The 144,179-nt window shown below is 34.1% G+C and overlaps 10 protein-coding genes and 2 pseudogenes across 11 annotated transcripts; 4 read left to right on the top strand and 8 right to left on the bottom strand.

Annotated features, from left to right (window-relative positions):
- Positions 1-9,676: 9,676 nt before the first annotated feature.
- On the bottom strand, positions 9,677-11,503 carry LOC120165296 (mitochondrial pyruvate carrier 3-like). Its single transcript, XM_039174849.1, has 5 exons — positions 11,432-11,503; positions 11,221-11,322; positions 10,438-10,490; positions 9,861-9,934; positions 9,677-9,776 (listed from the first exon to the last, which is right to left on the bottom strand). The coding sequence occupies exons 1-5, from the start codon at positions 11,484-11,486 to the stop codon at positions 9,722-9,724; spliced, it is 339 nt and encodes a 112-aa protein (XP_039030780.1). The 5' UTR covers positions 11,487-11,503; the 3' UTR covers positions 9,677-9,721.
- A 19,598-nt stretch (positions 11,504-31,101) lies between these two features.
- LOC120165128 (60S ribosomal protein L13-1-like) lies at positions 31,102-32,512 on the top strand. The gene is made up of 5 exons (XM_039174713.1): positions 31,102-31,190; positions 31,292-31,407; positions 31,517-31,650; positions 31,876-32,034; positions 32,119-32,512. The coding sequence occupies exons 2-5, from the start codon at positions 31,299-31,301 to the stop codon at positions 32,338-32,340; spliced, it is 624 nt and encodes a 207-aa protein (XP_039030644.1). The 5' UTR covers positions 31,102-31,190; positions 31,292-31,298; the 3' UTR covers positions 32,341-32,512.
- Positions 32,513-33,107: 595 nt separating this feature from the next.
- On the bottom strand, positions 33,108-36,255 carry LOC120165311 (RCC1 domain-containing protein RUG3, mitochondrial-like). Its single transcript, XM_039174860.1, has 6 exons — positions 35,700-36,255; positions 34,556-34,695; positions 34,135-34,329; positions 33,805-33,933; positions 33,547-33,702; positions 33,108-33,334 (listed from the first exon to the last, which is right to left on the bottom strand). Exons 1-6 carry the CDS (start codon positions 36,230-36,232, stop codon positions 33,141-33,143), a joined length of 1,347 nt encoding a protein of 448 aa, XP_039030791.1. The 5' UTR covers positions 36,233-36,255; the 3' UTR covers positions 33,108-33,140.
- Positions 36,256-51,112: 14,857 nt separating this feature from the next.
- LOC120165505 (ATPase WRNIP1-like) lies at positions 51,113-53,041 on the top strand. Its single transcript, XM_039175007.1, has one exon. It carries the CDS (start codon positions 51,129-51,131, stop codon positions 52,872-52,874), a length of 1,746 nt encoding a protein of 581 aa, XP_039030938.1. The 5' UTR covers positions 51,113-51,128; the 3' UTR covers positions 52,875-53,041.
- A 563-nt stretch (positions 53,042-53,604) lies between these two features.
- On the bottom strand, positions 53,605-56,897 carry LOC120165506 (annotated as a pseudogene).
- Positions 56,898-85,902: 29,005 nt separating this feature from the next.
- On the bottom strand, positions 85,903-87,135 carry LOC120165135 (60S ribosomal protein L13-1). The gene is made up of 5 exons (XM_039174719.1): positions 87,067-87,135; positions 86,855-86,971; positions 86,612-86,745; positions 86,203-86,361; positions 85,903-86,138 (listed from the first exon to the last, which is right to left on the bottom strand). Exons 2-5 carry the CDS (start codon positions 86,961-86,963, stop codon positions 86,085-86,087), a joined length of 456 nt encoding a protein of 151 aa, XP_039030650.1. The 5' UTR covers positions 86,964-86,971; positions 87,067-87,135; the 3' UTR covers positions 85,903-86,084.
- Positions 87,136-88,636: 1,501 nt separating this feature from the next.
- On the bottom strand, positions 88,637-89,065 carry LOC120165461 (VQ motif-containing protein 22-like). The gene has a single exon (XM_039174972.1). It carries the CDS (start codon positions 89,063-89,065, stop codon positions 88,637-88,639), a length of 429 nt encoding a protein of 142 aa, XP_039030903.1.
- A 4,124-nt stretch (positions 89,066-93,189) lies between these two features.
- Positions 93,190-106,685, bottom strand: LOC120165460. Its single transcript, XM_039174971.1, has 2 exons — positions 106,595-106,685; positions 93,190-93,851 (listed from the first exon to the last, which is right to left on the bottom strand). Exons 1-2 carry the CDS (start codon positions 106,683-106,685, stop codon positions 93,190-93,192), a joined length of 753 nt encoding a protein of 250 aa, XP_039030902.1.
- Positions 99,511-115,737, bottom strand: LOC120165238 (60S ribosomal protein L27-3-like). The gene is made up of 3 exons (XM_039174797.1): positions 115,278-115,737; positions 105,177-105,182; positions 99,511-99,531 (listed from the first exon to the last, which is right to left on the bottom strand). Exon 1 carries the CDS (start codon positions 115,683-115,685, stop codon positions 115,278-115,280), a length of 408 nt encoding a protein of 135 aa, XP_039030728.1. The 5' UTR covers positions 115,686-115,737; the 3' UTR covers positions 99,511-99,531; positions 105,177-105,182.
- LOC120165458 lies at positions 108,307-109,156 on the bottom strand (annotated as a pseudogene).
- On the top strand, positions 111,403-114,355 carry LOC120165237 (gamma aminobutyrate transaminase 3, chloroplastic). Its single transcript, XM_039174796.1, has 16 exons — positions 111,403-111,582; positions 111,705-111,777; positions 111,879-111,976; positions 112,053-112,219; positions 112,320-112,358; positions 112,438-112,526; positions 112,615-112,691; positions 112,771-112,845; positions 112,945-112,992; positions 113,094-113,177; positions 113,250-113,337; positions 113,432-113,510; positions 113,606-113,696; positions 113,774-113,852; positions 113,980-114,095; positions 114,238-114,355. Exons 1-16 carry the CDS (start codon positions 111,514-111,516, stop codon positions 114,313-114,315), a joined length of 1,350 nt encoding a protein of 449 aa, XP_039030727.1. The 5' UTR covers positions 111,403-111,513; the 3' UTR covers positions 114,316-114,355.
- An 890-nt stretch (positions 115,738-116,627) lies between the features above and the next one.
- Positions 116,628-120,012, top strand: LOC120165524 (differentially expressed in FDCP 6 homolog). 2 transcript variants are annotated; one of them, XM_039175036.1, is made up of 10 exons: positions 116,628-116,739; positions 116,825-116,932; positions 117,085-117,146; positions 117,230-117,313; positions 117,412-117,443; positions 117,553-117,634; positions 117,866-118,094; positions 118,581-118,808; positions 119,055-119,347; positions 119,478-120,012. In XM_039175036.1, the coding sequence occupies exons 1-10, from the start codon at positions 116,716-116,718 to the stop codon at positions 119,833-119,835; spliced, it is 1,500 nt and encodes a 499-aa protein (XP_039030967.1). In that variant the 5' UTR covers positions 116,628-116,715; the 3' UTR covers positions 119,836-120,012. The 2 variants fall into 2 exon arrangements, with proteins under 2 accessions (XP_039030967.1, XP_039030966.1); XM_039175035.1 differs by having other exon boundaries at positions 116,819-116,932.
- Positions 120,013-144,179: the final 24,167 nt, after the last annotated feature.

Genomic DNA, 144,179 nt, shown 5'->3' with positions numbered 1-144,179 from the left:
AAGCTTGAGAATATGATACTAATCTTGAACCGAGCATTCATCAGTCATAATTTCATGTCCCCGATACCCTGCCATTCAAAAACATTAACTCAGCCAGAAAACCACCCAACACTTTTTGTTTGCCTGTCTATGGTGAGGAAAACTTGGGTTCTTGAACATGTATGTTTATCATAAGGTCCTAACTTGAAACATTGCGCAATCTTTTATCCTCTTTGCAATCATCGCCACGTACAGTTTTTGTCAACCGACACCTTGTTTCGAAACGATCTTAATGGATGTTCAACATGTTCATTCACAGTCGTAACTTCCTCCTCATTATCATCAACAACATCTTCCTCGACAACGGGTGTTTCATCATCAAAATTCGGGTATTGACCAATATCAAAATCATTACGCAGGGTCTGTTCTTCTTCTGAAACATCATCAAAATTCGTGTATTGACCAATATCAAAGTCCGGTATTGACCAAGATCAAATTTCGAATACTGACTAGTACTCACAATTTTTTCTCTTGGCTCATCATCGTCTAATTGGTCAATACGAAAACCGGAATTTGGTGTTGAAAGTTGATTTGGATTTGGATTAGAGAAAGACTGTGGGTTTTGAGACCCACTTAGTTGATTACTACCGCTACTGACCCAACAATACTACTTCTAGGTTCAAACATACAATGTAACATCATCACTTGAAACATTAATGTAAGCAATGAATCGTTCAACATCTTCATTGTCGGTTAACAAATAAACTTTACCATTTCTCTGATAAGATAGTCTAAATCCACTTAGGGGCTCTAAATTCAATTTTTTTGAAACACGTAACATTAGGGTTTCATAAGTTAACTTCTTTAATGACAGTTTTAGTTGAAGATTCATGGGTAAAGGCATATATTGTAAAACACCATGAACATTCTCCCATGACCCTCCAAAATACAAATCTATCCAAACATGATCAACATTAGATGATTTCATGGTTGTAACTAAACAAACAAGATGCGAAACTAAGACATGTTGCCGGATGGGGAAGGATGTCGTTGGATATTGGAACGGATGTCGCCGGAGAGAGTGATAGATGGAGATGGAATGAGTTGTGATTTAGGGATTTAGGTTATGAGTTGTTGCTGCTGCGTATATATACATACACAAAAAATTTGGCTTGCGAAACTAAAACCTGTTGCGAAATTTGAAACTCGCATTGCGATTCTGTATTATCTCGTTGCGAAAGTCAGAATCGCGTTGCGAAAGGCAATCATTTGACCATCGCAATGCGAACTGCAAATCGCAACGATAGAATCGCAATGCGAAATGAAAAAGGCAACGAGGATTAACATGCATAAACTTTTAACAATTATTATTGAATTCTAGGTACTTAACCAAATATTTTCAAACCAAAAGGAGTATATATGTTAACAAAACTTGCATTATGTGTATTTTATGTGTGCACTTTTAACATTTTCAGTTAGGCATGTATTAGTAACTTGAGTTTGAACATTGCTATGATCTGTTCAGTTGTCATCACTTATTAGACATTCATTTGACTATCGCAATGCGAAAATGGTTATCGCAACGAGAAAATCGCAATGCGAAATGAAAATCGCATTGCGATTTTCTCGTTGCGATAGCCATTTCGCGTTGCGATAGTCTGTTTTTCCTTCAACATAAAGCAGATTGAAAATCAACAAATCAACTATTACATTTCAACACAAATTATGTACACATCAATTAAACAAATCAACATTTACAAATCATCTTTTACAAATCAATTAAACAATCAAAAATAATAATAATTCTTATTTCTTCATCAATTATTGAATCAAGAATCAACAACTTTGTGACCCCGTACATCCATTTCACGCAGCTCACTTAAGGATTAACCTGCAGAAACCAAACATTTGCTCAAACAAGACTTCCTACACATCTAAAACCTACAAACAGCAAATTATTGAATTCTAGGTACTTAACCAAACATTTTCAAACCAAAAGGAGTATATATGTTAACAAAACTTGCATTATGTGTATTTATGTGTGCACTTTTAACATTTTCAGTTAGGCATGTAATAGTAACTTGAGTTTGAACATTGCTATGATCTGTTCAGTTGTCATCACTTATTAGACATTCATTTGACTATCGCAATGCGAAAATGGTTATCGCAACGAGAAAATCGCAATGCGAAATGAAATCGCATTGCGATTTTCTCGTTGCGATAGCCATTTCGCATTGCGATAGTCTGTTTTGCCTTCAACATAAAGCAGATTGAAAATCAACAAATCAACTATTACATTTCAACACAAATTATGTACACATCAATTAAACAAATCAACATTTACAAATCATCTTTTACAAATCAATTAAACAATCAAAAAAATAATAATTCTTATTTCTTCATCAATTATTGAATCAAGAATCAACAACTTTGTGACCCCGTACATCCATTTCACGCAGCTCACTTAAGGATTAACCTGCAGAAACCAAACATTTGCTCAAACAGACTTCCACATCTAAAACCTACAAACAGCAAATATTGAATTCTAGGTACTTAACCAAACATTTTCAAACCAAAAGGAGTATATATGTTAACAAAACTGGCATTTGACTTACCAATTAACAATGGACACTTTCATAACGCGGATGCAGGTAGGCAGCGTCTCGAATATATTGCTCTAGCCATATAATGCCGAAACCACAAGCCTACTGCAACTCTATCTCTATCGGTGGGAGGTAAAAACTTTGTGCTTCCCGTCGTCAAACGCGCCAAGCAAAGGCATACGAGAGGACCACAGTCCCCTCTGGCTCCCGGCGATTGCTGTGGCGCGGTCTCGTCTCTGACAACTGTGACATTGAACTTCTTTGGCTTCTTGTGTCCAGAATGACTCCAATACTTAATCCCATCCAAGAATTTAGCCAAATGAGAGCTCCATCCCTTGAAAATATCTCTCAAATCAGACAGTGATATGTAATTGATCATGCTGTCATACACTATTATCTTCAGGGATGGGAGCTGAAGTTGGACGAGAAGCCAGTGACGACGTTCCAAAACAGGGATAAACACCTGCGATCATAAGTAATAATTCATTTATTTGCGCACTTATTATTTATTAACACCTTTAAAAATTTAAAAATAAACACTAACCGTATCGACCTCCCACCATGCAGGATAAAGTTTAGCTTGTCCATTGCCCAACAAAAATGATTCATCTCGTTGATTCTTCAAGTGAACTGCGTGAAAAGCCGTCGGCATTATTGTATATAGCGAATTTTTTTTATTTTTCCTAAGCTTCCTTATTATTAGTAGACGTAACCCATGCATCGATATGCTGTTTTACAAAAAATACATATATTAGTGAATTACATTAATTTTAAACAAATTAATCAAAATCATATATAAGACAAATATAGTCTTACCTCCCCATCCAAATAGCCACTGTCTTCAACCCCTAATAGCACACCCCACCAAGACCGATCAAGCAACAAAAACATTTCATCGTTGAGTTTGTTGATGTCAGTGTAACACCCTTGGCTCCGCTCATGTAGATAAAATCAACTGCGGTCTTAGCCCAAAGGGTATTATCCACAATTGTTTCCGGTAGTTGTCTCCTCACCCTTCAGATACCGGAAGGGTACTAGCCGGTAACTCATACGAGAGCCAACTCTCATCCATCATGTCCGGAACCGGTGGGGGTTTCTCAATACTTCGATATATTACCCCATGTGAATCGGGCTCTGGAATGGTGGAAGGGACCTCTTCAACGATGACAGTGGCATCTTGAACGGTGGGGGGGGAATCTTGAGGGAGAATAGGGGCCTCTTGAACGATTGGAGGGGACTCTTGAGGGATGACCGGTGAGTCGGGCTTCTTCTTGCGGAGTCTTCGCACCATTGGGTGAACGGAGACGTAATAGCACGTCCACGCCGTCTGATGCGTGAACTCCGTCGTGCAAGGAAAACCCGACGTAAAGCATCCACCTTATCGGGCCGCTAAAAAAAATTAATACATAAATCAGTAAATAAACAGACATGATATTAAACAAAGACAAATATGTTTCAAACTAGCATTGTATTCACCTAAATCATTATTCTATCATAGTTCACAAAATGCTCAGATAACATTCCAGAAGTAAGCACTATATAAACATTTAAAAGGACAACATATATAAACATTCCAGAAGAAGATAGTTTACTTTCGCAACACGAAACTTAAAATCGCAACGCGAAATGACTATCGCAACGCAGAAATGGCTATCGCAATGCGAAATGAAAATCGCAACGACAAAATCGCAACGCGAAATGAAATCGCAACGACAAAATCGCAACGCGAAATGAAATCGCAACGACAAAATCACAACGCGAAACACAAATCGCATTGCGATTTTCATTTCGCATTGCGATTTTGTCGTTGCGATTTCATTTCGCGTTGCGATTTTGTCGTTGCGATTTTCATTTCGCATTGCGATAGCCATTTCCGCGTTGCGATAGTCATTTTCGTGTTGCGAAAGTAAACTATTCTTCTTCTGCAAATTGAAACTTGAATGGATTGCATTACTTCAACTAAAAGACAAAAACAAAACCAAAAATAAATACTAACAAAAACAGATTGGCAGCAACCGAATGAATTACGAGTATGAAAAATCTTAAACTTACCTCGTTGCGTAGAGTATGAACCTCATTCTGTAACGATGCTACCATCTCACGTAGAGCGGCTACCTCACCGCGTAATGTAGACACCTCAACACGCCATGCACCATCGTCTTTGCGTAAAGTACCGACCTCCTCACGCAAGGCATTGACCTCATCACGTAACTCCCCTAACTCATCCCGTTGAGGTGGAGGGGAGAACAGGGAGATAAACGTCGTGACTCTTTGCCGGTCGCCTATCTTGCGGTGATGGTGGAGAAGAGGCTCGATGATGTGAAAGAATAGGTGATGGCTGTCGTTGTGGAGGTGTATAGCCGGGATCGATGATGGCTCTAGGTGAGGTGATAGCTCTGGGCGAGGTGATGGCTCCCGAAGTGGAGGCTGCTCATCAATCGTTCCATCAAAAAAACGCTTACTAGCTTGCCACCAATCAGTGGCAAGCTCAGCTTCCGTGGGTGTCAGCCTCTGTAGAGGAGTGTTGGCCTCCTAACAATATAAAAGCTTAAACAAAGTTAAATGTGTATAGTAATAACTTGTTTATAAACATATGGTAGTATTTATGTTAACTTACATTATTTATTGTCGTATACCGTAGTAAATCTTCCCATTGCAAGGTTCATTTCCTCTTCCAGGAAATAGCACTGGGATATTATTTGAAGTTTTTATTGCATATGTCTTCATGGCGGGAAAGGCCTCAAATATCCAAATCTACAAACAATATAATAACAACATTAGTAATGTTAAATAATTACTTATAATTTTGGAAACATTATATAAAAATTCTTACCTTAAAAGCCCAAATAAAGCCTGTCAAAGTGTATTTGGAACCATCGCCATGCAAACTTTTTCGATCATCCAAGGCAGACATAACTTATTCCATGTAGCTTTCCATAAATACGAGCCCCACGAAACAGGTTCCACGCATTTAGGTCTTCTACCAATTTGATTAGATCATTTGGAATAGGTTGTCTGGCCTCTCTGCCTAAAAAGCCGGCATGCAAAAGAATTAGAAGGCATACTCGGACAACGTCGACGTCATCCATCCGAGTAAAACCATCTTTATTATTCAAAAATCTTGTCAGGTCTTCTACGTGTAGACTCGGCCTCTCCAGCTCAGGAAAAACCCGGGATAGCCATGATGGGCGGTAATGTGTCTAGTGTACCGACCTACATCATCGTGTCCGAAGCGTAGACCGGTGATTAAGCAAAACTCCTCCCGCCCAAAACACGTATACGCCGGTGGAAAATCAAACCATATCTCTTCATCACGACGTTGTATAGTCTCTGGTAGATCTCTAGTCATGGTTTGAAGAAACAGGTGTGTCAACATCGCATCTCCACCGGGATGTTGTACTTTCAGCCATGGCCCGAAGCATGTATCCTCAAACATTTTTCTTTGTGCAGGTGAAAGCTTCGACGCAATTGTTTTGGCCAGGCTGACTTTATTTCTCAAGGTCAATTGAGCCGAATAAAAGTTCTACAAAAACAATAAACATACTAAATTAGATATACCAAAAACTACACTGTGAAGATATACCAAAAACAATAATAAACATAAATAGTAGTAGTTTATTCTTCAAACTTAAATATGCAACACTGTGAATTTCGTATTTGTCTTTGTTTTTTGGTTGAAGTAATGCAATTCATTCAAGTTTCAATTTGCAGAAGAAGAATAGTTTCTGAAAATGAAAATCGCAACACGAAAATGACTATCGCAACGAGAGAATCGCAACGCGAAACTAAAATCGCGTTGCGATTTGCATTTCGCGTTGCGATTCTTGGTTGATTTAATAAGCAATCTAAGTGAATGGTTAATCTATTATTGAAATTACCAGTAAACCTATCATCAATTTCAATATGAAAAACCTAATAATAATGCAAAAATTTCAAAAAGAAAATAATTAAAAAACTAACCCTCGTTGGTTGATTTGGTTGATTTTCCATTTCTGATTGTTAGGGTGGCTCTGAGAGATTTAGATAGACGGATTTCGCCGGAGATGGGGACGGATTTCGTCGGAGATGGGTGAGAGAGTGAGAGATGGAGATGGGACTGAGTTGTGATTTTAGGTTTTAGGTTATGAGTTGCGATTACGGGATATACTGTGGACAGTTCAGTGTTCCAATATATTTATATTCATGTTTGGAATTTAAAAATAAAATACTTGGCCAGGATACTAATGGCGCTTTGAAAATCGCATTGCGATTATGTATTATCGCGTTGCGAAAGTCAGTATCGCGTTGCGAAAGTAAGTATCTCGTTGCGATTTTTTATTATCGCATTGCGATAGTCAGTATCGCATTGCGATTTTCTCAATTCGCGTTGCGATTTACTTATTCGCATTGCGAATTTCCCAATTCGCGTTGCGATTTACTTATTCGCATTGCGAATTGGGAAAATCGCAACGATACTGTAGACCATCGCAACGCGATTTTCAACTATCGCATTGCGAAAATGCAACGCGTATTTGCGATAATGGAGATCGCGTTGCGAATTAGCGATCGCATTGCGATTTTGTTGGTCATTTTGGCAAATCCGGAAAAAGTTGGTTAAAATCGTATATTATATGGGATTTTTGGTCACTGAGGTTATTTTCTCTAAATTTAATTGTAAATATTTATAATATTATGATACTATTTGATTTAAATTTAAATGATTTTTATAACCATATACAATACATATATATTTCTTCATATTTTTTTCATATGTGATATACATATATCATACAGAATCGAGGGACTCAACTCAAACTTGAAAATAAATTCACTAATTACTAAAAAAATTTGAGTTATTCGAGTTTTATTTTATAACTCGATTTTAAATTAAATTTTTTTCGAGTTGAGTTAATGAAATTATAACTCAAAATCAATTTGAATCGTAAAAATCAATTTTTTGAGTCGAGTTGATTTTTTTCGCCCCTAAATTCATTAACAAACGAATATATTATAACAAAATTAAAATATAATGGAATACACAAATAACATGAAAACAAAACGAATGTTCAATCTATTTCATACATGTTAATTAATCTCTGAAAACAAATAATTTAAGAAAAAAATATTTGATAGGTAAATTATAAAAAAAATAGAATTTTATTTATTTTAATCTTATATCATGAAATTTAAGTTCTAATTGAATACTTAATATTTATTTTATTTGAATAGGAGTATAAAATAATATTTATTCATATTTTTTTTAATTATTGACAATATACAACATTATATAGATACAATCATTCGAATTCAAAATCTAAATGAATCCAACTTGATATTTATTTAAATGAACTATAAATAAAATATATCATAATATAAATTATTAACTCATAAAAAAATCTTAAAATTATTGATAAAAAATATATAATAATACTTGTTAAGATTTATATTTTCTCAATTTTTTTCATCTTCCTTCCTCTTTCCTCTTTTCTCTCTCTCTTTTATTCCACCTTCTCCCCTCCCACTTGCACAATTCAAACATTGACTTTGCGGAGTCAAAAAGTATGGGAAATTAATTTGAAATTTCTAAGCAATACTTACAACCTGCATGACCTTAAACTGTACGCTGTAATATTGTCCACTCCTTTTGTTCAAATGAAATGAAGAAAAAAAGAGGGTGTAACATGTACAGACCATTAATGTTTTGTAAAGATTGGAGCCTCTTTTCTTGACCGAGTATTTTTTCTTTTATTTCTTTTGTAAATATTTTAATTCTTTTATGGTGACTCGTCGTGTTTCTTTTTGAATTTAATATATCCTTTTAGATTAGACGTAATTTAAAATGTAGTATTTTTATAATATTTTTTATTACCAACAGAAAATATTATAAAGATGATATTTTAGATTTTATCAAAAATTATAAAAAAATGTTTAAATTTTATGTTTCGCTCAACTTAAAATATTATATTTATTTTATAATATTTTAGGTTGCGCTTATTTTCGTTATGGTTTAGTCACATCCTAATCCGCCATACAACATAATCCCCCAATATACTCAAGTTTACCCCCACATATTATATAAAAATAAACGGTTTAAATTTAATTATAGTTTATGGGTACTCTTTTCTTCGTTTCGCTTTTCGACATTGAACCGGGATCGTTCTTTTAAAAAAACCAAAATCAAAAACCCAGAAGTAATTTGTCGATGAGATGGGTCCAATAGGAGGTTGTCCATCAACATTAAATGCTAATGGGCCTTTTTATATTATTTTATAATTATAATAGTAATAGTGATAAATAATTTAATACATTAATTAAAATAAAAAAGAAAATGGGTCAAATAACTAACCAAAATAATTAAAGGGACCTAAATTCAATTAATCCAAAAATTCAAATTACATATCAAAACCCTAGTTTAAACATTTAAAATCCAAAACACATTAATTTTCAAAAGGTTCAAATGTTCTCGAAATGCACTAATAACAAAATAATAATAATTTAAATTAATGTTAACAATCAATATTCAATTATTTAAAACTGATAATGAAGTGGTCATAAATTGTATAAATTCACGTAAATTTGATTCGATAATAAACATGTTAAAACTTAATATTTTAGGATTACTTTACTTCTAGATTCTCTAGGAGTTAAAAAAACATATATATATTTTTTTATAACCACCAGTTTTCGATCTATTGATCGACTAATCTGGATCATTAAGAAAATAAAACATCTATTTTTAATCATTAAAAAAATCAACTTTAAGTTATAATCATTAAAAATCAACTTTAAGTCATATTATCTACTATTATAAAAACAAAAACAATACATATATATAATTAAACATTATTTAATATACTAATTATATTAATAATAGGTAAAAGATAAGTTTTTATAAAGTTTAGATAAGGTAATGAAAATAACTTTTGTACATTCATACATATATTTTAACATATCATTAGAAGTCTAAATTATTAAAAAAGAAAATATATTGTAATAATAATAATAATTTAGTAAAATTTGCTTTCATAAAATTTTTAATCTTAAATTCCCACTGAATAAGCCAGATAAATTTGCATAAATTTTTCAGCAATATATCATAATATTTGATTCTGAGAATAATGTTATCAGATTATTCTTACATTCTGTGACCCAAACGGACTCTATATTGTCTTCAATGTTTTTTTCGCATCGTTCGATTTCTTGATGAACTCATATCTGAAACATATTTTACAGTAAAAATCTTTATCACAACTCAGTTTGCTTCTTCTTTTTCTCAAAATAATGGAAGTGGAAACTTACTGCAATTTACGTGAAATCTGGTAAGAAGCAGTTGCACACATAGCAACACTAACACCGAATAAGTTCCAATTCTTCTGCAACATTATCAGAATCAATGATGATTTGAAAAGTAGGAAAATTTGATCTTAAAAAGACCCCAAAAAGGATAAATTTTTGTATCTATCCATTTATATGCAGAGCATCATTTTGGTATATGAAATGCAATTTTTTCTTCAAAATTTTGAAGGCATAATGTCAAAATTAATCCCCAACGTTTGTCAAAATGATCCTCTAATGTTTCATTTTAGGGTAAAAAGATCCGTAACATTTGACATAATAATCATTTTGTCTCTTAATTTTTTTATGGGATATTTTAGCCCTCAATGTTTCATTTTAGGTTAAAAAGACTCCTATTTTGGAGTGTTAATCGTGTGTTATCCAATAATTTTTATCTATAGATGGAGCTTTTTGCCTCAAAGTGAAACTATAGGAGTTAAAATGCTCCAAAAAGAAGAATATGGACTAAAATGATCATTTTGATAAACGTTGGGGGCTATTTTTGGCATTATGTCAACTTTGAAATCCAACATATACATACAGGGGTAATTACAGTGCTGTACTTTGCCCAGATAAGTCCACTGCATGCTAGAGCTGAAAAAAAAAATCCCCATACAAATAGAGAGTCAAACAAACAAACAATATGAGCCTTCATGTAGAAAACCTGTAAGATATTCAAATATACTCTGTAATATGGATGTGTGTAGGATTTTATGTTAAAAATATAAGATATGCGAAATTAGATTATCAATAAAAAGTAAAGCATAATACTAAAATTAGTCCTAATGTTTACCGAAATGCTCATTTTGACTCATTCTTTTTTCGAAGCACTTTGACCACAACATTTTATTTTAGGGCAAAAAGAGTTCTAACGTTTAATCGAATAATCACTTTGACCTTTACTGTTTTTTATAAAACATTTTGACTAGTGATATTTCATTTTACGATAAAAAACACCTATTTTTGGAGCCTTAGCTGTAATAGTTTTCATCTATAAAGGGGTCTTTTTGCCCCAACCACAATATAAAATGTTGAGACCGAAATGCTCAAAAGAGAAATAACATGATCCAAATTGACTATTTAAGTAAACGTTAAGAGCATATTTTGATATTATGCTTAAAAATATAAAAAAAATATATGAGAATTTAAAATTTTCAGAGGGAAAATACCCTCTCGATCCATCCCTGCTCGTAGCAGATATATATATATATGTGTTTGACATTCATATTCGAGTTTAGGTATCTCGATCGACGAGGCGAGGATGAATAGAAAAGTAGATAAAGATAAGAAAAAAAAAGGGGGAGTAATCGGAATAAGATGAGACCTGCTTGTGTAGGGTAAGAGACAGTTTCGGCCGGCTTCGTGGACATGTCAACAACGTTGGCGATGTTTATAGCCCATTTGAAGGTTGGTGCCCAGAAGAAAACTGTAAATTTGTAATTATATTGGAACAGAAGGCAGATTAAAAAATAATTAGAAAACTGTGAAATCAAACACAATTAACCTAAAAGGGTTGAAAGGAAGAAGGAACAAACTAGTTTTTGGCCCTGCTGGATGGTTATAGAACGCCTGAAACTTGGAAGAAGCCATGGAACCTTATCTTGATACAAAACCCAAATTGGTATCTTATATCTATATATATTTATATATAAGACTTAATGGCATGTGAGGCCCTCAAATTTTTCCAAAAAATCAATGTAACCCTCGATTTTTAACTGAATGTAGCCTTCAAACTCAAAAAAAAAAATCAGTGATTGACTAGTTTAAAGGATCGACATCAAATTTCGTCATAACAATAAACAAACTCGTTAACTATGAGATTGAAGAAATCAAAAAGTTATTTAAACATATATATTAGGTTAGTGTTCATTGACTTGACTAAAGAGGGAAGGAAGAGCCAACTTCCTCCAACATGATCTTATCTAAAACTCAACTAAGAGGGAGAATATATTAACTAAAGAAGAAGAGAAACTTATTATATTATCTTAACGAAGAAGCAACTTTATTGATATTTTTTATTCAATGAATATGAAGATGGTAAGATTTTAAAAATAAATAAATATAGGCAGATTAAATAAAATAAGTTGAACGATATGTAACCAATGGAATCTTGTGACGTTGGTAATGCTGAATAATTGAGACTGAGAACAAAAAATATAACAATATAATGAATCAAAACTCATCAAGTGATCTCAGTGATTAAAGGAAAGATCACTTTAGAGGTTTTGGATTCTAACAGCCGCTTCTACAAGGTGTGTGTGTTATCACTAGGTCAAGAAAATTATAAACATATACTACCTTATAATCGTCCAGATTATTAAAAAATATATATATAATGAACTAAAGTTGCATAACTGAAATCAGGCAAAATTATTAATTAATATAGGTATGTTAATAAAATCTAACTATCAACTCTTATAATTTTATTAAATTAATCTTTATATTTGTGTGAAAGTTAACTTCAATCATCGATAATTTATAGAGTAAGTGGATAAAAGTTCTCAGTTGATATTTTTCCTCTTTTTTAGGTCGTGGGTTCATAACTCTTTTTCATAGAGCTAGTGGTTAAAAATTACATCTTTATAACATAAAGTATGTCGAACAAGAATATTAGACACGAGAATTTCAAACTATATAAACCAATAATGATATAATTATTTCGGCAAAAATAAAAGCAGATAATTTTATTAAGAAAGAAAAAATATTTAAAATTACAATAAGAGTTTATAATTAGATTCGTAAACAAAATATGTAATTAAGGTATTCTTCTATAACCATTAACACCAAAAATTAACCACTTAAGATTATTTAAGGATCATACAATAAAAAGGTAAAAAAAGTCATCCAAAAAACTCGAACAATGAATAAATATAAACAGATCTAACCGCTACTACAAACAAACTACAACAAGAGATTTAACTACAAAAAGACCACCAATAAAATAACTAAAAGAATCATGCTCTAACTATTTTGAAGACTATCACATGAATCATCTAAATAAAATATTATTACTTTAAATTTTCAACCAAAAGTAAACATTTTATTACAAATGCATGCATGACTATAACCACATGAACTAATATCTAAATTAATATGCCGAGAGAAAAAATTAACCCATTTATAAACTAACTAATAATTGAATAATTTGAAATGTATTTTACCCCATAATCTATTAAAATATTGGGGTTTAAACCATAACTTTGAGTTCCAAATCAGAATTGCATTCAGTGCCAAGAAAAGTGTGATAACGAGGATGATGATGATGGGTAGATAAAGCTGCAATATTCCGTCTTTGAGTGTAATTTCCTAGAGAACCCATGGGAAAGCAATAGGGTTCACAAATTTGGTTTGAAACAAATGAACCCTTTCTACTAGTCTTTGGAAGTACCTTGTTTTTCAGCAATCCCCAGCTCCTCCAATATTCCTTATCCTATGCACAAAACTACTTTCACACACATTTATTCATTCATACATACATACATAGATATATGCCTATATGATTATTACATGATCCCATTTACTTAGTCTGAATAGATATCTAAGAAAACCCTGGAACGGATTCGGTGGTAAAAAGAATTTTATTCTCTATAGAAATTTATAGATGCATCTGTAGGGATGTGTGCATTGTTAATAAACTAAGAAAATATCTTAACAAATACATGCAAGATGTGTTGATTCGAAAAAGAGAGAAAAGACACAACATTCATCTTTACCTGCTATACATACATGCATACATACATGTATGCCTATATGATTATTACATGATCTCGTTTACTTGGTCTAAATAGATATCTTAAGAAACACTGGAACGGATTTAGTGGTAAAGAGAGTTTTGCTATTCATAGAAATTCTCAGGTTTGAGTAGTTGTATTTGTAGGGTATTTATGGATTGTTAATAAATTAAGATGTGTGTTGATTCGAAAGAGAAAAGAAAAGACACAACCTTCATCTTTAATTGCTATACATACAGTATCTCTAGGTGTTCCTATATAACTGCAACAGGGAAAAAGATTAAAAAGGAAAGAAAGATTAGATGATATCTGAAGTCGAATTCTTATGAGCTAGGCTTCTGGTTTTGAAGTGTCATCGCTTGTTGTGTAATGGGTTTGAGCCTGTTGGGACTCTTCGTTTCTCCTCCAATTGCTTGACTGGGGCTGACCATGGTGGATTTAGAATCCGGTGACAACCAGGGCTGACTGGTCTGCTGCCTTTGGTCGTAGGGTTTCTCCGATTTGGTGCTGCTTCAATACTGGGATTGGAGAGGAGGAGGATAATAACAACAAGGGAGCAAAGTTGAAAGCGATTCATGTTTTGTTTAAGATTTGATAGTAAAATAGAGAGAGATGATCACCCCAAGCAAGCTTTTGTTGTTACATAGACAATATGGGTGCGGGGGAAGGCTTACTTTTGGTCCATTTTGTTCATATATGGTAACATGGGTTGGTAATCATTAAAATTTGAGTCTCATAAATAATCTCATATACGATGGGGTGATACGTAACTATCACTTTTAGCCTTTACGAGTCTAGTGGTTAATCCTATACTAGTATAGCCTCCCCATATTTAATAGGCATAATGATAAGAAAATGTTTCAAATAACAAGTTATTTTATCATGATATGTATTGGTTCGTGCTAGTTAACAAACGGTCAATATTTCCAGATAAAGACCTTTTATCCTAAGATAAAGCGTTGAATGCCAAAATACTCCAAAATAAAAAGAAAAAATAAAAAATAAATTAAAAGCTAAAGTAACTAGTTAGTCAAATAATATGGACAATTTTCTCTAAAATAAATATTAAGATCAAAATACTAAAAAAAAAAAGAAGAAGAATAAAAGTCAAAATGACAACTTAATCAAATGTTTGAGGTATATATCATTGAATATAGTTAATTACCAATATGTACGGTAGTGGAAAATTTCATCAAGTTCCTAAATGATATTAAATCAAATATTAACTAATATGTGCCATTATTTTTCCTCCACCCACTTTCAATTTTGATATCATTTATTCTAAAAACCCACACCTTGCTCTTCAATTTGATATCATTTATTCTTTGTTTCAAGCAAGACGTGAAAGTCTCTAAACCCTAAAATAAGTTAGGGATTCATGTTTGTTTGTTTTAGCTTTAACTATGATTTTGGTGAATTAATTTTTGTTATATTGTGTGTATTTACTTTTAAGAGCAAGAATTTGGTAGAATCATAGAGAAAATGGGGAAATCGGATCTACTCGAACATCTAAGGAATATTGTAAACTCGGATTAGGTGAGTGTAATCTATATCAAGATTTTTTTTTTTGCTCAGCAAAGAACAATTTATTTCATTATAACAGTATAACGAAATTCAACTTATGAGCCTCATTAAAAACCTCCCAAAAAGTTGGAGGAAAAGAGTTCTACATAAGAGAACAAAAACAAGCACTGCAAACCAAAATAATAACCAGAACACACAGCTCAAAACATTACACCATTACAATCATCAAAGTAGTAAAAACTAAAACCAATCAAAGCACTGTCTGTCTCGTCACCAGCCCCTCATGTATCGTCAACAAAAATATAGCCGCTACCACCATATCGAATAACCATACAAGGTGCTTGAAGAAGATTTGATTCTGCAACAAAACAATGGAGAAACCAACAGTAAACTTAAAGCAGAACCAATCCAATTGACCTCCACAACAAAGGACCAGAACTTTAAATCCTACATTGAAGATGACAATTTCATACTAGATATTTCTGTTAGCATGAATAAAGAAACCAATGTAACACACAATCATCCATCCCAAAACTCGATCCTCGCTTTGCATTGCATTGAATAGAAAAACACTATTTTGTGAACCTAAACCATGATTGACTCCCCTTAAGCAGCCCAAAATGATCAAACATTGGCCCCCATCGAGTCTCCTGTAATACTACAATTCTCCCTATATTCAAACAAGTAAATCTTGAAATCCAAATATTCAGTGAATCTAGTCCATCCATACTCCGTCTATCTCAAGAACATTGCAAAGATCAAACAATCAAAGAATTCCACCTTAGTCACCTCGACATCCAAAATTACGCACTTATCATCATTCCACCAACTCCTAACTACGAACTCAACATTAGCAGATTCTTTAATCAAGACACACAACAAGACAGACTAAAATAATCAATCAACTAATATCCTTTCACTAAGAACCTTTTACTTATCACCTCCATTCCTCTAAAAGCCACATCTAACCACAAAAACCAAAAACTTTAGACGCTCTGCAACCCCTAACACTCACACACCAACCTCAACATAGTTCTAATGACACTAAATCCTTAATAACCTCATTTTCAGAACCAACAAATTTAATACCGAGAACCTTACCTAGAGCCAGTGTCTTCTTCGCTTCAATATTTGTATCAGCTCGTCTTTTCTTTAGATCAGAATCAGAAAGTCTTTTCTTTAGATCAGAATCAGAAAGCGATCTCCTTAATAATTCAGAGAAGATAAGATCAAACTTCTTCACTTTTAATCTCTTTAGCGCCCGATCTCTTCTTTTTCTCTCCGCTTTCGATAATACTTTGTTCTTAATATCCATAAGAGAACTGTACTTCTTCAAGTTCTTCTTTTTTCCACAGGGTAATTCTGGTTCGACCGATTCCTCTACAAAAACTCCCCCAAAATGCTCACTATTTATTATCTTCTTTAAATCTGACTTACCTGAAGCACTTGGATTAGAAAAGCCCAATTTGTTACCAACATTCTCCACCCTTATTGCCAACAAACTTTCACAATTTAAATCCAAAGAACCTTCAACCAAAAAGCCCAACCCAGCTAAATCCACAATAACCTTATTACCATAACTTGGAAACCCAATTTCTGTAACATCTGCATTAATCCCTTCAACCTTGTCTTTATCATCCAACACTGAATTACCATCAAAATTAGTATTAAACTCAATAGATCCTATAGCCTTGGACTCTACCCCAACCTCAACAACTCCCTGAACACCCTCCTGTAAAGAGAGAGTTTGAATTTGAAAACCTTCTCTCTCTCTTCCTTCTTCGACACTACAACCATCCTCTATTGGCTTCCCACCACAATCATAAGTACAATCTCTTAGGCTTTCTCCAGAACACGAAACATTCAATACGCCGCCACTTATATTCGTATACCATTTTTTTCCTCTGAGCTTTTCACTGAAAATGCCTCCGACGAATCATCGGACTGATTTTCCAGTGCAACTCCATCTTTATCAACCTCGATCCCTGCTCTAACCTTCTCTACCACATTCTCTTTATTCTTGATATTTTCATATTTAAATAATTTAGCTACCGAATTATCAACCATCCCCACTTCAAGAACTCAGACACTGAACTTCTAATTTTCCACCACCACTTCTACAACTTCATCAATCCGAGCTTCCATCGAAGTGGATATCAATATATTAACTTTTTTCACAATCTAAATGATGATTCACATTTTCTCCATAAGCTTCAAAATTACCCCACAAACCAGCCAATCTTTTCAAAGTAATTTCATTCCAGCAATGCAATGGTAAACCATCTATCTCTATCCATACCATTATGTCCTTTTGACATATAGCCTCTATCCACAACATAACATCCACAAAAATATCATTCGGATACGACTATTAGAGATCTTCCAACATGATAAACAAGTCTTCATCCTCTATGGTAAGCAGAAAAGATTTCCCACGTAATCTTTGAACTCTAATTTTCCATAATCCCCAATTTTCTTAATTCATCCTCATCAACGTGACCCATTACTTCCTTTCTGGATGCACCCTCCTGACCAGCCATCATCTTTTGAGTTTCTTCATATAAAGGTGGACTCATAATTTTTGATTTCTAGACCACCTTACTTTGCAAACAAATTTTATTTTGATCCTTCAATGTACTTAGCAAAGTTCACTGATAACCGACTTCCATACACCATAATACCATTTAAATGATCCCTAACTCTCTCTGCTTCAACCAAATTACTAACTTTTACGAAACCAAATCTTTTTCATGCTCGACTCCTCTTCTTTGGAATATACACACTAAGAACCTCACCATAACGACCAACTATCTGCCATAAACCTTTCCAGTGAATAGTGATTGGTAAATAATCCACAAACAATGCAACAATTTCCATCACCATAACGATCCCTACTTTAGGACAATCTATGGATTTCGTTCCATAACAATGCATATATTTTTTGGATATATCAAGATTGTTGATGTATTTACACATTTTATGTGTTGTGTATGAAAATTATACTAATTGTTGTTAAATTCTGAATTCGATTAAAAATTGAACAAATGCTTAGCATATCAATAAAAGGGGTATGCTTTTGATTATTTTGATAAATTGTGATGTGTTGAGATATGTAAACATACTATGCATTTTTGTAAAGCTTTATGATGTGCATTTATATGATAGTGTAATGAAAGTATATTATGTTCATGTGAGAATATGTTGAAAACATTTTGATATTTCGATATAACAAATTAAGTGTTATTGGTTTTTAAGATTTTATAATCATTTTTGAAAATATATTCGATTAAACTATTCGAATATTAACATATTACTCCAAGTTTTTCAAATGTCAATTTCAAGCCTTACTTAAGTGTAAAATTATGTTTTAATCTTTTTGAAACAATTTTACAAAGTATTTCGAGCCTTAAACGAGCCAAAAATATTTTTTGAATAGGAAAGGCTTCGAGAAAACAGATTGCCCAGAGGGTATCGATACCCCTCATAGGGTACCGATACCCCTATGCAAGATTTGGCTCCGAGAAAAACATAATGCCCTATGGGTACCGATACCCCTAGTCATTTAACGGTCGAAATATTTGAATTTTACATTGTAGGTATCGATACCCATAGAAGGGGTACCGATATCCCCACGCTCTCAACAGTTTTATTTAATTGTGTTCACACAATAACAGCTCTATTGACTTCACCAATGATCCCCAACATTCACAAATGATCCAAGGTGTATTTAAACAAGCTTAGGAGCCATTGATCAACAACAATTAAGAAGAATTGAGAGAGAATCAAAGAGAAAGCATCAAACCCCAAGTTTGAGCATTTTCAAGTTTATTTTTCATTCAATATTCATTTTTTCTTTCAAGAACACTTATTGTGCTCAATTGTATTATTCTTGAGTGTTCTTTATTTGTTCTAGAATTGTGCAAACATCTTGCCTTGTGAGGTTTTTTTGTAAGTTTGCGAATTTTGTATTGTTCTCTTTGGGAGAGAGTGTTCTCAAGAATTTGGGGTATAATTCTTGAGGGATTTGTAAGGTTACTCTTTGTCCTCAAAAGAAAGAAAAATTAGTGAATTTATGGAAAATCCTTAGTGTGGATAGCTAAGGTAGTGGACGTAGACTTTGGTTGAGAAAGTCAAATCACTCTAAATCGATATGCAATTATTTTTTATTTTCTGCAAAAGCTTCCACCAAAATTTTTATTACTAATTCACCCTCTCTTGGCTTCTTCGTCAATCGATTAACTCAACAATTGGTATCAGAGCCTCACTTATTTGAAGGTTTAATCGCCTCTTGAGTTGATTCGGGAAGAGTTATATCGATAATCAAGTCATCAATGGCCTCCACTTCAAACTTTGACTTTGGTCTTGATTCAATGCCCGCCAAGAAGCCTCCTTTCTTTAATTGAGCTAACTATGCCTATTGGAATAATAGAACTAGGTACTTCATTCAAGCAAGTGACATGGGAACATGGAATATCATAGAAGACGGATACATCATTCATTTCACTCCTTCAAGAACGTAGAGTGAAGTAGAGACAAGATTGTTCGAGCTTAACTCAAAGGCTATCCATGTTATTTTTTGTGCTCTTGGACCGGATGAATACGGGAGAGTTTCATCTTATACAACTGCCAAGGAGATATGGGATAAACTACAAGTCACTCATGAAGGCACAGACGAGGTAAAAGAATCTAAAATTAGTCTCCTAACTCATAGCTATGAAAATTTCAGGATGAAACCGGATGAAGATATCAAAGCTATGACATATAGATTTTCAACGATTGTCAATGGTCTCAAATCATATGGAGAGATCATTCCAAATGACAAGCTTGTAAGGAAGTTAGTTTACTCTCTTCCGAAAGCTTGGCAATCAAAGAAGACGGCAATCATCGAGGCTAAGAATTTAAAGTCTTTAACTCTTGAAGAGTTAATTGGTTCACTCCTCACTCATGAAATGATGCTTCAAGATGAGGTAGACCTCGAGAAAATTAACGAGCCAAAGAAGGAGACGGAGAAAAAGAAGAACGTGGGAGTTGCTCTCTAATTCACAAGAGATGAGAATGATCTGGATGAAGATGACGACGATGAGGAAATGACATTATTTACCAAACAGTTCAGAAAATTGATGAAGCCCAACCGAGGAAGAAAATTCAAACGAAACGAAGGCTTCAAAAATGAACCAAATGAGAAAGACCTATTATTTGCTACGAATGTAAAAAATCGGTGCATGTCAAATACGATTGCCCACAATTAAAGAAAAATGGTCCATCCAAGAAGAAGCACAAGGCTCATGTGGCTACATGGAGCGATGATGAAGGTTCCGATGAAGAGGAATAAGAAGTAGCAAACTTGTGCTAGATGACCATCGGGGAAAACTCTCAGGTAACCTCTAACTCATCTAATTTTGAGGATTATTCTTTTGATGAGTTAGTAGAGGAATATACTAAGTTGACTTCGAATTATGAGAAATTATTTTTAAAATACAAAAATGATATTTCAAAATTGAAAAATGAAAATAATCTCATATCCAATACCAAAATGATCTTGAAAGTAAGATCAAAGAATTACAAATAAAATTAGATGAATTTGAAAAGAAAAATATTGATTTGCATAACTTACTTTCAAGAGTAAACAGCAACAACAACAACAACAATAAAACCCTATTCTCATATGTAATGGGGTAAGGGGGAGGTAGGGTAGTAGGCTGCCCCCAATGCCAGGTTAAGAGCAGCTTCCGTGGAAAACCTCCGGTAGTCAGAAAATTAAAAATAAAGATAAAATGCAATGCATGTATAAAACTAAAAAATAAATACATAGTTAAACAGACTACATATGCAGTCTACATATGCACATCTGTAATGAGAATTAATCCCTGCAATTAAATCCATGCGTAAAAAGCTCTGCATATAGACAGAAACGTAAGATCCGACTAAAATTAAAAAGAGGAAACATGAAGAGAAGAATACACAGAAGTCAACGATAGCAAGAAACGGGAAGAAATAAGGTCAAATGGGTTAAAACCTAAACTAAGGCAACATTTCTCCAATACCCTAGTTCTTAGCCTTCATAAATTACAATGACAGAGACGTATAAAAAGTAGAAGTCGTGGAAATTTCTATAAAGACATTAAAAAAAGACAGAGATGATACACCCAAAGGATGTGACCCGTACTACTCAGCTACCATGATCTTAAGTCTCCATACTTTCCTATCTGAGGTCATGTCCTCGGTAAGGGCTAAATCCAGCTCAGTTGGTAGAGCACAAGGTTCTTAACCTTGAGGTCGTGAGATCGAGTCCCATGGAGAGCATTTCATAATTTGGAGGTCTCCTACGGAAGTTGCACTCAACCTAGTGTTGGGGGCAGCCTACTATCTTACCTCCCCCTTACCCCATTACATATAGGAACAAGGGACAACCATTCAAGAGTAAACGATGATCATAAAAAGAAAATTGATGATCCTAAAACTTCTTTTGATAAATTTGGAACAAAACATTTTGAAAATAGAGAAAGTTCAAAATCCAACTTTGTTAGAAAAAATTTTAAAAACTACAATCATAGAGGTCCCCGAAGAACCTCTAATGGAAAAATCGTTAGAAGTATATGGGTTCCTAAAGAACTCATTACTACTAAAGATAAGGATATCCTACAAAAATGGATACCTAAGGGGACTAGAATTTTAGAGACTAATGAATATAGACTCAAAAGAAATTGGGTACCAAAAATAAAAAATTAATCTATGTTTGTAGGAAAAGGAGCATTGCTACAAGGAACGGGAAACAAATTCAAACTCATGGTACCTTGATAGTAGATGCTCAAGACATATGACCGGAGACAAAAGCCGGTTTATAGAGCTTAAAGCCAAAAATGGAGGACTAGTAACCTTTGGTGAAAACTCAGAATGATACATTGAAGGTATAGGTACAATAGGTAATACCTCTTCCATACAAATTAAAAATGTGTTATATATGAATGGGTTAAAGCATAATGAATTGAGTATTAGTCAATTTTGCGATAAAGGATTCATTGTTATGTTTGAAACCAATGGTTGTAAAGTAATCGGCATTTCATTTAATCGGATTATGCTTATTGGTCATAGAATAGGAAACATATACATAGTGCATTTAGATTCTATAGATATGACTAATTTATGCTTATTTTCTAAGGATGAGCATGATAGTTGATTATGCCATAGGAGACTAGGACATACTAGCATGAGTGTTTTACAAAGACTAATTCAAGGAGATTTAGTAAGAGGGCTGCCAAAGATAAAATTTGATAAAGATAAAATCAATGATGCTTGTGCTAAAGGAAAGCATCAAAGAACTTCCTTTAAGTACATTAATGATGTATCAACTAGTAGAGTATTACAATTGATCCATATAGATCTTTTTGGGCCAATTAGAACTATTAGCTTGGGTGGAAAACAATATTGTTTTATATTGGTAGATGACTATTCTAGATATACTTGGGTTCTATTTTTAAGTACTAAAGATGAAGCATTAGAAAAATTCATCACATTTTCAAAAGTAATCCAAAATGAAAAAGGTTACTCTATAACTAGTGTTAGGAGTGATCATGGTGTTGAATTTGAAAATCTTGGATTTACTGATTTATGCAATTCTAATGGTATTGGTCATAATTTTTCAGCACCTAGAACCCCTCAACAAAATGGAGTTGTTGAGAGAAAAAATCGAACTTTGGAAAAAATGGTTAGAACAATGCTTTGTGAAAACAATTTGCCAAAATATTTTTTGACGGAAGCCACAAATACCGCTTGTTATGTTATTAATCGAGTAATGATTAGGCCAATTTTGAAGAAAACTCCATATGAACTTTTCAAAGATGAAAAACCTAACATTAGCTATTTTAATCCTTTTGGATATAAATGTTTTGTTTTAAACAACGGTAAAGAAAATCTTGGGAAAATTTGATGCTAAAAGTGATGAAGGAATTTTTCTAGGTTATTCCTTAAATTCTAAAGCTTATCGAGTATTTAATAAAAGAACTTTTGTGGTAGAAGAGTCTATACATGTTTTCGATGATAATCCTCTTCCGAGGAAGGATTCTTGTGTGAATGATTATGTAGGTATTGTAAACACAAATGACATTAGACATGACGTTGGAGAACCATCATCAAAAGAAGAAACGAAAGATGAGGAAAGTCATTATGTTCTCGATAATCCAACCATTGAAGAAAGGGAAATCTCTTACCTAAGAGAATACAACTATGTCAAAGATGGTGAGATAATAGATGATCCATCCAAAAGGGTAACAACTCGATCTTCTCTTAGAAATATATGTAATTATGTTGCATTTATCTCGTGCATAGAGCCTAAGAATATTAAAGAAGCATTAAATGACGAACATTGGATTATGGCTATCCAAGAAGAGTTAAATCAATTTGAGAGAAGTAAAGTATGTACATTAGTTGAAAGGCCTAGTAATAAATCTACTGTAGGTACTAGATGGGTATTTAGGAATAAGCTTGATGAAAGTGGTAACATAGTGAGAAACAAGGCTAGACTTGTTGCTCAAGGCCATACTCAAGAAGAATGCATAGACTATGATGAAACATACGCTCTCATAGCTAGGATGGAAGCAATTAGAATGTTATTAGCATTTGCATGTTTTAATTAATTTAAATTATATCAAATGGATGTTCAAAGTGCATTTTAAATGGTTTTATAAAAGAATAAGTGTATATGGAACAACCTCCTGGTTTTAAAGATTCAAAATTTCCAGATCATGTTTTTAAATTGACAAAAGCACTTTATGGATTAAAACAAGCTCCTAGAGCTTGGTATGAATGATTGTCAAATTTTTTGATTGAAAAAGGTTTTTCAAAAGGGAAGGTTGACACTACATTGTTTTTAAAGCATAAAGGTAAAGATTTATTAGTAGTTCAAATTTATGTTGATGATATAATATTTGGTTCTACTAATGATGTTCTTTGCCAATAATTTTCTAAGTTAATGCAGAGTGAATTAGAGATGAGCATGATGGGGGAGCTCTCATATTTCTTGGGACTCCAAATCAAGCAAAGAAAAGATGGCATCTTCATCAATCAAGCTAAGTACGTCAAGGATATGCTCAAGAAGTTTGGACTAGAAATAGGAAATCTCATACCACTCCAATGAGTTCTTCTACAAAGCTTGACAAAGATGAAGGAGGTAAATGTGTAAATGTTAAATTATATAGGTCAATGATTGGCTCCTTGCTTTATCTAACCACAAGTAGACCAGACATTATGTTTAGTGTATGCTTATGTGCTAGATTTCAATCATACCCTAAGGAATCACATTTACTAGCTGTTAAGAGAATCTTTAGATACCTTAAGGACACTCCTAGTTTAGGACTTTGGTATCCTAGAGACTCTAGCTTTAGCTTACATGCCTTCTCTGATGCGGATTATGGAGGATGCAAAATAGATAGGAAAAGCACCTCCGGTACTTGCTAATTCCTAGGAAATATGCTGATTTCATGGTTTTCAAAGAAACAAAATTGTGTTGCATTATCTACCACTGAAGTGGAATACATTTCAGCCGGTAATTGTTGTGCACAAGTTTTATGGATGAAACAACAACTTTTAGATTATGGAATTGAAATATGTACCATACCTATCAAGTATGACAATACTAGTTCTATTTATCTCACTAAAAATCCCATCCAACACTCTAGAACTAAGCACATTGAAATTATACATCATTTTATTAGAGATCATATCGCTAAAGAAGATGTAGTTCTAGAATTTGTTGATACTTTGCATCAATTAGCGGATATTTTTACAAAACCTTTAGATAAATAAATATTTTGGACACTTATGAGAGAATTAGGTTTAACTGACCTATCTTCACTCAGTGTTTAAAATAGGTTTAGCACTTTTAAATAAAAAATGCTTATAATTTTTTTATTGCATTCTTTGCTATTAGTTAGGGGGAGTTTATGATTCTTAGTGAAAATTAATTATATGTTCAAATTATGTTTAATGATAGATTTGATTGATTGAACATAGTTAATTTTCTTAATATGAGTTGTCAATACCACTAGAGCAAATTAATTTAACATTTTGAGTGTTTAAATACAGATTTTTAACTTTTCTGTACGCTAGGTATCGATACCCCCTTTGAATGGATACCAATACCTCTTTGAATAGGTATTGATACCCCCATGAGGGTATCGATACCCCCTTCAGGTTCTGGTTTTACAATCACCAAAACCTTATTTGTACCAGAACTCTTCTCTCTATAAACACTCACTGTGTGCCTCTCTCTCTCAAACCCAACTTTCATCTTTGCTCAAAATCAACGGTTTCAAGTCGAATTTCACTCAGTTTTCAACTCATAAACCTACTAGCATCATTAATTTCATGCAAACATCATCGAAATCCACTCAATCTTCATCTTTCATGGCAACTTTTCTAAAAACTCTATTTTATTGATTTTTGAACTTAGGACTAGTTTTGATTAGTTTTAGGTTGAAATAGTGATCAGTCTTTACTTAGATTTTGATTTAAAACAAGAATCTATAACTAATTTCATCAAAAACACAAGATTTGATCATTTTTTTTAAAATTTTTTAAATAAAAAAAATTGTTTTTGATTTTAAATTTGTTGTTTTTGATTTAATTGTATTGTTTTGAAAACTACACATTGATTTTTCAGATATTGTTTTCAAGCATAGTTTTCAAAATTTGACCATTAGGATTATTTTAGAGAACCTTGAAATATTGAGGACTCATTTGAGTTTTGGGAATTGATTATATTGCATACATAAGTTTTAAAAATTGCAGGTAACAATTCTATTCCAATTTCTTGAATCATGTCTCAAAAACGTCCTAGGACATCCTCTAGTTGTTCAAACTGACCACCAAACCCACCTCCAAATCCACCTCCTATTCAACAAATTCCTAATCCTGATGATCCCAAAATGACTATTTGAAACTCATGCTTTAACGAACCTGGACGTAGGGCTAATCTTTACCATAGGTTTGTCTATCTCTTTGAGTCTTACAAAATTCGAGAAGAACGTATTCCTTCTATTCGAGCTATGGAAGCAATAAACTTTAGATATCTTCTTACTCTTCAAAATTGGAAATTTGATAAACTTTTTCATCTCGAACCAGTACTTTACCAATAACTTGTTCAAATTTTCTATTCAAATGTCGTTTGTATTCAAAACCGAACTAGAATCGAAACAATAAGAATTTGATCCTATCTTCTAGTTTGATTCATCTATATTGATTCCCATTACATTGCTAACGCATTTGGATTAGATAATGATGGCCTAGATAATGAAAAAGAAACAATAGGTTCTCCTTACAAGGTCAAGTCTAGTGCGAGTGTGTTAGATCACCAAGATTGTTTTCTTCATCTGATGATCTCTTGGTGGTTTAGACCATCCGGAGGCAAATACTCTACTTTTAAATCCTTAGACCTTTGGTGGATACATTGTATCCAGAATAATAGGAAAATAAACCTACCTCAAATTATCTTTTCCGAACTCGTTGAAACCGTCAACCTTGTTCCTAATAAGAAATTTTGTGAAACTCTAGTTTACAGTTGTCTACTGAGTAATTTGTTTATCAAATCCGAACTTAGAGTACGGCTTGATGTAGCCATCCCTCTCAAAAACGAAATCAACTTGACTTCTTTAAAGAAATCGGGATAGATATTGGATAAGGAAACTAATCAATGGGTTCGAAAAACTGAGAAAACTCTGGGAGCTAGCTCTTCACGAGCTCCACCTCCTCCGGCACCAGTAGCAAACGATGATCTAGAGCTTCAACAACTAATGCAAGATATTGACGATATTAATGATGAAGCACCCGAGGACTTGCTGGCACAGCAAGAGGATCAAGTGCCTCCATACTTTAGATCATTTTTGGAGACATTTGATCTTAGGTTTTCATCCATAGAGTCTTATTTAACTGCTATGGGGGCTCAACAATGGGAGATGAATGAACGTTTAAATGCTCTTACACTCGATATACGAGCACATTATCCTCCTCCTCCCGATCCTCCTATGGATTAGACTCTAACTTGCTTTAGTTTTCTTGGTTTGATTTAGAACTTATTGTTAAACATTTTAATGTTTTTGGATTTTTCTGTTATGGATGTTTGGATGTTTGAACTTAATATATATATTTTTGGTTAGTTTGAATTTTTAAATTTGATCTTAAGTTTTGCATCATTTACATCATATTAGAATATGACCAATTCCCATTATACATTGTTTATGAATATTGATTTATGAAACTAATGGCTAACTTTTTTCTCTTAATTGTGTTCTTTGCAGCTTAAACTTTAAATTTCTAGATATCAATTGGCTAAGTTTTCAAAAATCTTGTTTAAAAACGTTTAAAAGTCTTTTTTATTTAACAAAAAGGGGGGAGAAGTGTGGTTATAGTAAGGGGGAGTAATTTTAATTTTCGACTTCAAAAATGATTTTCAACAAGAAAATCTTAAACTTACTAAAATGTTTTGTTATATCAAAAAATGGGAGATTGTTGAAAACATTTTGATATTTCGATATAACAATTTAAGTGTTATTGGTTTTTAAGATTTTATAATCATTTTTGAAAATATATTCGATTAAACTATTCGAATATTAACATATTACTCTAAGTTTTTCAAATGTCAATTTCAAGTCTTACTTAAGTGTAAAATTATGTTTTAATCTTTTTGAAACAATTTTACAAAGTATTTCGAGCTTTAAACGAGCCAAAAATTTTCGACTTCAAAAATAATTTTCAACAAGAAAATCTTAAACTTACTAAAATGTTTTGTTATATCAAAAAGGGGGAGATCGTTGAAAACATTTTGATATTTAGATATAACAAATTAAGTGTTATTGGTTTTTAAGATCTTATAATCATTTTTGAAAATATATTCGATTAAACTATTTGAATATTAACATATTACTCCAAGTTTTTCAAATGTCAATTTCAAGCCTTACTTAAGTGTAAAATTATGTTGTAATCTTTTTGAAACAATTTTACAAAGTATTTCGAGCCTTAAACGAGTCAAACATTTTCGACTTCAAAAATGATTTTCAACAAGAAAATCTTAAACTTACTAAAATGTTTTGTTATATCAAAAAGGGGGAGATTGTTGAAAACATTTTGATATTTCGATATAACAAATTAAGTGTTATTGGTTTTTAAGATCTTATAATCATTTTTGAAAATATATTCGATTAAACTATTCGAATATTATCATATTACTCCAAGTTTTTCAAATGTCAACTTCAAGCCTTACTTAAGTGTAAAATTATGTTTTAATCTTTTTGAAACAATTTTACAGAGTATTTCGAGCCTTAAACGAGCCCAAAAATAATTTTTGAATAGGAAGGGCTTCGAGAAAACATATTGCCCAGAGGGTAACGATACCCCTATGCAAGATTTGGCTCTGAGAAAAACAGAATGCCCTATGGGTACCGATACCCACCTTGAGGTATCGATACCCCTAGTCATTTAACGGTCGAAATATTTGAATTTTACATTGTAGGTACCGATACCCATAGAAGGGGTACCGATACCCCCATGTTCTTAACTATTTTATTTAATTATTTTCACACAATAACGGCTCTATTGACTTCACCAATGATCCCCAACGTTCAGAAATGATCCAAGGTGTATTTAAACAAGCTTAGGAGCCATTGATCAACAAAAATTAAGAATAATTGAGAGAGAATCAAAGAGAAAGCATCAAACCCAAAGTTTGAGCATTTTCAAGCCTATTTTTCATTCAATATTCTCAATTGTATTATTCTTGAGTGTTCTTTCTTTATTCTAGAATTGTGCAAACATATTGCCTTGTGAGGTTTTACTGTAAGTTTGCGAAATTTGTATTGTTCTCTTTGGGAGAGAGTGTTCTCAAGAATTTGGGGTATAATTCTTGAGTGATTTGTAAAGTTACTCTTTATCCTCAAAAGAAAGATAAATTTGTGAATTTGTGAAAAATCCTTAGTGTGGATAGCTAAGGTAATGGACGTAAACTTTGGTTGAGAAAGTCGAACCACTCTAAATCGTTGTGCAATTATTTTCTACAAAAACTTCCACCAAAATTTTTATTGCCAATTCACCCCCTCTTGGCTTCTTCGCCGATCGATTAACTCAGTAGAATCTTTTTGATATATTAATGAGTTAAATTCTTTGTTATTGTAATATGAAACATGATATGTTAAGTGAATTGAACCCCGAAACGTATGGTATATTCAAATCGATCCTATAAATTCTCAACCATTTGACAATAAAATTTCAAATTTTTGTAATCTCTGGTGCTCGAATCTGGAATCTCTAGGGATAATAATCATTCTTTTAACCACTAAGATAACTTGGTTCGTGTATTTGATGATGATTTTTTAAATATAGATAATATTGATTCATATGATAATTCACTTGATTTTTAGATATAATTAGAGGGACAAAAAGATATTATTTTATTAATTTGAGGTAAGTAAAATGTATTATCTATTCAAATATAACTCTCGATCATTTGATATTGAACACTCACACTCCTAACATTCATGGTTTTCAAACTCGAGACTTCAAGAAATGAAAATAATTCTTTTACCACTGAGATCACTTAGTTCATAGGACAAAAAGACATTTAAACCTATTAATTCACAATATTCAAACGGTGTTTTATATATATATAGAAAAGTTAGGGGATTTTTCATGTCCTAAATGATGCAGTGTTTTTACTTTCTTTTTTGAATAGCTAAATGATGCAATGTTGAATATTGTAGAAGGAAAAGAACTATTCTGAAAATGTAGAGGAAAAAAAAGGTTTTGAGTGGCTCACTTTTGGTGCACGAGCTGTTAATGTTTCAACTTTTTCTTTGATGTATATTTGATGAGAACGATGTATGAGTATGCTAATAATACCATTATCAATATATTATTTTTTATATAATTATTGATTTTAAATTATTAATTAATTAATTTGAATCGAATATTATAAATAGTTACTATAAAATTATCTTTCTAACTTAATTTTCTCTATTTATAACATCAAAATTTGAATCATTAACCTTACTTAAAAAATCAATGCTTCATCTTGTTCGATCACTTGATAATCGATATCGATAGATGTTTGACGATTTAACGAGATACTAATAAAACGACTTTTTCCATAATTATATTTGAGATAATATACTTCTTAATTTTGGCTTAATTTGGGACTCTAAGATCATATATTTAAATGAAATTTATTTACGAATTTGGAGAGTTGCTTATCTAGCTCAGTTGGTAGAGCATAAGGTTCTTAACCTTGAGGTCGTAGGATCAAGTCCCACGGTGGGCAATTCATAATTTGGAGGTCTCCCACGGAAACTGCTCTCAACCTGGCATTGGGGGCAGCCTACTATCCTACCTCCCCCTTACCCCATTACATATGGGAATAAGGATCAGCTAATTTATTTACGAATTCGGATTGGTGTATTAGGTAAGACTTAATTTTTTTATTTGATTTATTGATTAATTAATTTAGATCGTATTTTGTAGAGGTATATTATGGGGATGACTCTCCCAAACACGTTTGCTCTATTCTCAAACGTCAGGATTCAAACCTCTGACATTGCTTAAAATATCTTGTATCTCATCCCACTAGATCAATTGATTGTTGAGCGAGTTTAGGAACTAGGATTGGGTGTACGAGGTAAGTCTTAATCACTTGTATTTGTTCTATTGATTGACTAATTTAAATCGGGTTTTGTAGAGGTCCATTATGAGGATAACCCTCCAATCCAACTTGTTTTATTCTCAAACGTCTGGTTTCAAACTTCTAATATTGTTTAAGAAATCTTATGTCTCGTCATTTAAACCAACTAATGGTTGATTGAGTTTATTTTTATTAGTAGTAGTAAAATATTACTTTTTTAGCAGTTAATCTTGTTTGGGCTTCCGTTTCAGTTAAGCCGACTTAATACAGATTGCAAACCCACCACTGTCTAGAAAACCCCTAATAAGAGGCTAAGGGCTTAAAATTATTCTTTGCGCCGCTGTCTTCCATTAGTCTCTCCGGTTAGCCTCACAGCCAAAGGTTGTCATTCATTTCATCTGATACCTTTTTTTCCCCCAATTTTCTTTTCTCGTTGATATTATCATTTAACAACTTGGTTCTTTTTTTACACTAAATCACAGGTAAGCCATGGTTAAGCATAACAATGTTATACCGAATGGCCATTTCAAGAAGCATTGGCAGAACTATGTGAAAACATGGTTCAATCAGCCTGCAAGAAAGGCTAGAAGAAGAATCGGTGAGCTAATCTACTCTGGGTTTTTATCTTTATCTGTTTTTGTTAACTCATTTTAATGTTTTTTGAACTGCTGGAATTTAATTTGTAACTTGGCTTTTGCGATTTGCAGCAAGGCAAAAGAAGGCTGTAAGAATCTTCCCAAGGCCAACTTCTGGACCCCTACGTCCCAATGTCCATGGACAGACTTTGAAGTACAACATGAAGTTGAGAGCTGGCAAGGGTTTCACTCTTGAAGAGCTTAAAGTATGCTCTTTTATTTTCTCTTGTTTTAGGGTTTTTTCTATTTGATCTAATTTAGATATCATTAACATCCTTGTTGACTACCTAGAACAGTGAATGTTATTGGTGGTCTTTATTAGCTTGTAAATGGGTGTGTATAGCTGTTTTGTTTAGATAAGATGGATTTCTTGTTTTGATATTTTCTGTATATCTTTATTGAATGTGCCGTTTGTAACCCTTTTCTATCAGGCTGATGGTATTTCAAAGAAGCTCGCCCCTACCATTGGTATTGCAGTCGATCACCGTCGTAAGAACCGATCTCTCGAAGGTCTTCAGGCCAATGTTCAGAGGCTTAAGACTTACAAGGCCAAGCTTGTTGTCTTCCCAAGACGCGCTCACAAGTTTAAGGTAAAACTTTGTTGGTTCTTTCTTTATTGTGGGATCTACCCTTCAACATGTTTGGTTTTCTTAAATGTTGTTTGTTCCGAGTAGGCTGGTGATTCCACTGCCGAGGAGCTTGCAACTGCAACCCAAGTCCATGGATCATACATGCCTATTTCTCGTGAGAAGCCTTCTGTTGAGCTGGTGAAGGTCACGGATGATATGAACTCATTCAAGGCCTACAACAAGCTTCGTGTCGAACGAATGAATGATCGCCATATCGGTGCCAGATTGAAGAAGGCAGCTGAGGCTGAGAAAGAAGACAAGAAGTGAAGTTGTTTTTCGAGGGTTATGTTCAGCTATTTGATTTGGTAAAGGCATTAATTATTTTCCCAATACAGTCAGATGAGTTTTAAAACAGCTTTTGAGAACTTATAGTACTAAATCTGTAAGCCAAGATTTTGAGCATTTAATTAATGACCTGAGTGTGAGAACTGCTGTTTATCCCTACTCTTTTGGTTTATGTTTTCTCTCCAATGCATGTATGCATGCCGTGATTGGTTTATTTGATTTAAATCGTGTGATACTAATAAGATTAGACGGAGAACAGGGTCAATTATAGTACCTGCTGCACATCCAAGATCATAAATTTGGTCCTCTTTTTGTTGCGCGACTGATCATGCAAGTATTATTTTCGTGTTTGATAATTATTGAACCATGATCAGATTCATCTTCCTCCTGCACTGAAGTCCAAATATGCATGTAGAAAACTTGCATTTTGTGCCATAATAATGGAAAACAATGCATTTTTGCTAAAATTATGACTATGGAATTAGGCACTGGGAGATTGAACTTAAAAGCAAACTAAAATACTTATGAGATGTTATGTTGTCGAAAAGTGGATATTACTGTCAACAGAGACGATGAACAGACCTCATAACCCCCAAGAACTGGATACCATTGCAACAGCACTTTATAATGCTCAGTAGGCAGCAAATATATATGAAGGATTTAAACAACGTAACAATGGAGATCTATATCAACTTAGAACTCAACCTTGGAACTCTTTTGTCCTTCAAAACAAAATTGCAGACACCATTGCAAGAGATTCCTTTCCCTGTATCACATCGTGGTTAACAAGGTGATCTCAAAACTAAACACATTGCATGACATGCCCCGACTGCAACGGACAGCACATTGAGTGGTCCCAATCCATCGTCCTCCATTAGAAAATTGACTTCTACAGGATTTGCTTGAACCTCGGGTAGCCCAGGAACTCCCAGTTGTGAATCTTTTGCATTCCCCCACATGTATAACTTTCCTTCATCTGTTTAGAACAAAAAAAGAAACCATTAAAAGCGCATAAACGTGATTGTGATCACCATTGCTGCAAGAATCAGAGAAGTGGAAAGAACTGTATCCGACTATGAGCCTCCGTGGTTGGTTGTGAGGGACGTGTACAGTACCTAGATTTGAGTCCAGCTACTTTCTTCATGTGGGTGTATGTATCTAATACACAGATATGTATACGTGACATACCGGTTATAGCCGCGGAAGATGAACCTCCACAGGCAATATAGATAGCACGCTTATCGGCCAAAGCATCAATTATTGCGGGAACTTTCTGATTTTCTATAGAAGAATGACCCAACTGACCATGTCCGCCATGACCCCATGAAAGTACTTTACCGTCATCTAACATAAAACGGCAACAAGAATCAATATTTATAGTATAACAATAAAAGGAGAGACTAAAGAATCAAAAAGGAAAAAAGGACTCAGTGACACCTGTTTTACCTGTTAATGCAAGAGAATGATATCCGCTACTAGCTATCTGAATAATACGAGTACTTTCAAGGCTAGGAATCGGTTTAGGTTTCCAACCACCTACTTTATCACCTCTTCCAAGCTCATAGTTGGAGTTTGCTGAGCAGACATGAAGAAAATTTTGTAAATATCAAGGGAACTGTTTTAGGAAGCTAATTTGTCGAGTAATAGATAAAAATGGAAATAAGCCGAAGTAATAACTAATGAAAACAAGTCACAGGAAATCGATATAAAGATAATTAAATATCCATAAAAATGACAGAAGGAAATGTAAAATATATAGACAGGTGGAGACATTACCACCCCAGTTCCAAAGTTGTCCATCCTCTGTCAATGCCATTGTGAAAAAACCACCACAAGAAACTGCAGCAATAGGAGAAGGTAATGCCTTCACTTTGGATGGAATACTTAGCCCACCTCCCTCATTTGGGCCACGACCGGGACCAAGGCCTAATCTGCCGTCCCCTTCGTCTCGGCCCCAGGTGTATAAGTCTCCTAATTCAATGAATAACAGCTGAATTCAGATGGAGGAAAGCAACAAAAAATATATGAAGTTGAACACCTACAATGTGAGAAATGAGCACACATAATAATATTGCCTACAAAGAAACAAAAAGGTAATTGAGCAAGTTAATCGATGACATGAGTTTCGTTTTCTATAGCAAGATCACAGGTATAGAAAGCCAAGATCTATTTTATGAGGACAGACAACAATGGAAACCTGTTTCAGTGACAGCAGCAGTATGCGTCCCACTAGTTGCAATATGACGTATACTTCCACTCCAATTGCTTTCTACCAATCTTGGTATGAGTTCTCTATGATAAACGCGGTGTCCGAGTGCACCAAAACCCCCATAACCCCTGCAAACTTCATTTTAATAAAGAGGAATAGTTTGTATTAATGGTTTTGACCAAAAACAAATTCAACGAAGCAAGATCACCGCAGACTTTTCAATTACTGGACTACTAACTAAGCAAAAATTTCACCACTTCCATCCCATGAAAGTGCTTTAAGAAATAATCTTACAATGTAAAGAACATGCAATGATATTTAGTTGATAGTTAAACAAATATAATAGTAATAATTAATACCTGCTAAGTATTAGCTCAAACTGTCTTCTTTCTCTACCTCTAATACACTTGTCACATGAATGGTAGAAATCGACTCAACCAGAAAATCAGTAATTATGATCAACTTAACATCTCCTTCCTTATCTTAACTCTTCCACTCCATAACTCTTCTCTTTTTAAATGTACAAAAAACACATACAGCTCTAGGCTGTAGAATTAATGTTTATAAAAGAACCAATTGATTTGATTAAAAGCTTCAATCCAGAAAAGATGAATTTTATCTCCAAATTTCTAGTTCGTGAATCCTGATATAAATCATTCGAATAATGTTGGCTTATTGCACATATCTGGTAGCAATAGAAGAAATCTTGAGTTGAATCTTAAAAATGATTTTTGGCCTCATTGATACATACAACTCTTTGAAACTTAAAAGAAAGCTTCTTACATGATCATTTAGCAAACATTGAAGTAATTTTCACACTTCTAATCATAGGCTAGAGATATAGAACACCAGTTCCAGTATCATTTCTCTTCTGTCACCTCAATAGCATCTTGTATATTAACTTGAAGTCTCATATAATGCTATGATCTTAGTTTCTGAAATCTAGTCAAATGTATGTTTCAGTTAGCTAATTATAAAAAATGTTGGTGGCTAAGCATTCAAAGGAGAGAATAACACAAAGCAAAGTTATTTTCATCCAGGATTATAGCTTGAACTAGATCAAGATCAATGAAGAGAGCCAAAAAAAAGGTTAGTTTTGAGCAAGTGAAATGTAGGAAGATCGAGAACTGACCAAGTAAAGACCTCCCCCTTTGAAGTTAGAGCCACAGAGTGAATACCACCAAGGGCAACAGAGGAAACAGATTCCAAGTGAGGATTCAAAGTAGGCAAAAAAGCAGGATTCTCATTGCCAAAACCAAGACGACCACCATCACCTTTGCCCCACATCCACAACTTGCCATCAACAACCAAACCCGAATGGAACAACCCACATGATATCCCAACCGAATGCAAAGTTTGCTCCTTTTGGCCACTTTGATCAAAGATTTTGCCTGGGGTTGGGGAGAGAGAAAAATAAGCATCGGGAAAGAGGAGATTGACAACCGGAGATGGGTAAATCTTGATTTCTTCAATGCCACCGCCTAGTTGGCCTGATGCTCCCCTGCCCCATGAAAGGACTTGGAATGTCACGGCTTTGGCTCCCGTGTCTTCATTGATTTCTGGGCTTTTGTAAAGAAGAGGAACTTTGCCTTTGGTGGTGGTGGTGGTGGTGCTAAAACAAGATGAGAGGCGGCGGTAGAGAGGACTTGAAAGGCGATGTGCCATTACTCTTTAGGCCCACCCTCTCAATCTGCGTAGACATATACATATAAATAAATCTAAAGAATCCTCTTTTGTTGGGCCAATAGGAGGAATTTGAAGGGCTAAATTGGCTCATTAGGGCAACCGGCTAAATTATTTAGTCTATTAGGGCACCCAAACATTTAATTTGAGATCTACGGTAAATTGAACAGTACCCATAGAACTTGTCACGTCTGCATGACGAGTTTCATGAGATATAATTTTTTAATGGATCGTGTTAAGTGGGTCCCACAGTCGGAATTAAAAATATATATATTTTTTAAAAGAAAATTAAAAAAATATATTTTATTCCAACGGTTATAATTTTCAAATATTTAACCGTTGTATTGACCATTGGTAAACGGTCGAATTTTTTTTAAAAAAATTCACTGACTCTAAATAGTATATGTATTATAACTCAAAGTATCGGTACCATTTTAGTATTTCATTTTGATAGTATCGGTACTCTTTCATTATTATGGGTTTCTGTATCAATATCATATATGAAATCGGTATCATTTTAGCATTCTCTTTTGACAGTATCGGTACTGCCTCAGCAGTATCGGTACTACTTCATTATTTTGAGTTTTAGTATCGATAGCATATATGTTATCGATATGATTTTAGCATTATGTTTTGACAGTATCGGTACTACTTCATTATTCTGGGTTTCAGTATCGATATATGTATTGATACTACTTTAACAGTATCGATAATGTTATAGCAGTATCGATACAACTATATTTAAAAATCATTTTTTACTCGATTAAAGTTCGAAACTCTTAGTAAAAATTATTTCAAAAACAATTCCAGTATAGTCAACATAAATAATATCCAAAATATAGTGGGCATGGTCATAAACATAATAAGAGGTAACATGGTAATATAAATATGCGAAATATGATAAATATAAATTCGATCATCCAAAACATAATGGTATAACCAAATCCAAAATATCAAATGCGAAGAAATTCAAGGAAATTGAAAGTTCAAAGTATGACATTTGAAACACCAACAAAGAACAACTATCAAAACAATAGCATGATCAACCATCCGATGGAGGATCAGGATCCGAACAAGGTGCACGGAAAGAGGCAACGTCTTGTGAAAGAGCATCAAGCCTATCCGTCATGGCATCGAATCGAGATAGGGTGTCACGTTGCAGCTTGGTCAGTTGAGTCCCCAAGGCAATAAAATGGGACTTTATATATGCAAACCTCATATCTAAAGTCTTCATCAGAGAATGAAAATAGGGAGGTATATGATTACTCGCGCTCGGAGGCTCGTCAAGGATGCGGTTTACAGGATCATCAACATGTTGTAAAACATCATCGGGCTGAGAAGGAGCTGGAGCTGGGGCCGCTCGAGAAAAACTAACACATGGTATCTTTTTAGGTGTCTATTCCCAATTTGTTCCAACTTGAGTCCATCCTGACTTGCGGAGAGAGGTAAATCTATTGGGGTACTCAAGGGGATGGCAGTATCTAGGTCGACTTTAAGACCGGCTTTGATAAAGAAATTACTAAGAAGACAACCATAAACTAAAGACTCGACTCTCTTAAAGGGAATATGGTTTATGGTGTCCACTAGTTCACCGAAGATTATTTGAGCAAGATTAATTCTTTTATTGTTTTGAAAATAATGGATCCATCAAATGTCGATACTTCGGAAAGATGAGTACTTTCCTCCGGATGGTCGAAACCACCAAGAGATAATAAAGTGAAGAAATCGCTCGTGGAAGTCAATGATACTAGCGTTATTTCCTACTTCTAAGGAAGAATGGATGGTATCTTGCTCATTATCAATCTCAGTGTTTTCGAGACCAAAAGCACGGGCAATAGAGTCAGAATCAATGGTAATGTATTCGACCAAGAGATGGGAACAAATACTTTCAGTTTGTGTATGATCTTCATTTTGGATGCAAACTGCATTAGAATAGAAAATGCGGAAGTTGGTGAAAGACAACGGGTTTAACTTTGAAAATGTTGTCAAATTTCCAAGCTTGTAGAAGGGGTAGGTATTTAAAGTTCATTTCTTGCATTGTCGAAAGAGAGGGGAGACTCTCACCCCTAATAGCATAAGACTCAAAATATTTAAGATATCGTGAATATAGATTTCGATGATTCGATTCATTAAAACACGAATTTACTATGATCATTTCAGTTGGATTGGGATGAGGATTTGAAGGAGGGTTAGGAGGTGGATTAATACGAGAGGATGAGGATCTAGGACGTTTCTGAGACATGTTAAAGAGAATTTGAATAAATATTATACCTACAAAGAAAGACAATACATATGTATGCACTCAATTAATCCCAAAACTGAATATGAGTCCACAATACAATGTATTCTATAACTAAATATTTTTTTAATATAATATAATGGGCAAAAAATGATGTGTTATATAAAAAAACAAGTTATGAAAAATAAAAGTATATGTATACCTATATTTTTTTTATTTAATGAAATTTCGAATTTTGAAGATTTTATTAAAAAAATTGTATATTCTAGTGTAAAAATGCAAAATAAGTAAAGCTCATTCACTAATTTAAGCAAAAACTAACTAAAACTAACCCTAAATTCAAAAAAAAAAATTAGAGTTTAAAAAATACCTTGAAAATTAGGATTGAGATGGAATTTTATGATGAATGCACGATTTTGATGATGCTAGCCGGCTGGAAAGTTGAAAAACAAAGCAAATATGACTCCAAAAAGATGCAATGAGGCGATTTTGAGAGGGGGTTATGAGTGGTGGAGTTGAGTGTTTTAGAGTTAAGAAAAAAAAAGTGATATTTTTGGGTTTTATAAGCTGAACCCGATAGGTAGTATCAGTACTCCAGTTAGAGTATTGATACTTCAAGGCAAAAACTAGATGGTATCGATACTGAGTATCGATACTGAGTATCGATACCTTAACGAGACTGCAATAACAATATCGATACTTGATGAATAGTATCGATACTGATCAAGAACAATATCGGTACTGGATGAACAATACCGGTACTAAGTGTACATAATGATTCAAAAATTGCAACAAAAACACATAGGATGAAAAATTCAAAGCATAAATAGTGGTATAGCAACTCTAATTGGGAAAATCAAATATGTTCAAGGATGAAAATTTTGCAAAAGTACACTTTATTTAATTATAATTTAAAAAATAAACAAATTTATTACTTAAAAATTAATTTTTGATACAATTAAATATTGACTACAAAAACTTAAATAAACAAATTTATTACTTATATTTGTGCAATTCTTGCCGATGTCGAGGCGTGGTAGAATGGTAATGACGTGGTGCTCGTCGATTTCGTCATGGTCGTCTACCTTATTCATTTTTCTCTTCTTTCGGTTCCAGTGTTCCCAACACTACTCCACCACTTTGATATACATCTTCAGGTGAAAACGATGGAGTACTCAAGGTATTTGACGCCATCATTGACGTCATTGCCTCAAATTGAGATTGTCCGTGATGAAGAAGTTGATCTCATTGACCTCTTTCTTCCGGTTCTAAGAAAAATTGTTGTGAAGGTGGCACTTGATCCCACCTACTTTCTTCCCATGCCGCTCGACTCTCCCTCGATGGTTGGTTGATATGCACCATATCCACCATAAATAAGATGAAGATGTTTGATGATGATGATGATTTTTTCCCATATTTATACTTCATTATTTCCCACTCAGACCGCTCCTTCGCTGTTGTCAAGTATGGTTTCTCATTTGCTTTATAATTTTAGAGGTAGGGAGAAACATTAAAATCAAAATCTTCGGGTTATACCTCGGAATGATTAGGCAATTGTAAATGTCTATTTTGCCAATCATATATGAATGTAGCATGCATCATCGGCCAATCTTCGCTATGTTTCCCACGCGCATCTACTTTATGCAAATCATCAATGTTATGTATTGACATTTCTATCGGTTGGTGTGTAGACCCACTCCCGAATACAAGTTTTAAATAAGGCCCAGCTGAGCAACCTAGTGGCCCACAGTGAACCCAAACTGCCCCAGTAACCCGCACCACTGAAGCCCTTGACAGATTCAACCCTCGCACGACTCTTGGAGAGCCCCGATTCCGGTGGCAACGTCCTTCGTTTTGTTCGATGTTTGAAGACCATGTGAAGACCGAAAACAAAGCAAGGAATTTTAGTCTCATTAGAACTTTAAAACCACAAAGAACATGCTTTTATTTTTACTATAAATTAATGTAAACATACATTCGAAGGGGGGATGATTTTATCAACAATTAGCAAATAAAAAAGAGAGAACCGAAATTTGTTCAAGCAAAGAGTTGAAAGAGAACCAAGAATTGTTCAAGCAAAGAGGTATTCTCTCATTTTTTTTTTAATTCTCGGTTTAGACGTTAAATCCTTAGAATGCAAATAAGAAATATAAATTAGTTTATGCTTTTGGTTCTTCGTTGTTCGTTGAATGCTAATGTATCTTACCATATCAATAAATTGTAAGGCCTTTAAGGTCACTGGAATTGAAGTTTAAATTCAATTGACTTGGTTATGTTAAAGGTAAAGTTAGGAACAATGAAGAAGAGTGAAGTACAGATCGAATGGGTTGTTAGACCCTATATGATCATGACCAACTATAAAAATTAATAATAAGAAAGAGGGGTTAGAAACTTACCTTGCTGTCGTAGGGTTCATCAGGAAAGTAGAGTCGTCGGTCGAGATGAGAGAAACCACCCATATCCGGTGGCCATGTGTCGTGCCGTGAGCTTCGACTATTTGTAGAAGTTGGTTGTGTGTGTGTTGAGATGAAGTAAGAGAGGTTAGGGATTTAGGAGCATCGGGCATATTAAAATTAGGGGAAGGGAAGCATTTTTATTTTGATTTTGGGTTAATCTCACCTAGGGCCCCTCAATTTCTTGTCATGTTTTACATTGATCGCTTAAAGTGTTGGGTTATTCATGGTTAAGCCCTCCTATGTTTATCGTATTTTCACGAAATGGTCACCAAATCTCTGCGTACAATGGCGTTAAACACCTTCAAACTTAGCCTTATTTTTACACTTTGGTCACTGGATCATTCTGCTTTAAATTTTGTTTAGATTTTATTATTCATTTTTATTTTATTTTAATTTAGCTACTATTTTTCTTTTTGATTTAACTACTGCTATTTTAATTTTTGTATTTTGATCCATTTTTACTTATTTATTTTTGTTTTGGTTTTTTTGTTAGTATTTCTTTTTAACATTTTTTCATTTTTTCAAGATTTAACCCTTTTATTATTATTTATTTCATTTTTTTTATCTTTATTATTTTTTTTCTTTTTACTAAATTTTATTTATCTTTATTTATTTTATTATTATTATATTAATATTTTTTCTTTTTTTCATATTTATTTTTATTTTATCATTTAACATATTTTGACTTTTTTCGATAGTACTTCCAACCAATCAAAGGTAAACAATTTGAATCGGGTATTTTTAATTTTAATTTAATTTTTAATTTTCACAATTAAGAAAACCGAAAATTTGATTGGTACCGAAATGGCGGTTCAAGGGTGCTAATCCTTCCTTGACCATAACCAACTCCCAAACCCGACACATTTTTGGTACAACACAGATCAGGTAAGATGGTGTCCGATTAACCTAAATATTTTTTTAAATGATCGGTGGCAACTCTAACCCAATTCATTCAAGTCGGAAGCTCAATTCCGGGCCAACCGAAAGACGGTTCCGACAGCTTGGCGACTCTGCTGGGGACAAGAAAGTGAGTCAGACCGAAATTAATTTTCGGTTGTCTTTTTTAGCGAAAATTAAAAGTTTAAATTTTAATTTATTTATTCGATTCCAGTTATTTATCTTTGATTATTTTTCAAATAAATAGTTGTACTGACGTTTTTTTCAATGGTTTCAGATTTTCAAAGTTTTTCCATCTCAAGCACTATACCTGAGCTCCGAACCCTATTTAAGTGGGGGTAAAAGTAACGCCTTCGTGTGAATTTATTCACCGTGCGGGCCTAGCAAGTAGCATTCGGGATTCATATATCTTATGTCTTCGTGTAAATTTATTCACCGTGCGGGCATAAGGGAATGTGTCCTCTCGAGTTTAACTTAGTCCACATAAGCTTGTAATGGGCTTAGGACTAAGGGTCTGACAAGCCCAAGGGGGCACCAATAAGGAGAACTCGGGTACCCTTTTAGAACTTAAACCGGGAGAGTACAAAGAATTAGAGCCACCCCAAAACTTCATTCCAAACCCTAGGTTACTTTGTTTCTTGCTTTACTTTATGTTCAAAGCATGCGAACTAGACAAATATGCGGTTAGAATTTGCTTGAAATTAGCATGCGGGATAGAGATCATGTTCGGGTAAGAATAATAAGCATGTGGGTAGATATCATGTGGGGTAGGATTTTAAATTCATGATTGTTTTTTTCATCTCAGTAACTTTTTTTTTTATTTTTTTCCTATTTTATTTTGTTTTTATCATTTGCATCATTTAAAAGAGGTGTTGGTCCACCAAAAATGTGTTTGTTAAACATGAATAATCTGCATTAATGGACAAAGGGGTTATAATACAAGAGATGAAAAGCTCAGAAGTTCAGTTATGGTCAGAAAGGATTTAGAACAGACTGGGATTAGACCGAGCACGCAAAAAGTCAACTTTTTGAGTTAGCAAGAGTGGCAGTGGCAAATGTTACTGACCTGGAAAATCCCTTCAAAAATAACAAAAACAAGATGGTGAAACTCTAGCCAAGCTGAAGACCATTATTGATGAATTCAAGAAACAAGCTTTGTACAGTTCCCATCGATGGAGCGCTCTGGTGACACTTTCGTTAGGAATAGGCTCATCAGAGAGTGAAAGCCGGAGATGCAGTCATTCGAGACTTTTTTTTAGGGCAAGCAGCTCGTCACTTGCACAACTTTGCCAGAGGAGCCGAAACAGCTCGACAGGGTATTCAACCGATAACAGAAAATACGAAAGATGAATTAACTTGTCAGAAGCTGTTCGGGATATATACCATCAAAAAGTTTTTTTATCTCTTCAGATGTAACACTTTTGTCCATATAAGGATTATTTTTAATAGCAGACACATTTTTTGGATCAATGCCTCGAACATTTCATGCATCATGCATTTAGACATATTTTGCATTTTGTTATTTTTCTTTACATTCGCATTAACTAATAGATGCATGTCTCATCGAAAGGAACACATACTAGATACACCACCTCAAGCATTGGACACACCCCATCCGCATAACACCCGTCTGAAAAAGAAGAAGATGGAAGCAAAAATCGAGAAAATCGAGGAGAACATGTCAAAATTACAGAAAGAACTTGAAGAAAAGATAAACCAGAGTAGTATGAGTACTCTGAATATAATCATGAAGAACCAAGAGTCTTTGGTTGATCAGATCGCTGCCAAGTTAGTTGGCCTACAACAGACCAGTGCGCCTCGGGCAGGTTCACCGGAAGGGGTAACTATACCACCTACCCCACAAGTGGTTGTCTCACCTGAAATCTTACCGGAACTTTGAGGGGACTCATCTGCTACAAAAGCGAAGCCCTCGTCCTCTGTATTTAACCCTGAGAATAATCCGGGTTACTATCATATATCGGATTCAGACGAAGAGGACAAATCAAAGAAGATGGAGGAGAAAATCAAGCAATTGGAGGACCAAATGAAGGTAGTTAAAGGAGACCATGACTACCCTGGAGTCGATGCCGCGGAGCTGAGTCTAGTCACAGACTTGGTTCTTCCTCTGAAATTCAAGTCCCCAGAATTCAAAAAGTTTGACGGAAACAGCTGCCCAACCGCTCACATCACCATGTTCTGCCGAAAGATGACAGGATATGGAGGAAATGACTAACTCATGATCCATTGCTTCTAGGAGAGTCTGTCAGGTTCAACCATCTGTTGGTATAACCAGCTAAGCCGATAAAATATCAAGACCTGGAGGGACCTGGCCAAGTCATTTCTGGAATAATACAAACATGTCAATGACATAAGGCCAGATCGAGTTATGCTACAAAGCATGGAAAAGAAACATAACGAGAGTTTTAGGTAATACGAACAAAAATGGAGGGATTTGGTTGTACAAGTTCATCCGCCCTTGGATGAGAAAGAAACTCGGAAGTTTTTTGTACAGGCCCTGAAGGCTCCATACTTTGAACACTTGGTTGCGATCACATCAGGAAGCTTTTCAGACTTGGTTATGGCCGGAGAAATGGTCGAGTCGACCATAAAGCAAGGCAAGATAAAGGATGAGGAAGCCAGTAAGAAACCTCTTATAAGGGAGATAGACAGAGAAATTAACAACATCAAACACCTCAGTAAAGGTGTTACAATCTCCAGCCCAAAATCAACTACAACTGTACTGTGAGGTACTTCTAAACAAGATTCCAGAGAACCTAGGAGGGAAAGAGAACATTTTGACCCTATTCCCATAACCTACAAAGAGCTTTACCTTTAACTTCTTGACACCCATGTAGTGTCACCATACCCGATGGAACCCATGAAGCCCCCATACCCCAAGTGGTATGATGAGAATGCACATTGTGAATATCACGGCGGTGTCCCAAGGAACACAATTGAGAACTGTTACGCATTCAAGAGAATCGTATAGAAGATGCGTAACCAGAACTGGATCGACTTCAATAACTTGGGGGTATCCAAGTGAGGAATATCATTTCAGCATTTGAGACATTCTGTTTGAGTTTTTTTTTCATATTTTTCTCAAGTTTTTGTAAGAACATTTGAATAAATTTATGTTACTTTAATTATGATGAGCAATGAATCACATTTGCAAACTTGCAATTCTTTGAATACCAACTGAATTAAAAAACTCTGTAAATGATTCAAAGTTACAGATCTTTGACGAAGCAACATGATTTAAAACAAGGACTTTGACCTTATCCAGAATATACCCTCAAACATTGTACCATGCTCTTGCAATTAACCAATATAACCTTTTCTTTTCATAAGGTACATACAACATGGGGCATCCTTTTGCATATGACATTTTATGCTTTTTATTTAAGACATTCAGTGATGATCATGATCTTCACAGATTGAATAGTCGAGTAGGTGAATCTAATTTAAGCCAGTTGCTAGGAAATTTTTTACTTTCAAAAACACCTAGACTATAACAAGTTCTTCTTGACAATCTTAAGAAATCAAATGCATAAAGTTGAGCTATTCCACTAAGGCAATTGGTTATAGAGGAAACTTGAAAGCCCTGACCTTATGAATATATTACATTCAAACCATGACATTGCTCGAACACTTGGTAATTCGGTGTTTGCTCCACTGCTATTGTCCGGTCGAAGACTTTGTGATGAGATGAACCCTTCAGTTAACTTGATAAAAGTGATTATAATATTAAGTTGTCCCTCTAAAGCAATTGGTTAAACGCCCCGGCTTTATGGATTCAACTAGCCAGATAACGCCAAGTTAAATCAAATTTATATAAGCAAAAAAAATTTCGGTAAATATGGACTAAGGGAGTTAAGGAACACCTGTTATAGTCAATTTCACACGAGCACTCAAGAATTTCATTTTTAGACCGATATTTCTGCACTGCCTTTGTTAGAGGAGCTTACAAAACTTGAACAAATGAAAGATTTCAAAAGACCGAAATAAAAGGTCTAATAATTTATCATGCTAGTTGCGTCATTTTGTCCTCATCCAGTTAAAATGCCAAACCAAAAAAACATGTTGCGATATTTTAAAAAATGACATTTTGGATTACCAAAACCTTAGAAAGGAAGCCAACCTAAAGCCAACTCATCCATTTGAACATTTGTCAAAACGTTGTAACTCTAAAATCATTAAAAGAGCTATTGATTCCTTTGATATACTTTGAACTCATGTTTATAATTTGATTTAATTATGAATAATATTTTATAACATTTTTATCATTTTCCCTCCTAAAACAAGAAAAAAGAGAAAAACATTTTCAAACAGAACAATCTCAGATATGAAAGGTCTGTAAAGCCAAAGCTTGAAAAGAGAATGGGGCACGATCGATTCCAAGGACCAGATTGGCAGACAAAACACGAGACTTCATCCAAGAGATAACACATAATTCATTCATGTTGCATGCATCTCAAACATACTTAGGTGCATCACATTCATCATTTTAGCATACATGATTTTCGCAGCTTTTAGAGTCAAGTTTCGACTTGAAGATGAAGGATACTCGATTCGCAAACGCCTTTAAAGAACGATGGTGGTTTCTTAACTCAGCAGTGAGAAGATACACCTCAACCGACTTGACATATTTACAAAATCAATTTCAGATAGGTTCGAGAACCAATTCAGAACAAATCCAATTCATCTCAACTCAACAATGAGCAGCATGTTTCCAGTTAATGTCTTCAAGCCAGATTTCAATTCCACGACGGAAGATATTCGGCGGACATAATTTATCAGTGGACTTTCCCGTGAAGAGGAGTCATCCAAAAATCATATTACTTGGTTCAGACTCGCTCAGAGGAACCACCTGAAGAACTATGATCGGCTTAGACCTGTGAAGGGAAGGCATTTTTTTAAAAAAAACATTTGCAGCATAACTCAAGGCTAGAAGGGTTATCTGCCAAAAAATACCTTCGAGTTCAACTACACTCAGCTCCAAGGCACATTATTTACAACATAGCTCAAGGTAAGAAGGGCTATTTGCCAATAAAAGACCTTCGAGTTCGACTACGCTCAGTTTCGAGGGCATATCATTTGCAGCATAACTTAAGTCGAGAAGGGTTATCTGCCAACCAAAGACCTTCGAGTTCGACTACGCTCAGCTCCAAGGCACATCATTTGCATAATAGCTTAAGTCGAGAAGGGCTATCTGCCAAAGAACCTCGAGTTCGATTACACTTAGCTTCGAGGGCACATTATTTACAGCATAACCCAAGGCTAGAAGGGTTATTTGTCACCAAAGACCTTCGAGTTCGATTACGCTCAGCTTTGAGAGTACATCATTTACAGCATAACTCAAGGCTAGAAGGGTTATCTGTCACTAAAAGACCTTCGAGTTCGACTACGCTCAACTCCAAGGCACATCATTTGCAGAATAGCTTAAGTCGAGAAGAGTTATCTGCCAACCGAAAACCTTCGAGTTCGATAACACTCAGCTCATAGGCAAACCAAATTTACAGAATAGCTCAAGACAATAAGGGCTATCTGTCAATAAGTTGTCGAGTTTGATTCCATTCAGCTCGATGACACCTGAAACACACTATTGTTCGGCTGTAATCGAGGTTTTCAAGTCGAGAAGGATACCTGAGTTAACCATGCCTTAGTGACAATACACCATTTTTCCGGTAGCATAGCTTAAGTCGAGAAAAGCTATATGTCAACAAAGACTTTTCGAGTTCGATTTCATTAAGCTCGAGAGCCTGTCAACAACATGGTGGAATCAAAGAACTATTTTACAGTCGAATTTTCCAACCAATGTCTTTAAACCGAGAAGAATAATGAAGGGTAACGAGAAGTCGCATCCCAAACTACAGCTTCAATTATATATCATTTCGAGATAGGCTCGACTTCGCGACGGAGGAGTCATCTACAACCCAATTCGACAGGGAGTTATTCTTTCAGAATCAATTTTTTTTACTCCACCGAACGAAAAGTGTGTCTTTTGATCTTTGCCCTATCCTCGTTACACGACTATGGGAAAAAAGGGGAAACTGTAGACCCACTTTTTAGTCCACTAGAATACAAGTTTTAAATAAGGCCCAATAGAGAAACCTAGTGGCCCACAATGAACCCAAACTGCCCCAGTAACCTGCACCACTGAAGCCCTTGACATATTCAACCCCGCACGACTCTTGGAGAGCCCCGATTCCGGTGGCAACGTACTTCGTTTTGTTCAGCGTTTGAAGACCACGTGAAGACCGAAAACAAAGCAAGGAATTTTAGTCTCATTAGAACTTTAAAACCACACAGAACATGCTTTTATTTTTACTATAAATTAATGTAAACATACATTCGAAGTGGGGAGGATTTTATCAACAATTAGCAAATAAAAAAGAGAGAAACGAAAATTGTTCAAGCAAAGAGTTGAAAGAGAACCAAGAATTGTTCAAGCAAAGAGGTATTCTCTCGTTTTTTTTAATTCTCGGTTTAGACGTTAAATCCTTAGAATGCAAATAAGAAATATAAATTAGTTTATGATTTTGGTTCTTCGCTGTTCGTTGCATGCTAATGTATCTGACCATATCAATAAATTGTAAGGCCTTTAAGATCACTGGAATTGCAGTTTAAATTCAATTGACTTGGTTATGTGTGTGTTGGTTATGTGTGTGTTGAGATGAAGTAAGAGAGGTTAGGGATTTAGGAGCGTCGAGCATATTAAAATTAGGGGAAGTGTTTTTATTTTGATTTTGGGTTAATCTCACCTAGGGTCCCTCCATTTCTTGTCATGTTTTACATTGATCGCTTAAAGTGTTGGGTTATTCACGGTTAAGCCCTCCTATGTTTATTGCATTTTCACGAAATGGTCACCAAATCTCTACGTACAATGGCGTTAAACACCTTCAAACTTAGCCTTATTTTTACACTTTGGTCACTGGATCATTTTGCTTTAAATTTGTTTAGATTTTATTATTCAGTTTTATTTTATTTTATTTTAGCTATTATTTTTCTTTTTGATTTAACTACTGTTATTTTAATTTTTGTATTTTGATCCTTTTTTACTTATTTATTTTTGTTTTGGTTTTTTTGTTAGTATTTCTTTTTAACATTTTTTTCATTTTTTCAAGATTTAACCCTTTTATTATTATTTATTTCATTTTTTTATCTTTATTATTTTTTATTTTTACTAAATTTTATTTATCTTTATTTATTTATTTTATTATTATTATATTAATGTTTTTCTTTTTTTCATATTTATTTTATCATTTAACATATTTTGACTTTTTTCGGTAGTATCGAAAGGGCAGTTCAAGGGTGTTAATCATTCCTTGACCATAACCGACTCTCAAACCCGACACATTTCTGGTACAACGCAGATCAGGTAAGATGGTGTCCGATCAACCTAAATATTCTTTTAAATGATCGACGGCGACTCTAACCCAATTCATTCAAGTCGGAAACCCAATTCCGGGGCCTAACCAAAAGACGGTTCCGATATGGTGAAACCCAAATTGTCGCAAAACTCTATTGGCGACATGGATCTCAACAATTGCGAAATGGAGCAATGGTGTTATGGCACACTATGTGTCCGCTCCTTCACAGAACATTGGCGGTAGACACCGTTGGATATCCGACTCATAATAAGGCATCCAATTAAGCTGTCAAAATTATTATGTTAGTATAATTGAACAATTAATATTACAATTTAAAAGTTAATGCAAAAAATATGAAAATTTATTGCATATCCACCGGAGATTTCAATTCTCATTCGAATATCTACTTTGGTTGCACCCGACAACTTCGTATCGATTATTCGGTGGTGCCATCTAAAAAATTACGTTATTTATTGTCATTTTCAAAATATTTAAATAAATATTATAAAATATGAAAACTTTGAATATATGAATTTACCTTACGGTAAGAGGAAACTTCATAGGAGCGGATGTAATAGGCGTCATAAACGGAAGACGATATCACACCCATGATTGGAGCAAAACTAAACAACCCACTACATCCTTTTTTTCCTCTAACTACTATGGTCGCCTTATATAGTTCACGATACAAAAACGCCAAAATTGCAGAACCCCAACTATATTAGCGACATACAACGAAATCCTCCATTACCGGAAGATATTAGGTGTGCACCAAATTGCCAAATTTACCATGATTGGAGCAAAACTAAACAACCCACTACATCCTTTTTTTTCCTCTAACTACTATGGTCGCTTATATAGTTCACGATACAAAAACGCCAAAATTGCAGAACCCCAACTATATTAGCGACATACAACGAAATCCTCCATTACCGGAAGATATTAGGTGTGCACCAAATTGCCAAATTTATCTGGTAGCAAGATCTCTCCAATCAACGTCAAAAGATATGTTCGCTGCATATTTCACCTCTTACTCCGTTGATTGTCATCTACTCTAAATTCTCTTTCCAACCACGTCATTTGCACCCAAAACCCATCAATGGCATCGGTTAGAGCCTCATTTCCCAATAAATTAGAAATAACATTATTTACCTTATAAGTGTTGCAAAACACCAATGTCATACAATTAATCGGAACACCAAGTTGATACGCGACATCTTCCAAAGTTATCGTCACTTCACCACAAGGTAAATGAAACGTATACGTTTCGGGCCTCTATCTCCCAATCAACGCCAATATCAGTGCCGCTATCACCTTAAATCTGCAAAGAAACATCGCTCCATATAATCCGGATTGTGAAATATATATCACAATTCGCTGATGTGGCTCTTCATTCGTCATTCCTCGATGATGAATGGTTCGTTATTCTCGCTACAATTTGAAAATAAATTATTTAATACAATTACATAAAATAATTATTATTAATACTATAATTTTGTCAAAACTAAAATGAAATAAAACAAAATAAACTTACCGTTGTCAACTCGTTCGAAGAAATATGAACTTCATCAAGACGTAACATTTCATCTCTTGATGCCATTTCAACACAAATTCTTCAACACAAAAGTTTTTGCTCTCAGTAGAATGTTTGATTACAAGTGAATATCCAACCCAAACCTTTATTTATATTACCCTACCCAACGACTAATATTTTTAAACTGAAAATAGTCGTTGGAACTCGTCACATTGGTGTGATAATGGACTAAATAATTTAGCCGTTGCCCTAATGGGCCAATTTGGCCAATTTGAAGATTCTAAAGTTAGGCATTGAAAAGACCTTGGGGCCTCCCACTTAAGTGCCCATTATATTGTATTTATCCAAGAAGAAAGAGAGCTCCTTTGTGTGCCAGATTCCTATGGAGATGGAAATGGAGCAGCTCTTAAGTATGGGTTTCTCAAGTGAATTAGCAGCACAAGCTCTTGCCGCAACCGGTGGCAAATCCACCCTCAAAGCCACCGAATGGATTCTCTCCCAAAAACCCTCGAATCCGAATCCGAACTCGAACTCGAACCCATCTCCTCCTCCATTCCAACCCAAACTCGACCGCTTCTTCCATCTTCACACCAAGCTTTCCCCTTCCCCTTCATCCCCTGAACCCTCAGCCACCGCCACCGCCCCAAGCATCCGCACCGTATACCAAAACGACCCAGATGATGATACCTCCACCCCATCTCCGCTCCACAACAAACGTCAAAAGTTACAACATCCCAAACCCATTTTTCAACTAGGCAAAACTGATCAAACCCATGAGCCTTTGTCGGAACGGATGCGTCCTCGTACCATATTCGAAGTAGTCGGTCAAGATCATATTCTGGGTAACAATTCTCTTCTCCGTTCTGCTATTGATCGCAATAGAATCCCTTCTATTATCTTTTGGGGTCCTCCTGGTTCTGGTAAGACTTCCATTGCTAAATCCATTGTTAATTCGGCTCAAGAACGGTCTTTGTATCGATTTGTATCGTTATCTGCTGTTACCAGTGGTGTTAAGGATGTTAGAGATGCTGTTGAGGAAGCCAGGAAAATAAGGGTTAAGAATAATAAGAGGACTGTGCTCTTTGTTGATGAAGTTCATAGATTTAATAAATCACAACAGGATTCTTTCTTGCCTGTGATTGAAGATGGAAGCATTGTGTTTATGGGGGCTACCACAGAGAACCCTTCGTTCCACTTGATTACTCCATTGTTGTCTAGGTGTAGGGTTCTTACATTGAATCCTTTAAAACCCCATCATGTTGAAACACTTTTGAAGAGAGCTGTTAGTGATCGAGAGAAGGGATTGTCGCAGAGCGTAGGGATGACGGTCGATGTTAAGGATGATGCTCTTGAATTTCTGTCTATGAATTGTGATGGTGATGCTCGTGTGGCGTTGATTGCTTTAGAAATCTCCGCCACCACTGCGGCTGCTCGAGTGGCTGATAATCAACTGAAACAAAAAGGGGTAGGATTAGAGCTGGATAGGGATTTTGAGTCGGTGGCGAGTGAGGAAAATAAGATCAGTTCATATGCAGCAGTTGTTGCAGTGGATGATGTTAAAGAGGCACTCCAATGCAAGCATCTTGCATATGACAGAGCAGGGGACGAACATTACAATCTGATCAGTGCTCTCCACAAGTCAATGCGAGGAAGTGATGCAGATGCAGCAATTTACTGGTTGGCTAGAATGCTGGAAGGAGGAGAGGAGCCCCTTTACATTGCGCGCAGACTAATAAGGTTCGCTAGTGAGGATGTTGGATTGGCTGATCCATTAGCCTTAAACCAGGCTGTCTCCTGTTACCATGCTTGCCATTTCATAGGCATGCCCGAGTGTAATGTGATTCTTGCACAATGTGTTGCTTACTTAGCTTTGGCTCCAAAATCTATTGCTGTGTATCGAGCCATTGGAGCTGCACAAAAGGTTGTTCTGGAATCCATAGGACAGAACGAGGGAGTGCCGCTTCATTTAAGGAATGCACCAACCAAGCTTATGAAGGAACTTGGATACGGAAAGGATTATATATATCCCCCAGATAACCCATCTTCATCGATTCAGTCATATCTACCACCTTCACTTCTAGGGTACAAGTTCCTCGATTGGCCAAGTCGAAATTCAACACAACAATAAGAGTTATGACATCATTTTTGAGTTCTCAAGGTGTTTTTTGTGGATATGCCTTTCTATAGGTAAAGGAATTCAGAAATATGGCATATTATCTTGGAACATGTTTTCTTTTGACAAAGTGGAATGTAGTTGACTTCACAAATGACTAGTCAACCAAACTTTTGTTGATATTAACTGCTATATCTCCATTGTCAATGCTGGTCAGTTTGATAAACACAATGTGAAATATTTTTGCCAAGTAATTTTGTTTCATTATCTAAAGAACGATAATTACAATGAAGGGAATAAAAAAAGCAGCAGGGAGTTGCAGTTGAAGGTGGGCAACTTTTTTCCTTACGTCACTTCAAAAGAATTCACATGCTACTCGGGATAAATCATTTGAATACGTTGTCAATGATTCCATTGAACCCGTCTTGTGTTCCATGTACCGTATCCGGGCGTCAATAACTACATCAGCGGGATCTGTAATCATAACAAAAAGTTTTTTATTCCATCAATCCGTTCGTAGAGGAGGAATCATTTCCATACCGTTGATTTTCCTTCCTATCAGTTTAGTAACACAAAGATGTTAACAGTTGCATTGCACAATTTTATTAGCAATTGTTGGGTCTCTTCGCTCTAAGCAATGCTTGCATGATTTACAATGAGTCTCCTATCACCTTGATACAACAAAACCATGGAACAAACTTCTCCTGCAGAAAAACACTAGCATCTAACAATTTCGAAAGGGTAGAAAGAAAGAAAATCAGAAGTATCAGATCCATTCCTTAGGATTGATGCAAGCATTTAACAATTTCCATTCTTCACTCCCCTCTTCTGGTTTCTGTATGTCAAAACAGGAAATAGACCTTTCATTATCAATTACAGCTTCTTAGTAACATATTACAGTGAATATTGGGAAATATCGAGTTAATCTTTTTTTTCACTTGGAAGGAAAGAAGGGGAAGCTTAAGCTTACGTGATCGTACTCCCATCGTGCCGATAACGGGAGAGAAACGAGAATACTTTCAATTCGGCCTCCGGTCTTCAGTCCAAATGTAGTACCTCGATCATAGACCTTTCATTGACAAATGAAGTATAATTTAAAGGTCTTTTTCTTAGTGAAATTTAAGATTTCCAATCTCTCTAGTTTACTTATAGGTCAATTAAGTACCAAGTTGAATTCTACATAGCGGCCCCTTCGCAACTGTTGCCATGCCTTTTGGCTCTCATTAAATGGGGTATCCTTCCTTTTCTCTATTATTGGTATGTATGCGGGAACCACAGAATTCGCACATTCAGCAAACCGGTAGTAAATTGGTGTATTAAAGAAACTGAAGTCCATTGGAATTGCTAGTTATACATAGGGAATACTTGAAGAGTAATGTTACCAGTGGCGAATGAAAGAAGCATCTCTTGATCAGTCATTTAGATCATCAAAAAAAATCCCCCCGAGCCCTCGTCTTTCACCCCGATGCTGCATATAGCATTAAAAGTGAACAATGAAGTTTAGTAATTTAGTTCATAATTTAAATGGAAAAAAGGTACAGTTTTGAGAATAGTCAACTAGAGAATAAGATTATATATAAAGAAAGCTTTTAGAACACATTTATGATCACCAAATAAGCTATACTGATGTTATTGAAAACCACCAAGCTTCTAACTCAAATTACACACTCTTCATCTTAATAGATGACTGTTCCTCCAATTCTATTTCAAAAAAATTAGGGGAAAGGGGTTGTGCATTAACTATAACACCCCCATTTTTGTTAATTCAAATGCTATACACATGGTTCTCTTCCAACTCTCTTCAGACTTTACTTCCATTCTAGACTTAGAGCGAAAAAGAAAAACGACAATTCAACTCATTGACTGGCAATAGTGCCCCTTTTTGTTAATTCAAATGTCGTACACAATTCTAAAACTCAGGAACTATATATGAATCAAGTATGACACTGAAAAAAATCTGGCAAGATCGTACCTTAATGTAAAAATAGTCATCACACCATTTTTTGAAACGAGGATAAAAGGATGGATCAAATTTGTCACAAGCCATTTTTTGTATCTGAAAAAGAAAGGCAATGTTAACAAAAGAAGATTCAGAAAAATACTTCATTGTTCAAATGATATTCTACATACTACAATTAATGATATCTGCATATGCATACTGCTATAGGTACACAAGTTTTGCAGTTATCTTTTAAAGATATCATCCATGTGCTTTCCATTAAATCTGTAAATAATATTTAGTAGGGTGTTGAAATAAAAAGGATATATTCAAATACTTGAATTTCTGCAAATTTCTTCAGATAACATCGATATTTTACTTTCTCAAATGGAAACTACCAATTAGTTCTAACTGCTTAAGCTCAGTGGTCTTTTAATCATGCTAAATGCAGATGTTTCAAGCTTTACTAGGGATAGAATAAAAAATAAAAAATTCAACTTACCGAGTGAAAATGCTTGACATCCTCCTCAAAGATGTAAGCTGGAGTCAAATCAGTTCCACCACCAAACCACCATTGCCTAGGTGCTCCAGGAGCATCTGCACATTTTCAAGACGAGTCACAAACTAAAACTATGTTACTGGAACTCAGATGCGAGTGTGACTCAAATAGGCGTGTGACACAAGAATGTTCAATTCTTCCAAAGATTTCAATATATTTGGAGGGTCTTTGGACCCATGTCCCAATAAGTGTCGGGCATGGTTGAACAAAGTTAAGAGTCAAATGCACAAAAAATACCAATGAAATAGATAATGACGAAGTACAGTGAAAGCAACTAAGGAAAGTAAGGCAACTTGAAAACTTTCATCAAGAAACTATCTTTTTCTTGTTTATGAAGAACAAGTATGAAAGGAAACTAAAAAACATAGTATTCATTGCCATCGAATTGCTAATGAAAAGAAATGCATCACATCCTTTTAAACAAACATTTTAGCACGCAGGGATCAACTTAACAACAATAATAAAGGATAAATTAAGCACCTTTAGGAGCATCAGTTTCGAAATATCTATAGTTAAAGTGCAATGTTGGAGCAAACGGGTTCTTGGGATGCAAAACCTGTAACAACAACAATAAAAGAAAAGAAAAAACAAAATGATAATACTGTTAGCCAGGAATTTAACTAGCAATCTACTATCGTAATAGCGGCTGCTATATTTCGGTGGAAGCAACATCCAAAATCACTATTGTCGAAAAAAAGCTGTACGAAGTAGCTTCACACCGATGGCAATTGGTAACAGCAATTTAACGGGTAACAACCAATAGCGACAATGGCGAGCCGCTATTACTGTTATTATTTCGTTACCGTAAAAAAAAATATTCTAGTCCATTGTGGTAATTAAAATTATTATGTTTTACAATAAGTTGTGCATATTTAAAAAAAATCACAACCTCTAATAGCATTCATTATGTCCATAACTTTGATAAACGCAATGCAAACAAAACCCAATTTAAACGTTCTCATATTTCAATGGAATTTAACAAAATTCAAGGGGTGAAATTTGAAAGTTGTGAATTACCGAGCTGACACCTGCGGCGAAAAAGGGAATGGGACCGGGCTTCTCATCGGCGGCAGAAGCCTTGGCAGCCCGATAAGCTTCATGGGGCATAACTCCATAAACAACGGAGATATTAACACCAGCCTTCTCGAAAACCGCTCCGTCTTGCAACACTCTACTAATTCCCCCACCGCCTCCAGGCCTCGTCCAAGCGTCTTCCTTGAACTTTCCAGCTCCGTCTAGAGCCTCAAGGGCGGCGCAGACGCTATCCTGCACCTCCATAATCATGCGCTGGAAGCGAGACCTGACGGAACCGTCATCTTGACCGTCGGTTTCGCGGAGAAAAGTGTGGGGTGAATTTGCGGATATGGGATTTGGGTTTGGAGAGGGAAGCGAAACTGGTGAGTCTGGTGAGTGTGGATGTGGGGAAAAAGCCTATTTGGGGTTTACTGGAAGAAGAAGAGAAAGAAGAGAGCGGGAAGAGAGATGGAGATGAAGAAACAGAGAGGGAAGCTGTTGGCGGTTCCATTGCAAAAGTGGTATCGATTAACTTGGCGAAAATGTGAACAAATTCAGATTTTTTATGGGTTTTTCTTCAGCTTTTTGTGTAATAATGATTGGTTTTATTGCGGGAAGAAGATGAAGATTTGGGAGAGAGAACGATCATGCGATATGGTAAGGGTCGATCAAGGTTTTAGCTCAAACAATATATTCCTATTACCAAATTATTCGGATTTTCGAGGGTAAACTATATCATCAGTCACCAATCTATTACTATTGTTTTATTTTTCCCACTAAATTATTTATTTTAGTAAAATGATCACTACTATTTTTTTCTCTTAGTCACCGATTTGTCAACGACAATACTAACGTGAATTTGCTTTTAATTCTGGGTAAAGTATACGTTTAGTACCTAAATTATTATTTTTGTCCTGTTTTGGTACCTAAATTTCCCTTTGTTTCAAAATCATACTTAATGTATATTTTTGGCATAATATATAAATAAGTGCTCAAACTATACCATTTTTCTCGAATAAGTGCCTACAGTATTTTTTGGCCCATCCAGGTGTCTAACATTACAAACGTTACCACTTAGGTGCCCGGGCCGTCAACTGCATTAATTTCCTCTGTTAAGTGACACGTGTCATAATGTGATAATTTTAAAAATTCTATATAAAATTATACAAAATAAAATTATATTTTTAAAGGCTTAATACCCAAATAAGTGCCCAAACTATACATTTTTCCCCGAACAGGTGCAGATAGTATTTTTGGACCATCCAGGTAGGGCTGTAAATGAGACGAGACAAATCGCGAGCTACTCGAGATCGACTCGATCAAGGCTTGATAAATACTTCGATCGAATGGACTCGACTCGAGTTCTTAACGAGCCGAAACGAGCTACTCGATATTCGACTCGAAAAGCTCGTGAGCAGCTCGAAAAAAATGTTATATTATAATTTTAGATTTTTTGAAATTATATTATTAAAAATACACTATTGATAATTATAAAATTTTAAAAATATATTAAAAATTATTTATCTAATGACAAATATTTAATATATTTCTAATCATAATATTTTTAATAACTAATTTTTTAAATTGTTGTTATATTTTGAGGTTTCGGTTTCAAATATAATAAATATCAAGGGTTTGAGTATTTAATATCAAGATACTATATTGTACTTACCTCATAAATAGGTACCAAGAAGATTAATTAATGTCTTTGTAATGAATCTTAAACCCTAAACCAAAGCCCTAACCCATTAACCATAAACCCTAAACCCTAAACAGTAAACAATAAACCCTTGATCCGATTATGTGATAGAGGTTAAGTTATGTACATGAAGGTAACATACAAATTATGCAAAATGATGTTATGTGACTCCTAAATAAATCATTCGCATACTTATACATAAACATATCAACATGCAAAATAAATATACACAACTAATTAAAAAAACAATCCTAAACAGGGATTAAATTAAGAGAAACCTAAATGTGAGGATTAATTTAAGCTAAATATACTAACTTTAGAATGATGATTAAATTCACGTAAATGTAAAATTAAACTATAAGATACACCATAAACTATAAGAATATTTAATCTTTTATTGTCAAATAATAGAGAATCTTTAGAATAAATATTACCTTATAATTACATTAGATAATAAAAAACAATGATGCAATAAAGTAATGGAACATAGTTACATAATTGAACAAATTTATGATATTGCCTATTAGTTAGTTATTTAAACTAATTGAATTTGTTCTAAACCGACCGATTAATTTGAATAAATATAAATCATTTTCAAAATTTACCAAACAAATTGAATCGTTCCAAATATAATCGTTAATATTTTTTCCAGAACAAATGCATAGCAATGAAATTTACATAGAGGGAAACTAATGCCTGTTTATAAGGTTTGACCGAGTTTAACAAACAATGCCTTCCAAAATACTGAAACCCAGAAGCGGGAAACCATAAAAAATTTGTATTTCTGAACGAGAAAAGGTAATTAAAAAAATTCAAAGCATGTTTCTTATTGGTTGGCTCATGAATCACTCGGATCGCATAAAAGTAATTTTGAACTGTCGATAAATTCCCATCAAACGGTACTTATTCCTCCCTCGCCCCTACATGTTTTACAAATCCACAGCTATAAAATTGAAAACAATCACAGTATCCGACATCGGTAGGTTTAAGGCAGCTTTGCGCTGGGAGATATTATAAAAGGCGAGGATACGCAGGTTTTTAAGGCAGCTTTGCGCTGGGGGCAATGACATAGCTCATGAGGTTCTAATAGATCTTAGGCCTTGAGCTCAAAATCGAGCTTGAATCGAGCTCAAAATCGAGTTTGAATTGAGCTCAAAATCGAGCTTGAATCGAGCTCTTGAATTTTTTTTGAGTTCGAGCCTTTACGAGTTCATGTCGAGTTTTAATATTATTTTTCGAGTTCAAGTTGAGCTTGAAAATTTATGCTCACGAGTTTTCGAGTCGAGTTGAGCTTACATTTAAAGTTTTCGAGTTCGAGACTCAACTCGTTTACACCCCTATATCCATGTGTTTAACGTTACAAACGTGACCACTTTAGGGGCCTGTGATGTAATGACCGTTAGTTTTCGCCGTTAAGTGACATGTGTCACAATCTGGTATTTTTTAAATTTATTTTTAAAAAATATTAAAATATTATTATATTTAGGCTTAATACCCAAATAAGTGTCCAAACTATATCATTTTTCCTGAATAAGTGCCTAAAGTATTTTTTTGGCCAATTTAAGTGCCTAACGTTACAAACATTACCACTTAGGTGCCCGGGCCGTCAACGGCTTTAATTTTCTCTATTAAGTGACACATATCACAATTCGATAATATTAAAAATTTCATATAAAATTTTTAAAAAATAAAATTATATTTTTTAGAAAAAAACATAAATTTCAAAATAACCTCAAAACTTTAAAAGCCTTCATTTCAATCCCTACACCCATGCTGACCACCGTCCTTTGTCGTTGATGAAGCTCCACCCGACCTAACCTCCACCTGACAACCAAAACCCCTATGAAATCATGGTCACTCGACAACGAATCGACGTTTTGTACATTGTGGTCTCATGCGATTCCGACAGCCAATAGACAACAACTACAGTGTCGTATAACTAGGATGATGGCAGGGACTACGTCGACGGCGATGATCATAGTCAGAAAGGGCATCGGTGGCACGTTAGTGTTAGGATTTGGAGATTTTAGGGATTTTGAGGTTTTCTTGTAATTTAAAAGAAATTAGTTTTTTTTTATAAATATAATAAATTTTTATTTTAAAAAAATAAATTTCAAAATTATCAAATTGTGACACGTGTCACTTAACGGAGAAAACTAACGGTCGTTACATCCTGGGCACCTAAAGTTATTTTATATAAAATTCTAGGCATCTATTCGGGGAAAAATATATAGTTTGGGCACTTATTTCTGTATTAAGCCTTAAAAATATATTTTTTAAAAAATTAAATAAATTTTTTTTAATTATCACTATAACTTTCAAATTTATTTTTTATTTTAATTATATTTTAGTTACAAAAATTATTAATAAAATAAATTAGAGTGATTAAAACATGAACAATTTGAAAGTTGAGTAGTTAAATTGAAAAGTTTTAAACTTTAATGACCAAAATAGGAGTGAAGGATAGTTGAGGGATTAATGGTGTAATTTATCCATAAAATTGCCACGTACAATATTTCCATTACATTTTTTACGGCATGTACTAAAATGAAACAAATAAAACTTTAGGTGCCAAAATGGAATAAAAGTAATAGTTTAGGTACTAAATATGTAGTTTACTCTTTTATTTTTTATTTATTTTCCATGATATTTTCTCTCTCTTGAAGGAAATATTACTGCTAATATTTGAGGAAAATGTCAAATTCATAAATAAAAAAATTATATTCTACATAAATATTATAATTTTTAGAATAATTTAATATTAATTTTATATAAATAAAAAAAATAAATATTTAATATTTTTTATTCTCAAATGAAGTTGGGAAATAATCATAATTTTTTTTTGTTGAAAATAAGGTACTTTGTATTAGGATTGATACAAAGTGACCATCCAAAGGGCCTCGTTAAAAAACCTCCCTAAATCTATACGGAGGAAAAAGAGTGTCCCTTTAGATGGGATAAAACCAAGTAACAGAATATAATACAACCTCAAAAACAACCATTCATGGCAACAGACACCACAAAAAGCTATAAACCAGAAGGACCAAACAACAAAGATGTAATCAATGAGTAGATAACTAAAGCCATTGGAGGAAACCATCTAAAAGCAACGCGAGACTTTGAGAAACAAACCAGATGCGAGATAAAGACCAAACATAAAAGCAGAACAAAATCAGTAGAAAGCTTAGCAGCAGAAATCAGAGATAACCCCGCCTGGCACCTAAGATTGCTTCAGGATTACAAACGAAATCGTTAACTACTGGAATCAACAATGGCCAAAGGTAATTCGCCCACACACCAATCTGAATCTTACTCTGTGGAAAATCTGATCAGCCGACAGCAAAACCCCTTGAAATCTACGAAAATTTCTACACTTCCAAATAACCCACACCAACCCAAAAAAACCAAGAATCCAAATATTTCGAAACTTCCTCCTTATTTTCTGAGAGAACCACACCTCCAGAAGTTGCTTAACATTTTCCGGAAACACCATATAGACATTCCACACTCTACACCATCGTTGCCAAACAACCCAAATTTCAGCACAATGACAAAGGACGTGGTTAATGGCTTCCATCTCACGATTACAGAACAAACAATTTACCTGGTCAGAACAGTTCACTCCTCTTTTCTCCAGTTCTAACATAACCGACAGTCTAAAATGGACTGCTTTCCACACTAAAGCCGAAACCTTTTTAGGAACAAACTTAAACCAAACCATTTTCCACACTGGGTCAGCCGGAGTATCATCACAAGCCATTTTTAAACAATAAGATTTCGGAGTAAAGTTACCATCCTGCGCTCCAGACCAGCTAATTCTATCAACGCTCTGATTGTGAGAAACCGCTCTATTCAAAACATTAAGAAATTCGCACCAGATTGGCTTTTCCCAATCAAATAATACTCTTCTCAATTCAATCCTCCATTCCCATAAACCAAGAACCCAACACCCGAAATCCTTAATCTTTCCGCATTTTTTTACTGTTATACTAAAAATTCTCGGAAATGAATTCTTCAGAGAAGCTAAATCAGTCCAAAAATCTGTCCAAAATTCAATTTTTTTTCCATCACCCATGACATATCTCAAGTCAGCAGCAAAATCTGACTGGTTGATAATATTACGTCAAATCCAGGAATGATTTCTGATATTCACAGCTTTAGGAATCAACGAATCTATGTCATAATTATACTTTGCCACTACTATCTTCTTCCATAAACTATCTGATTCACTACTAAACCTCCAAATCCATTTGTTAAGCAAAGACCGATTTCGAATTTTTACATCAAAAATACCCAACCCCCCCTGAAATTTTGGTCTACAAATTTTATCCCATTTAACCCAATGAATACTCCTAGCAGACTTTGAATTCCAAACAAAATTTGCTATGCATCTATTAATCTGCTCAGCAATTGACTTGGGCATAGGGAAAATAGACATATAAAACACAGGCAAGTTAACAAGGACAAAATTTATAAGAGTAAGCCTACCACCCAAAGAAAGCATTTTACCTTTCCAACTATGAAGCCTACCATTTACTTTGTCCACTATAGGCTGCCATATAGCTTTTGAGTTTTTCGGAGACTTTGAATTCCAAACAAAATTGCTGCATCTATTAATCTGCTCAGCAATTGACTTGGGCATAGGGAAAATAGACTATAAAACACAGGCAAGTTAACAAGGACAAATTTATAAGAGTAGCCTACCACCCAAAGAAAGCATTTTACCTTTCCAACTATGAAGCCTACCATTTACTTTGTCCACTATAGGGCCATATAGCTTTTGAGTTTTTCGGATAAACCAACGGAAGACCCAAGTACGTCGTAGGGAGCTCGCCCAACCACAATGAATCAGATCAGCCCAATTCCTTACTTTATTTTCATCCACGTTGATGCCAAGTAACTTTGTTTTATCCAAATTCAGCTTCAACCTAGCAGCCAGTTCAAAAAATTTTAAAACCCGATTGAAATTTACAATCGATTCAGCTTTCGATTCGGAAAAGATGAGCAGATCATCAGCAAATTGAACATGAGATAAAACAGAACCACCAGACCAACTTCCACTCCGCAGCAAATACCCAATGCCGTTGCCCTTTAATCATACACTAAGCGCCTCCCCAACTATGTTGAAGAGCGGAGACAGCGGACAACCTGCCTAAGACCCTCTTGATTGAGAGCTATTTGATGGACATCCATTGACAAGGACAGCAATCGACGGGGGTAGAAATGCATAATTAATCCAATTTCTCCATCTTCTGCCGAAACCCATTTTCTTAAGAATAAGGTTCAAAAAACCAATCCACCGTATCATAAGCTTTGCTGAAATCGGCCTTGATTAACATGCTTCTTTTTACTTTTAAACAGCCATCAATGACTCATTGGCAATCAAACTATATCGGCAATCTGTTTTCCAGCAATATATGCAAACTGATTTTCTCCGATTACTTCAGCAAGACACCGCTCATCCTTAGCCAACAATCGGGAAACAATCTTATACATGCTTCGACCAAAGAAATGGTTGAAATCAGCTGGATGAATTGCATCAGATTTTTTTTGGGATAGGCAAAAGGATTTATTAAAAGACAAATCAACTACTCTACCCCGATAAAAAGCCTCCATAAAATTCATACTTCACCTTTAATGACCTTCCAGAATCTCTTAAAGAAATCCAGAGAAAACCGTCCGGACTGGCGCTCTTGAACCATCAGATACTTAATAACGAACCAGACCTCCTCTTCGAGAAAGGTCTCTCAATGAGGCTTCTCGAAGCAGAATTAATTCTCTTGAAAGAGATGTCGAATCTCTTTAGAGGAATTGTTTTACCTCATTATACCAGCAGAAAAATATTTAACAAAAGCTTGTTGAATTCCACCTGATTCTTAATGCACATATTCTGAAATTTCAGCTTGTTAATCTGATTTTTCGACCCTACAGCAGCTGTAAGATGGAAAAATTAGTATTTTTATCGCTATCTTAAACCACCTAAGCCTCGATTTTGTAACCAATCTCGTTTTCCTTCTCTCGACAGCCCAAAGCCTTGCCTTCAGCGAAACAATCTCCTGCTGTACTTGAAAATCACCCGGATCCGCCAACCAATTTCCTTCAAGAGAATCAATCTTTTTTCCAATCTCTTCTGCAGAATCAGGAAACCGCTCTCTTACTTCTCTATCTCTAAATTTTGTCGCATTCTTTGTCAGCAGCAGGATATTACCAATTCCTTCCCCTTTATTTACCTCACAAATAATTCTGATCTTTCAGCCAAATACAATCATCTGCCCAACAATTGAACCATTTGAAAGGTCTTCTAACCTTCCTAATCCTCTTCTCTCTCAACACAATTGGATTATGATCCGATAAGCCTCTCGGCAAGGAAAATTGAACCAATTGAGGACACAAGCTGAGAATTTCGGATGAAACCAGGAATCTATCAAGCCTACTTGCAACTAGATCGCCACCACCCTTAAACCATGTAAACAAAACTCCCTGATTAGGCACCTCAAACAACTGACAATCAGAAATAAAACCCTTAAAAATTCTCGATGCATCCGAATGAAAATGACACCCTAATCTTTCGGACACCCACCTTACAGAATTAAAATCCCCTCCCACTATCACGAGAACATTCATATTGGATATAAAAGAACGCAACTGCTCGAAAAAAAACACCTCTTTCTCCTTGTACATTCGGCCCATATACATTAATACAACCAAATTCCCTGTTATCCCCAACTACTCTACCCTTGAGAGCTATAAATCTTCTATGAATTGATATACTGCTTACATCCTACGACTCTTTGTCCCACAAGAATCAGCCCACCGACGCTCCCTCGCAGGAGCAAAGGCAATTCCCTATCAATTTTCCCTTTTAATCTTCTTCGGAGATGCAACTCAATTCAGATGCCTTAGTCTCCTGAAGCAACACGACCATTACCTTACTGGATTCTATAACTCTCTGAACATGACTAAGTTTTTCAGGTCTACCTAATCCACGAACATTCTAAGACAAAATAGATAGTCTATCATTCATAAGGATAAAACATCTTACCTCACACGTACAACCCTTACACAATAGAAACGCCACGCCACTAACCGGATTGCACTATTTCTTCCTATCTTTGCAACGCCAATCTTCTCTGCCCGACAAACTCCACCCCCAAAGCGTCTGCAGAGTCTCTCACACTTTGAGACTCACCCGACTCGCCCCCATCAAACATGATCTTGCACGCCTATCAGTACCCACAATCAGAGGGAGATTTGATCTCTTTCGAGAATTTCCAAAACTGGTTTCTTTCCTTGTAGCCGAAAGGATCTGATCAGAAGCTTGGATAGAAATCACCTCGTCGATAGGCACATCACAAAGCCTAGAGCAATTTGATATGGAATTAGACTCCAAAGCTAAATCCAAATCCCTATTGATTTCAATTAGCCCGGCACTAACATCCAACCCGGCCTGCTCAACTGGCCCAACAAAAGAATTGATGGGAACATTAAACCAACCTACACCAGAATCACTCCTACCCACCTCGATATCATCATCATGCACCCACCCACCTTCCAAAAGACCAGTAGCATTATCACACCTCTGACACCCCACCTCCACCATCTCCTTCTCAAAACTTACCCCCTTAAAAGCATCACCTGCAATACCCACAACCTCGAAATTTGGAGCACTTGTTCCATCTTCGGAATCCACACACCGTGAGCCACCCCCCACCATGGCACCATCAATGAACGACCGTGTCTCTTCCTGCACTTTAGTTTGCACTTTAATGGAGAACTTCCGACCATTAAAAATAATAGATAATTTCTCTGGTATTGAAGCTTCAGACTGGACTTCCAACAACATTCTAGCAACATCGAATCGATCACGGTTGGAAGTCTCTTTATCTATCTTAATAACCCACCCCACAAACTCCCAATATCGAAGAAAAACTTATCACTCCAAATCGCAATAGGAACATCTTTCAGAGAGACCCAAACTTTGAACTTAAACCTATTTTCATAGCCTTCCATCAATTCCAACTCATTAAACCAAACACGAATCCACTCATCTCTTCTTAACCAAACAAACTGTCGATCTTTAACATTCTTGAACTGGATAATCATCCATAAGTCGTGCCAAGTGCTTACCTTCACATCCAAGCCTTTTGCTCTGAAAGCTGCTTGAATAATATTGTCATTATACATATTCTTTATTTTACCGACCAAACTGCTTGAACTCCATCCTAACTCCTTCTTAGGGATATGTATAAACCTACTGCCCTCCGCAGGGTTAGCTGCTGATCTTACTATGCTATCGTCTACAACCGAAACATGAACCACATCATCAACACCGACATGGTTTCCCAAACCCTGGCCAACAGTCTTCGACACCAGCGACCCACCTCATTCCAAAGCATTTTTAACTACCTCTTTAAACGACCTTGAGTCTCTAAAAGCTGGCTTCCAATCCTTTTTAAAACTTCTTTCCTTAGCCACCTTTTTGCTTAGGCTATCAAACTTTTTATCATGGAACACTCTAATCTTGAAACCATCCATCACCCTTCCATCAGCATTCCTAACCGCCAAATTTGCTTCAGATCTATGTCTGAACCTTACAAACGCAAAAGTGGAACCCAACGATTTTCTCTTTAAACTCTTATACGCAATGTAAGCGTCCAAAACAACACCATAGTCCTGAAAAACTTCCTTAAGAGAAGAGACTTGAATCCTCTTGCTAACGAAATTGACAAACACCGTGAAACCTAACATATTGTTGTTGACCTCAACCCTAATCATGATGACAATCAGGAAATAATCATAATTGTTCCTCAATTTTAATCACAATTTAATTTAAATATTAATCTTAGTAGAATTTTAACGTATTCCTTGACTAGCATAACTGCACAGTAGCTAAGCATCAGATTCTCTTGTAAGGAATCTCGGATTTGATTCTTCTCTATAATAATTTTGAATATTTTTATTTTAAAAAATAATTCAATGATCAAAATTAAAAATATATACAAGTTTGTTGACTAATTGTATAGTTTATCCTTTCTAAAAATTAAGTTTAAATGATCATTTAACTATTGTCTCTTTTTCATTTTGACTATCAGTCTTTCAATAGGATTGATAATTATTGCCTTTTTTTCATTTTAACTATCGATATTTTAATTTAACATTTAACGAAGATGATTACATGCGTATTTTGGCTTGTTTCTAGATTGATCAATAATAAAATTAATATAAAATTTAAAACATATAATTAAGTATGTGAATGATGAAGAATAAAAGTTGAACCTAAAAAGTGATCTAAGTAATAAAAGATAAAGTTGTTGTTAATTATGGGTTCGAATAAATTTATTTGTAGAATGCATGTTATTAATATGTTAAGAAAATTCAATATAAATATTACCTTATAAACACCTCCTACTATTAAAAAAAAGTTAAAAATCAAAACTAACATGAATCTATATGTAAAGAATTCAAAATGTTCATTTTAAAATCTTGCATTTTTTGTTTTAACATTCTAAATTAGTATACAAATATTAAAAAAACACTCGCTCAAAATAAAACTAACCATACTATATGATATTACATCGCATTAATATAAATTATTCATTTATGATAGTAAATAACATACGATTATTTACCTATACAGTAAGACATATCCATCTAATCACCACCTGTACTAAATATATTAAAATATGACATTCTTACGTGCAACTCGACTAGCAAATGCTAAATTCATTCATGCTTCGTTTGATGAGCCGAGGCTCTGCTGGAACACGGTTACATATGCTATGCATGCAGGCAGTTGTATTTGACATTAAAGCCATGACTATCAACAAACCCCAGCAATCTCGGTGATGATTAAAGAATTTGTTGTTATTCCTAGTAATCTCGGTGATGATTAAAGAATTTATTGTTATTCCTTGAGATTTCAGGCCTCATATGTTAGGTTTATAAACGTTCTTTGTCAAAGGGATAAAAGTATTTTAACAAATATTACATTATATTCACTTCAGATTTAAAAAAAAAATGAATGCCATGAAGATGACATTGTTAGGAGGATCATAAACAAACCCTAAACATGATGTCTTGTGTCGTAACCAATTTTCGTCCGGACACGAATTTTTTACTTGGCGGGAAAAATGATGTGAATAAATGGTTTTTTTAAAAAATAATTTGGGAGTCGCCATCGACCTTTTGGATCAGGTAGGTCGAATACCTAAAAATCATATTTTAAAAGAGTTTTTCAGAAAACATCGATTAAAAGATAAATTGATCTGCGTTTTAACCAAAAATTCATTCTTTTTAATGATAAAAAGGGATTCGTGGTCGGTTACGTTTAGGGAAGGATTAGCACCCCTACAACATCCAAAATTGGTACTTTTTAATTATACATTGTCTTTATTATTAGAAATTTCAAAATTCAAAATATATTTAATTTATAATCCTATTATTTTAAAATTATAATTATGAAAATATATATTAATTTATATATTTATAAATAAAATATTTATTTATTTAGAAATATCAGAAAATGACTTCTAGGTGCCTTAAGACAAACTCTTTCTTTGATATTAAAAATAAATAATTAAAACAATTAATATATAATTTATAAAATAAGATATTTATTTATTTAAAAATATCAGAAAATGGGCATCCAGTTATTTTAAGACTGCTCTTTCTTAATATTGGAAAATAAATAAATATTAAAATATGATTAAAATGATTTAAAAGTAATATATTACATTATAAATAGGATTTTTGTAAAATAAAAATATATTATTATATATTTATACATGACTAAATAATAATAATAATAATTAAATATATGAACATATATTTTTTAAAATTTAAAATATAAATAAACCATAACTAAAATTAACATTAAATATATAAAAAGTAATAAGATTTTAAATAAAGGTATTAAATGGCTAAATTATAACATTTTAAAATTAGATACCTAATTTATAAATAATTATTTAATATTTCAGTGACTAAACATGCAATTTTTCTTATTTTTAATTTAGGGACTAAATTAAAAATATATAAAATTCGAACATCAAATTAAAACATATTGTTCATGATTAAAATATTAATTATTAAAATTAAAGGACTAAATCTGATATTTTATTTTAAATATATATAATTACGGTTAAGGGCTAAAATATAAATAAATAAAATTTAGAGACCAAATTAAAAGGATCATAAATTTGATTCAGTGACTAAAATGTAAAACATATAAAACAGAGGGACTACGGACAGGGTTTAACATTTAAAAATTACACACATACCCCTCCCCAAAATGACGTCGTTCGGGGAGGGCTATTTAAGCCCAAAACGGCTGGCCCGAAGGGCCAGCTCTCTTATTTATCACTTTCTTTCCTCTCTCTAAAAACAGAGAGAGAAAACTTCTCTCTGGCTTCTCTCTAGCTTCCCTCACCGGAGGGAAGCCGGTCATCGGCAGGCAGCCGTATACCGCCGCCATCCCCGCCGCTGGCCACCGTCTCTGGTGGCCGAAAAGTTTCGTTTTACATGAAAATAAAGGCCTTCTCTTCCTAAGGCCAAATTTGGCTTTAGTTTACCCTAAAAAACTCCTAATCGGAGTAAATCTAAGAAAATACCTTCGGTATTTTCTGTTCTCCGGCGATGTTTCGCTTTCGGCGATGATCGAGGCTCCAAGGGTAAGTTTCCTTTCTTATCTCTTTTTTAGTTTCTTTTGTTGCTTCCTCCCTGTCCCCACCTTTGTAGGTGGGTCGAGGCTTTTATAACCTCGACGAGATACGCCTCGGACTGGTCACAAGAGTGAAGGCCAGTGAGTCACCAAACCTATGGTGGCGACTCACAAAAAATAAGCAACGTGTGCGGCTGTAATGGATCTTCTGGAAACTTTGACGGGGCATCGTGGCAGCGGCGGAGCGAAGTGGAGCGGTTGGAAGTAGAAACGACGCCGCTGGTCCCTAGGGTTTGTGCTGGATGCGTTTGGGCCGTTGGATCTCTCAGATCCAACGGCTGTGATGCTGAGGCAGCTGGATGATTATATGGAAACCCTAAATTGGTTTTAGGGTTTCCTAATGGGTTTGGGCTTATTCTCTTATAATTGGGCTTGTCTGGGTTGGGCCGGACTTGGCCTGTTTGTAATAATAATAATAATATATAAAATAATAATAATAATAATAAATAATAATAGAAAATGGAGAAAAAATAGTATCTCTGCCCCTCTTGCTCATTCTTGTGTAACAAGAATAGAGCAAAGACGAAAAGATAATAATATTTTTTATCCATTTCAATTCACTTGATTAATATGGAGATGTTGAATAAATTCTTCTCTTTCTTCAGATGAGTTCTTCTCATTATGAACTTTCCGCTGGGGATGATAATATCTCCTTCTGTGATGTAATTTGGAAAAGGGTTGAACAAGTTCTTCTCATTATGAACTTCTTCTTCCTCTTCAGATAAGTTCTTCTCATTATGAACTTTCTGGAAAAGTTGATGCTGATATATCTCCTTCTATGATAGAGTCATGAAAAAGGTTGAACAAAATTTTCTCATTATGAACTTCTTCTTCCTCTTCAGATAAGTTCTTCTCATTATGAACTTTCTGGAAAAGTTGATCTATCGAATGATGAATTCAAACAAAAAGTTGAACAAATTCTTCTCATTATGAATTTCTTCTTCCTCTTCAGATAAGTTCTTTCATTATGAACTTTCTGGAAAAGTTGATCCATCGATGATGAATTCAAACAAAAAGTTGAACAAATTCTTCTCATTATGAATTTCTTCTTCCTCTTCAGATAAGTTCTTCTCATTATGAACTTTCTGGAAAAGTTGATCCATTGAATGATGAATTCAAAAAGTTGAACAAATTCTTCTCATTATGAATTTTTTCTTCTTCAGATGACGAGTTCTTCTCATTATGAACTCTACCTAGCAATGTTGATCCATCAAATGATGAATTCAAACAAAAGGTTGAACAAATTCTTCTCATTATGAACTTCTTCTTCCTTCTTCAGATGAGTTCTTCTCATTATGAAATTTAACTGGCACTGTTGATCCATTGAATGATGGATTTAAATCTTTGCTAAAATCTTTGAAATTCCTGTCAAAATTCAACATGGATAAAATGAATGAAAATGCATATTTTGCAAATGCCTAAATATGATGCATGAATGTTAAGTTTATTTTTATTTGATTTCAAATTGGTGAACTTAGTATTTCTTCAGTTGTGTAGAAATCCAATAAATCTTTCTTCTTCAAATCGGAGAATCTATCATCTTTGAAAAATGTAGATATAATGTCACAAAACCCCTTGAGAACAAAACTCAATGGCACAGGCTCTTGAAAAGTTTGCACTCATGTAACATGTTGATTCTGATAACTACTCATCTAATTATTAAGTGATATCTCAATATGATTTCACAGATATTGATAGTTCTTTTTATACCGAGAAAATTCTGAATTCTGATTCTGATGAGGAGAGTAAACTGTTATACTTGACGAAAATGGGATACTCAAATGCTATGTCTTCAATAGTTATAGAGATATAATCCTGATTCATCAATTGCATAGTTGACAGATTTTATATGTGCTGCTCAAATGGCTAAGGCTGCTGACACACTTCTTCCGGTAAAAGATAGGAAGCCATTATACAATGATCCCAATTACAAGAAAAGGCGAAACTTGGGCTATGATTTTCTTAAAAAAGAAGAAGCAGAGGAAGCTTGAAAAGAAGCTTCTTAATGAAGACGATCATGCAGTTCATCTTTCAATTCTAATGATTGGTTCTGTGGTTCTTACCGAACCAGATCAGATAACTCAAAGAACACTTCCAAAAGATGCTATTGGGTCTCCTTATTTCTACTATGAGCAAATTCATCTTTTAAATATAATAATTGGTTTTGGGGTTCATACCAAACCAGATCAGATAACTCAAAGAACACTTCCATAAGATGCTATTGGGCCTCCTTATTTCTACCATGATAACGTGGCACTTGCTCCAGTTAATGTTTGGACTGGAATATCACAGTACTTATTCGATGTAGAGCCATAATTTGTAGATTCGAAGCATTTTCATGCTGCTACACTGAAAAGGGGCTATATTCATGATCTGCCAATTGAGAACAGATTTCTTCTTGTTCCACTTCCAAATAAATCTATGATGGTGATAATTTGCTTACTTTGTATTTCATGCCTTTAAAAGTATTAACATAAAGTGATATTCATAAATCTTTAACTTATTTCAAAATTATGTTAATCCATTTACAAAATAAAAGAATAAGTTGAATTTTCGAAAATAAATTGAATCTCAAATAAATTGAATTTAGAGAAAATAAACTTAGAATTTATTAATAAATAGATAGAATGGTTTTCAAAGTTATGGCAAGCATAGGAATGATAAAAATTCAAATGACTCAACAAATTATTAGCATAAGTATTTCTAAATTAATCAAATTGATATAATTTAGAGTACTGATGTAAGCTTTTGTCTGAAAGATCTAAAACGTTGTCAGAATGCTTGTAGATGTGAAGTTCCTCCCAAACTATCAAAATCTTAAGAGGGTTCAATTGTCAGATGCCTAATATCAACATGCATTTGAGCCGCCCTTTCAGGTTTTCAACTCAAATCATTCCTTTGGTTACAAGATGCCCTTTGCGGGTTTTCATCTTGACCACCTCTTTTTTTTCCTTTTTTTTCTTCTTCTTCTTCTTTTTCTTTTTCTTTTCTTCTTTTCATTTTTCTTCAAGCATAATATTTCTTGACAGAATCCGAGTTTATTGGATTTCTCAGAATTTTTCCATCCATTTCTGCCAAGAACAACGCTCCTACGGAAAAGGCCTTTTTTACAACATATGGCCCTTCCCAATTAGGCATCCATTTCCCACGGAAATCTTTATGTATAGGCAAGATTTTTTTTAGTACTAGATCACCCTCTTCGATGTACTTTCTTATCATGAGACTTCATCATCCGTTTCTGATACATCTGTCCATGGCAAATAGCTTTCAATCTTTTCTCCTCAATAAGGTTCAATTGATCAAATCTAGCTTGGATCCATTCAGATTCATCCAATTTTGTTTCTCTCAAAATTCAAAGCGATGGAATCTCAACTTCAATTGGTAAGACTGCTTCCATCCCATAGACTAAAGAAAAAGGCGTTGCCCCAGTAGATGTTCGAACAGTAGTTTGGTATGCATATAAAGCAAAAGGTAACTTCTCGTGCCAATCTTTGTAAGTTTCAGTGGTTTTTGTAATGATTCTCTTGATGTTCTTATTTGCTGCTTCAACTGCCCCATTCATTTTTGGACGATATGCCACTGAGTTTGCATGTTTGATCTTAAATTGTGTACAAAGTTCGGTCATCATTTTGTTGTTCAGGTTCAGAGCATTATCTGTAATGATCCTTTCTGGTAGGCCATACCGGCAAATTATTTCTTTCTTTATGAATTTACAGACTGTGAACCTCTTAATATTGGCATATGAAGCAGCTTCAACCCATTTGGTAAAATAATCAATTACCACAAGGATGAAGCAATGTCCATTCGATGTTTTTGGTGTGATTGCCCCAATGACGTCTATTCCCCACATAGAAAATGGTCAGGGTGCTGTCATTACATGTAAAGGAGATGGGGGTACATGAATCTTGTCTGCATATATCTGGCATTTATGACATTTCCTTGCATAATCAATGCAATCTGTGTGCATGGTAGCCCAATAGTATCCATATCTCATTATTTTTCTAGCCATGGAAAGACCATTTGCATGTGTTCCACATATTCCACTGTGTACTTTTTCAATGATGCTTCTGGCTTCGATGGTATTTAAACATCTCAATAGCATTTGATCATTGCTTATTCTATACATAGTCTCGCCATCAAGAAAATATCCAGCAACCATTCTTCTCAAGGTTCTTTTATCAATTTCAGATGCATTTTGTGGATAACTTTGATTTTTGATATATTGCAGGATATCATAATACCATGGTTTACCATCTACCTCTTCTTCCACACTATAACAATGTGCAAGAATTTCATATACTTGCATTTTGATTGGCATCATATCAACTTTCTTAGTTGCCTGAAACATAGCAGCTAATGTAGCCAAAGCATCTTCCATTTGATTTTCTTCTCGAGGGAGATAATTGAAGGTGACTCTCTCAAATTCTTTCACTAATTCGAGGGTAAAATTTCGATATTCTAACAATTTGGGATCTTTTGTTTCCCATTCACCTCGTAATTGATACACCACTAACGATGAATCTCCATATATCTTGAGACATTTGATTTTTCTTTCTATAGCTGCTTTTAATCCCATGACACAAGCTTCATATTCTGCCATGTTATTGGTGTAAAAGAACTCCAGTCTACTTGTAAAGGGATAATAAATATTTTCTGGAGAAATTAATACTGCCCCGATTCCTCATCCCAAGGCGTTGGATTCTCCGTCAAAGTAAAGTTTCCGAGATGCATCATTTGTTCCGACTTCTTCATTCATGGATATGCACAACAAATCTTCATCTGGAAAATTAAAACTCAAAGGCTGATAATCATTCGATACACGACTGGCCAGAAAATCAGCTATGACACTTCCTTTTATCGCTTTTTGGTTGACATATACAATATCAAACTCGGATAATAACATCTTCCATCTAGCCATTCTGCCTGTCAAAGCTGGTGATTCCATTAAGAATTTCAAAAGATCAAGTTTGGATATCAACCAAGTAGTATGATATAACATGTATTGTCTGAGTCTTTGAGTAGCCCACACCAAGGCACAACATAACTTTTGTATTGGTGGATATCGAATTTCACAATCAGTAAATTTTTTGCTCAGATAATAAATGGATTTTTCTTTTCTTCCAGATTCATCATGCTATCCCAATACACATCCCATCGAATTTTCAAAGACTGTCAAGTAGAGAATTAATGGTCTATCAGGCATTGGTGATATTAAAATTGGGGCATTGGATAAATATTTCTTAATAATATCCAAAGTTTCTTGACATTCATCATTCCAGACTTCAGGATTGTTCTTTCGAAGTAATTTGAACACTGGATCACATTTGTCAGTTAATTGAGAAATGAACCGAGATATATAATTTAATCTTCCCAAAAAGCCTCGAACTTGTTTTTTTGTATTGGGTGGTGGAAGATCTTGAATTGCTTTTACTTTATCTGGATCAATCTCGATTCCTTTTTTTGCTGACCACAAATCCCAAAAGTTTCCCGGAAGTTACCCCAAAAGTACATTTAGTAGGGTTGAGCTTTAATTGATACTTCATCAATCTCTGGGTGGTGGAATATGTTCTTCTTCAGTTCGGGATTTGGCAATCATGTCATCTACATATACTTCAATCTCTTTGTGCATCATGTCATGAAACAAAGTTACCATGGCTCTTTGATACGTTGCCCCTGCATTTTTTAATCCAAATGACATTACTTTATAGCATAATGTGCCCCACATGGTTACAAATGTTATTTTTTTCCATGTCTTCAGGATTCATTTTTATCTGATTATATCATGAAAAGCCATCCATGAATGAAAACCATGCATGTCCTGCAGTATTGTCCACCAAGGTGTCTATGTGGGGTAATGGAAAGCTATCTTTCGGACTAGCTTTGTTGAGATCTCTGTAATCCACACACATTCGAACTTTCCCATTTTTCTTTGGTACTGGAATAATGTTGGCTACCCATTCTGGGTATTTGGCTGCCTGTAGGAAACCTGCATTAATCTGCTTCATCACTTCCTCTTTGATCTGCAACAACATTTCTGGCCTCATTCGCCTGAGCTTTTGTTGGACCGGTTTATATTCTGGATTGATTGGAAGCTTGTGCATCACTATATCTGTACTCAAACCAGGCATATCTTGATAAGACCAGGCGAAGATATCTTTGAACTCTTGAAGGAGATTTATCAATTCTTGTTTTATCTGGATTGTCAGAGTAGTACCAATTTTTACCTCCTTTATTTCTTTATCTGTTCCCAAATTTACAATCTCAATCTCTTCTTTGTGAGGTAAAATTTGTTTATCTTCTTTTTCTACCAGTCTTAATAATTCAGTAGGAACATCACATTCCAGTTCATCCTCACACTCATTGATTTCCTCCAGACATATGGGCTGCTCTAAATTTATCTCTCGATTAAATTTAGGAATTAACATGCTATTAACATTGTGACACCTGCAAATTTAAGTCGGACATATTTTCGAAAGAATATAGTAAATTTATGAAATAAGTAAATATAAAAATGTAAAGAATGATTGCCATCTAAAAATTTTAAAGAAAATTTCTTATATTTAATATTAGGTGAACTTAACATAATTTCCTTTACAAGATAACAAAAAGTTTTCATACTTTTGGGCTAAACATAAAGATTAGTTCTGAATATTACTTTGTGTTAATATTAAAAACTACAGGAAGGTCTTCAACGGTCCAATTGTTGAGTGTTTCTCCAGGAAAACAAGGGCGAATCCTATCCAAGTATTTGCCAGTCTTGTTTTCATTCATGATCATGTTGATAAATAATCCATTCATAGCTTCTTCAACTATGCTTTGATCTTTCGTCAACTTTTCTTCTTTAAAGGCCTCAACAAGCTGTTGTTCTACATTAATGGTTCCCCCTGATTTGAATATGGTCTTCAACTGTTGGAAAAACATGTGTTCCCAAAGGATTTCTTCTCATTTCAACCTTGCCTTTCTATCTTCACACCTTCTTTTCATCTCATTGTTCTTTTGCTGAAAATTGGGCTTAAATCCAAGCCCAAAACGATCTTTCTTCATTTTCATACTTACAGGAACTGAACTCCCTTGAAGATTCTTTCCTAAACCTTTCCCAGTTTTAGCTCCGATGCCTAAAGTCTGTCGTACCGTCATCTTGGTGCAATCAGACAATCTGGGATATGGAATTTTGCTTCCTTCTGCAATAAATGTTGCATTGACAAATTCAAGGGCTCGGAAAGAGCATTCAAGAGCATCATCATTGGTTTCAATATATGGAACATCACTTGTTATAGACGCAATGATTTCTTCTTCAGCTCCTACGCATATTAGTTGTCCATCAACAACGAATTTCAATTTCTGATGTAATGAAGAAGGAACGGCTCCTGCAGAATTAATCCATGGCCTCCCTAATAAACAATTATATGTAGGGTGGATGTCCATCACCACAAAGTCAATATTGTACACGACTGGTCCGATTAACAATGGTATTTCCATTTTCCCAAGCACTTCTTTTTGAGTGCCATCAAAAGCTCGCACTACATTCTGATAACTTTTCATGTGTGATTTATCCACAGGCATTCTTTGAAGTGTGACTAGAGGCATCAAGTTAAGAGCGGATCCATTGTCAATCAATACTCCTGGCAAAACATGACCATGACAATGTGTGGTAATATTCAAAGCTTTTACTGACCCCATTCCGCCTTCAGGTATTTCATCATCCGTGAACGTTATGTAATTGTCAGCGGCTATATGTCCCACAATTTTGTCAAGTTTATTGAGGGATATATCTTCAAAGATAAAGGCTTGATTAAGCATTCTCATCAAAGCATTTCTGTGTGCTTCTGAATTCATCAATAGATCAAGAATAGAAATTCTCGCTTGTTGTTTATGTAGTTGTTCAACCACACTATACTCACTATGTTTCAGGAATTTCAAAAAATTCTTGTGCTTGTTTTTCTGTTACAGGCTCATTGAATGCTGGAGGGGATTCATCATCAAATACCTTTTGGGGTATTGCTATGGATTTTCCTTTTGCTTTCACTTGTTCTGATGCATTGGATGTTTCGGGAGAGTAACATCTCCCACTTCTTGTAAAGAATCCGACTTCACTCACTGCTTCAGACGTCGAATCCAGACTCTGTGTTTTCTCTTCTGTTTTTTTCCAGAGAAACAGATCCTCCTACCATTGAAACATTGGTAGTATAATTCCAAGGTACCCTGCGGGTATCCTTGTATGGAAATGGTAAAGGAGTTGTGATAACTACTTTCGGCTTTGTTGGTGCAGGAATCACTGTAGATGATTTCACATTAATAATCACAGGATCACTTGTTCTCTGATTAGGTTTAGAATCATCTGATGAGCAAACATCATCTTCTCTTTTCCCTGGTTCTTCTTCAAAGAATTCTATCTCTCTGTTATTCATCAATTTTTACACCAATTCCCTAAATTCAGGACATAGTTGAATTTCATGCCCCTTCTCTTGATGATATTCACAATAATTCTTGCCTTCATTATGCTTTGGCCTGAATTCTTGTGGAATTATACCGGATAAGGAGAGTTGTTGAAATATCCAAACAAAAGGAGATTTAATTTCAGAAATGTCAGTTTTTGCTTTCTTTCTGTTCTCTTCCTGAATTGCATTCACATTTTTATCTCCATGATTTGGCAGCGGATGATTTGATGTAGATGGTGAATTGAATTCCAACTTTCCAGTGTTGATCAAATTTTGAACCACCCTTTTAAATGCCAAACAGTTTTCAATAGAATGACCCGTAATTCCTTCATGGTAAACACAGTGTACCTTTACATCATACCATGGAGGGCATGGTGGTTGCATGGGAACCAAAGGATAGGCCCGTATGACATCTGCTTTTAATAGCGAATCATAGATCTCAGCATAGGGTACTGGTAAAGGTGTAAAAGACAACCTTTCATTTTCTTTTCGAGATCCTCTGGACTCTGCTCGATTAGTGTTTGTTTCTTATTTCTTAACCCTTGGCTGGGTTATTGTAACACTTTTCGATGAATCCTTGTTGTAAGAGTTTGCATTGTTGACTTCATTCTCTTTTTTTCGGCACATAGGTCTTTTGGAACTAGACCCCTCATTTGATTCAATTTTACCACTTTTCAAGACATTTTTAATGAGTTCTCCAGAAATGACCAAATCTGCAAAATTTCTGGTTGCATTCCCCATTAGATGATTTAAATAAAGAGCTTTCAATGTATGGACAAATATTACTATGGCCTCTTTTTCTGACAGAGGTGGTTGAACTTGGGCTACTGTGTCACGCCATCTCTGAGCATACTGTCTGAACGTTTCGTTATTCTTTTTCTCCAAATTTTGGAGAGTCCATCTATCATGGACCATGTCTGTTACGTGGCGGTATTGCTCTAGGAATGCCTTAGCCAGATCTTTCCAGGATCTAATGTTGGCTTTGGTCAATTGAGTATACCATTTTAAGGCTGGTCCTGTCAAACTATCTTGAAAGTAGTGAATTAACAATTTCTCGTCTTTCACATATCCTGCCATTCTACGACAAAACATAGTAATGTGGGATGAAGGGCACGTGGTACCGTCATATCTATCAAATTCGGGAACTTTGAACTTGATGGGGATGATTAGGTCTGGAACCAAACTCAACTCCCTAGCGTCAAACCCATAGAATGATTCAGTTATTTCCACGGATTTCATCCGTTCTTCTAAGCTCCTGATCTGTCTGGTCAATTCTTCATTTACTTTTTCTTTCTCATTCAGCTCATTCAAATCTGGGATTAGATGCTCAGCATTAAAATCTCCTATTTTCACATCTGATATAAGTGGATTTTTGCTTGAAGATGCAGGATCCACTTGTCGATTTTCAAGTGGTTTGGCTTCTTGAAATGCTGATGTGCGGGCATTGATTTGTATAGGTGTAGTACCAGAGTGATAAATTGGTTCTGGTGGGAAACCTAGAGGATACATAGGTTCTTGGTCGAAAGATACAGGATTTTCATGCATTTTTCCAATGATAGCCTGTCTTTTAAACATGTCTTCTATTTTCTGCATCATGCTGTCTTGTGAATTTGCAATATTGGCTTCAATTTTCTCTAGCTTCATTCTCATCTCTGCTTGTTCTTTATTATGTTCTTCCTCAATACGTTGTATTTTATCCTCCATAATTTTCTTAGTAGCTTGTCTAGTACCGTAGTGATGTTGTATTTCTCTTTTGGCCAGAATAATTGCGATTGAAAATTCTTTTGATATTATTTTTTCAAATTTTAATTAATGAATGTTATCTTAATAATAAAAAATAATGTAATGAATAATGAATGTATGCAAAATGCATGTATGCAAAAGGTATTGATCCCAAAAAGTTAACTGTCATAGAACAACTTTCATCGGCATACAAAAGTTTCTTTATAATAGTTCATAACTACAGATAAGGCGTAGCTTTCCTATTAAGCTCTATAATTTCTTTTATTATCCATGACACCTTCTTTCCGAACTTAGAAACTGGATTAACGTGATGCTCAATTATTTTTGCTTCAACAGCTAGTTCCCCAACATATCTAGCAACTTCGCTCATTTGTACCATGACCTCGAATACCATATTACTTCTTTCTTCACTTCTTTCTACATAGAAATCAGTTGATTTTTGCCATTGTTCATTAGTTCCTTCGAGAGTTTGCTCTAACTCAGTGATTCTGACTTGACAATTGTGCAGAGTTTTTTCAAGATATCTAATGCGTCTTCGCAGTGAAGCACTTTCCTCATTACTTTCTTTGAGATCACTAGGTCCGAGACGAACCTTTTCTTGAAATAATGACTCTTCAAGTTGTAAAATGTAAGCATTAAACTCTGAGTTTTTGTTTCTAGACTGATCCAGATCTTCTTCAAGTTTTGTTCGTGCTTCTTGCGTTCTTTGATTAAGCTTCTGGATTTGAACATTCTTGTTTCTGCATCTTTGCATCCAATTGCTAGCCACTTCTTGCTCTACCTCAAGTTTGGTGTTGAAATTCTTTCTTTCCAGCTCCCATTTTTCTTTTTCAACATTGAACTCTTCAATCCTTTGGCCCCTGACTTCAAGTTCTGCAATCAAATGGTTCATTTCAGATTCAAATTCCTTGAACATGATATTTTTCTCACCTTCAAATTTATGAAAGATGTCATTCTTCATCTCTTCTAAATCTTTGGCTCGATCCCTTTCTCTTTGTATTTCATTCATGATCTCGCGGTGTTCAGCTTTGTGTTTTATAATTCGCTCTCTTCTGTCAACCTCAAAATCTTCCATTTTTTGCTTTCCTTTCTCAAGGCTTTTGAGTAGACGGCTATTCTTTCTTTTCAGATCTTCAACTCGATTTTTCTCGATGTTCAAATCTCTGGTCATCTGTACTGTTGATTGGCTCGGTCCTGATGCTTTTCGGGATTTATATAACTCCTGGTAATTTTTCTTTAATGTTCTGAATTCACCATCAACTTTTTCTTTGTTTTCTCTCAACATTGCACATTGTGATGAATGAAAGTCAATGTCAATACCCAACATAGCTTTATCTCGTCTCATTTGCTCTAATTCTCTCGACCAACCTTCTCTTTCTGCTTCAAACTCAGCTCTCAGGATTTCAATTTCTGATGGAACCACCTTAATGGGATCTTCCATAGAGATATCCTCATTTTGGTCTGGTAGAGGAATATTTTCATTTTTCCTGACAGATCTCCATTCCTCATAATCAGGAGTTAGCATTTCTTTTGCTGCTTTAGCTCGGATACAAAAAGTTGTTTTCCAAGCTGTAAAGGCTTCCATGATATTTCTTTTATAATTTTTGCTGTGGAATGCGAACTCAGATGAATGTAATCCAACAGTGATATGTATAAATTGACGACCTTCATACTGTCTTATGACCAGAAGTGGTGCATATCCAATTCCTCCCCACAATCCGAGCAGCATTATCCAGTTGTAATCACCACATTTGTAAAAGAATTCCCTTTGGATTTGCCACGGGGCTCGCCAAACAATGTCATCGCTTTGCAGATTTCGAAAGGCATTAATCCACATATCTTTCGTAATTTCTTTCGGCCATTCTTGCTCCAGAAATTCTTTTAATGGTGAATAATCCGTATTAAAGCGTCGGTATGAAACCTTTTATGTCCTCCAAAAATGGCTACGGATCCAGACATATAACAATTGGGTACACCCTGAGAATCTTCCACCTCCTAGCTTTCTACAAGCATTTAATGATCTGAAAGTCTCTACTAGAATTCCAGATGCAGGATTAATCTTTTTTGGTAGCTGCTCAAACAAATCTACTACTGCAGCTTCAATATATCCAAATACTTTTGGGAAGATGACCATACCATACATACCCAGAGCAAAGAGATCGAATCGTACTTTAGTGTCTAGATGACTCTGAATAAGTTCTTTAATGTTGGTCCAAGCAATGCCTTCGCTTTCGCCCTTTTGTTTTGTACGGGATACCACCCATTCCTCTCGTACTCCAACAATCTTTGCTAATTTAACTCGAAAAGGTTGAGTTTTAATTGACCTTGAATAAATTCGATTCTCCAAAGCCCCTTCTATATGTAGTAAAGTTGTGTACTCTTCAATAGTAGGAACCAAGTCCTTCTTATTGAGAGTGAAGCAATTGTACCCTGGATTCCAGAATTGAATTAGGGCTCGAAGTAAGTCATCATCAACTTCGACATAGAGCAAATATGGGATGTCTCCGTAAGTCTGATAAAACTGTAACTTTTTGTTTGAGTCCCAACTCTCCCAAATGCCTCGCAAATCTCGTATATCATTTCTTTTTAGCGAAACTGGAGCATAACTGGTTAAGTCAGATACATAGTCATCCTGCAGACTGTCTCCTCCTTGTCTTTGTAAGTCCTCAGCCCACTGTCTTACTTCTGAGTTTAGAACTATTTGATTTGAACACTTTTTATCCATGGATGAAGGTTTTCCAATGAGACAATTAACACGAGGATCAATGCCTTTTATCCTGTATGATGATATGCAAACAGAAGAAATAAAACACACAAAAAAATGAATTAGTTTACATAATAAAGGAAGAATAATTTGATAATTATGTCTACCTAAATATTTCTATTTAAACATGCTTTCTTCATACTTTAAATAATTTAAATTCACATGCAATTTATTCAGTAAGAAAATAAATAAATAAATTAAAAGGAAAAGTTAAAATTCATTTCTCCTGTGTTTACACCTATTTTGAACAAAATTTCGGCATGGCTTCAGATCGGAAGAGTTTCTAGGGTTTATTATATGTAGGGTTTCAGATCTAAGAATAAAGGTACCTGAATTGTCCTTGTTAGTGCCCCCTTGGGCTGTTAACCCTCAATCCTAGTCCATCACAAACTAAAGTGGATCGAGTTCAATTCAAGGGGATACACTTCTCTATTCCTGACACGGAGAATAAATTCTCACGAAGACATAGAGCATATAAACCCCGAAAGTTACTTGCTAGGTCTGACACGGAGAAAAAATTCTCACGAAGACGTCGTTTTCACTCCCACTTAAAAGGGACCAACTCAATTATAGAGCTTTATGTTATGCAATGCAAGTGTTGTGTGTGAGGAGAAATGTTCAAACCTCTGACAGAAAAATAAAATAATTAAATAAAATATTTGCAAGTAAAATGAAATATTAATATAAATACTATAAAAATAATAAGTATATAAAAAATTTGAAAAGAAAGAATTATAAATTAAATATATGATTTTTAAATTTATAATTAATAGAGACAATTTATAATTGTTTTTTAAAAGCCTGACCATCCCCAGCGGAGTCGCCAAACTGTCGTAACCGATTTTCGTCCGGGCACGAATTTTTTACTTAGCGGGAAAAGTGATGTGAATAAATGGTTTTTTTAAATAATTTGGGAGTCGCCATCGGCCTTTTGGATCAGGTAGGTCGAATACCTAAAAATCATCTTTTAAAAGAGTTTTTCAGAAAACATCGATTAAAAGATAAACTGATCTGCGTTTTAACAAAAAATTCATTCTTTTTAATGATAAAAAGGGATTCGTGGTCGGTTACGTTTAGGGAAGGATTAGCACCCCTACAACGTCCAAAATTGGTACTTTTTAATTATACATTATCTTTATTATTAGAAATTTAAAAATTCAAAATATATTTAATTTATAATCCTATTATTTTAAAATTATAATTATGAAAAATATATATTAATTTATATATTTATAAATAAAATATTTATTTATTTAGAAATATCAAAAAATGACTTCTAGGTGTCTTAAGACAGTTCTTTTCTTTGATATTAAAAAATAAATAATTAAAACAATTAATATATAATTTATAAAATAAGATATTTATTTATTTAAAAATATCAGAAAATGGACATCCAGTTATTTTAAGACTGTCCTTTCTTAATATTGGAAAATAAATAAATATTAAAATATGATTAAAATGATTTAAAAGTAATATATTACATTTATAAATAGGATTTTTGTAAAATAAATAAATATTATTTATTATATATATATATACATGAATAAATAATAATAATAATAATTAAATATATGAACATATATTTTTTAAAATTTAAAATATAAATAAACAATAACTAAAATTAACATTAAATATATAAAAAGTAATAAGACTTTAAATAAAGGTATTAAATGGCTAAATTATAACATTTTAAAATTAGATACCTAATTTATAAATAATTATTTAATATTTCAGTGACTAAACATGCAATTTTTCTTATTTTTAATTTAGGGACTAAATTAAAAATATATAAAATTCGAACATCAAATTAAAACATGTTGTTCATGATTAAAATATTAATTATTAAAATTAAAGGACTAAATCTGATATTTTATTTTAAATATATATAATTACGGTTAAGGGCTAAAATATAAATAAATAAAATTTAGAGACCAAATTAAAAGGATCATAAATTTGATTCAATGACTAAAATGTAAAACATATAAAATAGAGGGACTACGGACAAGGTTTAACGTTTAAAAATTACACACATACCCCTCCCCAAAACGACGTCATTCGAGGAGGGCTATTTAAGCCCAAAACGGCTGGCCCGAAGGGCCAGCTCTCTTATTTATCACTTTCTTTCCTCTCTTTAAAAGCGGAGAGAGAAAAATTCTCTCTGGCTTCTCTCTAGCTTCCCTCACTGGAGGGAAGCCGGTCATCGGCAGGCAGCCGTATACCGCCGCCGGCCACCGTCTCTGGTGGCCGGAAAGTTTCGTTTTACATGAAAATAAAGGCCTTCTCTTCCTAAGGCCAAATCTGGCTTTAGTTTATCGAGGCTCCAAGGGTAAGTTTCCTTTCTTCTCTCTTTTTTAGTTTCTTTTGTTGCTTCCTCCCTGTCCCCTCCTTTGTAGGTGGGTCGAGGCTTTTATAGCCTCCACGAGATGCGCCTCGGACCGGTCATAAGAGTGAAGCCCAGTGAGTCACCAAACCTATGGTGGTGACTCACAAAAAACAAGCGACGTGTGCGGCTGTAATGGATCTTCTGGAAACTTTGACGGGGCATCGTGGCAGTGGCGGAGCGAAGTGGAGCGGCTGGAAGTAGAAACGGCGCCGCGTGGTCCCTAGGGTATCATCACCTTAGGGTTTGTGCTGGATGCGTGTGGGCCGTTGGATCTCTCAGATCCAACGGCTGTGATGCTGAGGCGGCTGGATGATGATATGGAAACTCTAAATTGGTTTTAGGGTTTCCTGATGGGTTTGGGCTTGGTCTCTTGTAACTGGGCTTGTCTGGGTTGGGCTGGACTTGGCCTGTTTGTAATAATAATAATAATAAATAAAATAATAATAATAATAATATATAAAATAATAATAATAATAAATAATAATAATAGAAAATGGAGAAAAAAATAGTATCTTCAACTTGTAATGAAGATATGAAATATATCAGAAAAAGAAAAGAAAATGCATCTCACCATTAATCAAACACGTAAAAAATACGTGCATGATCAATTATCAAGTGACAGATTTCCATCAGATGTACCAATCACGGAATGCATGCGTGCTTAGGAGAGAAAACATCTCAGGTCATTAATTAAATGCTAAAAATCTGGCTTACAGTTGTAGTACCAAAGTTCTCTAAAGCTGTTTTAAAACTCATGAAGAAAAAAACTAATGCTTTTACCAAGTCAAATAGCTCAACCTTACTTTTTGTCTTCTTTCTCAGCCTCAGCTGCCTTCTTCAATCTGGCACCAATATGGCGCTCATTCATCCGTTCAACACGAAGCTTGTTGTAGGCCTTGAATGACTTCATCTCCTCGGTAACCTTCACCAGCTCAACAGAAGGCTTCTCACGAGAAATTGGCAGGTATCATCCTTTGACTTGGGTTGCAGTTGCAAGCTCCTCGGCAGTAGAATCACCAGCCTACTCGGAACAAACAACATTTAAGAACACACGAAACAAGTTTCAAGATTCCACAAAGTTTTACCTTAAACTTGTGAGTACGTCTTGGGAAGACAACAAGCTTGGCCTTGTACGTCTTAAGCCTCTGAAAATTGGCTTGAAGACCTTCGAGAGATCGGTTCTTGCGACGGTGATCGACTGCAATACCAATGGTAGGCGCAAGCTTCTTTGAAATACCATCAGCTTGATCAGAGAAAAGGGTTCCAAACGGCACATTCAATAAAGCCATACACAAACAATATCAAAACAAGAAATCCATCTTATCTAAACAAAACACCCATTTACAAGCTAATAAAGACCAACAATAAGATTCATTGTTCTAGGTAGTCAACAAGGATGTTCATGATATCTAAACTGGATCAAATAGAAAACCCTAAATCTATATAAGATTAAATAGAAAAAACCCTAAAACAGGAAGGAATAAAAGAGCATACTTTAAGCTCTTCAAGAGTGAAACCCTTGCCAGCTCTCAACTTCATGTTGTACTTCAAAGTCTGACCATGGAAAATGGGACGTAGGGGTCCAGAAGTTGGCCTTGGGAAGATCCTTACAGCCTTCTTTTGCCTTGCTGCAAATCGCAAAACCCAAATCACAAATCAAATTTCAGCAGTTCAGGAAACATTAAAACGAGTTCACAAAAACGGATAAAGATAAAAACCCAGAGTAGATTAGCTCACCGATTCTTCTTCTAGCCTTTCTTGCAGGCTGATTGAACCATGTTTTCACATAGTTCTGCCAATGCTTCTTGAAATGGCCATTCGGTATAACATTGTTATGCTTAACCATAGCTTTCCCTGTGATTTAGTATGAAAAAAAAAGAAAATGATAATATCAACGAGAAAACAAAATTGGGGGGGAAAAAGAATCACAGGAAACGAAAGGGAGAAGCTTTGGCTGTGATGCTGACCAGAGACAAATGGAAGAGAACGGCGCAAAGAAAAACTATAAGCCCTTAGCATCTTATTAGGGGTTTTCGCGATAGTGATGGGTTTGCCTCTGTATTAAGGGGGTTTTATTGAAATTGAAGATCAAACAATATTTTTTTTATAATTATCGATATATGATCTATTAGGCGACTGATCAGTTCAAATATTGAAAATCCTCCCAAACCAACAATATTTGAAAAGAACAAATTATAAAGGTCAAATTCTATACAAGTCCTCATAGTATGTCTTTTTTTACAGGTTTAGTCTCTTTAATTATAGTGTAGTTGATAATGGGAGAGTATGAGTTTTATGAGAGAAATATTTGGTCCTATATATTTTTCTAGTTGATGATTGATCTATGTTAGTCGATAGTTGTTTTAAAGCCTCAATTATATTCATCATTGTTGTATACAGAAACGATGATGGTATATGAAAAGATTATAGCACCATTTTTGTATTGGTCCATTATTTACTTAGTCATGGGAAGGTTGACGTGTAGTTTACTGGAGTCGATTGACCCCATTTGGGTTTAGAAAATCCTTGTAAAAAGAAAATTTGGGAGAAACAAATGATATGTACTTGAACCCACTTGATCCCACTTATATTTTCTTGAATCCACTTGATACGAAATCTAAATCTGTCATTGTATTTAGTAAAACCATTGCAGCTATCTTTTTCAAATATGCATGGATAATTATTGGTGTAAATTTTATTGTTGATGTGAAATACTTTTTTACTTAACATCATGTATGTTACATGCCTTCAATGCTACAATCATTATCCTTATACCAAAGACTCATATATTCACTATGGTAAAGGACTTTAAACATATATTATGTTATTCTATTGTATAGAAGACCATTACTAGAATGTTAATGGATAGACTGATTATCTTATTCCTTAACATGATCCCATTGAACCAAATGTATTTGTAAGGGAATGAATATTGCATATAATACTCCTGGTGCAATAGAGATAGTTAAAAGGATATGAAATGAAAGGGTTTCTCTCTCTCTCTTAAATGCGTGTTTAAATTAAACTTATAAAGTGATTTTAGTGGTTAATAGGAATGTTTTTTTTCTAGAGGTCTTGGATTCAAGTAGTTGTGTCTACAGGATGTGTGTTGTCAATTGGTTAAGAAAATTACAAACAAATACTATCTTATAATCACCTCGTACTATTAAAAAAAGATATATGCTTAAATTTGATCTACGTAAAGACTTTGACCCTCTTAATTAAAGTTTTATACTTTTGGAAGCTACAGGGTTGTCTAGTAAGTTTGGAAAATAGATCAAAGTTTAAGGATCAATATAAAATGAAGATTATAGTTTGAAAACACATCATTCAATTAATTCCAATAATAATAACATCAATTAAATTAATATTCAGTCTATCATATTAATTTTAATCATATATTCATTTAACACGTGAATTTGGATTTAGTATAAAAAAGTTACACGAATTTAGACGTATGGTAAAATATTATATTTTTATGTTGCATACATATATAATTATTGGTGCATATATATTTGCCTAGGGTTCCCCCATGTCTTTGAAGGAATAGCTCCCTGCCCCTGGATTATAGTTGTTCAATGAGAACATGTACGCCTGGTTTTGGTGCTGCAATTGAGATACCATTTGTTGTTGATATTGCAAATGAGACATATCAGCCGGAGGAACCATCAGTGAAATACCAGCATTAACATGGGGTTGCTGCCGTTCTCCGAAACCGAATCCGAGATTTGGTTCACCGAGGTGAGGTCCGGGCCCAGGAGGTGCCGCCGCCGAAGCATTAGGACCAGCAGTGAAATGTTGAACCATGGCTCGGAAATTTTCCACATCCGTGCTCACCAAGGTAGGAGGGGTTCGCCTCGAAGCCCTTGTACGACTTCGAACTGGCCTCCCGACGCGGCGGCCGTCGGGTATCAAATTACCACCAGCTGAACCGGGAGGAGTAGACATTGTAACACTAGAAGAGCAGAAGAGAGTGAAAGTTCAGTGGTATATATTTTATGGAGGCTTCAACGTGGTCAAAACCGAATATGTTAGAGAAAATGAATGAAGTGTTGAATGTTTCTTCCTGGAAGCAGCCATTGCCTATCAGGATAACGTCAGCCATGACCTCTTTCTTTATAATATAGTTGATTTTGAATTGATCGGTATTTTCGAAAATTTAAATCTTTATATAATTTAGATATTATATTTTTATTGATAATTTAATTTATATTTCTAAAATTTTATAATTTTACATCTCTAAATTTTTAATAAATAACTTTTTAAATTCGTATTTTTTAACATAAACTTTTACATTGCATATATGGTCTTACATTTAAAATCAATTATTTTTAGATATAATAATCAAATTATAAAAAACTTAAAATAAACAAAAACGAATTTGTTGATAAAAATAAACTAAATGAATATACTTTGTTCAAATTTAATTTAATTAAAAATGAGTCTCAAAAACCCATTTAGTGATCTTAGTGGTAAAAGAGAGTGTTATTCTCTCTTGAGATTTTAAGTTCAAGCAATTGTATCCGCAAGATGTGTGTTATTAATGGTTAAGAAAGATTATAAACAATTAAATAACAAGATTTTAGGTAATATGTAATTTATTACATGTCTCTTGAATAATTTTAATGATTATAAGATAATATTTTTTTATAATATTTCTTAATCATTCACAACAAACATGTCACAACTGTTCGAAATCAGAACTTCTAGAGAATTATTTTTGAATTATTAAATAATTAAAAACATGATAAAAGACATTTCGAGTCAATCGGTCGAACTAATTTTATTTTATTTTATATTTTTTTATTAAAATTTATAAAATTTTGATTCAGTTATTATTAAACCAACATGTCAATTGATTGAATCAAACCAATAATTTATCAAATTTAACGTAATTAATTAGGTCTCTAGCCCATTACAATACTTCTAATTTTTTAAAGTTTTGAGTTCGAACACAAAATTATATTGTATTTGCTTTGGACTAATAAAAGAAAACATTAACTAACTAACAACCCAATAACCACCTATCAGCAGCCCAACTGTTAAGGTCCACATCTAAAGTTAATTACGTCTTTAGAAACAGATTTGTCATTTTTAAAATAAATTATTCTATTAAAATATTATTATAGATAGATCACTATACTAATAAAATTAAAAATGACACTTAATGTGGTATAGTATAATAACATTTCTAGTCTCAAAACCTATACATTATATTAATTTTATTCTCGTTCAAAGCAATTTAATAAATTTAATTCTTCATATTTAAAAATTTCATCAGTTTAGTCATTTTTATGATACCGCCAAATTTAGGGAGCCCATCATATCAATACAATAGTTGGATAATTGTATTTTGTCATAATGCAACAATAAGTTATTATTAAACTGTTATTATACCAAGAAAATAACATAACATTTATGGTAGAAGAACGAAGATAAAATGATAGAATTTCTAAATATAAATGATTAAATTTATTGAATTATTATAGATTAGGACCAAAATGGTAAATTGTATATGTTTTAAGAACTAAGACTATTATTATATTAGGTCACGTCATTGTTTTGTCTAATATTTAACGATTGAGTGATCTATTTAAATAATATTTTAATAGAATGACATGTTTGTAACTTTTAAAAAAGAAAGTAACAGATTTATTATCCAACATATAATTAAGTGATATTGGGTGTAGTTTTACGTATTATATTATATTACATATAATTAAGTGCTTAGTTTAAAAAAGCACCGCTTAAGCACGATTAAAGCGCTAAGCGACTCGAGCGAGGCCCCTGGCGCTTCAGCATAGCAAAAGCACTACGAATTCATTAAGCGGTAGTAATCGACGCTTTTAAAAGCGCTAATCGACGCTTAATCGCGAGTTTAGAAGATACGATTCTAGGCTTTAGTAGATACGATTTTTGGGCTTATTTAGGGTTTAGCGGGCTATTAGATTATCAGTTTTGGTTTTTTTTTTCTTGTAGCTTCACACTAAGAAACGAAACAGATTGGCACAATCTAGATTGAATGACATGGTGTTTGTGAAATTCAATCATGCCTTGGAGCGCCGAGCTAAAAGTAAGGAGACCGATCCCATTCTTTTGCAAGATATTGATGAGAGCAATGAGTGGTTGATGGGAAGAATGGAAGATGATGAAGATGATGATGAGCCGGTGTTTGTTTGTGAGGATTTGACATAGAGTGATGTTGCTAACGCTTCCGGTGCATATGAGCCTAGTTATCTAACTAGAGCATCAAAAGTAGTGAATGATAGAGCCGGACCATCGAGAAATGATAAAGGAAAATCTCCTGCTCATAATCCTATCTCTAGTAGACCATCTTGTAGATGTTTAGTTGATGAAGATGAGATGGAAGAAGATATTGGAGTGTCTAGTGATGAAGGAGATGGTGTTGTCCGAGTTGATGACGATGATGATTTAGAGGATTTTTAGTTATAAGGAATTGAGGGTTTAGAAAAATACTTCTGTTCATCTCACTTTAGACTACTTTTGGTGTAGACCATCTTTTGAGATTAATATGCTCGTATAGTCATATGGTTAATCATATATAAGTATTTAAGTGTTTATAACTTATAAGTAAATTGAGAATTATATTTTGGTGTTTAAGTACTTGTAAGATTTGAATATATGTATTGACACTTTGATATTTAAGTATTTATAAGATAATTTATAAATATTTTATATTTTTTTTGTGAATTTTGACCTTTTTGGCGCTTCGTGTGCATAAAGCAAACGCTTTCGCTTAGCGTTTAGCGCTTTGGCGTCTAGGACCCTAGGCGCTTTACGCTTTTTAAAACCAAGATTAAGTGATATTGTTTAATATATTACATGTAATGCTATTTTTTAAAATTATCATTTAACTATAATTTTAATTTTATAAAAAAGGTTTACTTTATAAAATTAAGTTTAAAACATTTTATTTTTAATTATTAAAATAATTTTAATTCCAAAGTAATTCGACAATCATTTATAGATTAATATGGATATGTTAAAGGTGAGCAAGTAGATTAAAAGAGTAACATGTATGGATGGATCGGAAGGGATGGATGGGAGAAATCGTAAATTTTCCTATATTTTAATTTTTTGTATATTTTTTATTGATAATTTGTTTTCATCCCCTTAAAATTATATAAATTAACTTTAATATAAAATTTTATAAGTTCATCCTCAACATAAAATCATGTGTCCGTCCTTGATTACATACGTATACGCATACAACTCATATTAAAGAAGATAGTTATATATATATATATATATATATATATATATATATATATATATATATATATATATTATAAAACTTTACATTACGACGATAAGTACCACTATAATATTATAATTATTCAGGTAATATCATAATATACAATTACTCAAAGTCTATTTTTCAAATATTATAAGCATATAATTTTTTTTATATTATACAATTACTCAAAGTATAATTTGAAATTTAATTTTAAAATATTTTATATTCATATATTAAAGGATAAACTACTTGAATGACCACCTAACTCTGGGGTTAGTGTTGATATTACCACCATTTTCAAAATTTCGTCAATATGATTGTCGCGGCCGTATTTCGGTTAGGTCCAGAATTGGACTTCGACTTGAATAATTGGGTTAAAGTCGCCACCGATCATTTTAAAAACATTTAGGTGAATCGGACACCATCTTACTTGATCTGCGATTTACCATAAATATGTCGGGTTCGGGAGTCGGTTAAGGTCAAGGAATGATTAACACCCTTGAACCGCCCTTTCGGTACCAATTAATTTGTCGGTTGTCTTTAATTGCGAAAATTAAAAATTGAAATTGAAATTTAAAAACTCAATACAAACTAATTACCTTTGATCGATTGAAATTGTCCTAAAAATATCAAATTACTGTTAAATAATAGAATAACATAAAATAAGACGAGAAAAAAATATTAAATAAAAAATATTGAAGAGATTAATGATTAAATTAAAGTTAATTGAATGATGCAAAGAGAAAAAATCAAAGTTAGGGTATCAATTTAAAATAAACAAAGATGCTTTTTAATTAAATAGAACATTGCACGTTCAAACAATTAAATAGCATTGGTCTACTCCATTATTGAAATGCTTACAAGCTGAACTCAGTTTATCCACTGTTGCTACCAAAAGTTTCCTTGTGAAACTCAAAATAAGTTTGCTGTACACCAACTTTGGAGGAGCCGATAGAACTTCGGCCTCAATGGTGGAATCCTGCTCATCGCTGCATAAAAGCTCATCGGCTTCTTCAATGGATTGTGTAGTGACCGGAGGTTCTCCGAAGCTCATGTGGTTGTATTGCAATAATGAATCCTTGTCGAATTCATAACCTTGTTCTCTGGCTGCGTTAATCCATTTCTCAAACAGCCAAATAGGGTCCGAGCCTTGCAAACACGACGCATAAACGATTAATGAAGCAAGCTCCCGGGCGGCTTTAGGGCTGCAAAAGCGGTTACTTTTGTCGATTTTAGGAAGCACATCTCTGGATTTGTGAAATGATTGTTGGTCCTGGACCTGGAGTGCCATGGAAGAGAGTGAAGTTCGAGTTATGAGGCGTGCACGGAGTCGACGATTGGGCGGTGGAAAGCTCGGAAATGGAAGCTCCGGTGACTGGCGGCGTAATCGGAAATGGGTTTTGATGGTGTAATGACAGCTTAAAACACAGCCCAATTGGATTCCCTCTATCTTCCCCAAGACTTTTCCCCCTTTTTCTATCACAGAAGCACTGTTTAAATATTAAAAGGACAGCGCTTTTACCCTCCAAGAGAGCAGAACCCCCTTCACGTGCCCCCTTTAAAAAGCAAAAGGAAATGGAATTTGTTTTAGTTAGTGGGGTAGTGGCACGATGGAAGGGGAAATCAATTGTTTGTTGAGTAGTGTTTGAATATGTGAGGTAATGGTGGGGTAGTATATAAGGCATAAAAAAATAATAACAACAATAATAATAATAATAAATAAATAATATAATAAAAGGTTTTTGTAGATTCAGACAAAAATAGATGTCTATAGATGTCCCTCTTTGTACATTTTTGTGTTAACAAGAATAGGGCAAAGATGAAAAAAGACAATCAATTTTTGTTCGGTGCTTCTTGGAATTGGGCCTTTGTCTTCTTCTCGGTTTAAAGATTTCGGCTTGAAAATTCTTCCAAAAAGTAGTTCCTCGCTGTCATTGAGCTGAATGAAATCGAACTCGTAGGTCTTTGGCAGATAGCCCTTCTTGTCTTGAGCTATGCTGCAAATGATGGTGCCTTTGAGCTGAGTGTAAACGAACTCGAGGGTCTTTTTGTTTCAAGAGAAACATTTTCAAAGGGTTTATTTTTCAAAGAGAAACGATTTCAAAGGTTTTTTTTGTGTTTCAAGAGAAACGATTTCAAAGGTTTTTTTTTGTTTCAAGAGAAACTGTCTCTAGGGAGGCAAAATTTTAACATCACAAACTATTGGTTAGTGACCAAATTGTAAAGTTTCAGAATTTGGTGACTAAAGTAGAAGAATGGATTAGTTCAGTGATTTATTTAGAAGTATTTCCTAAAAGTTGTTAGTAATTATTAAAGGAACTAAATGGTAAAATGGTCATTTGATCATTTAAGGAATTAAAAATGTGATAGTGGGGATATATATTTTTACATGTGGGAGTGTAGGAAACCAAAAACAATGTTTCCAGAATTCTCTTCTCCTCCTTTCTTCTTTGTGCGTGAAGTTCTAGCTTAAAGGTGAGTTTCTTAATTAGTTGGTTATTTGTTGAATTAAAAGTTGGGTTATGATTCTTAGGTGATACTTAAGCTTAAGAAAAGCTTAAGTTATCTTAAAATCAAAAGATAAATGAGTTAGGGAAGATTAAAGATTTGGAGTTCTTGAGTGAATTTCCAGAATGGAGTTGATAAGTTGAACTTGAAGCTAAATTTGACTTGTCATCAGCTTAATTAAGAAGTATTAAGTGTTAGAATTGGATTTGAAACATGTGGAAAATAGGGTATGATTCTTGAAATTCCTAAAGAGAAGAGAATATTAAGGTTAAAGATGAGATAAATGAATATTAATGAGTTTAAGTATGTATATGTAAGTTAGGAATATGAAAGGGGTTGAAATATGAAGGATTTAATCCAAAAAGAATGAATTTTCGGGTTCAAAAAAAGGATTCTGGGTAGAGTGCATCGATGCATATTCATAGTGCACCGATGCATCAAGGTTAAAACCCAGAAATTGTTTGAAGGTGTATCGATGCACAGGTAGTGCATCGATGCACTCTTTTAATCTAAAAACATCGAATGCAATTGGTGCATCGATGCATAAGGCATGCATCGATGCATCCCAGTAATAAACAAACATCGAATGTATTTTATGCACCGATGCACATGTAGTGCATCGATGCACCGATAGGGAATGCATCGATACACTGTGCAGTGCATCGATGCATACCTTCATTAAAAGATGAAATGAGCTTTTCTTTTAGCCTAAGAAATGACAATTTAGAAGATATCAATTAGTATACTGATATGTATCAATGTTTATTATGATGTAGATATAGAATAAAGCTTGTTCCGGAACAATCTAAGGATTAAGATTGATTTAAAGCAAACAAGGCTGAGGTGAGTGCATATTCTCTAGTATATGTGGTTCAAGGGAAAATAAGACTTGTGATAAGTCTATTTTCAATAGTGAAAAACATGAATTCATAGAAGTATGTATTTGTATTTATATGTGTGCATGAGTATATGTGTTATTGATATGAATATGGTAAGTAAAAGGGATTAATGGTGATGATAAGAATAATAATAAGGATAATGAAATGATAGGTATATGTGAATATAGGTATTGATGTTTTTTGTATGTATTGTAAGATGATATGTTTATGTGATAACATGATAAGATGACAATGATTTACATGTCATATGAATACATGAGAAATGTTATGAGCCATATGAAAGAGAAAGTATATGTGATACATGAGGGTGAATCCTATGTTTATATGAATATGAACTCATATGAGAATTGACATGAACTACGTGATTACATGTATATGTGAATGAAACCATGAGCTTATATGAATATATGATATGGTTACATGAATATATAAAAGTATATAAAAGATAATGCCCATGTTATGTATCATGAGAGCTAGGGGTATAGTTGGCATATATGTATTCTTTGGAACATGTGTGAAGTCTGGTGAGACACATACTTGATCCTTGGCATATGTATATGATTCTTAAGGAATGATATGTGGTCCTTCGGGACATATATGTATTCTTTGGAACATGTGTGAAGTCTGGTGAGACACATACTTGATCCCTAGTATATGTATATGATTCTTAAGGAATGATATGTGGTCCTTATGGACATTATTATATAGCACTACGGTGCAATTCTACGCGACACTCCGGTGCAATTATATGTGGCACTTCGGTGCAATTATATGAGTTGTGGTGACAGCATTAGTGCACAACCTCTATGTACTCGCATATCTTTAGTTCTCACATGTGTATCATGGGCTATTAAATAGATAATATTAATAAAGTGATATGATAATATGTTTGTTTCCTTGTGGAATTTCATGTGTGATATTGATTGTACAAATGGTAACTTATAAGACCATATGATGAAAAGAATCAATGATAGTATATATATATAGTTTACATGACATGATATGTATATGTGCAATTGGTTATGGTATATGCTATATGATATGGACATAAGAAATCAAAGGAACATGAGATAAGAGATATGAATGATAATGACATATATGTATGCATATATTTGTTAAATGTAAAAGTATGAGTGGTATGAAATGATAGTAGTAATTGTTTAAGTATGATTATTAGTTACCATTTACCTTATATGTTTATATGCCTCACTAAGTCTTTGACTTAGCGTGTAAGTGATTTACACGTAGGTTTCGAGAAGAGTAAAGAGCAATGTAGAGCACGACAGGTCAATTCTCCTTACTAAAGATCAGATCAGAAAAGAGGTGAATAATATGTATTTTAGTATATAAAGTTCTAGTTGGCATGTTTTCAAAAGAATATATTGTTTAAACTATGAACAGTTTTATAAATGTTTTGAATACTTATATATAAATAAATAAGTGAAATATACATGCTCTGATTGGTTTTGTAATAATGAAAATGTCTTTTATGTAAATTAGTCATTTATATGTTATAAAAGTTTTAAATTACTCACTATTTTATACAAGTACATGTTTTAACAGGTCAATGTGACACCTCGGATTCGTATCCGGGTCGGATACGGGTTGGGGTGTTACATTTAATGGTATCAGAGCTACGGTTTAGCCGATTCTAGGCATCAATCGAAGTAAAAAGTGTTTTAAAAAGTATACATGCCAACATAAAGTGAATAATTTCTGATATGATAGTGTAAGGAGTGTATTGTCTTGCTAATAGAATTAAAATGTTATGTTATATTAGATGTATGATCATGAGAGCTTCCAAAGTGAAGCACAAGGTAATAGACTGAAGGTAATAGCATTCACATGCCCTGGCCAGGCAGGGAGAAGAGCGAAAAACCTCAGGAAGTGCCTGTATAAACTTAGGGAATGTCTTCACCATGTTGAAGAATATTCTGATGAATTTTCAATTTATATTTTTTTTAACTCATAGAATGAATGTATCGAATTAGTTGAAAAGTTAAGAGCACCCGAGTTCAAGGATGGATTTGAGGAAGGTTCTGTTGTTACAGACCTATGGTTAGATGATATGATAGAAGGTTTTTATTTCTCTAAAGAGGAGAAATTAAATTGAGTAGTTTTGTTACTACTTTGACAAGTTAGAGTATGGCAGATAAATGAAGCTCGAATATATGAGCTTGAAGCAAGGGAATTACCCATGCATGTGTATGAAAGTAAGTTTGATAAGTTAAGCAAATTTATTGTTGAATTGATTCTGATTAAAAAGGATACATGTGATTGATTGTTTAAGACTTGTTCCTTAAATTAAAAGAGTTTTACTGGTTTTGAAATTGTTCTCATTTCAAGAAATGGTTGATCGTGTTAAAGCTCTAGAGAGAGCTAAGAAAAAAGGATTGGAAAAAAAAATCTCAGATGATTAAGAAAATTAGTGCTTCATAGAATTTTAGCACCATCAAAGAAAGGTAGAGATTCTGGTTCAACTTTAAACCTGACATGAATTAGTTGTATTCTCCGTCAGAGAATCAAATCAGATGAGAGTTCGACAGACTCCAACAGTAGGTTTGATCTTGAAAAATTAAACAAAGAGTTAATTGAGGATAAGTCAGGGTTAAAGACAACCCTTGTGAATTGGGTTAAAAGCTCTTTTAGAAGTTATGTAAATCGAAGCAGAAAAAGTATTTTAAATGGATTAGATGAGTATTGAAATCTGGTGATTTATTTGAAACAAATGGAGGAATGGATTAAGTGCTTTGCTAGAGATTAAATAATGTAAAGGATAAGAAGTATTTTAAATGTATCAAGTGAGGTAAATACTGTTTTTTTATTTAAGATGGAAAGAGTTAGCGTGGGCTAACAAGATTATGGGACGGAATGTATTGAAATTACAAGATTTCAAGATATGGTAGGTTATGATAACCAAATATGAAGTGAATCAGGATACAGTTGTATACTGTGATTATAGTAAAGTGATAGAGTGAAGGAAGTGAGGATTCAAATGTTTGAGTAAAACTAAGGATTGATAAGAAGAGTTTAAGTATGGGTACATCAATGATCAGTTTATAAATAAAGGAAGTTAGAATGTTAAGCTTGAATAATGGAAGTGACATGGTGTATGAGATTGAATATTTATTTGATTAGTTGAGTAAACTATTGTTGAAATAATTCCGACTGCAAAGAATGTATATGAATGGTTTGATGAAGGTTTATGTTTTAGATTGGAAGAACCGATGTTGACTAACAGAGTTATAAGATAGTAGTGTATTAAAGTTAAAGGATTAGAAGATGATTTCGGGGTAAGCTAATAATGTATGGTGTGGATTGAGATATGGTTATGTATTTTAATCATTGAAATGAAAGGTAATAAAGGAGACAAGGCATAATAATGTATATGAATGAGAGTATGGGTTCAATAAGTGAATTACACTGGGTTGATTTTCACTGAAATGATGTTTATGATTAATTTGATCAGGGCTTACGCCCTAGATTGGAAAGTTGTTATTAATTAGCTGGAATGGCATGGATGTTAGAGTTATCAAATTTGAAGGAAACATAAAGTAAGTTAATCAAATGAGATACGAATCTGGATGTGGTTGTGTATTTTGATCATATAGATATGATATAGGCAAGGAGATAAATATTTATGTATTTTAAAGAAAATTTTGATGGAAGAAAATACAAGCAAGATGTGATAAGAATGAGGTTCTGTATAAGTGAAGTTGATTAGTAAAGTTATAAAGATATAATAAAGATTAGTAATCATAGATGAATTTAAGTGATAGGAAAAGAGTATGTGAACATGAAAGAAAGATATGATTGGTGTATAAGAAGATTTTGATTTATGAAGGAAATGAAAGGATGAAGTTTAAAGAATCAGATGTGATAAAGGTTATGTTGAGATATAGATTATAAGTTTAACTAGAAGTAAGAAAGGTATGTCAGGTGATATGAGAAATTGTTTAGTTATGCAAAGTGTATGTTTAATCAGTTATGATGAAGATTTAAGGTTATGTTTCTTGGTTAAGTGGATGTAGTCAGAGAAATGAAGAAAGATTTATATGTATTAAGGAAGTTTTGGAGTCAGTCAAGTATGGATGAAATAAAAGTTTAGTGATTCTTGAAAGACAATTGAAGATTGACAAGGAATTTGATTGATTTACGAGTTTGAGTAATAAGAATTAATGTTATTGTCTATCTGATAAGTGACATGATAGGAGATATAAAGTAAACAGGTAGTCGAATAATTGAAATGATAAGAACCAAGTTATTAAAGATGATACAAAATATTAAGTTCAGAAAGCAGCATGAGAACGTTAGAAGATATGTTCTTCTCAGGATGTGCAGTGAAAATTCTCGAATTTTTAAAAGGAGGGGAGATTTGTAACATCCCAAACTATGGGTTAGTGACCAAATTGTAAAGTTTCAGAATTTGATGACTAAAGTAGAAGAATGGATTAGTTCAGTGATTTATTTGGAAGTATTTCCTAAAAGTTATTAGTAATTATTAAAGGAACTAAAGGGTAAAATGGCCATTTGATCATTTAAGGAATTAAAAATGTGATAGTGGGGATATATATTTTTACACGTGGGAGTGTAGGAAACCAAAAACAATGTTTCCAGAATTCTCTTCTCCTCCTTTCTTCTTTGTGCGTGAAGCTCCAGCTCAAAGGTGAGTTTCTTAATTAGTTGGTTATTTATTGAATTAAAAGTTGGGTTATGATTCTTAGGTGATACTTAAGCTTAAGGAAAGCTTAAGTTATCTTAAAATCAAAAGATAAATGAGTTAGGGAAGATTAAAGATTTGGAGTTCTTGAGTGAATTTCCAGAATGAAGTTGATAAGTTGAACTTGAAGCTAAATTTGACTTGTCATCAGCTTAATTAAGAAGTATTAAGTGTTAGAATTGGATTTGAAACATGTGGAAAATAGGGTATGATTCTTGAAATTCCTAAAGAGAAGAGGATATTAAGGTTAAAGATGAGATAAATGAATATTAATGAATTAAAGTATGTATATGTAAGTTAGGAATATGAAAGGGGTTGAAATATGAAGGATTTAATCCGAAAAGAATGAATTTTTGGGTTCAAAAAGAGGATTCTGGGCAGAGTGCATCGATGCATATTCATAGTGCACCGATGCATCAAGGTTAAAACCCAGAAATTGTTTGAAGGTGTATCGATGCATAGGTAGTGCATCGATGCACTCTTTTAATCTAAAAACATCGAATGCAATTGGTGCATCTATGCATAAGGCATGCATCGATGCATCCCAGTAATAAACAAACATCGAATGTATTTTATGCACCGATGCACATGTAGTGCATCGATGCATCGATAGGGAATGCATCGATACACTGTGCAGTGCATCAATGCATACCTTCATTAAAAGATGAAATGAGCTTTTCTTTTAGCCTAAGAAATGACAATTTAGAAGATATCAATTAGTATACTGATATGTATCAATGTATTATTATGATGTAGATATAGAATAAAGTTTGTTCCGGAGCAATCTAAGGATTAAGATTGATTCAAAGCAAACAAGGCTAAGGTGAGTGCACATTCTCTAGTATATGAGGTTCAAGGGAAAATAAGACTTGTGATAAGTCTATTTCCAATAGTGAAAAACATGAATTCATAGAAGTATGTATTTTTTATGATTTATATGTGTGCATGAGTATATGTGTTATTGATATGAATATGGTAAGTAAAAGGGATTAATGGTGATGATAAGAATAATAATAAGGATAATGAAATGATAGGTATATGTGAATATAGGTATTGATGTGTTTTGTATGTATTGTAAGATGATATGTTTATGTGATAACATGATAAGATGACAATGATTTACATGTCATATGAACACATGAGAAATGTTATGAGCCATATGAAAGAGAAATTATATGTGATACATGAGGGTGAATCCTATGTTTATATGAATATGAACTCATATGAGAATTGACATGAACTACGTGATTACATGTGTATGTGAATGAAACCATGAGCTTATATGAATATATGATATGGTTACATGAATATGTAAAAGGATATAAAAGATAATGCCCATGTTTTGTGTCATGAGAGCTAGGGGTATAGTTGGCATGCCAAGAGTCGAGGGTCTATGTGGTCCTTCGAGACATATATGTATTCTTTGAAACATGTGTGAAGTCTGGTGAGACACATACTTGATCCTTGGCATATGTATATGATTCTTAAGGAATGATATGTGGTCCTTCGGGACATATATATATTCTTTGGAACATGTGTGAAGTCTGGTGAGACACATACTTGATCCCTAGTATATGTATATGATTCTTAAGGAATGATATGTGGTCCTTATGGACATTATTATATGGCACTACGGTGCAATTCTACGCGGCACTCCGGTGCAATTATATGTGGCACTTCGGTGCAATTATATGAGCTGTGGTGACAACATTAGTGCACAACCTCTATGTACTCGCATATCTTTAGTTCTCACATGTGTATCATGGGCTATTAAATAGATAATATTAATAAAGTGATATGATAATATGTTTGTTTCCTTGTGGAATTTCATGTGTGATATTGATTGTACAAATGGTAACTTATAAGACCATATGATGAAAGGAATCAATGATAGTATATATATAGTTTACATGACATGATATGTATATGTGCAATTGGTTATGGTATATGTTATATGATATGGACATAAGAGATCATAGGAACATGAGATAAGAGATATGAATGATAATGACATATATGTATGCATATATTTGTTACATGTAAAAGTATGAGTGGTATGAAATGATAGTAGTAATTGTTTAGGTATGATTATTAGTTACCGTTTACCTTATATGTTTATATGCCTCACTAAGTCTTTGAGTTAGCGTGTAAGTGATATACACGTAGGTTTCGAGAAGAGTAAAGAGCAATGTGGAGCAAGACATGTCAGTTCTCCTTACTAAAGGTCAGATCAGAAAAGAGGTGAATAATATGTATTTTAGTATATAAAGTTCTAGTTGGCATGTTTTCAAAAGAATATATTGTTTAAGCTATGAAAAGTTTTATAAATGTTTCGAATAGTTATATGTAAATAAATAAGTGAAATATACATGCTCTGATTGGTTTTGTAATAATGAAAATGTCTTTTATGTAAATTAGTCATTTATATGTTATAAAATTTTAAATTACTCACTATTTTATACAAGTACATGTTTTAAAAGGTCAATGTGACACCTCGGATTCGTATCCGGGTCGGATACGGGTTGGGGTGTTACAAAAATTTTGTTTCAAGAGAAACATATTTAAAGGTTGGTGTTTCTAGAGAAACTGTCTCAAGAGAGATAAAACTTTGTTTCAAGGGAAACTGTCTCAAGAGAGACAAAATTTGTTTTAAGAGAGACAAAACTTAGTTCCAAAAGAAACTGTCTCAAGGGAGACGAAATTTGTTTCAAGAAATACATATTCAAAGATTTTGTTTCAAGAGAAACTGTCTCAAGGGAGACAAAATTTGTTTCAAGGGAAACTGTCTCAAGAGAGACAAAATTTGTTTCAAGGGAAACTGTCTCAAGAGAGACAAAATATGTTTCAAGAGAAACTTGTCTCAAGAGAGACAAAACTTTGTTTTAAGTAAAATAGTCTCAAGAGAGACAACCCCTTATTTCGAGAGAAATAATCTCAAAGGTGGTTTATAATCTGCTTGTTCGTGCATGTTAAACAAATCCTTTCAGAAGCTCTAATCGTTAACTTAAGGAAGTCAAATCTGTGGATGTCATGTTTGCTGTGACGCTAAATCACTTCATCGGGCACAATATCTTTCTTCGTGAAGTTGAAATTATAGATGGCTCATTCGCTATGAAATTGAGCTTTTAATTGGACGTCATTCGTTGTGAAGTTAAAATCCACACTGAAGATGAATATTGCTGGTGGGTACGATTCCCTTCGTCGTGAAGTTGAAACCATGGATGGCCCCTTCGTTGTGAAGTTAAGCCTCAAATTGGATATCCTTCGTCGTGAAGTTGAAATCCAATCTAAAGATGAATGTTGCTAGTGAGCACGATTCCATTTGTTGTGAAGTTGAAACCGTAGATGACCCATTCGTTGTGAAGTTAAGCTTTAACTTGAATATCATTCGTCGTGAAGTTGAAATCCAAGTTGAAGATGAATGTTACTGGTTAGCACGATTCCCTTCGTCGTGAAGTTGAAACCGTGGATGAACTATTCATTGTGAAGTTGAGCCTTAACTTGAATATCCTTTGTCGTGAAGTTGAAATCCAAGCTTGTATTGTTTCGAGTCCAATATCATTCGTCGTGAAGTTGAAATTGGCTCTGAATGAAACTGGGAAGCCCCTTCGCCGTGAAGTTGAGCTTTGAATTGGATATCCTTCGTCGTGAAGTTGAAATCCAATCTAGAGTTGGCACGATATCCTTGGTCGTGAAGTTGAAATTGTGGATGACCCCTTCGTTGTGAAGTTGAGCCTTGACTTGAATATCCTTCGTCGTGAAGTTGAAATTGACTCTCAACAAGACTCGAAAAGTTGTTTTTTCGTCAGACAGTCGCCCCTTCGCTGTGAGGTCGAGCAACTACCGTCAACTTTTGAATGTGATTTTGAATCAAGTGTTTTTCGTCTTGAAGTTGAAACTTGACTCAAAAAGCTGCAAAAAATTATGTATGCTAAAAATGATAAATGTGATGCTCTTAAGTATGTCTAAGATGCATGTAACATGAATTAATTATGTTTTTTCTTGGATGAAGCCTCACTTTTTTCTGCTGGTTTTGTCCTTGGGATCGACTATGCCCCATTTTCTTCTCAAGTTGTTGATATTATCACAAGTGTTATCTGGTCTCTCAGACCGATTGTTTTAAGAAATGAGAAATGCTCGAATTTGGCATTGTTCGTTATTTCTTCAATAGAGGCAAAATGAGCTTTAACAACTTTAAGGACTTTTCACATTTGAGACTATCCTGTTTGAAAATGTTTTTTTCCCATTCTCTTATTTTAGGAGGAAAAAAAGATAAAAATGTAAAATTATGTAAAACATTGCCCCTCAATCTAGGCTCGCAATCGAATCAAATCATAAACATGAGTTCAAAGAATATCAAATGAATCAATAGCTCTTTTAATGCTTTCAGAGTTATAGCTCTTTGACAAATATTCAAGTGGATGAGTTGGCTTTAGGTTTACCTAAGGTTTCAGCCATTAAAAAATGTCATTTTTCGGTTGTTGCAACATGTTTTTTCTTTGGCTTGCCATTTTAATTGGATGTGGACAAAATGACGCAACTAGCATAATCGATTACTAGACCTTCAATTTCGGTCATATGAAATCTTCCATTTGTTCAAGCTTTGTAGGCTCCTCTAACAAAGGCATTGAAAAAATATCGGTCTAAAAATAAAATTCTTGAGTGCTTGTGTGAAATTGACTATAACAGGTGTTCCTTAACTCCCTTTGTCCATCATTACCGAAAATTTCTTATTTAGATAAATTTGATTTAATTTGTCATTGCCTGACTAGCCGAATCCATAAAGTAGGGGCGTTTAACCAATTGCTTTAGAGAGAAAGCTTAATATTATAATAACTTTTATCAGGTTTAATTGAAGGGTTGATCTCATCACAAAGTCTTCGGCCTTACAAAAGCAGTGGAGCAAACACCGAATTACCAAGTGTCCGAGCAATGTCATAGTTTGAATGCAATCTATTCATAAAGCCAGGGCTTTCGAGTTTACTCTATAACCAAATGCCTTAGTGGAATAACTCAGCTTTACGGATTTAATTTCTTAAGATTGTCAAGAAGAACCTGTTATAGTCTAGGTGTTTGTTGAAAGTAAAAAAATTCATCTTTAGAGTTTAATTTCCGAGCAACTGACCTAAACTAGATTCACCTACTCGACTATTCCATATGTAAAGATCATGATCATCATTGAACGTCTTAAATAAAAAGTATAGTAATTGTCATAGCAAAAGATGTCCCATGTTGTCTGCACCTATGCACCTCTAAATACCAAGCCTTATGAAGGGAGAAGGCTATATTGGTTATTTGCAAGAGAAGAATATGGTGTTCGAGTGTATATTCTGGGTAAGGTCAAAGTCCTTTGTTTTGTTACTTTGTCAAAGATCTGTAACTCTGAATCATTTACAGAGTTTTTTTTAATTCAGATGATATTAAAAGAATTTCAAGTTGTAAATTTAATTCAATGCTCAGCGCAAATTCATTGAAATGTCCTCATAAAAAGAAATATGTCAAAGTTCAAAAACAAGTTACAAAAAGAAATATGAGAAGGTTCAAAAAAACAAGTCCAAACAGGATGTTGCAAAATGGAATAAATCCTCATTACGATGCCCCACTTGCCCAAGGAGCATTCATTTGATTCAAGCCAGACAACTGTGAAATAATCTGGTCAACCAATAAGTCTTGGTTCCTAGTGATAGAATCCAAGGTACTTTGTTGATTTTGATTTATTTTCTTCCAGTTGTAATCTTAGCATGTTCTCTTCAAGTTGAGAAATCTTTGCTTCCGTTTTCCTTTACGCGAGTGTTGTGAGGATGACACGTGTCCGAAGCTTGTGGAGGTACGTCCAGTGTTTGTATCCCTTTGTTTATGAAAATCTTTTGTTAGTTCGTGTGGATGCAATGAAAAAAGAAAAATTATGCGAAATATGCAAGAACGCATGATGCATGAAATGTTCGAGGCATTGATCTAAAAATACGTCTGTTGTTATAAATAATCCTTATTGGGGATAAATGTGTTACGTCTTAGGAGACAAAAACATTTTAAAGGTATATACCCCGAACAACTTCTGACAGATTAATTCATCTTCCGTCTTTTTCTGTCACTGGTTGAATGTCCTGTCGAACATTTCCGGCTTATCTGGCTAAACTGTGCAAGTGACAATTGCTTGCTCCTAAAAGTCTCGAATGACTGCATCTCCCGCTTTCACTTTCTGCTGAGCCTGTTCCTAACGAAAGCGCCATTGGAGCCCTCCATCGATAGTAACTATCCAAAGATTATCTGCATGTTTCTTGAATTTGTCAACAGTGGTCTCCAGTTTAGCTAGAGTTTCACCATCTTGTTCTTGCTGTCTTTGAAGGGATTCTCCAGGTCAGTAACCTTCTTCTCGTATGCCCTTGCAAATTTTTAACAACTCAAAAAGTTGACTTTTGGTGTGCTCGGCGTAAATCTCGGACCCTTCTGAACTAGACTTTTGTGTTTTTCACCTCTTGTATTATAACCCCTTTGTCCATTAATGTAAATTATTTACGTTTAATGAACACGTTTTTGGTGGATCAACACCTCTTTTGAATGAATGACGCAAAAGATAAAAACAAAATAAAAGAGAACAAAAATGAAAAAGGTTAGTAAGGTAAATCAAAACAATAATGAAAATGAAAAATTCTACCCCGCATGATATCTACCCCACATGCTTATTATTCCTACCCGGACATTATCTCTATCCCGTAAGTTGATTTCGAACAAGTCATAACCGCATAAATTTCTAGTTCACATGCTTTGAACAAAAAATAAAGCAGGAAATAATCAAAACAACCTAGGGTTTGAAATGAGGTTTTGGGGTGGGCTATAATTCCCTGCAGTCTCTTGGTTTAGGTTATAAAAAAAAGGTACCCGAGTTCTCCTTACCGGTGCTCCCTTGGGCTTGCCAGACCTTTAGTCCTAAGCCCATTACAAGCTTATGTGGACTAAATTAAACTCGAGAGGAAACATTCCTTTATGTTTATGCGAATAAATTCACACGAAGACATAAGTTATATGAATCCCGAAGGCTACTTGCTAGGCATGTACGGAGAATAAATTCTTACGAAGGCGTCGCTTTCACCCCTACTTAAAAAGGGTTCAGAGCTCGAGTATAGAGCCATAGAGAGAAACTTTTCAAAAATATGAAATCATTGAAAAAACGTCAGTACAACTATTTATTTGAAAAATAATCAAAGGTAAATAATTGGAATCAAATAAATAAATTAAAATTAAAATTTGTAATTTTCGCTCAAAAAGACAACCAAAAATTAATTATGGCCTGACTCACTTACATGTCCCCAGCAGAGTCGCCAAGCTGTCGCGGCCGTCTTTCGGTTGGGCCCGGAATTGGGTTTCGACTTGAATAATTGGGTTAGAGTCGTCACCGATCATTTTAAAAATATTTAGGTAGATCGGACACCATCTTACCTGATCTGCGATTTACCAGAAATATGTCGGGTTCGAGAGTTGGTTATGGTCAAGGAAGTATTAGCACCCTTGAACTGCCCTTTCGGTACCAATTAATTTGTTTGTTGTCTTTAATTGTGAAAATTAAAAATTGAAATTGAAATTTAAAAATTCAATACAAACTAATTACCTTTGATCGATTGAAATTATCCTAAAAAATATCAAATTATTGTTAAATAATAGAATAAAATAAAATAAGATGAGAAAAAAATATTAAATAAAAAATATTGAAGAGATTAATGATTAAATTAAAATTAATTGAATGGTGCAAAGAGAAAAAAAATCAAAGTTAGGGTACCAATTTAAAATAAACAAAGATGCTTTTTAATTAAATAGAACACTGCACGTTCAAACAATTAAATAACATTGGTCTACTGCCATTATTGAAATGCTTACAAGCTGAACTCAGTTTATCCACTGTTGCTACCAAAAGTTTCCTTGTGAAACTCAAAATAAGTTTGATGTACACCAACTTTGGAGGAGCCAATAGAACTTCGGCCTCAATGGTGGAATCCTGCTCATCGCTGCATAAAAGCTCATCGGCTTCTTCAATGGATTGTGTAGTGACCGGAGGTCCTCCGAAGCTCATGTGGTTGTATTGCAATAATGAATCCTTGTCGAATTCATAACCTTGTTCTCTAGCTGCATTAATCTATTTCTCCAACAGGCAAATACGTTCCAAGCCTTGCAAACATGACGCATAAACGATTAATGAAGCAAGCTCCCGGGCGGCTTTAGGGCTGCAAAAGCGGCTACTTTTGTCGATTTTAGGAAGCACATCTCTGGATTTGTGAAATGATTGTTGGTCCTGGACCTGGAGTTAGGGTTTTAAAAAACGGTCCGCGATCGCGATTTCGTCCGCGATATAATGGTTTCGTCGTTGTCCGAGTTACTCGCGACGGCCGTAATAGCGTCCGCGACAACCGTAATAGCGCCCGTGACGGCCACAATCACGATAAATCCGAAATAACCGAAAACGCAACCGCGACCGCGATTTAATTCCCTGCCTGGAGTGCCATGGAAGGGAGTGAAGTTCGAGTTATGAGGCGTGCACGGAGTCGACGATTGGGCGGTGGAAAGCTCGGAAATGGAAGCTCCAGTGACTGGCGGCGTAATCGGAAATGGGTTTTGATGGTGTAATGACAGCTTAAAACACAGCCCAATTGGATTCCCAACATCTTCCCCAAGACTTTTCCCCTTTTTCTATCACAGAAGCACTGTTTAAATATTAAAAGCACAGAGCTTTTACCCTTCAAGAGAGTCGAACCCCTTCAGGTGGCCCCCTTTAAAAAGCAAAAGAAAATGGAATTTGTTTTAGTTAGTGGGTAGTGGCACGATAGAAGGGGAAATCAATTGTTTGTTAAGTAGTGTTTGACTGAGTGAGGTAATGGTGGGATAGTATATGAGGTCTACAAAAAAAAATATTAATAATAATAATAAAAAAAATATAATAAAAAGTTTTTGTAGATCCGGATAAAAATATGTGTTTACAATGATCATATAACTATGTAATTGGTTTTAATATAGCCACCTCTCGTTAACATTTATAAAATTTGTATAATTACATATTTGATCCTTAATATTTGTACATTCAATCAATTTGGTCTTAATTTTAATTTAATTGAATAAATTAACCCTTCAATAGGAGGTGACATGTATTAAGGATCAAATATATAATTAAACAAATTTTGTTAACTGCCACGTAAGCATTTTCGTTAAATATTAATGACATGTGCCTATATTGAAACCAATTAAATAATTAAATGATCATATTGACGATATTTTGAAAGTGGTGGTAAGATCGACACGAAATAATTAGGGGTGGTCATTCAAATAATTTATCCTTTAATATATGAATAAAAGAAATTCATGTAACTACAAATATGTATTGTTTATGATTATAGAAAATCATTTAAATTAGAATCAAATAATATAATAATATTACAAATATTTATAATTAAATTTAAATAGAAACTCGAAAATTTGACTCGACTCAACATAACTCGAATTTTATAAATCCGACTTGAAAAAATTTTAAGTCAACTTTGAGTTATAAAATAGAACTCGTTAACTAGAAATTTTTTTACTCAACTCGACTCGACTTGATTGAACGCTCACCCCTAAAAATTAGTAAGTAAAAACAAATAACATTAGGTTGAATAAAGTCTAAACCATATTTATTAGAATCAATTACATCTGTAGTTACGTTTGTGTGTACGTTATCAATGAATGTTTAAGAAGAATATTAACTACAACTTCCTTCCTACTCAAATAGTCTCTTTTTGATTTTTTTGGTAAACTTTTTTTCAACTTTGATTTATTATTATTTAAAATTTATTATTGATAAAAATATAAAAAATATATTTTAAAAATCTTCAATCAAGTAGTTTTAAAATATATTTTTTTCAAAAATATTTAAAATAATCATGATCAAAATTTAAAATTTTAACTTTTAAAAAATAATAAATGTCAAATTTAGTGGAACAAATGTAGTAATAAAAAACAGACGGTATTAGGTACAATAATGTTTAAACCATGTTTACTAGAATCAGTTATGTCTGAAGTTATATTCATAATGAGTCATTATTAATGATTAAGAAATATTTTGAACATATATTACATTTTAATCATCTTAAATTATTCAAAAATTATTTCTATCAATAGGGTAAAGCTGAAAATGGAACGGATTGTTGTTAACTGATTTTTTTATTTGTATTTAGTAAATACAATGTAATATCTGTTTAAATACTCTCAACTATTTGATATTGAACACTCATATCCTTGTATACGTAGTGCTCAAACCCGAAATCTCAAGGAGTAATAATAATCTCTTAACTACTTGGTTCGCTTGATTCGTGTTTAACTGTTAAATAATTGAAAGTTTGGATAAAAGAATACAAGATTCAACCGGTTGAGCTTCTTTGTATTTTTATAAAAAAAATTTGCAATTTTTTTCTTTTATTCAAAATTTTAAAAATATTTAACGAGAAGCTTGGATGAATAAGTAGATAAGTGGATACGTGTGGAGTATTAATTTGCATGTACCAGATCAAATCAACCATAAAAATAGCCTATAAGACTGTGAAGGAGTGTTTAAACTGTTTCATTCCCACAACGCTCTCTCATTTGCATGAATTTCCTTCAACTCAAATCAAAAAGAAAATGGTTTCTGTCAAATTCCTTCGATCAACTCTCAAAACCCAGGTTCCGAATCTTCATCACTCATATATTTAATCTTTCTTTTCTTATGTTTGTACTGTTTGATCATCTCTTTGGTTTAAGAAAAACCAATGTTGATGGTTTCTTTCCTATGTTCATGGATTCTATATATATATATATATATATTGTGTGCATGTATGTTTATATATGTATATATTCTGTTTGGCTTCCGAGAAAAAACTGACGCCATTTCTATTTGCAGCTTGGATCATATATAACGAATGCTCCTGCATGCAGAAGCTTTTTGGAGCATCTAATTAAAGGTTCATCAGTTTCCAGATTATACAGCACCCGGCAATATTTTAAGGGACATGATATGCTGGCTCCATTCACAGCTGGGTGGCAGACCACCGATGTGAATCCTTTGGTTATTGAAAGGTCTGAGGTATGCGTCTAGGGTGTCCTTTTTTAGATTTTACTTGGATTTGAATACGTGTTCGACACGAATATGCATACGAGCTGAGGCCTGCAACACAATATAAGAAAATTCAATTTTGGTCTTGCAAGGGGAGCTATGTGTATGATATCAATGGAAAAAAGTATTTGGATGCTCTTGCTGGTCTGTGGTGTACATCATTAGGTATTGTCGATTTCGGTCCGTCGAAGATCAAATTAAATGCTATGATTTGTTTCGAAAGACGAAATGTGTTCGGTCCCTTACGACTGCTACATCTTCTGCAGGTGGAAATGAACCTCGGCTTGTTGCTGCTGCAACTGCTCAATTGAATAAGTTGCCATTTTACCATTCGTTCTGGAATCGAACAACGAAACCGGCATTAGTACTTCATCGATCCATCTTTCTTTGAATCAATCCTACGATATTTTGCTCAGGTTCTGATAGCATTGATCTTACAGGATCTTGCCAAGGAACTTGTTGAAACTTTTACTGCAAGCAAAATGGCAAAAGTATTCTTTACCAATAGTGGATCTGAAGCAAATGATACACAGGTGAAGCTTGTTTGGTATTATAATAATGCACTGGGAAGGCCGAAGAAGAAGAAATTCATTGCTCGAGCCAAATCGTAAGATTCGACTTCTCAGCTGATGACACTGTTAGTCACTGCTTCTCTGTGTCATGGCATGAATACTTATATATCATCCTTTCTCTTGAAATTTCTTCAGATACCATGGCTCAACTTTGATATCAGCTAGTCTTTCAGGGTAAATTTATTTGGTAGAAATGCTTTTACTCAGTAATTCAAATCCTTGGGGTTTTAACAAACAGATTTACCATTCACAGACTCCCTCCTCTTCATCAAAACTTTGATCTTCCAGCTCCATTTGTGTTGCACACAGACTGCCCTCATTACTGGCGCTATCATCTACCAGGTTTTCACTTTTTACCCATTTGTTCATACATATTTACCTTTGGAGCTTAAACTGATCATAGCCATGTTTTTTTGGTTCATTGTATCAGGTGAAACCGAGGAGGATTTCTCAACCAGATTAGCCAACAATTTAGAAAATCTTATCCTGAAAGAGGGTCCAGAGACGGTAATTACCGCCCTTTAGCAACTAGAAGAGACTCGTTTTGTTCGTGTAGCTGATCTTATCTGGTTTTTTTCATATTCAGATTGCTGCATTCATTGCTGAGCCTGTGATGGGAGCTGGTGGTGTTATACCTCCTCCTGCTACTTATTTCGAGAAGGCAAGTCTTCAATGGCTTATTATCATTATGAACTTGGGAATGTCTCTTGAAACTTATATGCAGTTTCTTACTGATGTAACCATTTCAAGCATCATTCAGGTACAAGCTGTTGTGAGAAAATATGACATACTTTTCATCGCAGACGAGGTATTCTGCTGTTTCTTCTATGTCATTCGAACTCTTCACCTGAATCTCGAAAAGGCTTTCAAAGTCTGATGCATAAGTTTGCTTCTGTGCTTGGTGTGCAGGTTATTTGTGCGTTTGGAAGGCTTGGGACAATGTTTGGATGTGACAAGTACAACATAAAACCAGATCTTGTTACATTAGCAAAGGTGAAGCTGTAACAAAATTTTGACCCTCACATGATTAGTTCTCATATATTTCTGCATCTACTGTTATTTCAGGCACTTTCTTCAGCATATGTGCCCATTGGAGCAATCATGGTGAGCCCTCAAGTTACAGAAGTCGTTTATTCTCAAAGCAACAAGCTCGGTAAGTTGGTACCGGAAACAAACTTGTATCTGACACTCACATTCTCGTATGAGTGACAGTGTATGCAATTGTTTAATTTTGACTCATCTTTCAGGTACTTTCTCTCATGGATTCACCTACACCGGGCACCCCGTAGCCTGCGCTGTTGCAAATGAATCGATCAAGCTCTACAAGTGTGTTCCATCCTCGATCAAAGTAGAAAATATCAAAATAATTTCGAATCTTTTGGAATAGTTAAATAAACATGTCCATATGAACATCATTGCAGGGAAAGGAATCTTGTTGAGAAGGTGAAGAGGATATCCCCAAGGTTTCAAGATGGTTTAAAAGTATTTTCAGACAGCCCTATTGTTGGAGAGGTGAAATTCTGCATTTCACATATACTTTACTAAGAATGCCGAGAACTTCGAATCATAATCATTGTTCGGTTATGCAGATCCGTGGTACCGGCTTGATTCTGAGTACGGAATTTACGGACAACAAGTCACCTACTGATCCTTTCCCTCCTGAATGGGGCAAGTCCTATTTTCCTCACTCACATAGATACCATTGAGTGTGTTTCCAAGCCATTTGTTGATGTCGGATGGGGTCAGTCTTTTGAGACGTGCTCCGGTAACAAATCACTGATGATTTTGTATGCAGGACTTGGTGCATATTTTGGGGCACAGTGTGAGAAGCATGGGATGGTAGTACGTGTTGCAGGCGACACCATAATGATGGCTCCACCATTTATAATATCTCCTCATGAGGTTGATGAGGTAAGTTGAAGGGTCTTACAGTCTTACTACTATCTAGTCGATTAAGTCGGTCGGCTCCGATAAACGATCGGAAAAGTTAACTTAAATCGTGAAAATTGAATTAACCGAAACCGACTTAACAGAATCTAATTGCTTTGCACAGTTAATAAACATATATGGGAAAGCATTGAAGGCGACTGAGGAGAAGGTGAAGGAACTCAAGTCTAAGCACAAGAAATAGTGATCAGTTTTCTATTTTGGTGATGATGCTGAAAATTATGCAAGCCTTTATCATTGGGGAATCAATAAAATTGTTCAGTTTAAGAAATTAAGATATTCAAATTATGTCTAAGTTTAGAAAAATTAAGAATATATTTAATTTTAAAATATAAAAATGCAAACAATTATTAAGATATTCAAAATATTTGACATAAAAAACTACCAAATTAATTAAAAAAATCAGTTTAATGACCATATTGAGCATAAAAACTGTACAAGGACCATGTTGAGTTTTTGTGAAAGTTCGAAGGTTTTAAATTCATTAAACTAAATTTTTTTCCCACAATTATGATTTTAATCCCTCAACTTGTATAAAAATTAAAGTCGGGAAAACTGCTGAACCAGCAAAATCAACATTTCGATAGTTGAACGAATAGGTCTATTGTGGGACAACTTAATCTAAAACTAAAATTAATTTACAATGAATTTTAATTTAAAATATTAGTTATTAAAAATAAAAAATCACATAATCAATAATAATTTCGGTTATAATTAAGAATGTAACATTATAATATACTTTAAAAAAATTAAACAATTAATAATAATTTATATTACTACCGAAAATTATTGTTACCGAAAATATCTTAACAATAACTTCTTGTATTTTCCATTCGTCCTAACTAAACATTGAAGACTTATATAGCAGAATACGCTTAAAAGTTACGATGATCAATTATTCAACTCCAGTTCAGCATCAAAATATGAAACCTCAGTGATAATTCAAAAGTGGCGAAACAACAAAGACGTGATCCTCAACTTTCCATATCGATCTGCAGTTCTACAGCTAAGTGATGCGTATAAAGCAGCCAAAGAAGTGCGATCACATATAGTTCAAACATAAATGAGCAAATCACGTTATCTCATCGAAAAAGATTCAGATCCGTATTCAATCCAAAACGTTTTAAGATTATATGATCGAAACACTCAAAACCTAAGCTTGGTAAAGAACCACCTGTTTTTTCCAGTCTTGAACCTCTCTTCAAACCTCTGTTTGGTAGCCTTACACGCAGCCACTTTCTTATCCTTCGTCTGAAGCGCATCGACGGAGACCGAGTCTTTCAAGTCCACGTCGAGGGTGTAACGCGTGGGCATCAGGTGCTGATAATTCACGAGCATGACGAAGCACTTGACGCGCGATTTCTTGGCCGTTTTCTTGGCGGAGTCCTTTCGTATGACCTTGCTCGGGTAATTTCTTATCCCTGCAACCAAACAGTGGCCGTAGGGGCGGTCGCGTGTGCCTTCGTCGAAGGATCGTACGATCACGGCCTTGCGACCGGCGTATCGACCCTGGAGGATGATGACGGCTTTGTTGGGCTTTAGAAACTTAACCATGGCGACGGCGGCTTTTGATTCACACCTCGCGCAGAGCCCTAACTCGAGAAAGGGAAAATAATTGGAAATGAGGTATATATAAGTTTAGTGAAACCCTAGCACATTTGCCTTTGATTGTGTGATTTTATGGGCTTGGGCCTCGTAAGCACTATACTTCATTAGAGTTTTGTTGTTTTCTCTTGATGATTCGAATTTAAATAATTTTTAGCTATAAATTTATTTATCTATATTTAAAACTGTTATATACTAATTATATTAAAATATTCAGAATGAAATTTCTAATTATCACCTAATTTTTATTTTTTATCACCACACCGTTAGTTGTTTAATGATAATATCAAAATATTGTATCATAAATAATTATATTTATGTAATTAACTTAATATTTCACCTCTATTTTTTCATGATTGATATCTTTTTCATCGTTGTTTAACATATTATATACAATGTAAGTGATATCAAAATATTCTCATTTCTCACATCTTTATCCTTTTCTTTAATTTAATTGTTATCGAAATAATAAATTTAAATTGAATAATGAATTTGAATTTAAATTAAAACTTTAACTTTATCTTAATTCGATCCGTAATATCAATTATCTAATCATCATTGAATTGAAATATTTTTCCCTCTTTTTTATCTTTCCACAATTCAGATTCATAAAAAATACTCTAGCACTAATGAATCAAAGCAAATATAAAGAGCTTTTGTATAAATTTACCTAAAATAATTTAATCGACTTTATAAACTTTACGACTAAGATGATTAGAAAAATGAATTTCGAAAGTTAGGTGACAAAATATAAATATTTAAAAGTTATGTGACAAAAACAAAAATAAACTGAAAATTGAATGACTGGATTGCGTAGTTTACCCAGACCAATACCATGGCAAAAAGAGGGGCTAGGCCTAACTGCTGGTCCAAGCGACAAACCTAACAGCTCTACTGAATTGAAAAGATAGTAATAAAGAACCAAGACAGGATATTTCTCCAGCTGAGGATCAAACCTTTCTCTCGGATTTGATCCCTCATGGCTTCCAATGGCGCTTTTACGGTAATTCCTATTTTCTTTCGCTTACACTAGTTGTATTTGGAATTGATTCTTTCTAATACCCTTTTATTTTGGGAAAAAGGAACAGGGAGTTAGGGATACGACGGAGAACAGTTTGGAAAAGATCAAACGGCAGCTGGCCTCTGGCTCCGGGAGGAACTTGCTACAAGGTCCTCTTCTCAAGCGATCTGAGACCGTATGATCCTCCTCTACTCTCTCTCTCGTTAATTTTACAATTTTCATTTACTGTGCTGATTCCAGCTATAATTTTCACCAATTTGTTTTTTTTAAGATAAATTTTCAAGCTATTTGGTAATTTAGTTTATGTGCTGTACATTGGTTTAACAGTTGAGGAAATGGAATGAACGTTGGGTGATATTAGACCCCACAACGGGGAAAATGGAATACAAGTAAGTGTATTTGTAGGTCCTTTCGTTTGTTTTCTTCATAAGATTGAAATTGAACTAGAGATTCTGTTGTTTGCTTGTTTTAGGACTAGGAGGAATGAGCCAAGTATTAAGGGAATCATGACCTTCAATGAAAACAGCACTATTGCCATATCCCCTGTTAACTTTCAGTAAGATGATATTCTTATTTCTCATTTGGTCGATTGTTGCTCTGAGTCCCCATTTGGCTTGTTATTAATATTATATTTTTTACCTGTATTTGCTGCAGCGGACTCCCAAAGTATGAAGGCTGCTGTTTCTGTATCCAAATAATTTTTGAAAGATTAATTGATTTTTTAGGGCTTTCTTTATTATGATATGTGGAAAATCTAGTTGCTAAACTTGAATGCCTCTTAATTATACCATTTAGATATCGGGACTCCCCAGAAAAATGACTACTTTCTTTGTGCGGAGACTCCTGGTGCTGCTAGAGCTTGGGTATCAACTTTACAGTAAGTTAGCTTTCACGGCATTATATTGAGTTTTTTACTGTTATATATACACACGCTCGTGTTTATTTATTTATATAATTCTTTCAACTTATGTGAAGATGATAGCTGATACCATCTCTTATCATCAGAAAAAAGTATACTCACCATACAATTTACAGATTTCTTTTCAAAACTCATTTTTCATTTATACGATGTTTCCATTTGATTGATGTTTCTTCTTTTCAAAAATAGTGCGACACAATTGGTTCTAAAGGCCCACAAAGAGGCTGTCAATTCCTTAAGTGGGAATGGTTCTGCAAAATTAGGTACGGTTGCAACAGTAGTTGCTGCTGCCAATTCAACAGCCAAGGAATGTTCTAAAGAAATTGAAGCGGCAATGCAGATATCTTTGAGAAATGCCTTAGGATTGGTGACAAATGCATCCACTGATGGTCCAATGGATGATCTTACAATTATGAAGGTATGCTATGAGCAGTTCCTCCTTTTAATCTCTTGTGCTTGGGGGCTGTTTTTTTCAAGTTATTTGAACATACCAGTGTGTTTAAGTTATTTGAAGATACCAGTGTTATACTCAGATTGAAGTCTCATTTCTTCAGAACTTATCATGGGAGCATATTCAAAGTGCAAAACATTTACATTTGATAAGATAACCTTTTACGTAATTTTAGGAGTTGGACCTGAGATGCTTGAAAATTTTAACATGGCTTATAGTTACTGGAGTCAAAAATATCATTTTGTAATTGACATTGTGAAATATTTTCAACCAAGTTAATTAGCAATCTTGTCCTGGGTCAACAGCTATTAACTGCATCACATGTGTTGTTTTGGCCTCTTAAGCAGGCTTTCTAACTCACTGTCTTGTCTCCTTAATGTGGTTAATGCTTGGTCAGTTAAAGTAGTTTGTTCTACTTAGATTCGGTTTTCTGAGGGTAGCTAAATCTTGTAGGAGACACTAAGAGTCAAGGACGAGGAATTGCAGAATTTGGCTCGAGATCTCCGGGCTCGTGATTCAATGATAAGAGAAATAGCAGAGAAACTTTCAGAAACTGCTGAAGCTGCTGAATCTGCAGCATCTGCAGCTCATATAATGGATGAACAAAGGAGAATTGCTTGTGCAGAAATTGAGCGCTTAACAAAAGATTCGGAAAAACAAAAGGAAGCATTCATGTTAAAGGTATTGCTAGCATCTTGATGTGACGTAGTTAATTGCATCCAAGAATCATCTATTTTCCCCTTCTCCACCTCTCGCCATATTCCTTCATTTTGTTCAAATCTTATTTACTTAGCATCACTAATATGGTTTTCACTTTTAGGAAGTCACCTCAATTGTCTTGACCTGGGCTTCATGATTTCGATGTAACATATATGTCTTGTAATCATCATAAATTTTATTTCAAAGTTTTCTCTTTGTTGTTTGTAGCTGAGGGAGTCTGAAGAAAAGATCGGGGTCCTAGGTAAAGAAAGAGAACAATTGATTAAGCATAGAGACTCTGCCATGCAGGAGGCACACATGTGGTGTACTGAGCTTGCAAAAGCTCGAGAGAGTGCTGTAGTATTAGAAGCAGCAGTCTTGAGAGCAGAGGAGAAGGTCAGAATCACTGAAACGGATGCTGAAGCAAAAATAAAAGAAACAGCACAGAAAGAGGCTGCTGCTGTGAAGGAAAAGCAAGAACTTCTCGCGTATGTGAACGTATTACGGGCGCATCTCCAAAGGTTTGATGTCTAATATTTGCAAGAATTATAACAATCATCCTGTTTACTTGGCATATGTGAATGTATTACAGGCATAGAAATATGCTTGTGGGGCAACAGAAGTTGATATTGTGTTCTATTTTATTCACAGACAACAGAGTGACACAAAGCAAATTTTTGAGGAGAAGACCGAGTCCTCAAACACCAGTAACAGTCCACCCGACACAAAGGATGTTGACTTGTCGGATAACGTAGATAAAGCTTGTCTAAGTGTTTCTAGATCAGTGCCGGTGCCAGGAGAGAGCATGGTCCACATGGCAGTGGATCAACATAACATCCAAGCGGTTGGTGGTGGTGAATGGAGTGATATTCAGGCAACCGAGGCAAGAATAGCTGATGTGAGGGAGATAGCCCCGGAGACGGAGGGAAGCAGCCATGATATTTCTGTTGATAACCAAGCAATTGATAAGCACCACGAGCAAGGAACAAGCTCCTTCCGCCAGCCTTGAGAAATTGTTAAGCATATAAAGACACTCCGGTCGAGGTAGGAGAAATGCAAAGATTCTTTCTTATATTAAGAATTCCATTCTCCCTTGCAGTTTCATGATTTTAAGCTGTTGACAACCTGTTTGATGTGGATACTAACTATACTTGAATACAAGCGAGAGCTTCTGAAATAAAATTTATGGAACCTTGTATGGATTGTAAATTTAACACACGTCCTGACATAATATGGTCATTATTTTGTGTTTTTTTCTTTTTTTTTTTCTTTTTGGTACACTATTAAGTGCCACCCATTTTGGTCAATCCGATCTGACCCGAAAAATATATATCTTCAAAATGAAATCCGACTTGATCCGGGTTCAGGGTGATTTCACTTGATCCGAATTTGACCCGTCTTTTTGAGATAAAATTTGAACCCTACATGAAACAAATATATTTATAAAAAAATATTAATTTTATTCGATAAAATTAGGGATCTAATTGAAAAATTAATATAGAAGGGTATTATTATAATTATTCTTACAAATAAAGAAGGTAAAATTTTATTATTTTTTGAATCAGGTCAGATATTTTTTATCTTAAACTCGAATCCAACATGACATGAACTTGATTTTTCTAAAAAATCTAACTCAATAAAATCGAGTTGGGTTGGAATCTGTCGGATTTAGGTTCGTACCCGTCCCTATTTACATCACCATATTTTCTGTTAGTATTGATATTTTTACAAAAAATATTTTAATGGAAATTTTCAAATAAATAACTTTCGATCTTAACATTTCAATTTTTTTTCAAATTAACAAGTTTCGATATTTTAAATTACATCAACTTTAAAAAATGTTAAAATATCGAACATCATAGAAACAATATCGATATTTGCTATAATATCAACCATCAGATCATAGTAGTATCGATATTTATTTTAAAAACAATTTCCCTCCAAAGATACAATTACATATTAAATCGCTAACGATTTCATTAAACACAACTTTAACATTCCATATCACAATATACTTCTTTCTTAACAATAACATTATTGGGCGCAACTTAATATGTTAATATTTATTTATAACAAAATAAGTATATAACTTATATTGTTGTCGTGGGATTTCTAAGGCCCCATCAGCTTAAACTTTGGTAACACTTTATGCACAACCTAATATGTTGATAATATTTATAACAAAATAAGTATTTAACATATTTTGTTATCGTCAGATTTCTAAAGCCCCATCAGCTTAAACTTTGGTAACATTTTAGGCGCAACCTAATATGTTAATTGTAGACACCCGTTTTGTCCAGATCGAAACGTTAATATTATTATTATTAATTATTATTTAACTATTTTTATTTTTATTTTATTTATTTCATTTACAAGCCCATTATAACATGTCTAAATTGGGCCCAATTGCAACTCAATTACAACCGGCCAAAACCCTATCCCAACAAAAATAAACCACTAGGGTTTGAAACCCTAGGGTTTCCAGCCGTCGCCACTGTTCCGGTCACCCACTCCCGTCATCCGACCTCTGCCATTTCAACTACTCAACATCATCATCTCGCATCAACAATGAAAATAATAAAAATAACATATCAATCTAAATCACCAAACCCCTTAAAAATAAGTTAAATCTTGAGAAATCGGGGATATTAACTACTCGATTTAAGGGAAATCATGCCCCTATGAAGGAGCCATCACCAAACACGCAAAAGGAAAGAAATATAACATGCAATAACAGAAAGAGAAGGTGATTCAGTTCGGAAAAAGAAAAAAACAGAGAGTTTTTAGTTCGAAAAGAAAAGGGAGAATTTGAACCAGAAAAAGAACGAAAAAAAAGAAAAGAAGAAAAACCCTACCTTTAGTGAGGACATCACTGCTGCTTCACCAGAGTTATCAAATGGTAATATTCTTCCAAACCTATACTTAGATTCGAGTGGAAAAAAGGGTTCATAGGTTTATTTTTTTAGTTATAAGGAAAAAAGGGGTGTAAGGTTTGGTTACCCTTATCGTGGCCACCAATTTACGGTGGCTGGTGGGGATTTGTTCATACCTTTCGGTTGAGTGAAATATAAAATGAGAGAGAGGGGTGAGAGTGAAAACGACTGAGGGAAAGGAAATGAGAAAGAGTTTTGGCCGAGAATGGTAAAAAAGGGTATTCAAACTCCTCAAAAGGACGCCATTTTGGTGTTCTAGGGCAACCCGTGGGTTATGAAAGGGAATATTCACGCAAAGAGGTCTTGTGCTTTGTAACATTCTGTTCTGGTACCTGTATAGAGTTTTATTTATTTTTATTTTGAGCTTCTAATTTTATTTGGTTTATATTTTAATCACTACTCTAATTAATAGTATATGTTTTGGTTTATTTACGTGTTTGATCCTCATTCGAGGTTATTATGTTTTTGATTTTGCCTTGTTATTTTGTTGCACATTTATTTTAGTCACCTCATATATTTGTTTTTGTTTATTTTAATTTTAGCAAGTAATTTTAAATATTTTTGTTTCGGTCACTAAATGAAGGTTGCCCTTTCTATGCTTTGAATGTTTATTTTATTCTTCATTTTATTTTAGTCCCTCGTGTGTTTTATCATATACCTATTATAAAATGTATGTTCATGTCCTTTTGTTTTACGTATGTGTGTATATTTATATATATTTCATTTATAATATATTTTAATTTTGATATTTATTTACATATATTCATGTGAGTGCATAATTTGGTGCACAAATTTTAGGTTTTAATTTTAAAATAATTTGTATGATATCCTCATAAGCACTACTTGACTTGAATCAAAATAATTTGACTAATGGTAATATCCGTTCATTTTAGGGTTATTGTGAAGCGACTATATTAGCATATAAGAAAGTTACTTTCGATAATTTTAAAATAAAAGTGTATCCCATTAAGTGAAACCCTAAAAGTTTGACTACAGATAAAATTTGGGAACGAGAGAAAAAGAAATGTTCGTCTATTTAAATTTATCGAGAAAATATCAGTATAACTTATAAAAGGTCGTCCGATCACGATGTCTTTAAATAATCAAACATCATTCTTCTTTCTAAAAGGATTGGTAATTTATATTTAAATTAATTTTTATTTTTAGTATTATTCATGCATTCAAATTAATAACAATTTTTAGAATGGAATTATAATATTTCTTTATTTCATCTGGAGTAAGAAATGACTGCTATAAGGTATGAGAGATTTTTTTTCAATATGAAATAATTAAATATTGCCATTTTCCATACTAAAATTCAAAGAATACCTTAAAAAGGATCTTAATTTTAATTTGATTTATTTTATTGTTGTTTATGCATTTGAATTTGGAATTAATAATGAACTTTAGAATGGAATTGTAATATTTCTTTATTTCGATTGGAGTAAGAAATAACTTCTTTAAGGCATGTGAGGTTGTTTCTTCTCGATAGGGAATAAATTAAATATTATTGTGTTTCGTCCTAAAATTCAAAGAATATTATTTAAAGGGATATTGAACTAAATTAAATTTGAACTCGTAAATTTCATTGCAAAGACAACTAATTAATCGACTATGTACCGATTTAGGGCGTTGTGGGGGTGCTAATCATTCTCCACGCGTAATCGACTTCCGAACTCAAATTTTTGGAAATGCATATCGTAAAATTTTTGTTTTAATAAAAAATAATTTTTATTAAAATGACAAAATATTTTGGGTGCCCAATCACACCTTAATCAAAGATTGGTGGAGACTTATCAAACTATGTTTGATTTTGATTTTTAAAAAGGAAACACCAAATCAATTGAGACGATACTTTTAAAAATTAAATTTGTTTTTTTGGGATTTACGGTCCGAAGGAAGTATTCAGAGAGACATATTTAGAAGATTAAATTGGGGAGTCTAGTGTGTTCCAACAAAACAGAGAAATATGTATAGATCCTTTAAAAGCATTAGTAGTTTAAAACATATTTTAAAACCACAATAATACCCTCCAACCGAACACCTATCATCATTTTTCTCCATAACTGTATCCATAAGGACTTACCCTAAGCACACATCAAATGCGCCACCCTAAAGGAGTACCTTGGGGCCTATGAGCCTACCCAAGGGTCTCCTTAGGTCCGCAAGGAATTACCAGCTTGATTAGAGCTGAACCTCCATACTCCAGAATCATACCCATACGGTATCCAATAGAAATCAGATTGAGCAGTAACTTTAATATCAAAATCATGATCCAATAGAATATTGTAAAAATGATAATATAGTTATTTAAATCACATGAATACCCTCCATCCGTACACCAAAATACAATCTCCATACTAAGAGAGTGCCTTGGGGCCTTAGAGCTTACCCAAGGAATACCTTAGTCCGTAAGGAATTACCAACTTGATCAGAGTTGAACCTCCATACTCTAGAATCCTACCCAGATAGTGTCCCAATAAAACAGTTCAAGTAATAACCAGTAGATTTCATGATCTATAAATCAGAACGATTGTATTTTCCAGTGAAAACATGTAACCAGAGAGCATATATCAGGTAGCTTCGGAGGTACTTGGTATTTATCAGGTAGGGAACCACAAAACTTTTGTAAATTTATAGGATTTTAGAAATAAGATCCCTATAAAAAGAGAGTTTGATAGCTAACAGATTCATTAGATATTTGGGAAGCGATTTATCAAGATCATATAGTATTCAGATATTTTTGGAGACACTACATAATTAGGAAGATAATCAAGAATTTATTATATCAAAACTTACTAAGATTCAAATATAAACAGAATGATTCCATTATTCAGGCTATCAGGGCATTTTAGACATTTTGATTCTTGAAGAATTCTTAGGAATGTAACCAAATAAGGGTCAAGCTTTGGTTTGCAGCATTCGGGATTTATATCGAATTATTGAACTTTCGAGTCAAATAGACTAATCAAATTTTAACACTGCATACTTGTCAATTCATTCAGACCGAGGTACGACACCATTATTCACTTCTTAATACTGATTGCTATAGTTTAACTGATCACCTTAAGTATAATCTTTGAATGGATTTTAGGGAGATGAACATGTATTCAAATGGTATTTATTTTATTTTTGTATTACAACGACATCAAGAAATGTCGATGTGCTTGATTTGGGGTTCCTAACCCTTATGGACGGTAAAACATATAAGTTCATTAGTGTTTCCAGACTTATCCAAGTCATCCACTTAATTCCAGGTCATAAAGGGTACTTAAGTCATTTAGTATTTAAGTTTATTCCAGTCATTTTGGAGTTTCCAAAGTAGCTCGGTCGTTTCAAAAATTCAAATACATACCATTCATTTCAACTTTGTTATATAATAGTCATTTCGAGTAATTCAGACGTGTTAAGTACGTTCGGTAATTTAGTCTCCGGGTGTTCGCTCAAGAATTATAAATTCTAGGACATTTTCCCACTTCGAGAATATTTTAATCATTTCATTTAATTCATTTTTCTCGAACAATTCAAACATAAATAGCACTTCCGATGTTTTATCCTTTAGTTGCTAGTTGATAATTCAACAATCCTAGGTCTTGTACCTTCTCAGATGTTAAGATTTGATTATCAGTGACTTTCCGAACATATTAGGAATTTAACAGGTGAATCAATAGTTTATCGAATTAAATACGAATTCTCAGGGAAATTTCACTATCAAGATCAATCTGAACCATTTTACCTTATAGGGGTATTTTTGTAATTTCTTAACCAGGTGATTTTGATATTTAACGAGAATAATTAGAATTTAAAGATTCTGAGGTTGGTTGATTTATCATTAATCACTGAATCTAAAATTATTTCTTATCAGTCATATAATATCTTATACATGTAATTGGAGACCTATTCAGTTTAATTACTTTACATCACATTCGGTTCGAGTTTAGAAATATTTACACACATTTAACCAAATGTATTCATCCATGCATTAACTAATACTAACATGTTCCATAAAGCATACATAAGGTAGTAATGTATTATCTCGATTTCTGAACCACATCAGTTAAGCAATTAAACACCATTTGATTACCCTCAAAGTTTAATACCATATCCCATAATGTCCCAGATACATGGAAAAACCAATTACATTAGAAACGTAACTCAAACATGAAAATTTGTATTGAATTGGGTGATAAAATGTCGAAAAATAGCTTACTGAGTTCAAATTTGGCAAAACGAACTTTGGTGTCGGACTCAAGACGTCGAAAACCATAAAATATGACTATTCAAAAATTTTGAATTTTTGGTCAAAGTCAACGGTCAAACTGGTCAAAGTCAAAGTCAACAATCAACAAGTAGGTCAACAGTCAAGTCAAAGTCGACGATTCGGTTAAGGTCAACAGGTCAGACATGTTTGTGTTGACTCGAATAGATTTTAGGGTATTCCAAGATCGGGGAGGAACCCCACGCACACTGTCGGTGTGTGGTGGCGTTTGCGACAGTTACGGGGGTTGAGGGCGACAGTCGAGCATTGAGATCTCCAAAACATCAATACCAAGCCTTGTCAATGTTAAAAACTAAGCCAAATTCATCGAAACAAAAAAGGCTGAAACATTTACCCCATTGGTGAACGATTAAAATGGGTGACATGGACGTGACCCATCGATTGGGTCTTGACTGGAATTGCATGTTGAGTTCGATGATGTAGGCTGTGTTGCAGTCGGGCCACGGAGGTGGCCGAAATCGATGATTTTCAGCAACAAAGGTTTAGTTTTCGATGTAACTTTGAGTCATTCTCCACTACAAATGATGACATTTCTCAACAAGGTGGCAGTTGGGTTTCGTTCGCAGGACACTGATGAACACGATGGTGGTGGCAGTGAGTCAAGGTGATGGCTAGATCGGCGGCAATGGGGGAAAATGAGGCATCGGGTGGGTTTTTCGTCGAAGCTTCAACCGTTCAATTCCGACAAACAGTGCGACCACTCGATAAATGGATAGGGAGTTTTGGTCTCGAAAAGTCATCGGTCATGCTGGTGGTGACGATGAACACTGACGTAGGCCAGAATGGGCAGATCAAAGGAGATCGATGTGGTTTGGTTTTGTTTTTGGTTACCCGATTGTGTAGGGGTAACTGCTTTGGTTTTGGATTATAACCCAAACCAAATTATTATAAAATATCTATTTATTAATTAAGACACAAATGAGAGCCTAGCCTAGGTTCTAGGGCATGGGCACCCAAGACCTTAGAGTCAAGGGTTCAAGCCCCCTTAGCCATGATTTTTTTTATTTTCAACTGATTCACAAGTAACTTATTTTAAATATTAATTTTTCATTCACCACTTAACCATTTTGAGCATATGATATACAGTTATAAAGTTCTCATGGAGTAGAATATAAAACTGTAATTTTTTTATTTAAATCTCCACCTTTACCTATTAAAATCTGCCTTAAAGTTTTCAAAATATCCATTTTTTTAAGAAGAGGTTGGTAACATTTGGTAGTTATTAGCTACAACACCAATTAACTCAAATGTGTTGGAGTGATTCTTACGTAAAATAGGCTGAAAATTTCTTGTTTTCTTGTGTTTTCGTTTTTAATATGGGAGGTTGATTGCATGGTTTTGTTTCTTGTTTTTAATATTGACCTTACTCCATGTATTAATCAGGTTTTGTCCTGATTTGAAAGGCTTTGTTGCCTACTATCTACAATAAACACATTAGTTTCTTAGTAAAAAAAAGTGCTACCGAACTTATAGACATCTCTTATGTTGAAAACATTTTGATATTTCGATATAACAAATAAAGTACTATTGAATTTTAAGATTTTATATTCCATTCAAAATTATATATTTGATTAAATTATTCGAATATAAAAAATATTACTCCAAGTTTTCAAATGTCAATTTCAATCCTTACTTAAGTGTAAAATTGTGATTTAATCTTAAAATATGTTTGAAACAATTTTTACAAAGTATTTCGAACCATAATTGAGCCAAAAATAAGTTTTATAAAGGGATGTATCGATACACTCTTGTATGTACCGATACACCCATATTTTGAATGTAATATGGGTATTGATACATAACTGATGTACCGATACACTCCAGGCTCTGAGAAACATCGAATGCAATTAGTGTACCGATACCCTTAGGGTGTACCGATACACTTGGTCAAATAACGGTTGAAATATTTGAATTTTACACTGAGTGTACCGATACCCTTTGATAGTGTATCGATACACCTACGCTCCTAACAAATTTTTTTAAATGGTATTCACACCATAACAACTCTATTGACTTCACCAATGATCCCCAACGTTAAGAAGTGATCCAAGGTGTATTTAAACAAGTTCTGAAGCCATTGATCAACAACAATTAAGAAGAGAGGCTATATAATCAAAAAGAAAGCCTTAAACTTATTGTTTGAGCATTTTCAAGCCCATTTCCATTCAATATTCTTTTTACTTTCAAGAACACTATTTGTGCTCAATTGTATTAATTATTGAGTGTTCTTTCTTTGTTCTAGAATTGTGCAAACATCTTACATTATGAGGTTTTTCTGTAAGTTTGTGGAATTTGTAATTTTCTCTTTGGGAGAGAACGTTCTCAAGAATTTGGGGTATAATTCTTGACGGAGTTGTAAGGTTACTCTTTGTCCTCAAAAGAAAGACAAATTAGTGAAATCGTGAAAAATCATTAGTGTGGATAGCTAAGGTAGTGGACGTAGACTTTAGTTGAGAAAGTTGAACCACTCTAAATTGTTGTGCAAATATTTTCAATTTTCTGCAAAAGCTTCCACCAAAAATTTTATTGCCAATTCACCCCCTCTTGGCCTATTCATCGATATATTAACTCAACAATTGGTATCATAGCTACACTTATTTGAAGGTTTTACCACCTCTTGAGTCGATTCGGGAAGAGTTATATCGATATTCAAGTCATCAATGGCCTTCACATCAAACTTCAACTTCGTTCTTGATTCTCAGCCCGTCAACAAGCTTCCTTTCTTCAATAGAGCTAACTATTCTTATTGGAAGAATAGGATGAGATACTTCATTCAAGCTAGTGACATGAGATCATGGAAAATCGTGGTGAACGGATACACCGAAGCACATATCCAAATTTGTGGAGTGAAGAAGAGACGAGAATGTTCCAACTTAACTCAAAGGCTATCCATATTCTATTTTGTGCTCTTGGACTAGATGAATACGTGAGAGTCTCATCGTGTACAACCAGCAAGGAGATATGAGATAAACTACAAGTCACTCATAAAGACACTAACGAGGTAAAAGAATCCAAAATTAGTCTTCTCACTCATAGCTATGAAAATTTCAGGATGAAACTGGTTGAAGACATCAAAGCTATGACAGATCGATTTTTCGTAATTTTCAATGGACTCAAAGCATGTGGAGAGATCATTCCAAATGAGAAGCTTGTGAGGAAGATAATTTATTCTCTTCTAAAAGCTTGGCAATCAAAGAAGACGACAATCATCAAAGCTAAAAAAACTTAAAATCTTCTCTCGATGAGCTTATTGGTTCTCTCCTCACGCATGAAATGATGATTCAAGATGAGGTAGACCTAGAGAAGAAGGATGAGACAAAGAAGGAGACGGAGAAAAAGAAGAACGTTAGAGTTGCTCTAAAATCCACTAAAGATAAGAGTGATTCTGATGATGATGAAGAAATGTCATTATTTTCCAAACGGTTCAAAAAATTCATGAAGCCCAACAGATACACTAAAGTCATTGACATTGCATCTAATTGGATTATGCTTATTGGTCATAGAATAGGAAACATATACATGGTGTATTTAGATTCCATAAATATGACTAATTTGTGCCTAGTTGCTAAGGATGAACATGATAGTTGGTTATGACATAGGAGACTAAGACATACAAGCATGAGTGTTTTACAAAGACTAATTCAAGGAGATTTAGTAAGAGAGTTTCCAAAGCTAAAATTTGACAAAGATAAAATCTGTGGTGCATGCTCAAAGGGAAAAAAAGAAAGTTTCCTTTAAATCCATTAATGATGTATCAACTAATAGAGTATTACAATTGATCCATATAGATCTTTTTGGGTCAATTAGGACTACTAGCTTGGGTGGAAAACAATATGCATTTGTCTTGGTATATGACTATTCTAGATATACTTGGGTTCTATTCTTAAGTACTAAAGATGAAGCATTAGAAAATTTCATCACGTTTTCAAAAGTAATCCAAAACGAAAAAGGTTACTCCATTTCTAGTATTATGAGTGATCATGGTACTAAATTTGAAAATCTTGGATTTACTGAATTTTGTAATTCAAATGAGATTAGCCATAATTTTTTAACACCTAGAACCCCTCAACAAAATGGAGTTGTTGAGAGGAAAAATCGAAATTTAGAAGAAATGGCTAGAACCATGCTTTGTGAAAACAATTTGCTAAAATATTTTTGGACGGAAGCCATAAATACTGCTTGTTATGTTATAAATCGAGTAATGATTAGTTTTATTTTGAAGAGAACTCCATATAAAATTTTTAAAAATAAAAAGCCTAACATTAGTTATTTTCATCCTTTTGGATGTAAATGTTTTGTTTTAAACAACAGTAAAGATAACATTGGCAAATTTGATGCTAAAAGTGATGAAGGAATTTTTTTGGGTTATTCCTTAAATTATAAAGCTTATCGAGTATTTAATAAAATAATTTTAGTGGTAGAAGAGTCTATACATGTTGTTTTCGATGATAATCCCCTTCTGAGGAAGGATTCTTGTGTTGATGATGACGTAGGTATTATAAATGCACATTACGTTGGACATGACATTGAAGAACCATCATCAATGGAAGAAGTGAAAGATGAGGAAACTCAAGGATATTAAAAACTCATTTTAAATGGTTTTATAAATGCTACATAATTACATGACTTTGGATAAATTATATCAAATGGATATTAAAAATGCATTTTAAATGGTTTTATAAAAGAAGAAATGTATGTGGAACAACCTCTTGGTTTTGAAGATTCAAAATTTCCAAATCACGTTTTTAAATTGATAAAAGCTTTATATGGTTTAAAGCAAGCTCCTAGAGCTTGGAATGAAAGATTGTCAAATGTTTTAATAGAAAAAGGTTTTTAAAAAGGGAATGTTGACACTACCTTGTTTTTAAAGCGTAAAGGTAAAGATTTATTAGTAGTTCAAATTTATGTTGATGATATAATATTTGGTTCTACTAATTATGCTCTTTGCCAAGAATTTTCTAACCTAATGCAAGGTGAATTCGAGATGATCATGATGGGGGAGCCTTCATTTTTCTTGGGGCTCCAAATCAAGCAAAGAAAAAGATGTCATCTCATCAATCAAGCAAAATATGTCAAGGATATGCTCAAAAAGTTTGGATTGGAAAATGGCAAATCCCAAGCCACTCCTATGAGTTCATCTACAAAGCTTGACAAAGATGAAAGAGATAAATGTGCAGATGTTAAATTTTATAGGTCTATGATTTGCTCTTTGCTTTATCTAACTGCAAGTAGACCGGACATTATGTTTAGTGTTTGCTTATGCGCTAGATTTCAATCATGCCCTAAGGAATCTCATCTACAAGCCATTAAGAGAATCTTTAGATACCTTAAGGACACTCCTAGTTTAGGACTTTGGTATCCTAGAGACTTTAGCTTTAGCTTGCATGCCTTCTCTGATGCGGATTATGGAGGATGCAAAATAGATAGGAAAAGTACCTCCGGTATTTGTCAATTCCTAGGAAATATGTTGATTTCTTGGTTTTCAAAGAAAAAAAATAGTGTTGCATTATCTACCACCGAAACAGAATACATTTCAGCTGGTAGTTGTTGCGCACAAGTTTTATAGATGAAATAACTTTTAGATTACGGAATTGATGTTGGTACCATACCTATCAATTGTGACAATACTAGTGCTATTTGTCTCACTAAAAATATCATCCAACACTCTAGAACTAAACACATTAAAATAAAACATCATTTCATTAGAGATCATGTCACTAAAGGAGATGTAGTTCTAGAATTTGTAAATACTTTGCATCAAATAACGAATATTTTTACAAAACCTTTAGATAGAGAAAGATTTTGGACACTTAGGAGAGAATTAGGGTTTAACAAACCTACCTTGATTTAGTGTTTAAAATAATTTTAGCACTTTTAATAAGAAGATGAAAAATGCTTATAAAAATAACATTTTTGAATGCATTCTATGCTAATAGTTAGGGGGAGTTTATGATCTTTAGTGAAAATTAATAATATGTATTAATAATATGTTCAAATAAAATTTAAGGATAAATTTGATTGATTGAACATTGTTAATTTTCGAAATATGAGTTGCCAATACCACTAGAGCTGATTAATTTAGCTTTCTAAGTGCTTAAAACAGATTTTGACATTTTTGTGTAAAGTGTATCGGTACCTAGATATCGATACTTCCTCCCTATATATCGAGACACTATGAATGTGTACCGATATAGTCCTTGAATGTGTATCGATACACTCCAAGGTGTACCGATACACCCATCGGGTTTAGGCTTAAAATCCCTAAAAACTTCATTTTATCAAAATCTCTAAACTCTAAAACACCCGTCGTTCTATCCTTTCTCAACCCCTAATCTCCATTTTTACTCAAATCAACAAAATCAAGTCAGAATTAACTCGATTTTCAACTTCTAATTATGCTAGTATCAAAAAATTTGTGCAAACAACTTCACATTCAACTCAAATACGAATTTTCAAGGTAATTTTTCTAAAACCACTATTTTATTGATTTTGAACATAGTACCAGTTTTAGTTAGTTCTAATTCGAAATAGATATCGGGCTTTGTTCATATTATGATTTTAAATTAGATTCTACAACTAATTTCATCAAAAACACAAAAATTTTCAAAATGATTTCTTATTCTTTTAAATAAAAAAATGTTTTGATTTTAAAATTGTTGTTTTTTTTATTTAATTATGTTGTTTTCATGAAAACTATACATATTATGATTTTTCAAACATTGTTTTCAAAAATAGTTTTAAAATTGCCCATTAAGATTAATTTTAGAGAACCTTGAATATTGAGGACTCATATTGAGTTTTGGGATTGATATTCTTGCATACATGTGTTTTCAAATTACAGGTAACCTTATCCATTCCGATTTTAACCATGTCTCATTCCAAACGCCCTAGGACTTCCTCTAGTCGGTCAAACCAACAACCAAACCGACATCCTATTCCCCCACCCAATCCAAACTCAAACGAACAGAAAATGACTATCTTAAATTCATGTTTTAACGAACCTGACCGTCGAGAAAATCTCTACCATATGTTTGTTAACCTATCTGAGTCATATAGAATCCGGTAAGAGCGTATCCCCTCAATATAAGCCATGATTGATATAAAATTTAAATATCTTCCTACCCTTAAAACTTGGAAATTTGATAAACTCTTTCATCTCAAACCTGTCGTTTATCTCCAACTCGTCCACATTTTCTATTCCAATGCGGTTTGTGTCCAAAACGAGTCTTAAACTACCACCGTTAGTATTCGATCTTATCTCCTAGGCCAATACATTCATATAGAGTCAAGGCTAGTGCGAGTACTTTGATTGATCACCACGATCGTTTTCTTCACTTGATTATCTCTTGGTGGTTTAGACCATCCGGAGGTAGATACTCCACTCTTATAGATTTAGATTTATGATGGATACATTGTATCCAACATAATAAGAAAATAAATTTGCCACAAATCATCTTTGCTGAGCTAGTAGAAACCATAAACAACGTTCCCTCTAAATACATAGAAACCTTAGTTTACGGTTATCTTCTTAGTAATTTGTTTATCAAATACGAGCTTAGGGTCTAACTTGATGTAGCCATCCCTCATAAGAGCCAAATAAATCTCAAAACCTTGCATAAATAGGGATGGTCCGGGGATAAGGATCAATGGGTTCGATCAACCCAGAAAACACCGGGTGCTAGCTCTTCACGAGTTGCTCCGGAACTGGAACCGGATGCTGATGATCCAAAGCTTGAAGAACTTATGCGAGATATCGATGATCACATATCTGAGGATGAGTCGGTCCAACAAGATAGTCCAATGCCTCCATACTTTCGGTCGTTTATGGAGACATTTGACTTGAGGTTTGTATCCATAGAGTCCCACTTAATCGTTATGAGGGCTCAACAATTGGAGATTCAACGGGATATGTGATCTAACAACGAAGCTATGAACAAATGATTAAATACGCTTACACTCGATATGGCTGCGATACGAGTACATTTTCCTCCTCCTGATCCACCCATGGATGATTAGACCTTTTCTTGCTTAGTTTTCTTGGATTGTGTTGAAAATATTTTGATGTTTCGATATAACAAATTAAGTATAAATGAATTTTAAGATTTTACAAATGATTTTCTAAGTATATTCAATTTAATTACTCGAATACCAAATTATTACTCCAAGTCTTCAAGATCAATTTCAAACCTTACTAAATGTGTAAAATTGTGTTTTATACTTAATATATTTTTGAAACAATTTTCACAAAGTATTTTGAACCAAAATCAAGCCTAAAATCAATTTTTCAAAGTGATGCACCGATGCACCAATCCATGCATCGATGCACCATGGAATAAATTGAACATAGAATGCATTTCATGCATCGATGCACATACTATGCATCGATGCATTCAGAGTTTTATGAAAACATCGAATTCATTTGATGCATCGATGTACCAACCATGCATCGATGCACTCCGGCTATTTTGAAACATCGAATGCATTTTATGCATCGATGCATTCTTAGTGCACCGATGCACTAAGGGTCCAACGCTCAAAATATTTGAATTTTACACTTGATGCATCGATTCACCTAGTGTATGCATTGATGCACAGACGCTCCTAACTGATTTTATTAATTGTTTTCATGCTTAAATGGCTATATTGACACCACTAACCATCCCCAACGTTCAAAATCATTTGAAGGAGTATTTAAACAAGTTTAGAAGCCATTCATCAACAACAAGAAAACACAAGAAACATGAATCAAGAGAGAATCAAACCTCAAGTTTGAACATTTCAAGCCTATTTTTCATTCAATATTCATTTTGCTTTCAAGAACACTACTTGTACTCAATTGTATTCACTTTTAGTGTTCTTTTCTTTGTTCTAGAATTATGCAAATAATCTACCTTGTGAGGATTTCCTTGTAAGTTTGCAAATTTGTAATATTCTCTTTGAGAAAGAGTGTTCTCAAGAATTGGGGTATATTCTTGAGGGAGTTGTAAGGTTATCTCTTTGACCTCAAAAGAAAGAACAAATTAGTGAATTTATTGGAAAATCCTTAGCGTGGATAGCTAAGGTAGTGGACGTAGACTTTGGTTGAGAAAGTCGAACCACTCTAAATCGCTGTGCAAATCTTTTCAATTTTCTGCAAAAGCTTCCACCAAAATTTTTATTGCCAATTCACCCCCCTCTTGGCCAATTCCATCGATCGATTAACTCAACAATTGGTATCAGAGCCTCACTCATTTGAAGGTTTAATTACCTCTTGAGTCGATTCTGGAAGAGTTACATCGATTATCAAGTCATCAATTGCTTCTACTTCAAATGTCAACTCCAGTCTCGATTCGATGCCCGTCAACAAGCCTCCTTTCTTCAGTGGAGCTAACTATGCCTATTGGAAAAATAGGATGATGTATTTAATTCAAGCAAGTGACATGGAAGCATGAAATGTTGTAGAAGATTGATATATCAAGCCTCTCACTCATCCAAGATTGTGAAGTGAATGAGAGACAAGAATGTTCCAGCTCAACTCCAAAGCCATCCATATCATATTTTGTGCTCTTGGACCAGATGAATATGGAAGAGTTTCATCTTGTACAACCACCAAAGAAATATGGGATAAACTACAAGTCACTCATGAAGGCACCGACGAGGTAAAAGAATCTAAAATTAGTCTTCTAACACATAGCTATGAAAATTTCAGGATGAAACCAAATGAAGATATCAAAGCTATGATGGATAGATTCTCAACGATTGTCAATGGTCTCAAATCATATGGAGTGATCATTCCAAACGAAAAGCTTGTGAGGAAGTTAGTTTACACACTTTTAAAATCGTGGCAATCCAAGAAGACGAAAATCATTGAGGCTAAGAACCTAAAGTCCTTAACTCTTGAAGAGCTAATCGGTTCCCTCCTCACTCATGAAATGATGCTTGAAGATGAGGTGGACCTCGATAAGATTGACGAGACACCAAAGGAGAAGGAGAAGAAGAAAAACATTAGAGTTGCTCTCAAATCCACAAAAGATGAGAGTGATTCGGATGAAGATGACGAGGAAATGACATTGTTTGCCAACGATTTAGAAAAATGATGAGACCTTACCGAGGAAGAAAATTCAAACGAAATAAAGGCCTAAAAAATGAACCAAAATAGAATGACCATATCATTTGCTATGAATGCAAAAATGCACAAGGCTCATGTGGCTACATGGAGCGATGAAGAAGATTCCGATGAAGAGGAACAAGAAGTAGCAAACTTGTGCTTGATGGCATTCGGGGAAGATTCTAAGGTAACCTCTAACTCATCTGAATTAGATTATTTATCTTATTATGAGTTATTAGAGGAATATAATGGGTTGGCTTCGGATTATGAGAAATTGTTTTTAAAATATAAAAAAGATGTCTCAAAATTAAAAAATGAAAATAAGCTCATATCCAAGACCAAAACTGATTTTGAAAGTAAAATCAAAGATTTGCAAATCAAACTAGAAGAGTTTGAAAAGAAAAATTCGGATTTGCAAAATTTACTTTCAAAGGTCAATGATGATCATTAAAAGAAAATTGATGATCTTAAAGCTTCTTTTGATAAAGTTGGAACAAAACTTTTTGAAAATAGAGAAAATTCAAAATCCAACTTTGTTAGAAAAAGTTTTAAAAACTACAATCATAGAGGTCCCCGAAAAACCTCTAATGGAAAAATCGTTAGAAGTATATGGGTTCCTAAAGGACTCGTTACTACTAAAGATAAGGATATCCTACACAAATGGATACCTAAGGGGACTAGGATTTTGGAAACTAATGAATATGGACCCCAAAGAATTTACGTACCAAAAATTAGAAATTAATCTATGTTTGTAGGAAAAGGAGCATTGCTACAAGGAACGAGAAACAAATTCAAACTCATGGTACCTTGATAGTTGATGCTCAAGACACATGACCGGGGACAAAAGTCGGTTCATAGAGCTTAACGCCAAAAATGGAGGAGAAGTGAATTTTGATGATAATTAAAAGGTCACATTGAAGGTATAGGTACAATAGGTAATACCTCTTCCATACAAATTAAAAATATTTTATACGTGAATGGGTTAAAGTATAATCTTTTGAGTATTAGTCAATTATGTGATAAGGGATTCAATGTCATGTTTGAAACTAATGGTTGTAAAGTCATTTACATATGTGAATGGGTTAAAGTATAATCTTTTGAGTATTAGTCAATTATGTGATAAGGGATTCAATGTCATGTTTGAAACTAATGGTTGTAAAGTCATTGACATTGAATACAATCAGATTATGCTTGTTGGTCATAGAATATGAAACATTTACATGGTGCATTTAGATTATATTGATATGACTAATTTATGCCTAGTTGCTAAGGATGAGCATGATAGTTGGTTATGGCATAGGAGACTAGGACATGTAGTATGAGCGTTTTTCAACGACTAATTCAAGGTGATTTAGTTCGAGGGTTGCCTAAACTAAAATTTGATAATGATAAAATCTGTGATGCTTGTGCTAAAGGAAAACAGAAGCGAGTTTCTTTTAAATCCATTAACGATGTATCAACTACTAGAGTATTACAATTGATCCACTTAGATCTTTTTGGGCCATCTAGAACTACTAGCTTGGGTGGAAAACAATATGCATTTTTCTTGGTAGATGACTATTCTAGATATACTTGGGTTCTATTCTTAAGTACTAAAGATGAAGCATTAGAAAAATTCATCACGTTTTCAAAAGTAATCCAAAACGAAAAAGGTTACTCTATAACTAGTGTTAGGAGTGATCATGGAACTGAATTTGAAAATCTTGGATTTACTGAATTTTGTAATTCAAATGGTATTATCCATAATGTTTCAACACCTAGAATCCCTCAACAAAATGTTGTTGAGAGGAAAAATCGAACTTTTGAAGAAATGGCTAGAAACATGCTTTGTGAAAATAATTTGCCAAAATATTTTTGGACGGAAGCCACAAATACCACTTGTTATGTTATTAATCGAGTAATGATTAGGCCTATTTTAAGGAAAACTCCATATGAACTTTTTAAAACTAAAAAGCCTAACATTAGCTATTTTCATCCTTTTGGATGTAAATGTTTTGTTTTAAACAACGGTAAAGACAATCTTGGCAAATTTGATGCTAAAAGTGATGAAGGAATTTTTCTGGGTTATTCCTTAAATTCTAAAGCTTATCGAGTATTTAATGAAAGAACTTTTTTTTGTAGAAGAATCTATACATGTTGTTTTCGATGATAATCTCGTTCCGAGAAAGGATTCTTGTTTGAATAATGATGTATGTGTTATAAATACAAATGACGTTAGACATGACGTTGGAGAACTATCATCAAAGGAAGAAACGAAAGATGAGGAAACTCATGATCCTCTTGAGAATCCAACCATTGAATAAAGGGAAGTATCTTACCCAACAGAGTACAACTATGTCAAGGATGGTGAAATTATAGGTGATCCATCCAAAGGGGTAACAACTCGATCTTCTCTTAGAAATATTTGTAATTATGTTGCATTTATCTCATGCATAGAGCCTAAGAATATTAAAGAAGCATTAAAAGATGAACATTGGATTATGGCTATGCAAGAAGAGTTAAATCAATTTAAGAGAAGTAAAGTTTGGACATTAGTTGAAAGGCCTAGTAATAAATCTACTGTAGGTACTAGATGGGTATTTAGGAATAAGCTTAATGAGAGTGGTAATATAGTGAGAAACAAGGCTAGACTTGTTGCTCAAGGGTATACTCAAGAAGAGGGCATAGACTATGATGAAACATATGCTCCCGTAGCTAGGATGGAAGCAATTAGAATGTTATTAGCATTTGCATGCTTTTATGAATTTAAATTATATCAAATGGATGTTAAAAGTGCATTTTTAAATGGTTTTATAAAAGAAGAAGTGTATGTGGAACAACCTCCAGGTTTTGAAGATTCAAAATTTCCAGATCATGTTCTTATATTGACAAAAGCGCTTTACGGTTTAAAACAAGCTCCTAGAGCTTGGTATGAAAGATTGTCAAAATTTTTAATTGAAAAAGGTTTTTCAAAAGGGAAGATTGACACTGCATTGTTTTTAAAGCATAAAGGTAAATATTTATTAGTAGTTCAAATTTATGTTGATGATATAATATTTGGTTCTACTAATGATGTTCTTTGCCAAGAATTTTCTATGCTAATGCAAAGTGAATTCGAGATGAGTATGATAGGGGAGCTCTCATTTTTCTTGGGACTCCAAATCAAGCAAAGAAAAGATGGCATCTTCATCAATCAAGCTAAGTACGTCAAAGACATGCTCAAGAAGTTTGGACTGGAAAATGAGAAACCCCATGACACTCCAATGAGCTCATCAACAAAGCTTGACATAGATGAAGGAGGTAAATGTGTGGATGTTAAATTATATAAGTCAATGATTGGTTCCTTACTTTATCTAACTGCAAGTAGACCGGACATTATGTTTAGTGTTTGCTTATGTGCTAGATTTCAATCATGCCTTAAGGAATCACATTTACTAGCTGTTAAGAGAATCTTTAGATACCTTAAGGACACTCCTAATTTAGGACTTTGGTATCCTAGAGACTCTAGTTTTAGCTTGCATTCCTTCTCTGATGCGGATTATGGAGGATACAAATTAGATAGGAAAAAACACCTCTGATACTTGCCAATTCCTTGTAAATATGATGATTTCTTGGTTTTCAAAGAAACAAAATTGTGTTGCATTATCTACCACTAAAGCGGAATATATTTCAGCCGGTAGTTGTTGTGCACAAGTTTTATGGATGAAACAATAAATTTTTTGTTATGGAATTGAAGAAGGTACCATTCCTATCAAGTGTGACAATACTAGTGCTATTTGTCTCAATAAAAATCCCATCCAACACTCTAAAACTAAGCATATTGAAATAAGACATCACTTCATTAGAGACCATGTCACTAAGGAAGATGTAGTTCTAGAATTTGTTGATAATTTACATCAATTAGCGGATATCTTTACAAAACCTTTAGACAAAGAAAGATTTTGGACACTTAGGAGAGAATTAGGTTTAACTGACCTATCTTCACTTAGTGTTTAAAATAATTTTAACATTTTTAAGAATAAATGAAAAATGCTTATAATAGTAATTTTTTATTGCATTCATTGCTATTAGTTAGGGGGAGTTTATGTTCTTTGGTGAAAATTAATTTTATGTTCAAATGTTGTTTAAGGATTAATTTGATTGATTGAACATGATTAATTTTCAATAAATGAGTTGCCAATACCACTAGAGCTAATTAATTTAGCATTTTTGAGTGTTTAAAATAGATTTTTGTCATTTTTTTGCTTCATGCATCGATACACTTAACAGTGCATCGATGCATCCCTTTGAATGTGCATCGATACACCATGAAGGTGCACCGATGCATGCCTTGAATGTGCATCGATGCATCCATCGGGTTTTGTTTAAAAACCCTGATTCTCTCTTCTTTGTTTCAAAACCCTAAAAACACTCCCTTACCGCCTCTCTCTCTAAATCTCCATTTGCTCAAAATCAACGAAAATTTGTCGGAATCTTCGAGCTTTTCATCTCTATATCCTTCTACTATCATTAAATCGTGCAACACAACATCTCATTCTCATCAATCTGAAATTTTCAAGGTATTTTTCTAAAAACTTTTAGTTTATCATATTTTGATCTTAGGACTATTCTTAATTAGTTCTAGGATGAACATTATATCGGGCATTGATTGTTTGATAATTTCAAACTAGATTTTACAACCAATTTCACCAAAAACTCACAAATTTTCAAAGAATTTTTGAATTTTCGAAATTAAAAAAAAAAACGAAAATCTGAATTTAATTTTTAAATTTGATGTTTTTGATTTAATTATGTTATTTTCATGAAAATTATACATATTACGATTTTTCAAAAATTATTTTCAAATAGTTTTCAAAACCTTGCCCATTAGGATTCGGTTTAGAGAACCTTGAATTATTGAGGACTCAATTGAGTTTTGTGATTGATTATTGTGCATACATGTGTTTCAAATTGCAGGTTTCATTCCTTTTCTGATTCCTAAACCATGTATAATCTCAAACGCCCTAGAACTTCATCGAGTCATTCTCGTTCAAACCAACCTCCTAATCCCGTTCCTCCTCCACCTACATCTCTTATAGGATCATTTTTAATATGCCTGAACGTCGTAGAGACGACTTGTACTCTAGGTACATAAATTCTTTCCAATCCTATAGAATCCAGGAAGAGCGTATTCCTTCTCTTCAAGCCATGATAGATATTGACTTCGAATACCTTCTGATTCTTAAAACTTAGAAGTTTGATAAAATGTTTCACCTCAAACCTATCGTCTATCATCAGTTAGTCCGCATTTTCTACTCCAATGCGGTATGCATTCAAAACCAAACTCAATATGGGACTATAGTAATTAGATCATATCTTTTAGGCCAATATATTAATATTGACCCCGAGACTATATCTTTCCGTTTTGGGTTAGATGACGAAGGTTTATTTAATGAAAATGAAACTGTGGATTATCCCTATGTTCCAAACGCTAGTTTTAGTACTCTACATTCTCATCACAATCGTTTTCTTCATTTGATGATCTCTTGGTGGTTTAGACCATCCGGAGGTAGATACTCTACTCTTCGTGCTAGGGATTTATGGTGGATGCACTGTCTCAAGAATAAAAAAAAATAAATCTGCCCCACATTATTTTTAGTCAACTAGTGGATATCATAAACATTGTTCCTTCAAAACATGTCGAAACATTAGTTTATGGATGTCTTCTTAGTAACCTTTTTATCAAACTTGGTCTAAACGTCTCTCTTGACAATCCAATTCCTCTCCAAAACCCAATCAATCTCACCTCGTTGAAGAAAGCGGTTTGGAAACAAGACGAGGAAACTGGTCTTTGGGTCTTTCGACCCTGTAAGCAAACTCCAGGAGCGAGTTCTTCACGAGCTGCTCCTAGCTCCTCTCGTGCTCCTCCTCCTCCTCCGGCTCTGGCTGCTGACGATGATCCAGAATTTCAGTAGCTCATGCAAGATATCGATGATCACGTACCAGACGATGAGCCTGTACCAGAACCAGCACGGCAAGAAGATCAAACACCACCATATTTTCGATATTTCTTAGAGTCGTTTGATATGAGGTTTGCCTCCATGGAGTCTTAGATTACTGAGTTTCAGTGGGAGATGCGTGAACGAATGGACGCTCTCACTCTTGAAGTTCGAGCTCATTATCCTTCTCCTCCCGATCCTCTGATGGAGTAGATTTGTTTCCTTCTTATGCTTTCTTGGTTTTCTAAAACTTGGATTGATTTTGATGTTTCAGGATTGTTTATTTTGGATCCTTAAATGTTTGAATTTGTCAGGAGTTATGTTTTGGATGCTTGGGTGACTGAACTTATTATATATATTTGGTTTGATTTTAACTTTATTATTTTGAGCTTAATGTTTCTTAATTTTTGCATCATATTAGTTCATTATGACCAATTATGCCATTTCACATTTGATTATTAATATTGATTATGAAACTAATAGCTAATCTCTCTTTTGATCTTTGATCTTAGCAGCTTAAGCTATATATATATATATATATATATATAATATATATATATATATATATATATTGGCTATGTTTTTGAAAACCTTGTTTAAATAGATTTTTAAGTCTTTTTGATTTAACAAAAAGGGGGAGAAATGTTAAAGTGTTAAAATGTTTTAAATGGGAGAAGTGTTAAAGTAAGGGGGAGTAATTTCAAACTTAATTTTTCAAAATTTATTTTCAAAGAAAATCTTAAAATTACACACATGTTTTGTTATATAAAAAAGGGGGATATTGTTGAAAATATTTTGATGTTTCGATATAACAAATTAAGTATAAATGAATTTTAAGATTTTACAAATGATTTTCTAAGTATATTCGATTTAATTACTCAAATATCAAATTATTACTCCAAGCCTTCCAAATCAATTTCAAACCTTACTAAATGTGTAAAAATGTGTTATATACTTAATATATTTTTGAAACAATTTTCACAAAGTATTTTGAACCAAAATCAAGCCTAAAATCAAATTTTCAAAGTGATGCACCGATGCACCGATCCATGCATCGATGCACCATAGAATAAATTGAACATCGAATGCATTTCATGCATCGATGCACATACTATGCATCGATGCACTCAGAGTTTTATGAAAACATCGAATGCATTTGATGCATCGATGCCCCAGCCATGCATCGATGCACTCTGGTTATTTTGAAACATCGAATGCATTTTATGCATCGATGCATTCTTAGTGCACCGATGCACTAAGGGTCCAACGGTCAAAATATTTGAATTTTACACTTGATGCACCGATGCATCTAGTGTATGCATCGATGCACTGACGCTCCCAACTGATTTTATTAATTATTTTCACACTTAAACGACTATATTGACTCCACTAACCATCCCCAACGTTCAGAATCATTTGAAGGAGTATTTAAACAAGCTTAGAAGCCATTGATCAACAACAAGAAAACACAAGAAACAGGAATCAAGAGAGAATCAAAGAGAAAGCATCAAACCTCAAGTTTGAGCATTTCAAGCCTATTTTTCATTCAATATTCATTTTGCTTTCAAGAACACTACTTGTACTCAATTGTATTCATTTTTTATTGTTCTTTTCTTTGTTCTAGATTTGTGCAAACAATCTACCTTGTGAGGATTTCCTTGTAAGTTTGCAAATTTGTAAGCTTCTCTTTGAGAAATAGTGTTCTCAAGAATTGGGGTATATTCTTGAGGGAGTTGTAAGGTTATCTCTGTGGCCTCAAAAGAAAGAACAAATTAGTGAATTTGTTGGAAAATCCTTAGTGTGGATAGCTAAAGTAGTGGACGTAGACTTTGGTTGAGAAAGTCGAACCACTCTAAATCGTTGTGCAAATCTTTTCAATTTTCTGCAAAAGCTTCCACCAAAATTTTTATTGCCAATTCACCCCCTCTTGGCCAATTCCATTGATCGATTAACTCAACAGATTGAATTTGAACTTATTATTAAAACATTTTAAATGTTTTGGATTTGTGTGTTTTTGGTGTTTGGATATATTTTTTTGAATGGTTTGAATATTTAATTTGAACTTCATATTTATATTGACTTCATTAATTTTTGCAT

This window comes from Hibiscus syriacus, unplaced genomic scaffold (genome assembly GCF_006381635.1).
Source record: "Hibiscus syriacus cultivar Baekdansim isolate YM2019G1 unplaced genomic scaffold, ASM638163v2 tig00111582_pilon, whole genome shotgun sequence".
Taxonomy (NCBI): Eukaryota; Viridiplantae; Streptophyta; class Magnoliopsida; order Malvales; family Malvaceae; genus Hibiscus; species Hibiscus syriacus.
This window is presented reverse-complemented; position numbering and strand designations above follow the sequence as displayed.

Coding starts and splice junctions, on each gene's coding strand:
- LOC120165296 (XM_039174849.1), bottom strand. CDS start 11,486: ATGGCTTCTTCCAAGTTTCAGGCGTTCTATAACCATCCAGCAGGGCCA. Junction 10,491..11,220: donor CTCTTACCCTACACAAGCAG/GTCTCATCTTAT, acceptor TTTTTTTTTCAG/CTCTAGCATGCAGTGGACTT. Junction 9,935..10,437: donor ACAGCACTGTAATTACCCCT/GTATGTATATGT, acceptor ATAATGTTGCAG/AAGAATTGGAACTTATTCGG.
- LOC120165128 (XM_039174713.1), top strand. CDS start 31,299: ATGGTTAAGCATAACAATGTTATACCGAATGGCCATTTCAAGAAGCAT. Junction 31,408..31,516: donor AAAGGCTAGAAGAAGAATCG/GTGAGCTAATCT, acceptor TGCGATTTGCAG/CAAGGCAAAAGAAGGCTGTA. Junction 31,651..31,875: donor TCACTCTTGAAGAGCTTAAA/GTATGCTCTTTT, acceptor CTTTTCTATCAG/GCTGATGGTATTTCAAAGAA.
- LOC120165311 (XM_039174860.1), bottom strand. CDS start 36,232: ATGGCACATCGCCTTTCAAGTCCTCTCTACCGCCGCCTCTCATCTTGT. Junction 34,330..34,555: donor TGCTGCTGTCACTGAAACAG/GTTTCCATTGTT, acceptor TCATTGAATTAG/GAGACTTATACACCTGGGGC. Junction 33,335..33,546: donor ATCTTCCGCGGCTATAACCG/GTATGTCACGTA, acceptor TGTTCTAAACAG/ATGAAGGAAAGTTATACATG.
- LOC120165505 (XM_039175007.1), top strand. CDS start 51,129: ATGGAGATGGAAATGGAGCAGCTCTTAAGTATGGGTTTCTCAAGTGAA.
- LOC120165135 (XM_039174719.1), bottom strand. CDS start 86,963: ATGGTTAAGCATAACAATGTTATACCGAATGGCCATTTCAAGAAGCAT. Junction 86,746..86,854: donor AAAGGCTAGAAGAAGAATCG/GTGAGCTAATCT, acceptor TGCGATTTGCAG/CAAGGCAAAAGAAGGCTGTA. Junction 86,362..86,611: donor TCACTCTTGAAGAGCTTAAA/GTATGCTCTTTT, acceptor TTCTCTGATCAA/GCTGATGGTATTTCAAAGAA.
- LOC120165461 (XM_039174972.1), bottom strand. CDS start 89,065: ATGTCTACTCCTCCCGGTTCAGCTGGTGGTAATTTGATACCCGACGGC.
- LOC120165460 (XM_039174971.1), bottom strand. CDS start 106,685: ATGCAGTCATTCGAGACTTTTAGGAGCAAGCAATTGTCACTTGCACAG. Junction 93,852..106,594: donor TTCGACAGGACATTCAACCA/GTGACAGAAAAA, acceptor CTTCTGTGATAG/AAAAAGGGGGAAAAGTCTTG.
- LOC120165237 (XM_039174796.1), top strand. CDS start 111,514: ATGCTGGCTCCATTCACAGCTGGGTGGCAGACCACCGATGTGAATCCT. Junction 112,359..112,437: donor ATATCAGCTAGTCTTTCAGG/GTAAATTTATTT, acceptor TACCATTCACAG/ACTCCCTCCTCTTCATCAAA. Junction 112,692..112,770: donor TGAAAGAGGGTCCAGAGACG/GTAATTACCGCC, acceptor TTTCATATTCAG/ATTGCTGCATTCATTGCTGA.
- LOC120165238 (XM_039174797.1), bottom strand. CDS start 115,685: ATGGTTAAGTTTCTAAAGCCCAACAAAGCCGTCATCATCCTCCAGGGT.
- LOC120165524 (XM_039175035.1), top strand. CDS start 116,716: ATGGCTTCCAATGGCGCTTTTACG. Junction 117,635..117,865: donor GCTTGGGTATCAACTTTACA/GTAAGTTAGCTT, acceptor TTTCAAAAATAG/TGCGACACAATTGGTTCTAA. Junction 119,348..119,477: donor TTACGGGCGCATCTCCAAAG/GTTTGATGTCTA, acceptor TTTTATTCACAG/ACAACAGAGTGACACAAAGC.